This window comes from Pelobates fuscus, chromosome 6, assembly GCF_036172605.1.
Source record: "Pelobates fuscus isolate aPelFus1 chromosome 6, aPelFus1.pri, whole genome shotgun sequence".
Classification (NCBI taxonomy): Eukaryota; Metazoa; Chordata; class Amphibia; order Anura; family Pelobatidae; genus Pelobates; species Pelobates fuscus.
In genome coordinates, this window is record NC_086322.1 from 69,835,087 (window position 1) to 69,979,265 (window position 144,179).

Genomic DNA, 144,179 nt, shown 5'->3' on the forward strand with positions numbered 1-144,179 from the left:
CTTTAAAGATTTTTGTGGGTGCACTTCATTTGGAGGTGATCACTTTACAAGTAATCTCTTCTCCCTCCTGCCCAGTGGTTTTGGAGTTTCCTTGGTCCTAGTTGCCAGGATTCCTGCCTCAGCTCGGTTCACCAAGTGTGCTCAGTTCATATAGAAAACCACCCTGTCATTTCAGCCACTTACACTGACTTGATTATTTGACAAAAGAATTTCTAATAAGCTTCCTCCTCATCATTCCTATGATTGTGACATTGACCTCCTGCCTGATACTAGTTCTCCCTAGGGGAAAAATCTATCTTTTGTCTGTTGTCGAAAATAAAGTCGTGGTGGACTATGTGTAGGAGGCTCTAGCCAAGGGGTTTATCCATATTATCCATACTGGCACTCCCTGTTTTGTTTCAAAAAACCAAGACAACTGGTCTGACCTGATGCCCTGGGCCAAGTTTGCCAGAATTAACACTAATCATGATGCCTCCGGGCATAGCCCTTTTTTGGTGTTTCACCCAACAGTTCTTCCTGTGGAAGGATCTATGGCTGGAATTCCAACCTTGGACAAGAACCTGCCTAAGCTCATTTCACTTTGGACCAATGTTAAGGACATCCTGGGCTCAGTACTGCTTCTAAAGAGGCATGCTGACCATAGGCGCAGGGCAATGAAATGAAGACCATTTCGGTCAAAGGGAAAACAATAGTTTTATAATATAAAAACGTGAAGGTTACTTACACTATTAGGTGCAAACAGACTGCTCTATGAATCAGGCACACGGGGTACAATCCCAAGTGTCGACAGAAATCTCTTCATTGGTTATTAAGCGCTGATCCATTTTCTCTCTTTTTGCCTACTTTAAGTTAAGCCTCACCACTTTATGGTCCCTAATTTACCTATTTTATCCCTCTATTCTTTTGCCTTTGTTCGGATGCTGGCTTTCACCTTGCTGAGCCTCCTCTGGCCAACAATGACAGGATCATACTGGATCCATTGCTGTTCCATTCCAAATCCATTACATGTGCATACAAAATCCATCTCAGATCTACGATAGCTCCATTACAGATCTATGTTAGCTCCATTCCAGTTCTATACTAGTCCCATCCCAGAGGCATGTTATATGCATTGTTATTTCATGCCAGATTGATTACATGGCAAATCCATGACAGATCCATTCAAGTTGTATGCCAGATCTATTGCAGATCAATGACAAGGCCAAAACAGATTCATTCCAGATGCACTGTAGAACAATTATTTCCATGTATTTGTTTGTTTAAATTCTTTATAATATATGCTTGTACACTAATATGGCTCTTAAATTGCCCAGGTTTATAAACCAACCAAATGAAATTTGAAGCAGAGAGTTAGTGTATCACAATGAAAATTCAGTGTTGATATTCTTTGTGTATTAGAATTGTAGTTTTTATATCAAACTAGAAAGCATTTTACGAGTACAAAGTATTTAATTAATTTGATTGCTATAAACATTTCTACTAAATAACATTATTTGCTGAAGCATTGCTATTTCATTACTCTCCTGACTGAATGCATAGGGATTATTTATTATGAATTATGACCTTTTTGTAGGAGAGGTGAATAATTTTTAATACAAAGCTCCCTCGTTCTGAGACTACCAATTGTAACTAATGATGTGTGTTACTTCCATGATGTGAATCATTGCTCGTTGGGGAATAAATGGCTTATTTCATTTAGATCTAAAGTGGAGTTGAAGTCAAAAACCTAAATAATTACGTTTTGCATTGTACAAGAATGTCTCTTCTGTAATTTGACTAAATGTTAAATGAAGGCAATATCAATAATATATTGTATTTTCTTAAAGGGGAAATTATTATACTTTTAAAGTATTGATTGTGTATATGAATGTGGTTTTATAATACCCAGCTAAAATGTTCATTATCAATCTATTGATGAAAATAATAATAATAATTATTGTTATCTCTTAAATGATAAAATTTTGTGCATTTAGTGAAGAAAGAAAACTCCTTCTTGGTTACTCATAGAGATCAACTACAAGGTGACCAGCCCATAATGTTCTTGAGTCTTTACCCTGCTGCAGATAATACAAATGAAACACAACCTGGTACATATACTGTAACGGACCGTTTCCCTTACAAGAGGATAAAACCCAGTTTAGGCGATAATCCCCTTTCCAGATGCACAGGCAGCTACTGCAAACACCATTCTCCCGACTGGAACCACACGAACACTGGAACAGCTGAACAAGAAAAGCAGACATCGGCTTACACTCTTGGCAGTCAGCATACAATCCCATTCCCCCAAAGACCGAGACGACACATCGCTTTGAGGGTTAAGCAAGAACTCTAGACTGGGACACCCAGTCTGGCTTTTATTACAAACAAGTACATACAGGACACTCCCAGGGGGAGGATGAATTTAACCAATCACATGGATGTACCTCCCACACATTTCCTCCCCTTAGATTAGCACTTAACATAATTATACCGTACACCCTTTTCCCCAATTCCTGGATGTACCCCAAATACACATGCTACACCTCCAAAACAGGTATCCCCTGATAGCCCTTATTCAAGGGGACAACATATCCAAGAATCAGGTCATTCGGATGAATGGTTCGGGAGATATGAGGTTCCAAAGGTTTGACCGACCGCATGGGTAAAGTATCCGAAAACAGTTCCATGCATTTTGGCCCTGCGGTCGGTCACAAACAAGGGAATGAAAACAGACGAATTGCCTGTGTTATAGAGCCTGGAGAGGGTTTGAATGAATTCCCTTGTTTGTGGGGTTCTTTCTACCGAACGGCTGGTCATTCGGTAGTTTTTATACGAATTTCTGGAAGTATGGAGGGCTCAGCGGTGTTTGCCTAGTCAAGTGTCCGATTTTAGTTCCAGACACTCGACGGCAAAACACCGCTGTTCGGTAGTTTAAGATGGCCGCCGCCACGTGTTTGTTTCCCGAATGGCGGCCACCCAGAGGACAAAGAATACATTACACTGATTGCCAATTATCCGTTTGCAACATTGTTGCAAACGGTAATTGGAGGCACACTTAGTCCTGGGTGGTCTGGTTGTTCGGTAGTTTCCTCAATACAATGAATGGAGTGATTCTACCGAACAATCAGGTGAATGCTGCATACATATCCCAGGTTAAACTGCATACAAAAATACATACATGACATTAAAATATTAAAGGCAGGATTACTGTACTACGCTCCACAGTCTTAAAGGTACAGTATCCCAAAAGTCCCCATAGATCCACGGATGGCCCTTAAAGGCCCAGTAGCAGTAATATACATTATTACATGCCCAAATATAGTTTTTCCAGTACAATATGTCCAGGGGCCGTAGTCGCAGGGCAGGAGGCTAGCAGCCAGGCCTCTCCAGTTCACAGTGGCGAAGCTGGTTTCGCCACATTTCTCCCCTTTGCCAATTAGACTAACAGGGTACCTGACTTTCTGCCGGTCAGTGCCCTGGTTAGTCCAGCAACCCACCCACAAAACAGAAATAACAGAGCAGCCCACCCACACTAACCGGTTACTACATCTGGGTGAGGAAGAATTTCGTCCAGGTTCTGGTGTTTCACCACTGCTGGGTGGGAGACTGGTAGGCTGCCTTGGTGGGTTGCTGAGGGGCCAGAGACCAGCGGTACTCTGTCCGGTTGCCAGCACTACCACGGGAGTAGTCTGGTGGGCGCCTGGTTGCTGGAGACTGACTGTCTCCCCTTTAGGTGCACAGCTCGACTGCCGGAGGGGGAGACCGACTGTCTCCCCTTTGGATCCATCACCCTGCGGCTGGGGAACAGGACCGACCGTCCCTATCCCTTGTGCTGTAAGTGCAGAGACTACGGTCCCATCTGCACAGTTGTGGGGCTTAACATCTCCCCTTGGTGGGTTAGGCTGCCGTGGGAGAGAGGGTATAACAAGCTCCTCTCTCTGGACGGTGAACTGCTGCTGGGGAGAGGGGTTAGCAGGCTCCTCTCCCTGCCACTCCTTCTGCTGGGGAAAAGGGAGACCAGCTGTTTCCCCTTTCATTCCCTTGTCCTGCGGTTGGGGTGCGAGACTGACTGTCTCTGCTCCCTGCAGGACACACTGCCGCTGGGGAGGAAGGACGGCACCTTCAGCTCCCTGGGGTACACACTGCCGCTGGGGAGGGAGGACGCTGCTCTCCTCTCCCCTCACTTCACACTGCCTTCCTGGCACATCACTTTGCTGCTGGGGGGCAGGAACAACAACCTCTGCCCCCTGTAACTCAGCCTGCCGCTGGGGAGGATGGACGACACCATCAGCTCCCGGAGACACACACTGCCGCTGGGGAGGGAGGACGCTGCTCTCCTCTCCCTTTACTTCACACTGCCTTCCTGGCATATCACTTTTCTGCTGGGGGGCAGGAACAACAACCTCTGCCCCCTGTAACTCAGCCTGCCGCTGGGGAGGAAGGACGACACCTTCATCTCCCTGGGACACACACTGCCGCTGGGGAGGAAGGACGGTACCTTCAGCTCCCTGAGATACAATCTGCCGCTGGGGAGGAAGGACGACACCTTTAGCTCCCTGGGACTTACTCTGCCGCTGGGGAGGATGGACGACACCATCAGCTCCCTGGGTTACACACTGCCGCTGGGGATCTGGGCCGACTGCCCAGCATCCCTGTAGGGCCGGTAGAGAGACCTCGGTCCCATCTCCACCTGCCTGTTGTGGTTCCTCACAGGACCAATCTATGAGGACCCCTACTTCGGGTTCTTCCTGCCGCCTCGGGGGGGGGCGGCTAACCTCCTCGGATGCAGCCTCTACTCTGCTGCTGTACCACTCTTCCTGCTCATCATACTCTTCGTCCATCTTTGAGTTTTGCTCAGCCATGACCTGGTTCCAGATCCCCTGGAATGTGTCCATGGATATATAACCCCCATACTGGGCCACTTGCTGCCTCACCTTGGCCATAAAATCATCTTCAGCGTCAGAGCCTTCCATACTTGTCTGCTCCAAGTCGCTGGATACCTCTGCTGCCAGGGGCGCTGCACGAATGCTAACGTTGCCCTCAATTTGTAACTCCAAGGAATTGGTGTTCTGTAGCTGTCCTTCTGGCTGTGGGAACAATCCCGCAGCTTGTTGGTTCCTCTGCGTCGTTCGCAGCATGAGGTACGCCTGTACATCGTTGTAGACCCGGTCTGCCATCCGCTCCGCTCGGGCTGGTGAGAATAGAGCCATCCTGCTCCTATATTCCCTGGCAAACTCGGATTCCTCCTCCTCCCTCGGAGGTGCTGCAGCAGCTGCGACTCTGTCTCCTTCCATTTTCCTGATTTCCTTTGTAGATAGGGTCGCTGTACGGATACTAGCGTTGCCCTCAATTTGTAATCCAGAAATGGTGTTGTCTGTAGCTGTCCCTCTGGTTGTAGGAACGATCCCGCCGCTTGCCACCAATTGTAACGGACCGTTTCCCTTACAAGAGGATAAAACCCAGTTTAGGCGATAATCCCCTTTCCAGATGCACAGGCAGCTACTGCAAACACCATTCTCCCGACTGGAACCACACGAACACTGGAACAGCTGAACAAGAAAAGCAGACATCGGCTTACACTCTTGGCAGTCAGCATACAATCCCATTCCCCCAAAGACCGAGACGACACATCGCTTTGAGGGTTAAGCAAGAACTCTAGACTGGGACACCCAGTCTGGCTTTTATTACAAACAAGTACATACAGGACACTCCCAGGGGGAGGATGAATTTAACCAATCACATGGATGTACCTCCCACACATTTCCTCCCCTTAGATTAGCACTTAACATAATTATACCGTACACCAGTGGTAGTCAACCTTTTTCTAACTACCGCCCACTAATGCATCGTTTTGGTTGAAAACATTTCCTTACCGCCCACCAGTTTTCGCGCAAGTGCAGAATATTTTTTTCGAAAGGAGGGTGTTTTAAAAAAAATAAATGTACGTACATTTATCTTTTTATTTCCACTTAATGCATGTTTATAATGTTTTTAACTTTATAAAGTTTAATGAGAAAACAATAAAGTAAATTGAAATTACCTTTACTAGTGATTAATGAGATCCTTGAGGTTGATGCTGCAAGGCTAAATATTTGATATCTGGTTCGATTTTCTTAAGGAACAAACGAAGGTCTCCTCTTTCGGTGATATTCAGTCGACTTCTCTGTTTGCGCATAATATGATTTCTCATCTGTGCGTCAGCTCCCCTCTTCTCCCTCCTCAATTCCCCTCCCCCACCTCCCCCCCCCTTTTTTTAACCTTCCTTATCGCAATGCCCAGTAGGAAGGCTGAGCTAGGTATCCCACTATAACAGACTGGCACACATACATACATACAGACACACAAGACACACATACATACATACATACAGACAGACAGGCACACACACACACACACAAGACATACATACAAAGACACATACACATACAGACAGACACACATACATACACACATATATACAGACAGACACACACGACACATACAAAGACATACATACAGACACACACAAGACATACATACAAAGACACACACACACAAGACATACAAAGACAAGACACACAAGACACATACATAAGACACACATACAGACACACACAAGACATACATACAAAGACAAGACACACAAATATACAGACATACACACACAAAAGACACATACATAAGACACACATACAGACACACACAAGACGTACATACAAAGACAAGACACACATGTATACAGACATACACATAAGACACATACATAAGACACACATACAGACACACACAAGACATACATACAAAGACAAGACACACATGTATACAGACATACACACAAGACACATACATAAGACACACATACAGACACACACAAGACATACATACAGACACACACAAGACATACATACAAAGACAAGACACACATATATACAGACATACACATAAGACACACATACAGACACACACAAGACATACATACAAAGACAAGACACACATATATACAGACATACACACACACACACAAGACACATACATAAGACACACATACAGACACACACAAGACATACATACAAAGACAAGACACACATGTATACAGACATACACACAAGACACATACATAAGACACACATACAGACACACACACAAGACATACATACAAAGACAAGACACACATATATACAGACATACACATAAGACACACATACAGACACACACAAGACATACATACAAAGACAAGACACACATATATACAGACATACACACACACACACAAGACACATACATAAGACACACATACAGACACACACAAGACATACATACAAAGACAAGACACACATGTATACAGACATACACACAAGACACATACATAAGACACACATACAGACACACACAAGACATACATACAAAGACAAGACACACATGTATACAGACATACACACACAAGACACATACATAAGACCAACATACAGACACACACAAGACATACATACAGACACACACAAGACATACATACAAAGACAAGACACACATATATACAGACATACACACAAGACACATACATAAGACACACATACAGACACATACAAGACATACATACAAAGACAAGACACACATGTATACATACATACACACACAAGACACACACATAAGACACACATACAGACACACACAAGACATACATACAGACACACACAAGACATACATACAAAGACACTTACACAAACAAACACACATTATATTTAGGTCACCCTCCTGTTTCCTACCTTTAAAGTGCAGGAGGGTGACTTTCCCTGGGGTCCAGTGGTGGCTCAGGTGGATGGGAGTCAGAGTTCCCACTCTGACTCCTTCCTCCCGCGCGGCTCTCAGTATGCTGGGAGGAGTGACCAGGGAATCACTTCCTCCCAGCAGAGATGATGTCATCACAGGGGGCCCGGTCGCGCTGTTAAAGCGCCCAGCGCTGACCAGGCCCCCTCACAATCCACATCCATCGGGTGGCCCTGACAGCATGGGCCACCCTATGGACCCCTCCATATGCGGCGCCGGGGCCGCAAGTGGTGATGGCGGTACCCAGTCACAAGGGTACCGCCGGGTCGCGCACGCCCGCCTGCCCAATCAATCAATTACCCAATCTATAAAAAAAAAATTGAAAATCCCTACCGCCCACCTGGAATCCTGAAACGCCCACTAGTGGGCGGTAGGGACCAGGTTGACGACCCATGCCGTACACCCTTTTCCCCAATTCCTGGATGTACCCCAAATACACATGCTACACCTCCAAAACAGGTATCCCCTGATAGCCCTTATTCAGGGGGACAACATATCCAAGAATCAGGTCATTCGGATGATATGAGGTTCCAAAGGTTTGACCGACCGCATGGGTAAAGTATCCGAAAACAGTTCCATGCATTTTGGCCCTGCGGTCGGTCACAAACAAGGGAATGAAAACAGACGAATTGCCTGTGTTATAGAGCCTGGAGAGGGTTTGAATGAATTCCCTTGTTTGTGGGGTTCTTTCTACCGAACGGCTGGTCATTCGGTAGTTTTTATACGAATTTCTGGAAGTATGGAGGGCTCAGCGGTGTTTGCCTAGTCAAGTGTCCGATTTTAGTTCCAGACACTCGACGGCAAAACACCGCTGTTCGGTAGTTTAAGATGGCCGCCGCCACGTGTTTGTTTCCCGAATGGCGGCCACCCAGAGGACAAAGAATACATTACACTGATTGCCAATTATCCGTTTGCAACATTGTTGCAAACGGTAATTGGAGGCACACTTAGTCCTGGGTGGTCTGGTTGTTCGGTAGTTTCCTCAATACAATGAATGGAGTGATTCTACCGAACAATCAGGTGAATGCTGCATACATATCCCAGGTTAAACTGCATACAAAAATACATACATGACATTAAAATATTAAAGGCAGGATTACTGTACTACGCTCCACAGTCTTAAAGGTACAGTATCCCAAAAGTCCCCATAGATCCACGGATGGCCCTTAAAGGCCCAGTAGCAGTAATATACATTATTACATGCCCAAATATAGTTTTTCCAGTACAATATGTCCAGGGGCCGTAGTCGCAGGGCAGGAGGCTAGCAGCCAGGCCTCTCCAGTTCACAGTGGCGAAGCTGGTTTCGCCACATATACATATATAATATATTAGCACTCCAGACCGGCAATTTTATTAGGAATGTGGGTGCTGAGGGGTGGAAGTCTCAATTTAATGATGGATAGAGAGTTTCAGACAGTAGCCTATCAAACGCATAAAGGGTGGTATCACCAGTTACCATGATACTAAATACATTGGGGAATTGATCCAATGAAATGCCTAGATCAAGAAGAAAATAAAGTCTCATACATCTAGAGTTGAGGGGTAGACAACCTTTAGAACTCCAGATGCTGTGGACTACATCTCCCATAATGCTCTTGCAGCATAATCCAGGCAAAGCCTCATGTGATATGTAGTCCAAAACACCTGGAGTGCTGAAGGTTGCCTTCTGCTGATCTAGACGGACAATTGTGACAAAGCAGATGGAATGGTATCATCATCATTATATGTGCAAGCACTGCCTAAGTTTAGTTACAGTGCCACAGACAGCTATTCAATACCAAAAGCTGCTGATAATCTTGGGAAGGCCAGTGCATGTGCTCAGTGTGTTCAATGTATTATTATTATTCTTTCTTTGCGGTAATAATTGCAAGTATGATGTCACAGCCCATGCAGTAATGGGTTTTAATACATTATCTGCCTGTTAAAATAATTACTATATTACAACGCCTTACAAAAGTATTCAGACCTTTTGACCAATTCTCACATTATACTGAAAAAATATGGAACGTTCTTTCTCTCTAATACTTAATCTAAAACATTTCAACTAAAAAAAAAAATTCATTTAAGAAGATATTGGTTTAAAAAAAAAAAAAGTCTAAAAAAATATAATAAAAAAACATTCTTCCCCTCTCCTGTTAGAGCTCCATAAATAAAGTGATTTCCCCTTTGCTCTGGATAAAAGTCCCACTTTGAATAAGGATTTTTTTTTTGTCAAACTGAAGCTCTGAAAGAAAGCTATGATAATGTAGCTATAATAGATATAGTGTTCATACTTCATATGTTAGGTAAAGGGTACAAAGTAAGTAAAGACAAAACTTTTGGAAATCGCAGTTAGCACTGTTGGATCTATTATCTAATAGTGGAGGCTACATCACACCACTCAGACACTGCCAAGAAATGGTCTAGTATAGGGGTCCCCAGATGTTTTAAAGCTACAGCTTCCATGATACTTTGTCTTTCGAAAGGCATTCAAAGACATGCAAAGCATGATGGGAGTTCTACAACGTCTGGGAATCTACCTTTTGGGCACCTCTGGTCTAGGACTAGGTAGTGCAATAGTGCAGGAGAATCTGTTCAATCTGCTAAGAATCTGAAGCTGGGAAGAAAGTTGAACTTTCACAAAAACAATGAAGAGCAATATTGGCAAAGGTCAAGAACAAAAATATTCTTTATGGGCCCAGCCACTGTTCTGATCTCAGTCCTATTTCAGATGATGTGCACTATATGAAAATTGCAGTCAACAAGTGCCACTCAAACAATCTGAAAGTAGAAGTAAATCTGCCAAGAAGAATGGACAAAATATACTCCGATCCAGTGTGCAATGCTGCCAGATACTTATCCAAAAAGATTTACAGAATAATTCACTTACGTATGAATTCAAAGTGAGTTTTAAATTTAAGGTCAAATTAGTCTTTCTAGAAAAGATATTTAAGTCAGCTGTGCATTCAGTCCAGCTTCTCTGGCCTTAAATTGGAAGTTCACTTTGAATTCTCACTTTTAGTAAATAACCTTCTTAAAGCTGTTATTACAAAGAAATATGTCTCTGTTACTTATTAATATGAGGGATCTGAAGACATCTGCAGTGAGTATTTTTCTTTTAGTTTTTCCTTTAAATATGTATTTAAAATACCTCATTTTGGCTTTAAATAGATACTCAAGACACCAAAACAACTTTAGCGTAATGAAACTGTTTCGGTGTATAGATCATGGCCCTGCAGTCTCATGGCTCAATACTCTATCATTTAGGAGTAAAATCACTTTTGTTTCTGTTTATGCAGCCCTAGCTACACCGTCCCTGGCTGTGACTGAAACAGCTAACATAAAAAAAAGTTTTATTTCCAATCACATCTTACAGCACCAAGTGTTTTCTTTAAAAGTTTTTATCTCCTGCTCTGTTAATTAAACACTAATCACACACAGGAGGCCCTTACAGGCTGTAGCTGGCTATTTACAGATCAGGAGATTTAAATTAAACACACTTTAATAAAGAAAGTTTACAAAAATAATCTCTTCTTACAGAAATGCCCTATTTGCATTCTGCCCGCAATCATTTATTTTAGAATCACTAGGCAGCGGGACAGCACGGTGAGGATGCCAATCGGGTGGCCCATTCACCTGATAGTAATTGTCTTCAGGGGCCCGGTCAGCACTGTGGCCCTTTAACAGTGCGACTGGGACCCAATAATGATGTCAGCACTGGGAGGAAGTGACAGCTGGTCACTTCCTCCCAGCTTACAGATCGAGCCGCACAGGAGGGAGGAGGGAGTGTAGAGTGAGAGCCTCTGACTCCCAACATGATTAGCCAGCCTCCTGCAACTAAAAGGTGGCTATTTTTTTTTTGCATGTGTGCCTGTGTATCTACCTGGGTGTGTGTGTGTGTGTGCATGTTTGTTTGCATGTGAATATGTGTGTCTGTATGAGTATCTGTGTGTCAATGTGTATCTGTGTGTCTATATGTGTATCTGTGTCTGTATGGGTGTCTATATGTCTGCATGTGTGTCTGTTTGTAAATCTGTGTGTCTGTGTATCTATTTGTTTGTATGTGTATATCTGTGTGTATGTGTATATGTAAGTGTGTCTGCATGTGTATCTGTGTAACAAAAAACAGAAAATAGAGTCAGTGCTAATATATAAAAAGAAATCCACAAGGCAGCAATCCCAAACAAGTACTCCCTCACGTGTCCTTGAAATAAATGGAGAAGGCAAACAAACAAAAGGATGGGACTGCGCCAATAAGTAAGGTGGATAAATTAAAGTCCTGATTGGGGTAGTAATAACACAACAGAGTCCAGTATAGTGGAACTTAGATCCTAGGTTGGTTTCTGTAGTTGTAGGGTTCCGCTCCTTGCAGGTATATGGAGGAGGGTGATGGGTGATGGAACCGGTGGTGGTGCAGGGTGATCCAAAAGGTATCAAAATAAAATAGAAGAGATCTTACTCACTTTTTGTAGAGCTTAATCCAGCTCTGGTGTGGATAGCTTGCAGCGGTATGATATGGGATATTTGGTGAGTCTCCTCTTCGGTGCAGTAACAGACAGCCAGTGGGGAGATAAAACTAAAAAAACAATGATGGTGCAGTATGTTCCAAAAAATAGATACAAATTTTTAAATATAGTAGATCCACTCACATTTAGTAGAGGTTATACTAGCTCTAGTGTAGTAGGCATACACCGGTATAATCCCCGCCTCAGGGATATATGGTGACTGTTCTTTACAATGATTCTATGAGATGGTAGCAGGAGCTCAGGTAGAAGATAATAAAACAGCAATAGTGCTCTCAGTAAAATATTTCTGGTATATAAAATATAATAAAATATACTCTCAGTATATAGGGCAGACTAACTGCTCTATGACACAGGCACGAATGGTATAATCCCCACCTAAGGATTCTTTGGAGTATAAGAAATGATAAAATAAAATAAAAAAACAGGTAGTTAAAAAGAAGTAATAGAAAATGAAAATGTAAATAAAAGATAATGGTGCAACAGAGGAAGAGGACCAAAATCTATTTATTAACAATAAGGGAACAATAATAAAAGCAGTACAATATCCAAACGCGTTTCGCCAATATGGGCTTTATCAATGGATTAAAAAAAAGATAAAGCCCATATTGGCGAAACGCGTTTGGATATTGTACTGCTTTTATTATTGTTGTGTATATCTGTGTGTATGTGCAGGTGTGTCATTGTGTGCTCCTGTGTATCAGTGTTTGTAATTGTATGAGTGTAATTCTGTGTATCTGAATGAGGGTTTTTTGAGGGAAGGGAAAGGGGGTTGGTGTAGAGGGTGTGATTGCATGCTAGGGAGTGGGGGTGGGGGCAGGGTCTAGAAGGCCCAAGCAAATGCATGCCGAGAGTCCAATCAATATAAAAGATTGTTGTAGGGAGACTGTGTAATTTGCATACAATGGATGTGTTTAGGCTTTATGAATTTTCATGATTTGTAATTCAGAAAAAAATGATAATTTCAAGGGGTCTGAAAACAAGGCACTGCATATGCCAAATGTCTGATTCATGTGTATAGAAAATTATAGCCTACAAATAGAAACCGCATGTTCTCTTAACCCTCTAGTCAGACTGGGTATAAAACAAAAGATGGGTCCAAAAAAGGGAATTAAGTGCGAAAGTAGGGGAAGATGAATGTTTATTGTGCACAGAAAACGCACTTAAGGGACAAAAAAAGAACAGCCAGTGCCATCACGCATATCAATAAAATACTGTCTCGTAGGTCAGTATTATTCTGCTTCATTAGGTGCTTGATTACATATTAATTGGAGAAATTTGCATTACATCCTTCAGGGGAATTATAGTGTGCATTTGAAAAGTAGGAATTGATGGTGACTTAACAAATTAATCAGAACATTTAAGCCAAGATAACATAAAATCGATTTGGAAAATTCACCGGCTCAGACTCTGTAAGTAACATGGAAATTTGGTTTTCCACTCTCCATAACAGAGAAGAGAAGATAAGAGAAGATAAGAGAAGATAAGAGAACGAGCCCCCCAAATTTCACACACTTTATCTTTAAACTCATAGACAGACCCAGTAAATTAAGCAAACTTTTTGATACCTTTTATATGCAGCTCTTTTTATAGTGTAATTTTGAGGTTGACAAGACTCATGTTTTGTAATATTTATATTTTTTATCACATCAATGTTTAATGTTATTGCATCATACTGTAGCTATCCTTAAGATACCTACCTTGTAAAACAATATACAATATATTATTTCCAGGGTTACCTAAAAGTAGCTACCGCTCTTGCAGGGCCGGTGCAAGGATTTTTGCCGCCCTAGGCAAAAAAAAATTTGCCGCCCCCCCATATGTCCAGCCCACCATGTGACATCACAATGCCCCGCCCACATGCTCTGCCATATGGGCCAACGCCAGTCTTCACAAAGTGTCTTATCTGAAAAGACAGTGTGTTTACATTAAAATGGCCTACAGGCACAGGCTATAGACACCAGAACCACTACATTATGCTGTAGTGCTTCTGGTGACTATAGTATCCATTTAATGTGAGGTAAATTAGAGATTACTGCCACTAATAATATATTGGATTGCCTACTTACCACCAGATGAGGACAAGAGGCTGATGATGGGCTCAGTCTGGCTCCACAGGTCTGGTGTAGAAGAGGCTCTCTCGAGACTGTTTTTAACAGTGCTCACAACAATTAACGAACAGGAAGCAGCTCCATTTTTTAGGGCCCCTTACACAACTCATGGTCTGGGCCCCCAGGGGGCATACGCCTACAATGCCCACCCATAAATCCACCTACATGGCCCATCCATGAGTTGGGGATGTTTTATGTGTGCAATTTGTGTAAGGGATGTAGTGTGTTTATAGGGGATGTGGTGTGTGTTTGCGTGTAAGGAATGCATTGTATGTTTCTGTGTGTGTGTGTAAGGGGTGTAAGGTTTGTTTCTGTGTATGTAATTGAATGCAGTGTGTGTCTGTAAGGGGTGCATTAATTATGTAAGAGAACGTAAGGGATGAATTGTGTGTTTCGGGTGTGTCTGTGTGTGAGTAGGAATGCATTGTATGTTTCTGTGTGTGTGTGGGGGGGGATGCATTGTGTATGTGTGTAGTGTAAAAGAGAGGGTTTGTGGGGTAGGATAGGGACTGAGATGGGAACAGCTTTCTTTTTTTTAAAAAAAAATTCATAGTGCTCTCCCCTCAATTATTGATTTCCCCTTCCCTTCTGTCCCTCCGTGTTCTCCCCTTCTGTCACTTAGTGCTCTCCCTTGGCCCCCTGTCCCTCTGCAGTCCCCCTTGGTGGTCTTCTCACTCCCCCCCCCCTTAGTGGTCCTCCCTCTCCCAAACCCCTTAGTGGTCCTCCCTCTCCCAAACCCCTTAGTAGACCTTCCCCTACTCCCCCCACCCCCTTAGTGGTAATCACCCTCCTCCCCTCTCCTTAGTAGTCCTCCCTCCTTACCCCCCTTTGGTGGTCCTTACCCCCCCTCCCATAGTGGTCCTTACCCCCCCCCTCCCTCCCATAGTGGTCCTTATCCCCCCTCCCTCCCATAGTGGTCCTTATCCCCCTCCCTCCCATAGTGGTCCTTATCCCCCCTCCCTCCCATAGTGCTCCTTATCCCCCCTCCCATAGTGCTCCTTATCCCCCCCTCCCATAGTGGTCCTTATCCCCCCCATCCCTCCCCTAGTGGTCCTTATACCCCCCATCCCTCCCCTAGTGGTCCTTATACCCCCCCCTCCCCTAGTGGTCCTTATCCCCCCTCCCTCCCATAGTGTTCCTTATCCCCCCCTCCCATAGTGCTCCTTATCCCCCCCTCCCATAGTGCTCCTTATCCCCCCCTCCCATAGTGCTCCTTATCCCCCCCCATCCCTCCCCTAGTGGTCCTTATACCCCCCCTCCCTTAGTGGTCCTTATACCCCCCACTCCTCCCTTAGTGGTCCTTATACCCCCCCCTCTCCCTTAGTGGTCCTTAACCCCCCTCCCTCCCTCCCTTAGTGGTCCTTAAACTCCCCCCCCCCTTAGTGGTCCTTAACCCCCCCCTTCCCCCCCTTAGTGGTCCTTAAACCCCCCTTAGTGGTCCTTACCCTCCCCTCCTGCCCATGTAGCGTGGCCGGGCGGCGCGGAACGCGGGACAGGAACCTTTGTTTCCTGTACCCGGCCGCCGGCGGAATGACAGGAAATGCTCACTGAGTGAGCACTTCCTGTCATTCCGCCGGCGGCTGGGTACAGGAAACAAAGGTTCCTGTCCCGCGTTCCGCGCCGCCCAGCCACGCTACATGGAGAGACCGGCAGGAGGGATCACCGGCGTTCCCCCGTACAAACACTGGCCAAAATTGGCATTCAAATTAGTGTTTTGCATTTTTCACACACAAACAAATATTAACGCTAACCTTGGCCAGTGTTTGTGACTAAGTGGCTACTAAAAAAGACTGGACATACCCCATTTGCAAATGGTATGAAATCATGGGGGTAATTCTCATTCCTCGGCTACCATACGGTCTCAAAGGCAATGTAACAAAGGCAAATTTCAAGGTGAAAAAACTACAAAATGTAAAATGCTATTTGACCCTGTAACCAAAACACCATATAACCTGTACATAGGGGGTACTGTTTTACACGTACAAATATGTGTATTTTATTGCAGTAAAAGCAAACAGTATTATGACATTCACAGTTAAAATGTCATGCAGAACTAAAAAAAATAACATTTCTTAATTTCTCGCATTCTTTTATATTTTATTTATATTCAATTATGGTTCATAGCTAAATATTTGATGTTAAATGAAAGCCTTATTTCTCCTGAATAAAATGAAATATAGTAAGTGTGGGTGCACTTAATATGAAAGAGGTGATTTACGGTTGAACAGACATATAGTCACATTCCAAGTTTTGTTTACTTTTTATTTTGATCAAAACGTGTACATTTGGCTCAGTCCTTAAGGGGTTAACACATATTTATTTTCACTTTCTTTTGATTACTTTTAAGCGCTACACTACAATATTGTTGGTAAGATCCACTTCAGGCATATTCAGAGTTTTGTGAATATATATATATATATATATATATATTTTTTTACTATTTAGAGCAACTTATATTTAAAGGAAATATCCAAGTACCATACCCACTACAGTCCAAAGGAGTTACCTTCCAGACTAACTTGTCAAACTGTATACTTACCTGGGCTTTGTCCAGGGCCACATCTCTGTGTCTGGATTCTCCTTGCATTAGAATCTGATTAGGTCCACTGAGAGGGCCATGCTCATTGGCTGAAAGCATCGTCTGAGTCTTGTCAGCCAATGGTTTGGGACCTGCATAGTTCGGTGAATACATCCAGTTGGATATGGCGCCTGGAAGACTGAAATTTGTTGTCAAAGTATTCTTCAAAGGTGTAACAGATTACGCTAGGAGGGTGCCAGGGAACTCCTGCCACCATAACTATTACATAAGGATGTAGTGATTATGGTGCTTCGAGTATTCCTTTAACAATACAAAAAAAAATCGTTGTGGTTGCAGCCAACTAAAGTTATTATTTTACTACCATGGTGTTTTTTAAAGACCTAAATTGCCAGAGGCTGATTGACTTTAGTCTGCATTAGCGATTCATGCCTTTGCATAGGAATGAGATAAACACATGACCAATTTGGCCTTGAGGCTAGTATTTTTAAATACTTTTCTGAGAAAAAAACACCTATAACTAACCAGTAAACCATGCTAGCTTAACTCCACATGTCTCATGTTCTGAGTGTTGTATTTATATATACCTTTTACCTTTGCTCTTTGACACTATCTGGTTTGAAACTATTTGATTGCTAATCAATAAGTGTAACACTGTAGAACTGTAGAACATTGATGGTAGCAAAGTTTAGAGTTATTGCATTTACATAGTGCCAGATTGAGCGTTGTAAAATGATTAGGAATGTGCTCTTTTCTCACTGATTAAACATGTGAAGCATTCTTTATGTCTTTATGAATAGTTTTATTTTTTATTTATTTTTATACAAAAGATATAAAGATTGTACTTTCACCCCCATGAACACAGCTCTGCTCTTGTGAAGATCTTGCAATGTTTGTCTTTCTGATACAATTTGTAAGATTAACTTACCGTGAATGGCATTTCTCTCAGACTTGTTTAAAAGTCCGGTACAAATGTCCCATTAATGAAGAAATGCAAACTGTAAAATCGAATCGGGTTTTAGGTAAATAATAAAATATCCAGTGTTATCAACAGTAGTAGAATAAAAGAAGATATAAATGGATTGATTTTCTTAGGTAACCAAAAATATGTTAAAGTAATACTACTCATTTAATACTTAGGGTATATGTAGTGTTTTGTTTGGGGTGAAAGGTTGCAGTACACTTCTGATCCCCCGTTCTGGCTCATTTGGGCCGGCAGCCTCCCGTGCCATGCATGGCATGGTTCAAAGATTTTAACGGTTACTCCACTAATTTGTACTTAATACACTTTTGGAATTTAGCATGCTCTCTTGGGCATTACTATTTAGTTTCTGATTTTAAATCAGCTCTGTTATTGACTATTCTGAGCTCTGGAAAATCTTATGGCCATATTCTTTAAAATGGATAAAAACAGGGGGTAGCTTCAGTAATCCTTGACAAGGTATACGTGGAGAGAACCAGAGAAGAAATAATAGTGTAGTATTTTAAAACTGTAGTGGTGATAGGTAAGATAAAAGATGTGCACTCACACTTTCCTGGATCTTCAATACAGCTCCAGTGTATGCGCCTGGGTGAAATATTCCCCGCCTATGGATCAAGTGCAGAGGTAATTATTCGAATTATAGGTGTGGTAGGGGGTATCCTCATAAAAAATAAACAAATACAAATTGTATATGGTAAAGTATGTAGAGCTATGAAGCAAGGGTAGGTAAAAACTATAAAATGTACAATCACGTGTAATAGAGCTGTAAAACCTGGCTCCTCTGATAGCGCTTGAAGTGGTATGATCCCCACTGAAGGATACAGGTGTAAATCTAAATTCTTCCGTCCGTGTATATGTGGAGATAAACAAACAGAACCACAATAGTGTGCACCGTAAAAAGGAGTGTAAGCAGAAATAAATAAGTTAAACCTACTCTTTCTATTTATTTTAACTAATTTATTTCTGCTTACAATCCTTTTTACGGGGTACACTATTGTGGTTCTGTTTGTGTATCTCCAACTATATTGCTGAGATTTTTAATCTCTTTATTTCACTAAAGGAACTCAACAAGCATTGTAACCACTACAGCACACTCTGGTAGTTATTGTCTCTGGAGTGTCCCTTGTGCCCCTCCCCCAATGTATGTAGATTTGACTCATTATATGGGGCACATTGCTGAGATTGCTGATCTGAGGAACAAAGCCATGCCACCACCATTTCTTTAAAGGGACACTATAGTAACCAGAACAACTACAGCTAATTGTATTTATTCTGGTGAGTATAATCAGTCCTTTCATGTTTTTTGCAGTAATTGCGTGTTTTCAGAGAAAATGCAGTGTTAGGGACACCTCCACTGGCCACTGGCCACTCCTTAAAAGGCTACTAGAAGTGCTTCCTGGGGCAGTGATGCACAGTATGAAATACTGACATTCAGTGTATCCACCCTCTACATGGAGACACTGAACATCCCTCATAGAGATGCATTCAATCAATGCTACTCTATGAGGAGATGCTGATTGACCAGGGCTGTGTTTGGCTTTGCCCCTGATCAACCTCCTTGACAGTTTCAGCCAATCCATTTTTTTTCTTATGGGCGAGCATTATTATTATTGGCTCAGATTACAATTCTGATGTCAGCCAAGCAGGCAGATCAGGGGCAGAGCCAGCACCAACAGACTGGAATAAAAATAATATTTACTGTAGTTAGGGGAGCAAAGGAGGGCCAGGTGGGCTTAATAGTGTTTTTAACACTAAAGTGTCAGGAATACATGTTTGTGTTTCTGACCCTATAGTGTTTCTTTAAAATTGTGAAATACAAGCATCCATATTGTGTAATAAAATGTCAGGTTTTTCTAAGTCCATGATATTTTTTAGACACAACAATGCATATTATCCCTCCCTTTTTTCAAAATAAAGATTCTCCTCCCTTTTTTTCTGGTTTCTAGACCAGTGGTTCCCTACCAAGTCCTCAAGTACCCCCTAACAGTCAAGGACTTAGGGATTACACAGTTGTGTCTAAGGTGTTTTTAGAAAAAAAAAACACTTTAGACACAACAGGATCCCTTAATCCTTAGCTGGTAGGGAGTACTTGATGACTTGATGATAGGGAGTACTGTTCTAGATTATTTATTTTTACTGGTTTCAGTTTCATAGGGGGTATCCTCAAGGGAAGGGGGTAAGGAGAACATGGGGGGGGGGGGGTAGTCCACTAAGGGAGGGTGGGGTGAGAAGAAAGTTGGGGGGAGTCCAGTAAAGGAGGGGGGGTGAGGAGAAATTAGGGGGTGGGGAAAGTCCACTAAGTTAGGGAGAGGGTGAGGAGAACGTGGGGGGAGAGACCACTAAGGGAGGGACGAGGTGGAGAGACCACTAAGGAGGGGAAGGAGAGACCAAATGGGGTAGGTGGGGGGGCAGTAGAGAGCAGAGACAACTAATGGGGATAGGAGAGACCACTAATGGAAAGGGTGGGAGAAGAGGAGAGACCACTGAGGGAGGGGGAGGAGAGGAGAGACCACTAAGGGGCAGGGGAGAGATCTAAGAGATAGGGCGGAGCACCAAGGGACGGGGGTAGGAGAGAGCACTAGGAGACAGGAGGGTAGAGCTATAAGAGACAGGAGGGGTGAGCTCTACGGGAAAGGAGGCAGGGAGGTCACTAAGGAACAGGGGAGATCACTAAGGGACAGGAGGGAAGAGAGGCTGGGGAAGAGGGGAAAGAGAAGCACACAGGGGCTGGTAGGACTCAGCCCCTATCCTACCCAAAAACTCTCTCTTTCACACTACGCACACACACAATGCATCACTATACATACACAGAAACACACAATGCATCCCTTACACACACACGCAAACACACACTGCTTCTCTTACACACACAGAAACACAATGCATCTCTTACACACACTCAATGCACCCCTTACTGACACACACACGGCATCTCTTAATTTACAGAGAAACACACCTTGCATCCCTTATGCAAAAAAACACAGATTCACACAATGCATCCCTTACACACAACAAGAAACACACAATACATCCACTACACACATACACACACTGCATCACCTACACAAACTGGTATCCCTATACACTACATTCCTTAAGCAAACACTTTAGATCCTCTATACCAGGCTTACCCAAACTCTGGCCCTCCAGATGTGAATGAAATAGATAGGCTGAGAATCATGGGAGTTGTAGTTCAGCAACATCTGGGGGGCTGGAGTTTGGGGAAGCCTGCTCTACACTAACACGTAACACATCCCCTACACACTCCACTCCCTGTGAGCGAACTCATGGGTGGAACATGTAGGTGGACTTATGGGTGGGCCTTATGGGCATACTCACCGTCAGGCCCTGGGGCTTAGATCTTGAGCTGTGTAAGGGGCCCAGAAAATGGAGCTGGTTCCCGTTCTTCCAGAACATTGAATTTTGTGACTACAGTTACAAACAGCCTCCTGAGACCCTGTTCTACACCAGAACAGTGGAGCCAGGTTACAGCCAGAGCCCATCATCATCCTCATCTGGTGTAAGTAGGCAATCTAGTATATTATTAGTGGCACTAATCTCGACCTCACATTAAAGTGACTCTTTAGTCCCCAGAACCACTGCAGCTTAATGTAGTGGTTCTGGTGTCTATAGCCTGTCCCTGCAGGATTTTTAATGTAAACACACACTGTGTCCAGCACTGGCGTTAGTTCATATGGCATATCATATGGGTGGGGCATTGTGATGTCACATGGGGGGTGAACCTAGACCAGAGGTGCAGTCCCACCGTGCCAGTTCTAAATTGCTCCCGCTTTCTCATCCTCCAGCTCCAGGCTTTAACGAGAGACATGACACAATGTCCACTGACCCCAGTGTCCATGTTTACCAGGTCTGACCAATCTGCTGCTGACCTCTTATTCATTTATTTTCATCATCATGGAAGTCAACTACAAAGCAATTCAAGGTCAGTGAATTGGTCAGGAGACTCTGCCTTTAAATATTTTTTAACCAATAGAAAATGTATATTTTCTGGTTATAAACAATCTTTAAACTCGTAAAATACAAACCTCCATATCTTGTCATAACATTCCAGGATTTCTCATCCAGAAAGTCATGACAGAAAGTCATGATATATTATAGACACAACAACATAATAAAGATTACCCTGACTTTTTTTTTCTGGTTTCTAGACTATTTATTTTTACTGGTTTCAGTCATGGTTGATTCTTTTATGCACAATTTGTACACCATTATCAGTTTTCTGATCTCTCTCATTCCCTTGCAAGGATCTGAGTGAGTCCTTTGCAAGGAAATATCCCCCAGATGCTGGATCATGTCTGAGTAAGGCCCCTTCTGGACTCTCAACCCAGTAAGTGAGTTACAGTCTGTCTCACCAGGAAGGTCTATTATCACAGCTGTAGGGATAGTTTGCCAAGGTTGTCCAGAGATACATGACCAGCAAGAAAGGTCTCCCTCCAGATTTGAAGAGAATCTGAGCATGCGACATCACAAGCACTGGATTCAGCCACCATCTTAAGAGAAGACTAACTGTGCAGCTTAGAGAGCCTCAAGGTTGCTTAGTGCCTGAGTGCAGGTGAGTAGCAGGTTTCACAGCGATGGGGACCGGGTTAACCCCCACCGGTCCAGATGGGGAGATGCAGAACTCGCCGCCTATCCAGCCATTGCAGTTCCAGCAATGTGGTCGGCTGCTACTGCCTGTTGGGACCACAAAAGGCTGCAAGATTGATAGTTTGGAGCCTCTCAGCCGCAGTTAGCAGGATTACTCCTTCAAGGTCCCCTGTTGTTTCTGGATGCTAGCAGGCAACCCCCAGGGGCAATACATTTGCTGAGTATCATGATATCAGAGACTTTATATTGCGTTTTTTGTGAGGAGCTCAGTCTCATTGCATCCGTTCAGCATTGTGGTCATGCCCTGCCCCCTATATTATGGATCTGAAATATTTTATTATTTCATTTTAATATGAGTCTCTGTATCTTTAATAAAATTACTGCTTTCCATCATGACGTCAGTAAAATCCTGCAATTTGCATGCAGTTGTTAATTCAGAAATCCATTTCAAAACCTGATCTGGTTTCTGCTTAACATCTTCAACAGTCTCAACAGCACTCGTGGAAAACCCAAAACAAGTAAACATGAGTAAATGATAGTGATTGTGGAAAAAAAATCCAAAGTGATTGGAAGATGCACGTTTATCTAAGCAATAGATGTGAATCACAACACTATGATGATCTTCCTTCTAGCACATATAGAAGCTCGCTGAAGGCTTTGATTCCTTATTCTGTCAATGACACCTCAACGCAGACCATGATATCCCCGGTGGCCATAATCTAATCATAACAGAAAATTGTCTACTTCCGAACTTCCCCAGGAGAAACATAGAGCAGTACTTCCTCAAAACGGAACAGCTTTTTCCAAATTGGCAACTTTGCAGGATGACTGCTTGCTTAATGGAAGAATAAGTTTATAATCATTTTCTCTGCCCTTGAAAAACTCCCTAGCATAAGTCCATATTGTGATGCGTCCGGACCTAAAGTGCACAGTCTAAATAGAAGCATATTCAATGGATGTTTAAGGTAGGGAACATCTGTTTAACCTCTTGAGGGCAAGATGGGTATAAATGTGCAGCTCGTTCCTGAAGCATACAAACTAAGAGTTAATGCATGCTAAGCATTATACATACAAATAAGGTAAGTGAGATTGTCTTTGTTCATGCATTATATCTAGAAACACACTTTTTTTTTTAATAGATTTGCTACTTTAATCATAATTCAATCCCCATCATTCTACAGTATTGAACCAGTGCCTACTTATTTAGCTCTTAGTTATCTCTTTGATGAGATGACTAGTATCTGTACATATCTACCTAACAATAAAATATATATAAAGTTAGATAGTAGCCGATAGACAGCAGCCCGTAGAAGAATGCAACAGCAAGTGGCATCCTACAAGCAAAGTATTCTGCCCTTTGGGGTGGATTTTCAGGAACTCATGTTACAGTAGGGGGCGCACTTTTGTTGTGCAAGCTGTTATATACTATAAGCAAGTGATAGGCAACATTCGGCACTCCTGATGTTTTGGACTACACCTCCCATGATGCTTTGCCAGCATTATGGCTGTAAGAGCATTATGGAAGATATAGTCTACAATATCTGGAGTACTGAAGGTTGTCTACCCCGCTATAAGCTATAGGTTAGGCAAAAAACACTTTTGGAGGTTTCATACTTTTTTTTTATTATTATTCATTGCTAACCCCATTCAACCAAAGTATTTTTAGTGAACTATTTTATTTTTCTCTCAATTTATGGTTTGCTCTCTTTTGTATGGGCCTGCAACTCTAATCTGAAGGTACCAGCATACACTTCTGTACATACACACTTGCTCCAAGTCAGGGCTGATATTACCATAAAGTGGCACAGATGCAGTGTCAGGGTGACGGCCAGATGCAGTGTTTGGAGTTTCTCTCTACTGATCTTGTTCTTAATTTCCATTTTTTTTTTTTATTAAGCAACAATTTTTTTTTTAATGACATTTTTGAAATTGCTCTTTAAATCAGATTAAATATTAACATGTTCAAATTCAATTTTGTTTTGTTTATAGAACTTACAGAGGGCACCCTTCATGCCCTCACAGTAACTTGGCCTCACAGGTTTAAGTAGAGGACCTTATTTATCCTATACCTGATCTGATAGGGAGACGTCTGTTGTGAATGGATGGGGTAAGAAATTTTCCTGGCGTTATTGCAATGAGGCTGGACCTTATAAGTATTTTAAAGAAAACCTACAGCTGACATTTAGGGGAAACGTGACAATTGAATCATAACCAGCCTTTGGAGTATTTGATTAGATGCATTAGTTTGTGCACTAGTTTGTTGTATGTGTGTGCTTGTGGTTTTGCATGTGTGGGGAGGCTGCTTGTGGTGGTGTATGTTAGTGGGGTTGTATGTGTGATGGTGGCTGCTTATTGTGTTGCATTTGTGAGTGTAGGCTATTTGTGATGTTGCTTGTTTCTGGGGTCCTGCTTGTGTGCTTGTGTGTGGAGTGAAGGATTCTTGTAGGGTTGCATTTGTGAGAGGAAGGTTGTTGTGTGCTTGTGTGTACAGGTGGGGCTGTATGTGGATAGAACCTGTAGAGTATGTTCAGTTGTTTAGGGGGATAGGAACAGTAGTTTTGTGTTGTCAATGTTATGGGCTGTAGGGTGTGTTAGAAGGCTGTGGCCCTGGAGACCTTTTGAGCCATCTGCTCATTTTGTTGTCTCTAAACATGCAGGCCATCCAGGTGGCCAGATTGTGATTGTTAATTTGTTAAGTTGTGCTGGTAAACTTAGTGTCTGTTCTTCCATTGCAGATATTCTATGGTGTAACTTGACCTTCGTTCAGCTACAAAATATAGTCACCAAATTAACTATAGTTTAATGAAGCATGTTTGGTGTATAGATCATGCCCCTGCAGTCTCACTGCTCAATTCTATGCCATTTAGGAGTTAAATCACTTTGTTTAGTCACACCTGCCTACTTGTGACTTACACAGCCTTCCTAAACATTTCTTGTAAAGAGTCATATCATGTTTACACTTCCTCTATTGTAATTTATGTTTAATTTGAAATGTCTTATCTCTGGCTCGGTTAGTAGCTTGCAAGACCCTGTGTGTGAGTAAAGTTACATTTACAGAACAGGAGATACAAACCATTTTGTTTCCATGCAGGCTGTGCGAGTCACAGCCAGGGCAGGTGTGGCTAGTGCTGCATAAAGAGAAGCAAAAGTGATGTAATTGCTAAATAGCAGAGAATTGAGCAGTGAACCTTCAGAGTCATGATCTATACACTAAAACTGCTTCATTAAGCTAAAGTTGTTTTGGTGACTATAGTGTCCCTTTAATGATTTTCACCACTACCACAACTTCAAGTATGTACCTAAAAAATCCATCACCCATAACACTAAGGTTCCTAACCCAGTCAAAATAAGGTGAGCTGCTGTCTGTAACCACATTCAGATCCAGACAGATGTCTATTCACAAAACAAAAGAATTACCAGTGCATCTCGTTCCTTTCTAAAGATTCTTTCCCAAGTCCGTTGAATTAGGTGTAATGTGTTGTTAGATACCATGGAAACAAAGAGTTAAACAGCTCTACTCAACATTTCATTGGACGATGAAAAACATTTTGGCAGCTGCAATGTGTCTGTCAGTACATTTAGCAAATATCGTTCTATTAAATAGAGTTTAGATCAATTTTCCTTTATAGAATATTAGGTCAAAACCCATCAAAACTGGGGTAATTTGGTGTTGTGGGATAACCTCGATTCAGGCATAAGGTATAATTAAAATCACATTTTCTTTCACGTTTACTAATTAAACTGGGAATTATTCAGTATTTACAAAGGAATTACATATTTTCATTCAAGATGGCTAGGATGGATAAACAGCTGGAGAATTTGGGGAGTTTCTCTCTACTGATCTTGTTCTTAATTTCTATTTATTTGTAAATCAACGTCTAGTTAATTGATTTATTTTTTTTACATGATTTTTTTAAATCGGAATAAATATTACACTGGTCAAACTCAATATTTAATTTTTTTAGCATGTTTATACAACTCAACCAGGCTTTAAATGCATTTCGAGTTTGTTCCAATAACCAATATAAACATGTTTCTTTACTAAACATGCCAGCATCTGCAAAACAGACAACAGAACAAAACTCTATAAGAAGGCTCCCTCGTCATGTGACTATTGCGAGTAACCGTATGTTTTTTTTACTCTGAGCCAGTGATAGGCTGAGCGTGTCAGCTGACGTTCTCAGACTAATACCAGCCACCAATGCAAGCCTTCCTGCACATTACACAGTATGTACACTTGCCCAAAAAGGGCCAACCCCAGAATAGACATGTCAGCCTGGTGAGAATGCTTGCAGGGTTATATTTGTGAGCAGTGTTTGTGCATTAGAATTTAAGCATGTTTTTTGTATGGAGTATATGTGTGTGAATGAAGGGCTATATTTGTGTGTAGAGTTGAAGTTTGAAGGCAGCTGTGTGTTTGTGTTTAGTGTTGGCATTTGAGTGCAGTGGTGGATTTGTATTTAGTGTTGGCATTTGAATGTAGGGTTGTATTTGTGTGCATTTGAATGCAGAGAGTGTTGTTTGAATGCAGTGCTGGTGTTTGAGTGCATTGGTGTGTTTTGTTAAAGGGACTCTATAGCCAACATATAAAAGCAAGAAAGACAGGTCCCCCAGCCTTCCTTCTTGCTTTTATATGTACTTGCAGCAAAAAAAAAATATTTTCGAGGTGTTTTTATATTAAAAACTTACCTCCGTTCTAGTGCCGAGCTCCCAGCCATGCCGCGCCCCCTTTTTCGCTAAAAATGACGAAATCGCGGGGCCCAATAGGACGCTTCTCTGAGAGAAGCATCATCGCGATGTGGTGCGCATCCGCGGCTTCGCGCTGCACCAATCGCGTTCTTCATAGAGCGGCATTGACAGCCGCCCTATGAAGAAATTCAGCGCTTTACCGCGCATGTGCGCGGAATGCGCGTTTGCGAGCTGAGCTGTCTGTCTGACAGCTCAGCTCGCTTTCTATACCCGCCCCCTCCTACTCCAAACTTTGCATGCAAACACTATATATATAGATTTCTCTATATATAGTGTTTGCATACACACACACACACACACAAATTAACAATAAGGGGGGGACCTACTGTCCCCCCCCCCGGCCCCCACCCCTGAGCGGTGGGTGGGGGCCCTAAAATTAAAAATAAGGGGGGGACCTACTGTCCCCCCCGGCCCCCACCCCTGAGCGGTGGGTGGGGGCCCTAAAATTCAAAATAAGGGGGGGACCTACTGTCCCCCCCCCGGCCCCCACCCCTGAGCGGCGGGTGGGGGCCCTAAAATTAAAAATAAGGGCTCCCCCCCCTTCAACCACTATTGTGGACAGAAAGAGTCCCTATGGTTTCGGGCTTCAGCTGTCAGCTCTAGCCACTCCCACAGCAGAGCTGACAGCCTCAGCACACAAAGCGCGTTCACAGTGCTTTGTGTGCTGATAGCCCGTCTGAAGTATTCACCCATGCGTGAATATGTCAGACGTGAGGCCTTTTTAGGGCCTCTGAACTCGGAAGTCCCTCTGGTGGCCGTCTGATTGACTGCAACAAGAGGTGTTCCAAGCTTCCAATGTAAACACTGCATTTTCTCAGAAAATACAGTGCTTACAAGAAAAAGGCTCCGGGCAGCTGTAGCACTCACCTGAACAACCTCATTAAGCTGAAGTTGTTCAGGTGACTTTAGTGTCCCTTTAATATTTGAATGCAGGGGTGTATATGTGTGTAATGTTGATATTTGAATTCAGGGATAAAGTTGCGTTTAGTGTTGGTGTTTGAATGTTGGGATGTATGCACATACACACACACACTCGTAGATGATGTTGCTTTACTTTATTAGCCTGGAACCTACAGTTTTAATTTGTGTTTTGTCTTTTTGATTAATGTGTGAGCTATATCACCATTTGAATGATTTTCTCTTTGGCAGCTATGTACATATATTGATGTCATCCTGGATATGTCTTACGTTTTACGTGCTAAAATTATAGATTCCATGCTCAGTAGATTGGTGTACCATAACTAAGATTAATTTTCTCAAAGGATGCTGTTGGCTTGTCTTTTCCTTAATGTTGTCTATGCTTTTACTGCCTTTAATGGTGGCTTTAACTTTGTGCTAGTGTAACAATGTCGCTGGGTGCTTTGTATGATAGCCTCATATGTTCTGGTAATGGTACCACAACAACTTGGATGCCTTCAATGTTCACACAATGTTTACATTTTTACTCTGTTTTGACTCTGTTTTCAGTTTTCCAAATCCTCTGATGCAGTGTTTGTTATCAAGAATGGCTCTTATCACCCTTACGCCCCAACTAGCCAAAACATTTACAGAAGCCACCTCAACTAAAACTCTGCGCAAGGATATACTCCTAGCGCATATTGTCACATTGCCCAAGCCTGGTGAACCGCCCACACTCCCACAAAATTTCAGACCCATATCGCTCCTTTACACAGATGCAAAAATATTTGTGAAAATGTATGCAACCAGATTGAGCATGTTACTCCCACACATTATACACAACCACCAGGTTGGGTTCGTGGTGGGCCGAAAGAGATCTGCTAATACACGAAAAGTACTAGATATCATGTAGTCTTGGGAGGGAGAGGAGGGGAGGGCTACTTCTCTCACTTGAGGCAGAGAAGGCCTTCGACCGCCTACACTGTGGATTCCTAGAGGCGGTACTGATAATATTTGGAGTACAGGGCGTTTCTTATTGGCGTAAAAGCCTTGTACAGCCCTCACAGCCCAGATTCTCAATGTGGGATTCTTATCTGACCCACTCGAAATTACAAATGGCACAAGGCAGGGCTGCACCTACTTCCCCTCTTGTACATTATAGCACTAAAGCCTTTGGCGCAAATCATTAAGAGCAATTCCTCTATCCATGGCATGATTGTTTTGGGGAAAAGACTACAAGGCCAACTTGTTCGCAGACAACATTCTGCTCACTCTCACCCAACCTCAAGTCTCTCTCACAAACCTGCTATCTGATATAGAAAAATATGGTTAACATTCCTACTATAAACTAAATATTACAAAAACGCAAGCAATAGGACAGGGTATCCCAGGCACAACACTACAAAAACTACAAACTTCCTTGTCTCTGGACTGGAAAACTGATTACGTTATCTTCTTGCGGCTCAGGCTACCCAAAAGCTTTACTGATTTGCTCTGCCACAACTACAAAACATTGTTGTGAGACAAATCGTGGGAAAATAACTTCTTAACATGGTTGGGCAGGCTAGCAGCCGTCAAGATGTCTATACTTCACAAACTCCAATACCTACTGAGAACGTTACAAATATACTTCCCCAAATCTTATTTAGGGAAGCTCTAAAACACACTAATACAATTCATAGGGGATAACTGCAAAATTAGAGTAGCCACAAAAATACTAAATAAACCACTAGAAGAGAGTGAGCTTTTACCAAACATCAAAATTATAAGGCCGCTGTCAGTGATCATTGTATCTCACGCCACTATAAACACTCTACAATGGGTTGAAATTAAATCACACTGGTTGTGCCATGTAATATTTGTTTTGATTGCCGCCCAAAACCGAGGGATGCTTTGCCCATCACTAGTCTCCTGATCAATATGTGGGACAGGCTTAAAAAAACAATGTGGTTGGGAATCTACCCCAACCTATTGTGTTCATATCATTAACCCCTCCTTTGATTAATGCCCATGGATGGAGGAAGGTTGCACCCTGCTCTTCTAACTTATTGAAAGGGGGGGAGATGCTGCCATTCCCTGATCTTCAGACTTAATTTAACCTACCCTATGGAGCACTATTTTCATATCTCCAACTAAAGTCACTACTATCACACAACATCCGACAAACCACACCACCGACAATCTCTCAACTAGAGGATGCTAGTAAGCCCCCTGTCTCCCCTAAGAAAATGCTTTCCTCACTTTACAATGCACTCAACACACCAACACTGGAGGAACCCAGCACATTCATGGCAGCGTGGCAGGTTGACTTGAACAAAGTCTTTGAAAAAAAGCTTTTTTAGCCCACAAAGGGAGGACTAGTTGCACTGCACATTTAGAATTGAGGAAACTGCAATATAGGTGGTACATGGTTCCCGAACGACTATCCCGTATCTACTCAAATGTGTCACAGCAGTTCTGAAGATGCAGACGGGAGATGGGAACGATGTACCACACTTGGTGGAAGTGCCTCACAATACAGCCTTTTTGGCGAATGGTAGAAGTTGAAATATTTAAGGTCCTTGAGATGGAGGTGACATTTACACCGGAAGTAAATCTCTTATTTATGAATATGGAAAGGTTTTCTGACAGAAACTCCCCAACAGGGGTCTTCTTATCATCCTGTACCTCCGTTTTATCCATATGTATTTGCTACTATCCCTCTCGGAATTGGGGGCTGTCTTGTCTTATCTGCTGTGTGGGGCAAAAATAACTAAATTATTTAATGAAATCATTTTATATGCTGTCATGGAGAATAGCTTGGAAAAGAAAATTACTGTAAATTTGAATACATTTTCCCTTGTTTTAAATACAATTCCACAGAACATTTTTGGTCCAAAGAAAATGTCAAATCTAAAAAAGGAAGGAAGAAATGTATTTGATGCTTTCATTTTTGCAGCCTCAGGAGAACTTAATTCTTCTTTTTCTTGGAGAATCAATAGCCAAAGAGAAGAAAATATTAACAAATACTTTGCTGTATAATGGAAATAGAATACTTTGTGCCTGTCCATAAAAATACATAGGAACTTTTCCCTGAGGGTTGGATTCAAGTTTTGATTCAATCTTTGTGAGGTTTGAATTACAATGTTACAAACCTCTAAGGAAGTAGTGTACAGTTTCTGACCTTCGCTCTTAACTCCTCCGGTTTGCTAAAACAAGATGATGGAAAACAGAAATCTGAAGGATTGTGATACAAGATTTACACATTAATCTATTTAGTGGTACTGAATTGAGGGTAAAAAAAATTGTATTATCTAAGAGACAATTACATTGTTCTTCGTCGACCTTTCTGGTTTGAATCACAAAAAAACTGAGTGCAACATATTTTAATTGTTTTATTTTATTATCAGAATGAAAGAAAATAAAAAGCATCTTTTCTAAAAGTGACATCCGTGCACACATAGATAATATATTTCAAATTGTAAGAAACACATATAAGTGTAATAAATGTATGTAAAGGGTTCATGCAAAAAGCATAGCCTGCAGGTAGATACATCAGTTTGCTGCATTAATCACACAAAGTCTGAAGTCCACAACCCTAGATCAGGGATTTCTGGAAATGTAGTAAGGCTTATGCCTGCCAGGCTGTATTCAGACTAAAGGATTCTCACAGTAGACCTATATCACCTTATCAAAGCAGGAATGGCCTAAATCTGCCCTGCATTACTGTCGCGTTACTTTCTTTTATGGCTCCTGATTGAACATATTCCCTTGAAATCGCTGTTCCAGATCCCCGTACAGGCATAGGCAACCTTCGGCACTGCAGATGTTTTGGACTACACCTCCCATGATGCTTTGCCAGCATTATGTGTGTAGGAGCATTATGGGGGATGTAGTCCACAACATCTGGAGAGCCGAAGGTTGCGTCTCGAATACTAGAAATCTAGAATCCAGAATTCTCTGTTTCTAACTTCATTAATCCACTGCTCCCCACAGAGCTGGATTAGGGTTAACCAGGGCCCTAGGTAGGATGCAAGGCTCTGTTCTGTAAGAGTTGTGGGTCTGTGTAGTGGCTGAGTGTTATGCGTGTGTGTTTGGAGGAGGCTGATAGTGGCTATTGTGACTCTTCCCACATCAAAAAACAGCCTGGTCTTGCTTTATACTTGGTCAAACCAGTGCAGGCAATGCATGCCACTCAAACCTGGGTCCCTCACCCTTAATGGAGAATGGACACCCGAGGAATCAAGCTTGGGAGAACCCTTTTTTTAGCTCCAATCCTTGTATCTGAGATTACAGTTCATTCCTGAATAGCTCAGGCAACCCCTATCTCAGCAATACATAACAGGTTGATCACAATATTAGAGTACAACAAGTAGTAAATCAACTATAACAAAAAAAATGGAGAGGACAGGTGTGATTTTGAAACATTTGTTTCCCTTTATTAGCTCAGTGAGGCCAATGTGTTCTGCACATTAAAAAAATAATCACAGGAATTTTAATACAATGAATAAAACCACAGTACATGTAGAATTGGCAGGTGGAGTCTTGCCCCCACGGGGCTAAACTAAAAGCTTCGGTTGCCTGATAAGCATAGTTTTACCACCATAATTACATTTTCACCTACAAATCTTACAGTAGCGCAATCCAACTGTTTTATTTTTTTTATTAGTGACAATGTCTGTCGAAAGGTACAGATGTAGAATCATCACATTACCTTATATGGCTATTCTAGGTCATTTATTGATTTTCAACTACAGCGATTGAAGTTCTCATTACAGATTTCAAAAAGGACACATAATCATTATCTAAATCTAAAGGATGAAGTGCTTTTATTTTTCAGCTGACCCAACGGTGTGCATAATTTTTAATTGCACAATATTTCCTTTCTACATGTCTCTCTTTGGCAATGTGTCATTAAGCACAATGTAAAATGCTGTTTAAACTCTGAAGGCAAACTTTAGATATTAAGGTATCATAGACAATGGTATACGCCTTGTTCTTAGTTTACGTAGAATATTGCACTATTGACAAGCAGAAGCACAGCCAACATAGTCTATGTAAAATCTAGAAGTGTATTACGGACTCTGCCTACAGAAAGTGACAAGGTTGATTTTTTATTTTCTATTTTTTGCAAAGAACAAAACCGTTACATCAATTTAAACGGTAGCCAATATATTTTGTTCCCAAATTCAGCTTTGCGAATGTCCCAAAAATATAAATTTATAATGATAAAAAAAAAACTGCAGAGTAAACTTACAATTAAATTACGAGTAATTGTCAGGTCTGCCAAAAAATAAAATAATTTAAATGAGATCATATTTGTTTAGAGAGAAACAAATTGTACGTTCTTTCTATTCATTTCAGCAATACAGGGCAAAATAGAATGTATTAAACAGCTGATTATATAAATTTAAAGGCAAAATAGGCAATGCATCTGGTCTTTAAACACAAAATATGATATACTAAACATTGATTTCTTAAAAATAATTTATTGCTTTCAATATATACTTTTTTTGTCTTTTTACAACAGAAGGTACTCAAAATTCAGAAAAGAAAAATCTGTAAACTTTTGTTTGGCGTTCATATAATTAAAGAAGATAAAATACCTGCATTGTAACTTAAATAATAACAGTAACCTTTACATGGATTAAAGCTGTTAATAATGTAACAGAAAACCCATGAAAAAGATTTTTTTTATTTTTATTGCTTCCTATCTACTTTGAAATAAGTCCAAAAAAATAAACTCTAGCAAGCTTCCGGCTTTACAGACAGTGGAATCTCTTGGAACAAAATATGCTGGTGACAAATGGACGCAGCTATCAATATATGCTGCATTGCCTTGCAGTGACAGCTTCATTTTATTTATATTTTTTTGTTGTTGTTGTTTTGCTATAGGAACAAAAAGGTAGTCATAACTTATTAATGAAAGAAGAACGGATGTAATCAAATGAGAGGGGTTTTGACTAAAAATGTACGTGGCGGTTACCAACGGAACCAACTTGCAAAATGTAAGTTAAAATGGTCAAGTTGAATAAAACGCAAACTATGCAGTACCGCCAAATTCTAAATATTGTGCCAACTTGCCTATTTTATCCTAAATTTTCAAGTTAATTCTAATAATCACCAAACTTTAATTAATGTTTCTATAGACCCTTTCCCCCTTCTGTAGGATACCTGGCAAATTTTAAAATGAATGCGGATATTGTTTTATTTTAACGTTATCCTTTCTAAAATGGCCCTGGCTACATTTCAGATCCAGAGAAATTTAGCAAAATGTATTTATTCCTGTTTACATTCACTAATTGTTTTTTTTTTTTTCTTTTAATCTTTATAATAGAAGCAATCTCTACAAATTGTTGTAAAATCTGTAGCTGGCTAACACTTGTGAAAGAATAACAGCGCCATACAAGAGGCTGCCGCCAACTGCACACGGCGAGTTCATTTTTCAATCAGCTGAGATTCAGTGGCTCTATTTAATACAAATTCAGCAATCACGCTTGGGAGATTGCAATGCAGTAAATGAGTTAATCTACCCTACAAATACCGAAAAGCTGCGGATGAAAAGATTAAAATGATTCAGTGTAAAGGATTCCTGCTAACGTTTATAGGACTGAAAAAAAAAAGACAAATAAATTGCATTCAAGATTGATGGCATAGCATATGTGAAACACTATGCCAATGCAGTGTGTTGACTAGGGATGTCATAATGTGACCAACCAGCTCTTTTGATTTGAACTCTTATTACCTCTGCTGAGGACACTGAGAGTTGCAGTTTAACAACGGCAACAGAAAGATTAAGAACAGCAGCATACGACTTTAAATAAAACTGCATAGCTTCCTTAATATACCTTTTCACTGGCCATATCTTTAGTAATCAGCATATTACCGTAATAACTTATATTAATTACATCTGATATAATATGTGTACAGTAAACAAAGGAATGGAATTTCAGTGTCCGCCCAGGATGTGTAAAACTGTAAAAATGTTGACAAACGCCAAAGGAAAAAAAAAAAAAATTAGCAATGCCAAATCAGAATAAAAATTACTGGCTTATTAAACAGTGTTGAGACATAAAAACAAACTCTACAACTTACACAGTGCTGAGTTACCCAGCAGTTTTCTTACTGCAAAACAAAAAAAAAAACAAAAAAAAAAAAACACCCACAACAGTATTTCATACAAATAATCAAACATTGATTCCTGAAATATAAATGAAATTAAAATGATAATCAGTAATGACTTGTAAAGCCGTTGAGATGTGTAGACTGATTGAGTATAAAGAAAAAACACTTATTGGAGAGGTGGAAAGGTCTTCAACATGTGAATAACACCTTTTAAAGGCCAGTATAATCCTTCACAAAACACTTACATGGAAGACCACCTAAAAAATGAGATGAGTGTGCTAAAAACATTATTTGTGCACTCAAAAAAATAAAATAAAAAACAAACACGTCTTTTTTTGTTTTACAATCAAATATATATGTATATATACACGTATATATATATATATATATATATATATATATATATATATACATACATATATATGCATAAAGTTAGCTTTCTTTCCTAAATAGATTACTATACATTAAGTGTTTCACTCTCTATATAATTACATTTAAATATTCTTGATTAAGAAAAAGGTATTCAGTATTGAAAAGAAGGCTGCATTTACAGTGCATAGCTGTAACAAATAAAGAACATTGTCATACATTATGTACACAAAATAAAAAATACTCCATTTAACCAGCTCCCTAACAGAGAAGCCTTGCAATGGTATGAGTTGCCGTCTTCTCTGCCGGGAAAGCTGACAACATCTGCAAATACTCTACTGCATGTCACAACGTAGCGTACAAAACTACCTGGACACGTTTATTCTGAAATTTTGACTCCTGTTTTATTATGTAACACCACATCCACTCATCAGAAAAAAAAACAACGCTGAACAAGCTGTGAAACTGACCATATACAAGGCTATTGACGCGGAAGATCAACATTGTAGACCGAGGTTGGCAAATCTGTGGCTCTCCAGCTGTGGTGGGATTGTAACTCCTATCGTCCTGGGTCAAGCCATCTCGATGATGGGAGTTGCCTTCCGGCAACAGCTGGGAAGCGAGAGTTCGTCCACCTGGACAAATGCATGGGTGTCAGAATCAAAGGAGACTAGAAGAGCTTACAGAGAGCTGCAATTACTAGAAAAAGACGTTACTTCTTTGATTTCAACCCCATAAAAAAAAAAAAGTAATAATAATAAATAAGTCACTAAGGCATCGTCTATATTGCAATGTTTTTTTTTTCTCTTCGAGAAGATGCTTCTGTTGAAATCAAACAAAAGTGAAGACTATGTTGCACTTAAGCATCAGCAGCTTCCAACTTTTCAAAATATTTTAAGTATAAATATTAGAATCTTGATGTTTCTATGTCAAGGCTTTGACAGGTGGCTCATGCCTTTCCCTCTCAAGCAAAAGCAGAAGTCCTCTATATCCGGTCGCCACAACTGCCACCGTGAAAAGTATTTTATTCTGACACACATGGGTATGCATGTTTGCCAGACAATCAATTTGCCTCTTCAGTCTTCAGCAGCTGTGTTCATGTAAACCATTGTAGTACAGAGACTGTAAAGTAGGAGAAATTCCTAGATTTGACTTTCAAGGGTCTGTTATTGAAGGACGTGATGTCCGTGAGGTATTCTCCATCTTTCCAATAAGCTCGGCATTTACGCATGTTACCTGCGCAGGCTTCTTTGTGCCTCTCTAAGCAAACTGTCAAAATCCAAGGAGTCATACTTGCTTTTGGTCGAAGCAGGATCGAAGTCATCTGAATTTGAATCTGGAACCAAAAGATGTTTTATGATTAAATGTGTTATCGGTTACATTACTGAAATATTTCGGGACACCAAAATATGACCAACACCTGATATTAAATATTGGTTTTCCAAGCAGCAGTAGCAGTAACAGCAAAATGTATGAATACCGATGTTTGGTGGTATTATGCAATCTGATGTCATTTGTGTGAATGCAGATTCCTAAGATGTTAGCAGGATGAGATAAGAAATCAGTGAAATACGAACAAGCAAAATGCTTTACCAACGTTACTTACTTTCAAAATAACCTAAATACTATGTACGTTGTTGGTTTTTAAAGATCTTAACTGTGGAATAAAATGTATTTTAAATCGTTTTTTTAATTTTAATAGACTAGTATTATATTCAAGTAGTAGACTCAGATGTAAGACTTGGAATTCTTAAGACTATTAAGGCTATTTAGGAAAGAGCACAATTTTAGTGGAAACAATACTGAAAGCACTGGTTTTTTTTGTTTTTTTTTTGTTATTTCAGGGTTTTAAATATATTTATTCATCAGTGCTCAAATTCCCTTTTTAACAATTTTGGTGGGCAACAGCCATTATCTCCAGCTGTTGTGGAACTGCAGCTACCATCATGCATTGCTAGCCTGTAGTAGTCCCACGTATATAACAAGCGAGTGATAACTATCATAGAAAGGACTAGACATGTGATATGAGACAAAATGGTAAAACAATAAATAAATAATAACCCTTTTATTATAAAACAAAATATATCGTTCTACCAAATTTCATATGTTCTAAAAAGGTATGTATGTTTGTGTTTTCTTTTTAGAAAATGTATTGAAGATTATAATAATTATTATGGACAAAACCTTTGGAATCAATGATGATTTTTTTGGGGGTGGGGGGGCACAGTTGGAAAATATGTTGAGTGTCACACCTACTTTCAGATGTTCTCCATAGACAGACATGTGCAAAATTTAAGTTAAAATACTTTTTTTTTTTTTTTTTTTTTTAAAGAGTCTATTTTCACTCTACATAGCTATGTTATGATGCAACATGAAGTCAGTCACAGTTGCCATTGCTTTTTCATTGTATTGAAATAAAGGGTTAAAGGCAAGAATTTGAAAGCAGATGTTATTGTCCCAGAGCTGAATTGGGACACTGACATGTAGATGGGCTAAAGCAAATGCAAATATTGAACGAAAAAAAAAAACCAGGAGAATACAAATCAACGTAGAATTTCCCAGACATGCATTACAGTCATAGAATGAAGGACAAAATACTTTTTCAAGCAAACGTCTTTTCTTTTAAATTAGATTTTCATTTAGATGTTTTCAGTTTAAAATGACCTTTTTCATAGTAATATGTTCATTTTATTACAAGGGAACTCTATCTACCCTACAGAGAACAAAAATACCTTACTTTACTGCACTTTGCTATTACAGCACTTTTCAATTATAGTCAGATGATGAATCTCCACTGTCTCAATTTTTTAAGGTTAGAAAGACTTACGGTGCTAACATTTTTTTTATTTATTTATTATTTTTTATCTTTTTGTCTAGTGCAGTTGCACACAATTAAAGGGACATTCCACTGCCCAAATACAAAATAAATAAAAAATAAAAAAAACCCTGTTTCCTAGATATACCCCAAATGAAAACTTGCATTTAATTTAGCATTTTTCATTGGGGGTAAGAAAAACCTGTTCTCTTGTTTGCAGCCTTTGCAAGTCCTCCACTTCTAACCCCGCCCAGACTTTCTGTGGCTGGCTGTCCAATCACAGACTACAAAATGCAGCTCAATGAGGAGTCTTTGCAAGGCAGGTGCACTGAGCAATTGCTGCCTCTTTAGTTTTGTTCCACTGAGGAACCAGGAAGTAACAGGACCCATTGACTGCTTGAAAGCCAGGGGGAATGCCCTGGTTAATTTATAAACGTGTCAATTTCTCTTGAAACCTGCACTTTTTGCAAAATGAAAAAAAGAGGGAACACTCTGTACACATGATGCTTTTCAGCTTTAATACATATGTACTTTATGAAACTGTAAACACATTTTAAGGCTTTTATATGCAGTAGCAAATGTAAAAAAGAGTGTGATTTACTTTATAGCGATATTCGCTTTACAAGGGTGGTCTGGAACCTAAATCGCCATATTAGCGAGTTGTACATGTATACTCCATATATCACCATTTCTGTAATGTCTGCTTCTTATAAAAACAAACAATAAATCTTCTATAACATTCTAGACAGACTGCTTATGGAACCCATATCTATACACGAATAAATGTAGTGGCTAGACATGAAACTGTCCATTTACACGGAGATGACATAAACTAGTGCTATAATGTGTATCTGGATAGAAAATAGGGAGACACTTTGAGGGCAGACAGACTGATTAACAAAATGATTCCAATTTCAAAAAGTGAAAGGGTAGACAAAAAGATAGACAGATAACATAATGATACCATTAAAGAGAAATAGCAAAATAATCTGGTTGGAACACTGGATGATATTAATAAAATATTGGTAGAAAGACAACCAGACAGAGAGATAGTTTTGAATATAGGTATGGGCATATATCGAAATATCCAATTTGTATACATGCACTATAAAATCCATACCTAAATCTGCATAGTTGGACTTGCAAAACTGCTTTCGATCACAAAAACAAAGCTCAAAATCGGGTTCATTGGACCTGCGCAGAGTGTAGCCATTTTCGAGAGCAGCAAAAGCATCACAGGTGTAGCGGTACGTGATGAAACCGTAGCAATCTCTGAAAGGCAACACAAAGTTGTAAATATCTGTATCGGAAGATCTTAAACAGTATTCACCAACTCATCCTCTTAACAGGAGTGGACTGCTGTAAAGGAACTACATATGCCACTGCGACTGCATCCATTTATCAGTGTGATTGTCCTGTCACAAAGTTAAATATTTATTGGTGAGGGGAGTGATCTCAACTAACAAGACTAATAAATAAGAATGGGAGAAAATAAATAAGAGTCCAAACTCCCTGTAATCTGTCACTTCTCTTAGAACATTCTTATACACCCACAACCTTACTTGTTGCTAATCATTCTCTCAAGAGTGGCAACTGCCTTTAAAAACCATCTGTGAAACGCTCACCCATCATCTCGCAGTTTCACTGTGCATTCTTCAATTTCACCAAAGACTTCGAAACGGGCCCGCAATTCTGAACGACTTGTATTAGTCCTCATCTTACCAATGTAGATGACTCGACGTTCATCCTGTAACAGACAAAACATTCCGATTTGTTGTAGTTCTTATTTTTACTGTCAAATGCCATGTGGCTTAAAAGTAAGAAAAACAATCAATAAAACATAAAAACAATTACAGAGCTTTGCTTTTTTTTTTTTTTTTTTTGTAAAACCAGATCTGATCTGATTTAGATCAGAAATCGTATTTATCGATTCAGGCTAAGGAGATAACAATACCCCAGCATGCACTAGGAAGTGAGAATGCTGATTCCAGAGGTCCAACTTCTAAATGAAGTAAATGTGCACAGAACATTCCATAAATGTATAATTTATTATTCTGCACAATTTAAAAAACTGGCGAAAGAGGCACATACGGTCAAGAAAATCCTCCACCTGATGTCTTGCGTATTACCAGATTTCGTCATAGGATCATACATTATCCTTCTAACATACCTGTACAGGAGATCAAGTCCTCCCCAATCACAAAGATTTGTAAATCGTTCTGAATAAAACCACTGATCTCATGGAAGGCTTTGCTTTGCAGTTATTTAATTTCTAATTCCTTTTATTAAAGTGCGCTGGTAAACATATGTCCTCCATGAACCAGCTAGCGATGCCGAATAGCCAAGTACTGAGTTACAAAGTACGAACTGTCTGGTAATGTGAATTCCCTTTTTATTTATCCGTTTCCAGCACACACAAAGCTTTCCCCGTTGAGTCTTATAGATTGTGCCTTTGTTAACCTGTTTAACTGGTTTCAAAAACACAGTGAGAAATACGACTAGGAGTCGAAGATATATTATTCCTTAATGAGTTTTCCCAACAGGTAGGCTGAAATCAATCATTAAAACCGTCTTGGGAAAATGTTAACACAACCGTGCTTTTAATGTCAATTTAATTAATTTAAGGATCATTTCAGGTGTTGAATACAGGAATAAATAAGTTATAACAGAAAGGCAGATCCTTCTTGTATCATTTCAGATGATCTAAAATTCAACCTTCCAAAACATCAACTGGCCAAAGTCAGAAGCTTTTATTTTTAAAGAATAAGTCCATTCAGGGCATGATTGATGAATGTAGGGTACTAAATATGTTGGATCACTTCACACCCTACAGAAAGCCACATATGGTATTAAATCACAATTAATAAGATCCAATGACGTGATTTGCACAAACATGCACATATTCATTAATTCATTTTACATTAATGATAGTATAAATATCAATTACAGTTTGTGGTCTGCTAACACTCATACACCCCAGTTCAGAGAAATTGGGTGTAGAAGAGAATAAAAAATGACAGGTTGATTTTTGAGCTGCCTCTCCTATTGATCATTGTATGTATTTTACAAACCAGGACGGTTGGGATGGGGCTGCAAAGAATGCATGAAAGTGATGCAAGGCACATCAATGTTGTAGTGGTGCAGTCCAGAGAGGGATAGTATATATATATGCCAGGTTGAATGGACTTGCAGGCCTGACACACCAAATTTGAGAGGTCCACTCATAGACCAAGGCTTAGGCACTTTTGCAGTGTGCAGAAATGCCACACGTTGACCTTGTTTTGGGGTTAGACTTATCTATAGTGTCTTATATATGTGACACCTAAGAAAAAGTCCAAATAGTCTGATAATAAGATAATGTAAAGACTGTCACAGATTAGCCAACAGAATGGCAGAGTAAGCTAGCTCACCAATTTTATTTACGCAGTTGCAGCGTTTTAGTTTAGATATTTTTTTTGCATCCAATATGGTACAGTTGGATATAAAGTCCAACAGGTAACTCTTTTTTTATTAAAGTCTGCTTAATATAAATGTATCCCTCAGTACACTAAATCTCACGTAATCCTGTAGCAACCCATTCACGTAAGACGGTGATATTCACTAGGAGCTATATATGAATAGGGAGTAATTAAATATGGATCAGGATATCCCTGTGCTACATATTGGACAAATTGTTCAATAAAACACATGACAATATATATAGTTTTAAAAGTTTTGTACCCTGCTTAAGACAAATCTGCAGTTTGAGCTTTTTTAATTTCCAAAGACTACAAAAATGTTAAAATAATCAGTGGCAGCAGTATTGTACTCAGTACAAAGATGATGAATGTACGTGTTAGCTAAGCATTATGGGAAATAGAATTCACAAGTATCACTGCTGACCTAGTAGCCCAGTAAAGGCTAAGCTCCTTACTACCCACAGCTCTATATTCTGTAGCATTACAGGAATGTATAAACTCAAGAGAAGCTATTAAGATTTTAATTAATTAGGTAGTTAAAACTATGGGCTATGTACTATAACTACTTTCTCAGTAATGGCATATTCACAGAGAAAAAGGATGGCAATAGAAAAGGATGGAAACATTTTGCTATTGCTGCGGGTCACGCTTATAATACCCAGTTATCGGTAGGACATATTATTCTAATGGAGCAAAAAATTCCTTCTGATTGTTAGTGATTTGTCCAACGTTTTCAAACAAAAAGAGAGGTGACAGGTTCAAAGCAATAGAGGCATACTCTGTAGTGTTTATCTGATGGGAATATGTTGTAGCCCCAATTTAATGGATAAGAGTTGTTTTTAAATTACTTGGCTGCATTCATTGGATATATCTCAGCCAATGCAGTATTTTATCACCTCAGGTGAGTTAACACCTTTATTGTCTTCAAAGGGACCCCAGTTTTGTGTATGGACCTGACGTGAAGTTCCATGTTCTAATCTAGAACATTGAGCTCCAGCTACAACTTCTAACTCTATTAGAACACAGTACAGCATGCTGGGAGCTGTAGTCTATATTTATTAGAAAAACATTGGGGACGGTTTGTATGAAAAAAAAAAAAACATTTTTAGACCTATAGGTATTAAATAATATGACAGAATTAATTAAATGTGAGCAAAGACAAAGGTTGTGTGAAATGACTAGTATTTGCGTTCTCACTTCAACCTCAAAAACAAATGTATGTGGCAATTAAAGCTCCAAAATAATAAGTCAAATTTCAGTTATCGAAAATCTGTAGAAAATTCATGTATTTCATTGTCATGATGAAAAAAAACTAAGGCTAATTAACCCCCCAAAAATGTGATATTTACCTCAGGAAACTCATTTAATGGCACACAGAGATCAATAGATGTTAATTTGCTATGTCCTTCCCCCGGCTCTTGGTCTAATTAGGCATTTTACACTTGGCTACTTTAAAAGATGCAGACAAATGTTAACAGGTCCCAAATGAGTAATGCAACCTTACAACTGTGTGCGTGTGTGTGTGCGAGAAAGTATTTGTGCGTACAGTGTCTTACAAAAATCACTGACCAGTTCTCTCCTTATCCCTTAATTACATAGTGTTACAGTAACATTTCAGATTGTATGATGTTTTAAGACAGTAGCACTCACATTAATTTTATTTTAAAGGGAAACTCCAGTGCCAGAAAAACAATCAGTTTTTCTGGCACTGGAGGGTCCCTCTCCCTCCCACCCACCAATCCCCAGGTTACTGAAGGGGTGAAAACCCCTTCAGTGACTTACCTGGGACAGCGGCGATGTCCCTCGCCGCTGTCTCCGCCTCCGCGACGCTCCTCCTTGTGATTACGTCGGCCGGTGGGCGAGACTAATCTCGCCCACCGGCCGAGGAGACCTAATGCTCATGCGCGGAAATGCCGCGCATGTGCATTACGTCTCCCCATAGGAAAGCATTGAAAAATCATTTCAATGCTTTCCTATGGGGTTTTGAGCGACGCTGGAGGTCCTCACACAGCGTGAGGACGTCCAGCGACGCTCTAGCACAGGAAACCTGTGCTAGAAACTAGGAAGTGACCTCTAGTGGCTGTCTAATAGACAGCCACTAGAGGTGGAGTTAATCCTGCAATGTAATTATTGCAGTTTATGAAAAACTGCAATAATTAGACTTGCAGGGTTAAGGGTAGTGGGAGTTGGCACCCAGACCACTCCAATGAGCAGAAGTGGTCTGGGTGCCTGGAGTGTCCCTTTAAGTGACAATAGTAAAATTATTTCATTAAAAACAATGTGAAATATATTGTATTGTATACAATACAATTGCATATACAATTACACATCTCTTTAGAGCATATTCCTTGTAAACTAATTTAGAATTTTACTTGAATAACATTTCCAGTGTAATTAATTATCAAATAGAAACAAAAATTTCAATATACCTTTTGTAATTCAGTGAAATAGAAGAACACTGTACTAGGGTCTGAAAGCTATTGCAAAGGACTGCAAATATAGATCAGTCCATAGAAATTAGAGTTACAAAGCAAACTCTAGATGCGGCTAAGGTGCTGGTCCATGCAACTGTCCTCTCTCGCCTTGACTACTGCAATCCGCTTCTCATATAGTTACATAATTACACAGCTGAAAAGAGACTTGCGTCCATCAAGTTCAGCCTTCCTCACATTTGTTTTTTGCTGTTGATCCAAAAGAAGGCAAAAAAACCTAGTTTGAAGCACAATTTTGCAACAAGCTAGGAAAAAAAATCCTTCTTGACCCCAGAATGGCAGTCAGAGTTATCCTTGGATCAAGCAGTTATTACCCTACATTCTCAATGGTCTTATGTGCTCCCAACTTGCCCCATTGCAGTTTATAATGAATGCGGTGGCGGGGCTCATCTTCCTGTCTGCCCGCACCTCCCACGCCTAACCCCTCTGTCAGTCCCTGCATTGGCTTCCCGTGAGATATAGGGCTCAATATAAAATTCTGGTTCTTGCTTTCAAATCTTTACATAATGCTACTCCCACCTATCTATCCTCCCTAATACATAAGTATGTCCAGTTTAGGCCCCTACGCTCTGCCAAAGACCTGCGTCTATCCTCTGTACGTACTCCCACCTCTGATGCTCGCATTCAAGATTTCTCTAGGGCTGCACCGTTCCTGTGGAACTCCCTTCCCTTCTCCGTTAGATGCTCACCCAGTCTCCACTCCTTCAAAAAATCATTAAAAAAATCTTTTTTTCACAAAAGCATATCAATTGAACTGTTCATGGCTCCAAAACACCCCACAAGTCTTCATTGAGTACTATTCTACCAATCTACTTCCCTAATACTTCCCTTACCTTTTGTGTCACTTTACCCCACTCCCTCATTGAGCAGAGCCCTCAATCCCTCTGTTTCTGTGCGTCAAACATGTCTGGTTACAATTACATGTTTGTTAGTCCACCCATTGTAAAGCGCTACACAATTTGTTGGCGCTATATAAATTTAATAATAATATTGTAGTTGCGTGCTACTCATATACTGGTGCATAAATACGACAGTATATAGCAAGCAAGCAATATAAAATAAACAAACCATACCATAACAGTGGCTTTTTGGAGGGTTTGCAGTCTAAAGGTTTAAAATGACTTGCGTCTTAAAATCATGGTGAATCATTCTGGCTCTGTCTTATCCCTATGTAGAGGTTATTTTGTTAAATGCTCCATACTGAAATTGCATAGGACATAGGAATTTGTTGCTAAAGAAAGGTTTAAAAATAGAATAAATATCAACACATAAGTGTTAATAATAAAGCACACTCAGACAGGATCATAAAACATATCTAGTGATTTTCAGTTCCAAAATCAGTGGGTTGACATACTGACAGCCTTCACTTGGCAGCCAACTCTCTGTCTGCCAATCTAGACACTTCACTCACTCATTTTTTTCCTGGTTTATGAGGCATGGCTCTTACCCTATATTCCAATTTGCTTATTCTCAAATAGACAACTTAAGATTTGTAAGCAATCTCAGAAGACTAAAACACAAATAAATTAACCGGAATTAAACAAAAAAAAAAAGGATGGTATATTTCTACAAAATAAAGTTTTTTTGTTTTTTTTTGTATGTACAAATTCAAACCAGGACCTAATATATAGATTATTGAAAAAGGGCTTATTTGCCTTTTATATATTGAATTTATAATATATGCGAATATCTATAAAGTCCTATCAGTTATTAACTCTATCATACCAAAACAATAAAAGAAAAAGTAACTATCAGTAATAAACCCTTTGATCGCAAGGGAGGCTGATGATTGCAAAGTGACATGTGGTTAGCGCCGCTAGCAAGCACGCACTTCGACAGTCACAAAATTCCAGTTTTCAGCCTTAATTCTATGTAACAGTTTCCTATAGTGATCAGTGGGATAATGATTTACGTGTATTGACCTCGTGTGACTTATGACAGCATTCTATACTGAGGGCCATCCAAAAATCCATACTGTGAAAATTCTTTATCGCACTGTCCTTCAACTGCTATTCAGGGAAATTCTTCAGACACATATGTCACCTTGTGAAGATGTGAACCTCAGCCGGTCCCGTGGCTTCACCAGTTTACAAGCCATTATTCAGCCTGTCCAAGCGTTCAGCTGTTTATGATCAAGCACTGTGTGTTTTAGCTGCTGCCATAGAACACACACACTTACATTGAATACATATTCTTACACTCACAAAACGCACATGTACAGAGAAAATACTATGTATATGGATCAATCAAGCTGTTGAACCCAGTTTATTTAATTTAAAGTTTTCTCCATCTGATGGCTTTCTTGCAGTCCTCAAGGTCTTTTGTATGGCTATCAGTTTCCTGAAATCATATATTTTCCTTTGAATTAATCATTGATTTAATGGGGTCAGACACCAGTCAATGCTGCTGGAATCATATGTGGGTTTCAACATGAAATAATTGGACAACACTAATTTAAGTGAGAGAGAAAAATGTCAAGAATGGCACAATTACCAGCTGCAACTCCTCCATAAAAAGCCTGAGATATGTCATAGTAAGGTCATGGAAACAGCTAGAGAAACAAATATACCATCAGCAAGTTGCAATTGTCCAGTCGATATTGTATTCCAACTTTCAGCACTGTATTACAGCTAGCGGAGATTAACCAAACGAGAAAAAAATCACTCTATACTACCGTTCACAATTCATGTTTTTTGCAAGACCTAATGCTTACAATTGCCTTTTGTCTTTGTCTCTCCCTCTGTTTTGCTCGCTCTGACTCGCGTTTTTCATACTCCTTGCGATACTCCTCTCTCTTTAGCCTTTCGTGTTGATATTCCTCGTAGCTGTCATATCTGCGGAAGTTATTACACAAATTATACAGATGTTAGATGTGAACATGCAAAATCGCACAATATAACATCATCTAAAATGCTATAGAGAAAAAAAAACAAGAATTAATCAAATTAAACATTTCCGTACCTGGGTCTGCGACCATATGGCGACCTTGATCGTGATCGTACATATACCGGAGAATGTTTTTGAATACAATAATCTGTCTCATAGCAGCAGCAAGACCTTTAAATAAGAGAATGTTGACATATTAGAATGAAAAAGATACAGCGACATGGATTTATCTGGAAAAGAAAGTAATGTTTAGATGTAGGTTTAGCCCATGTTAATAACAAAAACTGGTGCTTGTTTTCAATTTGTCATTGTGTTTTACATATCCTCTTTCATCATTTTTATAAAAAGGAAATTCAAATTTAGAATGATTCTACATTTTATTATCCTATAAACACAAACAATGTATGAGCTATATTGTGTAATAATACAGATATGGGCTAAAGTATTTAATGGGACACTCTAAGTGCCTTAACCACTATAGTGTGCTGTAGAAGGTTCCTAGGGCCTTTAATATGTTGTCAATGTTTTGTTTTTGTTTTTTTATGGATTGACACTTACCCCTGGACAGCCATGGTTCTGTAGAAATATAAAAAAATTGCCATCCATGTATGAAAATCATTGGCTGAGAAGTCTAAGCTGAAGCTCTTAGAAAACGATTTTGGTTTAAAGTTGGACAGAATTAATGTCACTAATTCGAAACGTTAGTTGTAAAGAGTGCCGGTCAAGAATTCCCTGGGTAAGTGTCAAACTGTTAGAGAAACTCTTAGCAGTGGGATGGTACCAGGGGACTACGGACTATGGGCACCCAGACCACTTCATCTAATTGAGTAATTAAACCAATACCAAATGAAAACAGAATTGACACACTTCCCAACCTTACTGCAATAAAATATAACCTTTATTAGATCAATTAATATACACCAAATAGAAATAATGGACAACACTCAATTAAAATATTGTAGTCAGCTACCAGGGACTCAGAAGTAATTTACAATTGAATATAAAGGAACATATGTCTATAAATAGACAGTGGAAATACTAGAAAAAATATATCCTATGAGGGCAGGTAAATAGAAGGTCTAACTGCTAGACCAAAATAAGTGAGATGTATGTGTGAATCGAGATAGTGTAGTATATATCATTTACATTCTAATTGCAATGTATATCACTAATTAACACAGTAGATAAAAAAGTTATAATTAATCGCAAGCTTCTAATAGACAGCCTAAAAATAATGAGAATTTCAATGTGAAATGTATGCTAGATTGCAGACATAGTTGCAATATTAGAACATATAAACTGACTCATTCAAACCCTAATATATATATATATATATATATATATACACACACACACACACATATATATAGTGAAAATCAACAACACTAAAAAAAGCCAAATAGTAAATTGGAAACACTTAATGAGTGTGGAATATGAAAGGGATATAATGTAACCACTATAGATGGTTAAAAAATGAACATAGACAAAGTAACTAACTGTGGTCGTACGGATGTCATCATCATCATTTGGGTCTCTAATCAACCACCCAGGTGGTAGAGGATGAGGAGCAGTGTGAGTTAAATTATAAGTTAAATGCTGAACAGCGTTAAGAACTAAATAATAATATTAAATTAAGAAACAAATACAATGTACTATAGCACATTGGTTTAAACCCTTAATCTCAGCTATAGATGAAACAACCATAAATGAAATGAAATAAATAATGAAATAAATAAATATATATATATATATATATAAACATATATATATATATATATATATATACATACATATATATATATATATATTAATAAAACTGTATAAAAACATTATAATAATTAGTAATAAATATCCCTGACCGTCTATAAATCATTAGCCCTATATCTGTGCCTTCGAAGGCATTTATCGGTCTCAATTCCAATATACTATATTGTGTAATAATACAGATATGGGCTAACACTTTGTATCCCTGAAATGAAAAAGAAACATAAAGCCAACTTACAAAATTAAACAGATCTAAAAGGTGTTAAGAAGTCCATATTGCCAATGTCAAATAACCAAATAACCAGACATAGCTATCTGATAATAAAACAAAAAAACTATGCACGTTTCTTCAAAGACCTTTGCAGTTATTTGACATTGCAGTTCGGTGGACACATGGCAATATGGGCTTCTCAGCAATCTGTAGATTTGAGAGTCCTTGGGTAAACCTTGGAAACATTGATTCATCTGTTTAGATATCATAAGGTATTTTATTAATTCTAGCCACCTGCAAAGAATAAATGTGCATGTCTGTCAGAAACTCAGATTCTATTTTACCTACCCAGATGAAGATCTGCTGGAGGGTGATCTGGATCTTGATCGTGAATATGGAGAACGAGAGCATGATCTGTGCTGGGAGAATGACCTAGACCGTGATCTAGAACACAATCTTTGAGTAAGTAATGATGGTGGTGATACTGAATATCTACTTGGGGAATTAAACGTCGAGCAAGAAGGTGATACATCAAATAAGGAATAGGACTGTGCACCATCCCAAGAATAACAAAGTTTATCATTTTCATCTTCGCTGTCATCAAACAAACTATCCATTCCCAGGCCGGCAGTTAAAAACATAGGTAGTCTAGAAAACTGCTCGTCACTGTAGCTATTGTCTCTCTGTTTACTGTTTTTGTTTTCTTCATCATAGACTGCTTGGATTGGATGACCAAAGTGCTTGTTGAGTTCGGCACGTATTTCCTGGTCCTGAAGCTGTTTTCTGTTACTGTTCTGACAGCTAGACAGGTTTGCCTGAAAATTATCTTTCTGACATTGCTCTCGCTCTAAGTTCGAGCAGACCTGCATTTTTTTCCCCGGCAAAGAATCCTTACATTCAAGATGTCTTGAGGCCTGTAATTCTTGAGATAAGCTAATATGTATTTCGGATTTTGAATTCATAAACTGACAGTAGTCATGGTCTCCAAATAGTCGTAAACTAGGTCGCTTTGCTTTTTTCTCCTCTTGTCCAATTACTACAGAGGTTTTGCTAAGCTGTGCATACAGTTCTGATTGTTCCGGACCTTTCTTAGTAGAGTTAATAACTTGGATATTGGAAGACTCAATGTAACGAGATTTTTTTGCAGGTGGTGCCATAGATTTGCAGGAGGACTTCGGTTTGGGAGAAGTCCTGAATGGATTATCTTGGGTGGCTTTGTGAGGAGGGGTTGTTGGTGGAGTAAGTCCTACAAATCAAAGGAACAGTTTACTTAGAAAACTTATAATTTTGTTTTGTTTTTGTTTTATTTTTAAAGATACATCCAATTTAATGACTTTATAGACAATGCAACTGGTCATAACATGGAATAGTTATGATTTTGAGAGATTTTTATTTCTACTTAAGTTAATTAATTAATAGATTTAATGGAGTAGCATCTCTAGAATACTTGCAATAGTCCAATCTGGTTGATGTATCATTCTGTGGGAATGTGTGATAAATAAATTCAAACATGCTATTTTCATAAGACATTTACATAGATTTTCTAAGCACCAGGGTCAGTCATCAAACAGCATCATCATATACGGACAACTTTTTAATTTTTTTTTACCTATTATGGTTCACTTTTTTTAAAATCAATATAATTGCCAACCCTTTAGATTCATTGTCTACACAGTTTATTAACTTTGCAAACCATTACTAATGTACAGTCTTTTTAACCATAACTAATGGAGCTATACGACTTTGTCATCATTATTATTTTGACCTCTCCAGGAACAAGGACGTTAGACAGTCACATTAATAGGATTTGCCCGAGCCTGGTCTTAAAGTGAAAATCTAAGCACCATAGCATCTATAACACACCAAAGCGACTATGGTGCCTGAAGACCCTGGTGCCATCTCATGGTAAGCTGTCAAACCATTTAGTAAATATTTTAAACTTACCTGGCTCCTTTATGTATAAATGTAAACGTATACAGTGCTGGTGTGGGGTGTGTGAGTCTGGCTAGACTTAGTGAGGCAAAACAACTAAGTAACAACTGATAAGGACCAGACACTACACTTTGCCATCATCACAATCTGGTCCAAAAGATATACTTATATATTTATGGATAGGCATATTTACTGCCATAAAGATTTGAAGTCTTTAGTTGTGTTGATAATCCTGTTTTGGAACAAAAAAAAAAACATTTTAAAACAGATTGTTATGATGGCATGAATATCACTGGTTCGTAAGGAGTTAAAGGGAAACTCCAGTGCCAGGAAAATGATCCGTTTTCCTGGCACTGGAGGGTCCCTCTCCCTCCCACCCACCAATCCCCAGTTACTGAAGGGGTGAAAACACCTTCAGTCACTTACCTGAGGCAGCGGCGATGTCCCTCGCCGCTGTCTCCTCCTCCGCGACGCTCCTCCTTGTGATTGCGTCGGCCAGTGGGTGAGACTGATCTCGCCCACCGGCCGAGGAGACCTAATGCGCATGCGCGGAAATGCCGCGCATGCGCATTACGTCTCCCCATAGGAAAGCATTGAAAAATCATTTCAATGCTTTCCTATGGGGTTTTGAGCGACGCTGGAGGTCCTCACACAGCGTGAGGACGTCCAGCGACGCTCTAGCACAGGTTTCCTGTGCTAGAAACCAGGAAGTGACCTCTAGTGGCTGTCTAGTAGACAGCCACTAGAGGTGGAGTTAACCCTGCAAGGTAATTATTGCAGTTTATGAAAAACTGCAATAATTACACTTGCAGGGTTAGGAGTAGTGGGAGTTGGCACCCAGACCACTCCAATGAGCAGAAGTGGTCTGGGTGCCTACAGTGTCCCTTTAAGTAATTAAATAAGGTTTTACTTGTGCACTATCCCAAATCCCTATGCACATTTAAATAACTGGAGTTTTTTTCAGCTATTGGATTGATACTAGAAAAAAATCTCCAGTTATTTAAATATACATAGGAATTTGGGATAATGCGCATGTAACTGTTTTTCTTTGTTTTTTTATTGTATATATTAGTACTGTGTTCTATAGTCATTGCTGCCGCCCAAGAGTAGTGGCAGTTTGAGCGCAGGGCTTAATTTTGTATGTTCAAAAAAAAAAAATAACCTGTGTTACATGTTTGCAAGTGGTGGAGGGATCCAATTAATGTAAATTTACCATTAATAGTATCCTGCAAGGAATTAAAGAGACGGTAACTCTTATACCTGAATAGTGGCCCAAACACTGCTCAGCTCTCAGCGAACTTAAAAGGTTTCACGCAGTTCACAACTCCCAGCGTATTTAATTATTGCAGAAACATAACATTTCCATTATAGATTTACGTTTTAATTGATCCTCTGTTCCCACATTAAGCTGTAGGATTCAGAGGGGATAACATTGTACTTGCCTCGGGCATTCAAGATATTAAAAATGTACATCTAAACTACAGCACACGACTAGGTAGGGAAGGCAGAAGAAGAAAAAAATGTCATTTTGTAAAAACTTGTATTCTTGGCTTACCTAAAACGCAAACAGAAAACTAATAATCATCATTAGCTCTAGGGGAGATACATAATATTTTCAATTACTTTCTGTGCACTTTGTTCTAAATAAAAACAGTTCTAATTAGTACTATTAAGTAATTATGTTTACAAGCTCACCAGGCTATTGGTTTTAAAAGAACAATTTATTTATTAATTTTCTGAAAATAATTTAAACCTCAGTATTTACATTGTGCACTATTTTTCCATATTATTTATAAAACATATAGACAAGTCAATTATTGAGACATTAATTTTTAGAGTTTTACATTATTTTTTATTTATTTTTCAAGTGTGGTTTATTTTAATTACTGATGAGCTCTACTGTTCCAGAATATATATATATATATATATATATATATATATATATATATATATAAAAACATATTTGGATATTTAGCACTTTTGTAATTTATTATTTGATTTTTATGTAATAACTCATTAATTATTGGAAAAGTTTCCAAAAATAAGCTCAGTTTAGAGTGATTGTTTTCAGTCCACTAGAAAAACCCAAATATCAATAAGGCTATGGTCTGTAAATTTATATGGCTGATTTTATCCATACATCTCTAAAGGTTTATTTAACAGTTCTTATATAGTGCTTTTAATCCAGAACACTTTCCAAATTTAGCAAATAATCATAGGAGGGGGAAGAGAGAGACATACATGATTAGACGCCAGTACAAAGGAGCAAACAACCTTCTCTGTGGGACCTTGATTTAGTGTGTGTAGCATTTCAAGCAATAGTCTATGGAAAGTGGTCCAAGAGCTTGCAATCTAAGCTTACAATCTAAAAGGGATACTGTTCATCACAATAAAATACAAGATTACCATGCATAAGGTGTGTGACAAGGAATGCCATACATTATTCAGAACCTATACAGGCCTCAGCTAACTGAAGTGTAACCAAACTCATAAGATGGCAATTGTGATCACATGACCAGAGGCTTCTTTTAAAGTGACCAATGGCATCCTATAAAGAGCAATTATAATCGAGGGAATAATGCCCCCGAAGTTTCACTGCTCAATTCACTGTCATTTAGGAGTTAAATCACTTTTGTTTCTGTCCACGCAGCCATAGTCACACCTTCCCTTGCTGTGACTGACACAGCCTGCATGAAAAAATGGTTTCATATTCAATCAGATGTTACTTCCTTTAAAAGTTTTTTTTTTTTTTTATCTCCTCCTCTGTGCATTAAACTTTCATTACATACAGGAGGCTCCAGGGTCTAGCAAGCTATTAACAGAGCAGGAGATAAGAAATTCTAAATTAAACAGAATTTAGAATAAAGGAAGTATACATATGAGATGACTCTTTACAGGAAGTGTTTAGGAAGGCTGTGCAAGTCACTTGCAGGGAGGTGTGACTATGGCTGCATAAACAACGTGATTTAATCTCCTCCTAAATGGCAGAAAATTGAGCCTGCAGGAGCATAACTGCTTCCTTAAGCTAAAGATGTTTTGGTGACTATAGTGTCCCTTTAAGTATTCAAAAGCATTTAAGAATGGCTTTAAGTAACAGAAAGTACTCCATAATGACACATTTCTCATAGCAATTCTGCGTTTTCTGTGAATTGATTTGGGGATTTTAGTGCTTCTCCCTTAACTTTGCTTTAACATATCCTGTACTTTTAATAGGTTCTCCTAGTCATTTTTTCTGTACTCAAATAGTAACCTATTTCTGTATTAAAAAAATGGAAATGGAATGCCTATTTTAGACCTAGAGGTAGATGCCACTTGAGTGTGTTTGTAGGAGTGTTGCTTTAAAAACAGTATATATTTTTATACTTTTATTTGTTATAACCCGGTACTGAGAGATTTATGGGAGGACAGGTGGCTCTAACAGGCAGCAAACTGACAAAAGGCTGTGCAGAAACACTGTTATCACTCTAGCACAAACTATAGGCATGGAGCCTCCTTTTAGAATGAAATTCCGACTATGGCTTTTATTGCTGTCTATTTTCTTTTGTCAAAGAAGCCTGCTGCGCACAGCAACAAATAGCAACCATTACCAAGAATGTAATGGGTGTCAGACGAATCACATAACACAAACAATCAACACTATGTAGGTCATATTTCAATGGAGCACAACCTTAGCAGTATTTATGATTACTGCATTGAAATGTGTTCTATAATAAACAACTGCATCTATATAATTCACACTTAGGAACTTTTTGTGCACTCAGAATCTTTTGCTCATATTATGCAGTCTGGAGTTGTTCCAACTGAGATCCATTTTGCACAGGAACGAAAGTGGAGAATAATTTTTGTGTAATATAACAATATTGGAATGGCATCACTCACCACACGCACAGATGCAGAAAAATAGGTTATCATAAACAAGATATTACCTACAAGCACTATAACCAAAACATCATAGTTATTAGGATACAGAGAGTTTAAAGGATCACTATAGGGTCAGGAAGACAAACATGTATTCCTGACCCTATAGTGTTAAAACCACCATCTAGCACCCCTGGGCCCCTCATGCCTCCATAAATATAGCAAAATCTTACTGTATTTAAGCCTGAAGGTGTAACTCTGCATGCTGTTAGTGTGCTGACATCATCAGAAGACATCATCAGAAGTGGTAGCCTGATCCAATCACAGTGCTTCCCCATAGGATTGGCTGAGACTGACAAAGAGCCCCCCCCCCCCCCTCTGTTGTAGCTCACCAAGTGCAATAGTTAACTGCCCCATTAAGCATTCACCCTTGGGCAAGAATGATAGACTAAAAGAACTGGTCAGGTTGGCCTGTTCTTGCCCCTAAACGTTGATTAGCTCATTTGGAACTTCACATTAGCATTAGAAGAACTGCAGATGAGGGACCAGGAAATAGGTGAGGGAAGAACACCCAACACTCTAGGCCGATCAATGTCATCCATGTTGGACATAGCCACACTTGGTGATGCAGAAGTGTAGTTTTTGCATTATCAGAACGGCTGAAGTAAAGATAGAATGTTGGCCCCAATTTATGACAAACAGTTATAAAGCTGTTTGCTGTCAAAAATCAAGCACCCTTAAATTACAACACAATAATCATTACAACAAGCTATAGTGGCTATGTCATTTAGAGTGTCCCTTTAAACTATACCAAATATCCTGTAAGATTTGTTTTCCATGTTTTCTCCAAACATTGCATGTTGACATTCTTTTCATAAAGGCCCTCCAAAGTTTGAAGAACGTCTCAAACTCGCATTATCAGAATTAAGTAAACATTTCTACCATATGAAGCTTGGAATCTGGTACAGTTTCTCCGAACGACCAGAGGTGGACCTCATTATATACTGTATATCACTTATTGCTGACAAAAGCACTATTACATTTATCTTTAAATAACATGGAATTTGGTACAGGAATATAAACTACGCACAACAATAAATCAAACATGTAGAATGAACGGCCTGTGCAATGTAGACAAAAAAAAAGTGAATTTAAACAGTATGGCGATGCAAGGCACAGTAGAGTATTGTATATTTGCTTATCTAATCTAATCTACAAGATAACGTATCAGAAGTATGTTTAATTGCATGCGACATTGCTCAAAAAAAATGTTCAAACTTAGGGAAAAGAAGCCAATTAATAAAAATAAACACGGCACTGTTGTTGACATTTACATAGAGATGTATTTAAATAAAACCCTTCAGTTTATGTGCATTTAGCTTTAGGCAGGTGTGTAAATAGGAATCATATTGAGCTGACTTTCCTCTAAGCGCTCCATGTTAAACATTGTTTTCTGAACCAAAATAAAAGGCTGTAATTTCAGCCAATAAACACAACAATGCATAATATTTGTAGGTGGATGATGTTCAGAAATGTCAAATGCAACATCTGCAGTTAACACAAAAGGAAGGCATTTCCTGATATTACCAGAACAATGGCAATGAAATTCCATCAGTTCATTGTTCTCATAACGTGCAACAGAAGCTGATTTGCCATGTCAAAACATAATTTTAGTTACAAATTATAAAAAAAGAAAAGAAAAACAGCCAGTCTGCTTAAGTGTGCTCTGTACATTCATTCTTTCTCATATAAATTGCATAGATGACAAGAGTCCTAATTTGATCAGGACTGTCCTAGCAGCACGGCTGGATTAAGGTTGCCCAGAGCCCTAGACAAGATGCCAGATTTTGGCCCCTCATAGAGCCCTGGACTCTGCTCTGTTAGTGTTGTGTGTGAGTGGTGGTTGTGTTCTATGTGTGAGGGTGTGTGTATTGGCTAATTGTTGTCTGTGTCGTGGAGGCATATATCTTATGCACGTGGGGGAAAGAAGTTGAGTGTGTGTGTGTGTGTGTTGGTTGAGTGTTGTATGTGGTGGATGAATTCTGTGTGAGGAGGTGTCTAAGTGTGGCTGAATGTTGCATGTGTAGTGCATGAGTATTTACATTTCCCCCATTCTGCTTTCCATTCCCTGGTGGTCCAATGAAGAGTGAGCTGGATTTTTGGTGGTCCAGTAGGAGAGCATTGTAGTTTGCACCAATAACAGAAGCAGACCACTTTAAGAGCTCTCTCAAGGTCTGGCACTCAGTTAATGACTCCGGGAGCTGCCCGCATCTCTCTGAGTCATGGAGAAGTGCCAGGTAACCACCAGAGGGCTCTTAAAATGGTTGGCATTAAATATTGGTGCAGATCACAACGCTCTTTAATGCAGGTGAGGGGGCATAGGCTAAGCAGGAAGACCTGTTTGATCTCCCTGCTTGCACAAAAAGGGCCTTCTACAGCCAGAGTCAGCGCTCCAGGCGCAACATGGACTCACAGGGCCTATGCTTCATTACTAGTAATCCAACTATGTCTAGCAGTGAAAGCTTTGCTACACTGTACAACTTTGAAGAGCCATTGTGACAATGATCATCAACACATGACTGTCATTGCTTTTTGAAATGATGCAGTAGAAGGGCCTGGAAGTGATAAAACATTAGACAATCAATAGCTTAGTTCTGCTATGCGGACAGTTTTGACAAGGCAAATGGAGATAATTTCTCTGTTCAGTTGCACCTTCTATGATGTCAGACATCCGACAGAAATAGGTATATGAATTTAGACATCCGACAACATATACAGAGCTACCTTCATTTAGGAATCATACAGGACTATATTGTGTATAATAATGAATTCTGACTCTAATACATTCTAAAAAAAATAAAAAATAAAAAAATCACACACACATATAGATAGATATACATTGTAGGTAAAAACAGAGCAAGCTAGAACAGCAAAAGGTGAAATCACATTAAATCAGTGTCAAAAGGCAGTAGAGTAACACTAATTATCTCATCAAAACTTTGCAATGTTATGCATCATTAAACACAGGCCAGTGGTGACTGAACATGATTAAAACCATGATCAAAGATAATAGGTGGATTTTGACGTTGTAGCTAGGCAAAGGCAAATGCAAGTCACATTTGGCCAGCAGGCCACCAGCGTCACACAATGCCTGTAGCTGGCTTTAATATAAACATAATATTGGCTGGCTAAACACAGCAGACATTGTTAAATGAATCATACCGCTAAAAATATCTTTATAAAAACTTGATACAAATAAATGTAAGGAAAAACAACATAAATCACTGTATTTTCTATTACTTGAGTGTGTCAGCCAAGCATACAGGCTTAGACACACAGTGTACAAAACTGCTACACTATGCAATGATTCATTGCAGAGCTAAACAATCCCAAACAGCCCTCGCAATGCACTTACACACAAAACGCCGAATTCCATTTTTTTCTTTTTTTTTTTCTTTCAGAAGTGGAAGTACATTTTATAGCTTCAAGGCACTGGTGCTTTACTATAAGTAGTATTAGGACAAATATGCTAGGGAGACATAACAGCATTCCCCACTACAAAGACATAAAGACACTTTTATTGAGCACCACTATTCTTTGAGCAAAAAGCTGAATGTTTGTCCAAACATTGTTGTCTATGTTAGAGAATGTCAGTGCATAAGATACTATTGTATCTGTCTTTAGAGTGCATATATCACAATAACTTCTCAACCCATACACTACAGCTACACATTTAAACCATCACTTAAACTCATCTCCACTACTCTAACACCATCACTAAACATTAACCCCAACACTACACTATTAACCACTACATGTCTTATGGGCATGTGTCTGTCCTGCATACACCCCCAGTCGCTTTAGTGACTTTGCTTGTTTTATTTTTACTGTCTGCCGCTATGTTTCTTTGTGATTTTTTTTATTTCTGTATTAGGTGTTAATTAAGAAGATTATGTTTTTTTTTTTTTTTTTTAACAACTGTAGTGTCATTTCCATTTTGAGAGCCGTATGTGAATTTTTCCTTAATGATGCGACAAGAAAACTACTATTTGGGACAGTGAGTGCTGATTACATCTATTTAAACATTTACAGTATTATTTTTTACAAGTATTGCTGGTGGTGTTGGGTACATTGGCTGCATTTTTGTTTGGCTTTAGACAACCTTAACACTGAACGTTGAGTTATATACTACACGAACACCATCATTAAACATTAACGCACTACATTACGCTAATAGTGTAGCAAATAATAGATGGTTCACTGTTCGTTATATATACGATCTCTTGTACTAGCACCACATAGAGACGGAGAATGACATGAGAAGGACAAGCAACCCCCTTTCTCTACATATAGTTTACTAAGGCAATCAATGGGGTTAAGGTTTTGGATCATGTCTCTATTCTGTTCAGATTTCCCAAATTAAATCAAAATGTTCAAAAGGAATTACTATGGGAATGAAAGTGCTACTCATTGTATCACTCATGGCTCAGTATTCTTTAAAAAAAAAAAAAGAGAGATTGTTCGTCTCTTCTAAGTATTCTTTGAATTGTGTTTGTTTTTGACAAGTGCAGGTAACTTAGACGCAAACCCTACCAACTTCTTTAAATTAAAAGAAGAAACTATATAATTTGCAAAGAATCTATTTAACTTAATAATCCCTCTTGCTCACATAGGGGCCTTCAGGGTATTCTAGAACACTAACAATGCTTCCTTACTGTTTCTCAAGCTTCATGTCTTATTCTCTTTCGCTCGTACTCGTTTCTTAAAGGGACAGTACAGCCTATAACCTCCTTTTCATACTTGAAAAATGTAGTGCTTATGAACTAGACTGGTATTTGATGGAGTGCTGAATAGATTATTGTGTTGGTATCACATCCTAACACAGGGCTGACTAATTCTTCCTATACTCCATCTAGATTTATGCGTTCAGATTCGCATTCATGGCTCCTGGACACATAGAAAGCAGTATGGTTGTGGCCTGACCTCTTAGTGTGCTGATCTAATTCACCAAGAAGGGTAAACGAAGAGACATAACAAACAGGAAAATGAACTTCAAACAAGGCATGCATAAAACAATACAGGAGACCATGATCAAGTCAAAGGAAGACAGTAACACACCCAGACAGCGAACCACAAGAGTGAAATAAAGACCAAAGCGTAACAAAATGGACTTTAGAGCAACAGAACGACATAGACAGAAATACCTAACAGGAAAGAAGACTACATGAGGGGACATAGGATTTGGAGTAACAAACAAGAGTCATCATATTGTTGATTGGTGGATGAGAATTTGGGTTAGAAAATGTTCTGCATGTTTGTATATGTTTGGTAACGTTCTTAATTTAAAAATGTTGAGCTAAGTTTTAGTTTTTAGTATTTTTTTAGATCTTAAATGAAAGTGATTTATGGCTAGGTATTTAATAAATACTGATCTAAAAAAAAAAAAAAAATAACACAAAAAAACTATGATCACCTGTCAAAGCTGAGCTTTGTACTGTAAGGGGGTTCGAGTAAGGTTCTCATTAACCTTACTCGAACGAGTAATAGTTTGTTTCATTTTCTGTTAAATACCCCCTTTTTTGGGTAGATACAGTTTCCTCTTGTTACTGCACACCAAGCACATTTTATCACAAATATTTATGTCATTCACCAACTCATTGTACAGCATTGTGGAATACATTGTGATTGTTGTGTAAAATATGTGTCCAATTGAAATACTTTACACATGCAATGAGTAGTATGTGGACAGTTTTTAGTGTTTTCTTTCAATGCAAAAGCATTAAACAAAACCTCACTAAGTAATACTCTCCTGCTGTGGTACTGGGAGAGTTAAAACGCAGTCTGTTGTCATCTAAGCCACTAACTAACCCATTGAGAGTAGAGGTTAAAGAGTGCTCACTAAAGTAAACCTAAAAAAATAACAAAGGACAAAAAAAAAAAAAAAAACCTGTCTCAATCTGAGAATATATCTTCTGAGCCTGTAGCGGTATCTTGGAGACGCCTGTTACACTAGTTCAGCAAACCTAACAGCCATCATGTCTTCAAAGTTCACTGAGAGAATGCAGGAGAGCTGAAACTGTGAACTCAGACACAGCTAAGGTCAGTAGACGGGGAATGCTGATAGCATGGCTTTCAAGAGAAGAAGTCTTAACACTGCAGAAAAATTGTGTATAATACAAAGTCTTGCTAAAAGTATTTATAGCCGGATCAGACGCCTCAAACAAAGCAAGCTCATTTGTTCTCATATTGTTTAGAAAACAAGCATAATTTTTTGGGTTAGGCAGTGGTTTTTGATCTGCGTTGTACGCCCCGAAAAATGACATCTATATCTTCATCGTGGTCTTTCAGAAAATACAAAGTTGTTAATGCAATAAACTGGATATTGCGGAGAATTAACAGGGGGATATGTTGGCATTTTGCAAATATTAAAGTGAATACACATCATTTCTATTTATCTTGCTGTCATTTTTGTTTTGTTTGTTTTATTCATTTGGAGAATGGACCGTTTGGGGAAGCAGTTGCTGATTTTCCATTAAACAAAAAAGTGCTCATCATTCATATTTGAATAAAGGAAAGTTCTAAAACTCAGCCTGAGTTGTGGCCATGGCTAATCAAATTGGACAGCACTGAGATACAGCAAATGAAAATGGGTATAAAGATTAGCCGTGCGATAACCTTGTATCGCGCTTGTTCCAATCAATCACTGGAGGTGCAATGTGTCACATTAGGGCATGTTATATTACCAAGTCATTTAGATAGCAGTTATTGAAACAAAGGCAAAGCTTGCTCAGTGCAGTATTAAAGCAGCATTAACTATACACCCAGCTATCCCAGTGTTGTTCAATAAGAGAAACAGGTCCTAATGTATCGCCTATTGCTCTAAACAGAGCAGCGTTGTGTAGTGTTTGTCTGCGTCACATAAGGAAAATAGATGATATTCAGCATATTGCAAGTCAGAACCAACTGGTACTAAAGGGGTTAATTGGCCTTGCTAAACTCTCCCAGTGGGCATTTTTTTAAAATGTTACAGTTAAGGCACATTCATACATCAACATTAATTCAAGACATTGATACATTTTAATGCTTGTAGAAGCCACACTGTTTGTTACTGATTTTGGCTGCTCTGTAGAACAGTGGAGATTTAATAATGCCCACTTTTCACGAAGAGGATTTTGACAAAATATACCGCAAAGAATATATTGCGTTTGCAAAATCTAAAACTGGGACAAACGTTACCAATTTGAAACCCAACCTATAGCAGAATAACAAATATTAAAATAAACGATTTGTGACTTCACACTGAGATAATAAAGAGAAATATAAAACCTTGTCACTGCATTCTGTTCTATATTAAACAGAGTATTTACATTTCTTAAAGGGAATCAGATATTGATACTTGTTTAGAGAGTTCAGAGAAGGGCTACTAAACTGGTTCATGGATTGCAGGATAAAACTTACAAGGAAAGATTAAAGGATCTTAACATGTATAGCTTGGAGGAAAGACGAGACAGGGAGGATATGATAGAAACATTTAACCCCTTAAGGACTGAGCCAAACATACACATTTTCATCAAAATAAAACGTAAACAAAACTTTGAATTTGACTATGTCTGTTCAACTTTAGTTCACCTCTTTCAACAGTAATTTACCTCTTTCATATCAAGTGCACCCACACTTATAATATATCATTTTATTCAGGAGAAATTGGGATTTAATTTAACATCAAATATTTAGCTATGAAACATAGTTTACTATGAATAAAATGTAAAAAGTTGAGAAATTCCTTTTTTTTTTTTTTTTTTTAGTTCTGCGTGACATTTTAATGTCAGAATACTGTTTGCTTTTAAAAATACACATATTTGTATTCAGCGATGTCTCACGTGTAAAACAGTACCCCCTATGTACAGGTTTTATGGTGCTTTGGGAAGTTTCAGGGTCAAATATAGCATGTTACATTTTTCAGTTTTTTCACATTGAAATTCGCCCGATTGGTTACGTTGCCTTTGAGACCGTATGGTAGCCCAGGAATGAGAATTACCCCCTTGATGGCATACTATTTGCAATAGTAGACAACCCAAGGTATTGCAAATAGGGTCACTTAGTCACAAACACTGGCCAAAGTTAGTGTTAATATTTGTTTGTGTGTGAAAAATGCAAAAAAATAATTTGAACGCCCATTTTGGACAGTGTTTGTGACTAAGTGGCTACTAAAAAAAGACTGGAAATACCCCATTTGCAATACCCTGGGTTGTCTACTTTTGCAAATGGTATGCCATCATGGGGGTAATTGTCATCCTCGGCTACCATACGGTCTCAAAGGCATTGTAACCAATCTGGCAAATTTCAATGTGAAAAAACTGAAACACAAGCCTTATATTTGACTTTTGAAAACACCATAAAACCTGTACATGAGGGATACTGTTATACTCAGGAGGCTACACTGATCACAAATATTAGTTTTTTAAAACCATAAAATGTATCACAACAATTATATTGTCAGTGTAAGTGCAGTTTGTGTGTGAAAAATGCAAAAAACTTCACTTCACTGATGATATATCATCGTTGTAATACATTTTACTGTTTTGAAACACTAATATTTGTGTTCAGCGAAGTCTCCCGAGTAAAACAGTAACCCCACATTTACAGGTTTTATGGTGTCTTGGAAAGTTGCAGGGTTAAATATAGTGCTAGCAAATTAAATTCTCTGGACTTTCTGCCTGGGTTATCAGGCAGGACCCGCAAATTGTAATTAATAGAATTACTTAATTAGGTTAAAATATTATATAATTATATATGTAGAATTAAAAAAATATATAAATATATATATATATATATATATATATATATATATATAATTAGATTTTTTTTTCATTTATATATAGGTATATATATATATATATATATAGTGATATATACATATATATTTATGTATATATATATATATATATATATATATATATATAATTTTGTTCTAATTGTATTTTGATATCAATATATATATATATATATATATATTTTAATATCAAAAATACAGTTAGAACAAAATTACACATGTATATTAATTTATTTATTTCATTTACGTATTTATTTATTTTATATATATATATATATATATAAAATTATAATTACATATATATTCAATGAATGTCATTCTACGTGTACTCTGATATTAATATATATATATATATATTAATATTAAAATACACTTAGACAGTGTATGTGTATGTATGAGTAAGTGTGTGTGTATATATATATATATATATATATATATATATATATATATATATATATATATATATATATATGATCTAAGTATATATTATTTAATTTTTAACTGTTTTAAAATTTTATTGAACTTTATCTCAGGCAGCAGGGGGACTACCTGTCATTCCAGGCACTCCCATGCTGGCACTGCTATGGGAGGCTATTCCGTCCATGTGATCGTGAGGTCCTCGAAAGGACCGCATGATCACATGGCCCAGGAGGGCCAGATCAGCAGCAGGACGGCTCCCTGGGATGGCAGGTAAGTCCCCCCATTGCGATCGCCAGCGAGCAGGTAAGTCCCCTAGTGTTTAGAGCCAGGTCCCCAAGGATGGCATAGCCCACTATCCTTAAGGGGTAAATACATAAAGGGAATCAACACAGTAAAGGAGGGGAGGAGACTATATTTGAAAGAGGAAAAACTACTACAACAAGAGGACATAGTCTTAAATTAGAGGGGCAAAGGTTTAAAAATAATATCAGGAAGTATTACTTTACTGAGAGGGTAGTGGATGCATGGAGTAGCCTTCCAGTTGAAGTGGTAGAGGTTAACACAGTGAAGGGGTTTAAGCATGCATGGGATAGGCATAAGGCTATCTTAGCTATAAAATAAGGCCAGGGACCTATGAGAGTATTTAGAAAATTAGGCAGACTAGATGGGCCAGGGACCTATGAGAGTATTTAGAAAATTAGGCAGACTAGATGGGCCGAATGGTTCTTATCTGCCATCACATTCTATGTTTCTGTGTAAGAGTAGATGGCTCACATTTGTAGAACATAACCCAGTGGCGAAGGTTTGTAAGCAAGCACTAAACAAGTTTTCAATCATTATTAATCAAGTGCAATGATTCTTAAACATTCAGTTGAACTGGAATTCTATGTTTGTTATGTAACTGTCCTCACCTGCAGTTCCAGAGAGCTCCACACTTAAGGTTCGTTCAATAGTCTTGCTCTCAAATGGGGAACCCTTGGGATCACTGGAAGACAGCGCATATTCATAAAAACAAGCTGAAATGGACCTATTGTAGCCAAGACCAGAAGATACCCATCCCTTGTATATAAAGATTGTCGGGATTTAATACTTACTTTGGTGACTCGGGCGTCAGGGGAAGCGACAGGGTTGTTGTCCTGGCTGTAAATGAAAAAAAGGTGAAAAATATTGCGTGTTAACTTTATAACATTAATACAAGGTTATACATTAATTTAATAACCAGACTAAAACAGATGTTAGTGACTGTACAGCAGCCTTGAGTAATGGTGGAAAAGATTTGCTTCGTTATTCACGATCACAGTGGAAAATTTCCTGAGATGGGTGTTTTTTTTAGATTGTACCCAACTGAAACATACAGTGGACTTGGTCATTAGATAAGAACCATATTCCATCTAGTCTGCCCATTGTGACTTCGGGATAGTCTTATGCACCTCTAAAACATTCTTCAGTGTCTTCATATTTTGTGTTTGTATTTACTACTTTTATCTTATCACACCATTTTCAACTATAATTTCTCCGCATTTCCATTCCATTAAAGAATACACCAAAATGTTTAACACAGTAATATAACTTTTGTAGTTCCATTCACCAAACTGTGATCCTCAGAGCTGATGAATGGAGCTACTGCAGGATACTGAACAGACGTTTATGGGAAAAAAGATCAGTCTGCATAGGACATACTCATTCATTGGTGGAGCCTATTGCTTGTCTTGCCTCCCTCCAGATTATCATTAAGCATTATTTATAGAATACATAAAAATAGGAATCACTTCCTGCATGGATGTTCTGTAAAAACTTTAAATATATATATACCATGAGTACATACACCTCCTAACAAAGTGTTTTATCATCATACAATTTTTCCTGTGCACGCATGATGGAAAAACGCTGAAAAACGCTGATAAGGTGGTCACATTGACAGCATGTCTGTACATCTGTATTAATGGAAGCATTATTCTCCCTTGCATAACTGGCTCAGGAATGTCCCTCTGCAGGCCGCCTAGGCTGCCCTATATGGGTTAAGCTCAGTACTGAGTCTTAACCTATTGAGTGCCAGAGGTCTTTAAAATACATCACCCCAACCAGCTGTTATCCACACTCACATGCTAAACCACAAAACAAACAGCAGTAACCAGGGTTGTCTAGTTGTCACCAATTTAACTAGGGGATACTGAGCTTTTTTCTTGCAAAAAAATAATAATGGCAAAATAACATTGCCGTCCGTCCACCAACTCCCCCTCCCCCCCCCCCTTTTTTATGGCATTTTTGTTATCTCAGCATTGCAATAAGAAATATATTATTTGATGCAAATCTTTTATGTCTTTTATTCTGCTTTTTGGTCGAGTTCCCTGACATTAGCCTCAGGATAAAGATTCTTATGATGCTGTATGCATTGTAGTTTACTGATATTGCTTTGCGTTCTAGTAGTGCTGGTTTGGGCCATGAGAGCCAGTATGCGGAGGGTCCTTGTTGATTCCAAATCAAAATGCAGTCCGGTGGGATTTTTATTGTTTGTTATTAAAATAATGAATATTCCACCAGGAAATATGTTCTTCTTTATAACATTTAACTAATTAACTGCAAAATGTATAAATGAGGAGCGAAAAAAGACGTTTAGTTTATTCCCTTTTGCATTGAAAACTATTTAGCCATTTATTTATGATAAAAATAATATTTTACTATGATCAGTTTTTTTATTTTGAGATTAAAATTTTTATATGATTCTTGCCTTTGTTTTGCAGTGTGTGTGTTTGTGTATGTGTTTGTGTGTGAGTGAGTGTGCGCATGTTCATGCTTGCCTGTTTGTCCATCTATAGTGATGTCCCGAACAGTTCGCCGGGAACCGTTCGCCAGCGAACATAGCGTGTTCGCTGTTGCGATCACGCGTGATGTTCGGTCCGCCCCCTATTCATCATGGAGGTGGGAGGATCTGGGAGGGAGGGCCTGCTGCTGATTGGCTGGAATGTGTCTGCTGACTGTGAGGTACAGGGTCAAAGTTTACTCAATGATGACGAATAGGGGGCGGACCGAAGTACAGTCTATAAATAGGCAGAACCTGCACTGAATTAATACCAGATGATCTGTGCCTACAAGTCCCCAAATTACCATGAAAATGTGGTTGGGAATGGAGATAGGGCTTCTTTTTGGTGCTGCATTTGTCAAGCCTGTTGTTACTCCTGCTCTCTATTGATTTGGTCTGAGGAGGGTCGTCATTTGCAGTCAGGTACTTAAGAAGCTCCGAGCAGGGGCGCCTCTGTGGCTTTTGCGGTTGACAAATGTTCTTCGGCTTAGTGCTCCATAAGTTCTCGGTCTTAAAAAAAAAAAAAAAAAGAAGAAGAAAATGATAAATGAAAGGGATGTGAAAAGACGAAGAATGATAAATATAAAGAATGAACAATAGTGAATAGAGCCTTTTGTTTTATAAATATATATATATATATATATATAACAATCCCTTTATATTAAATTTGAAAAGTGTTCACATAACAAGTACTACGTCAATGATCTGTGAATAATTGTTTGCAGAACAAGCAAAGAAAATTACATTTAATATTTCCAGATGCAACTTACGTATGCAAAGTCTCATTCAATTTCTCTACGGCTTCAATTTTACTCTCAACCTGTAATAACTATCTTGTCTCTACCATGTTTCTTTGTTGTTTCAAGGCAAAATAACCAGTCAGACTTGCAATTTCAGGTTTATCAGCTGCTATAGACTGCAACGTTCATCAATCTCACTCATCAGATTGGACTATCAGTTTAAATGCTTTATTCTACGAACACATGCTTTGATATTCAGAAACATATCCTGCCTGTAAGTAAAGAAAGCTGCAATAGGTTGCAGTATCGATGCCACTCTTTGCTTTTTAAACATTATTAAATGAAAACAAAAATGTAAAAAAAAAAAAAAAAAAATATTAAACTATTTTTTTTTTCTTTATTTGTTTTAAATCTTTGTGATGACAGCTAAATATAATGTATTTCATAACATCAGCAAAGATGTTATTCCAAAACAGGGAGGTGTGGTTACCGCATAGATTCAAACACAGGAGCTACGGAATAAAATCTCCATTTGGCAATTATCAGTCGTGCACAAATCACCGTTTAGTGAATAGGCCCCTAATCGTTAGTGGGACAGATGCCAGCTTTTATTTCAATGAGCAGCCACAGCACATAGGTTTGAAGAGATTTCTGAAAGCTCTGTGATAGATAGCAGGGGAGATAAGAAATCTGTCTCCTGGAATTAATCAGCTCCTGAATACAGGGGGGGGGGGGGGGGGATTCAATAACAGGGTTTTTACTGCCCCACCTGTATTATGAGTGCGGCTGTACCAGGAAAAAGAAGGATCACAGCACTGTTATTGTATTATCCCCAAACAGGGAACATTATTTACTGTACACAACAGCTTACGGTTTTCTCTTTAAGTCAAAGGTTCAGTCATAAATCATTCCTGAAGCAACTGTACCATGCAAAGACAGTACATTCCAGTGACGCCTAACCTTGCCACTGAACACAATTGTGAGATACGTTTCCCATAATGCACAGCTAGCCCCTGGGCTGGCTGAGTATACTGGGAAACGTAATTCAAAAATAATTTGAATTTATACGATTGTTTAAGGCTTCTAGACTGCATTCCGTGAAGTTTTAGGATTTATTGGTTGATTGATTTTTTATTGCTTTTGTTTATTGTTTTTGTTTACTTGTCGCACTCACAGACATAATATTTATACCTTAACAACCGTAGAGCTTGTTCGGATCCGCTGATTAAGGTTGACATGGTTTTGTGCAGTGAGACCTACACATTCATTGTAAATCAGCTGGGTGTTAGGTGGAGCCAGTAAGAGCTTCTTAAGCTAAAAACAAAAAACACACAGAAAGAGGAGGGGTACAGTTATGCATCAACAAAGATTACAATTGCGTATTGAAATATTTTACATAGCAAATGAGCTTAAAAACCAAAAAGGATTTATTTACTAAACAGAGAGTTTGAACAAACATACTTTGACCAATGTGTGAAAAGTCCAACACCAACTCAGCACAGTCTACTATCGAGAGAAGAAACTCCCCAAAACACCAAAATAAAATATCCTGATTTTTGGTACAGAACAGCAATGCTTGCACGCATGGTAGCATGTAAACAACTCTTTGTGAGCCTGTGCTTTTTGTTCACAGATATAATGGCATATAGTATATGCTGAAACATGGGAGAACAACTCTACACTAAGTGCCTTATAGGACATGTACACTTACTTCCAAACGTACAAGAAAAATAAAAACATTTGAAAAACCTGAATGTTTTGTCACTGTTCCCTAAATGGTGATCAGACTTGTAGCACTGTAATACAAAAAAAAAAAAAACAGCTATGCTTTATTTTAGTGGGGACCATTTCCACCATAATCACTAACATTTATTATAGTGATAACAGTGAAGAGTCCTTAGGTTCAAATCCATTGCATTATAGAGTCTTATTAAACCAGGGATATCCTAGCAGCTGAAAAGGACACTGTAGGCACTGCAACTACTTTATGTCATTGCAGTGGTTATAGTGCAAGGAGTCCACTGGCGCCATCCTTCTGTTCGCTGAATGAGTGTCTCTGGGAGCCCCTAAACAAACTTTTACTGGGGGCTGGGCTGCAAGAGGCTGGGGACCATCATGCAGTATTAAAACTTCTAAAAGATATTTTAACAATGGGGAGGCAGTGCCAGGGGACTGCAGACACCAAAGCCACTTCAATGAGATCAAATGGTTACAGTGCTAGAGTGACCCTTTAAGCTTGGTCCCTCGCCTGCCTCTCGGATAAATAGGAATTTAAATTCTGCATGATGCGTTACTCCTTGATTGTCAATGATGGGCAGCTATCATTTTCCTCTACAGACATCAAACATAGTAGTGATGTTATAATACTTTGCTATAACCTGTTCTATTTTGCCTTCCACTATTTGTAATACATAGCATATATTCAATTTAAATGCACAGTTTGTTGCAGCTGCCAAATACATCACTCTTTCATATTTTTGTGTGTCTCATCTTGCTATTTTCTAAAAAAGTATTTATATTCATGCTGAAAAAATAATGATATATATATATATATATAGAGAGAGAGAGAGAGAGAGAGAGAGAGAGAGAATATAAATACCTATATATACATATATATAAGATATAGAGCGTTTCTTTTATAAAGAGTCGCGTTAAATCGCTTTATTGCTCGGCTGTTCAGCTCTGCCCCGTTATCTAAGATACACAGCAAGGTGAATGCACAGATCATTTAATATAATGCACTTCTCAGTACATGCTGCAAAGCACTTTGGGTATTACTAAAGTCTTTCATGTGCATAAGTGAAGCAAAATGAGTGCAAACATTTTAAAATCCTATTGATGAAATACTTAGGTTTCCATGGAAACAAAAAAAAATAGTTATTTTGTTTGATAAACAGGGGAAACATCTTAGGGTAGAAAATGCATCTAAAATATTTTAGCAAAAACTTACAGATGGGCGACCGTTTGGTCCCATTGCACATACACGCGTTTGCCTTAACGAATATTTAAACAAATGCTCGGCAAGCATTCTAGCCTTTGTTTTCTATTTGTTTAGTCAAACGCAGAAAAAGTCAAAGACAGGTGAATACACAGTAACGCCAGTCTATGGGAAAGTGTACATTTGCCCTGGTTAAGTACTGTGGATTCTAAATGCATAGCAGCTCTATGGGCAAATCTATATGCATCTTACACAAATGTACACCTTAAATTCACGTGTTAAAGAGAATTAGTACTCTTGGTCCAAGGTCTGGATGTTTTCTCAGTGTTAGTCTATAGCCATATGAGCATCCATGCTGATAAAATGATGCACTGTCTCAATATAAGAGACTAAGACTTGTATAAATGTCCTGGCTGAATGCTGTGTTTGACAATGCAAGTGTATGGGTATCTGAACATTCTCTCTGATGTGTTCTGTCAGCTTAAAGGGACACTATAGTCACCTGAACAACTACAGCTTAGTGTATTTGTTCAGGTGAGATCTATAGCTCCCTGCAGGCAATCTAATGTAAACACTGTATTTTCAGAGAAAATACAGTGTTTACATTGATTGATAGGAATACCTCCAGTGGCCGTCACTCAGACGGCCACCAGAGGGACTTCCTATCATGTAGGGCCCTAAAAAGGCCCTGTACACGTCAGACGTATTAAGATACGTCTGACGTGTGCAGGAGAGAGAAGGCACTGTGTGCGCGCCTTCTCTCTCCAGCCTGTCAGAGAGGAGAGGGGGGGCGGGCAAAGACCGCAAGCTGAGCTGTCAGTCAGCTCTGCTCGCTGCCGTGCACACCGCGCGCATGCGCGGTAGTGCGCTCAGGACTTCAGAGGGCGGCATGAATAGCACATCATAATAACTAGGATAACTACAGCTTAATGTAGTTGTTCTGGTGAGTATAGTCAGTCCCTGCAGTCTTTTTGCTGTAAACATGGACTTTTCAGAGAAAATGCAGTGTTTACATTACACCCTAGGGACACCCCTAGTGGCCAGATGGCTACTAGAGTTGCTTCATGGCTCAGTGTTGAACACTGTGCAGCACTGACATTCAGCGTCTCTCTGCTGCAATTTCCCCATAGAGATGCATTGATTCAATGCATCTATATAGGAAAAGTTCAGCGTCTCCATGCAGGAGATGCTGATAGGCCAAACTGGATGCCGATTTGCCAGGCTGGTGTTTGGCCGTGCCTCACCCAGCCTCCTTGATGATCTCCGCCAATCCAATGCTTTACCCATGGGCCGGCCACCTAAATGTTGGATTTAACACTATAGGACAGGAATACACGTGTGTTCCTGACCTTATAGTGTTCCTTTAATTCTGAGAGGTGAATGTCACTAAAAATAGCAAGGTGCGGTGTGGATTCTGCTTGTATTTACACTACATTTATGTTGTTGTCGACACATTAAAAGGGCAGTCACTCAATGAAGGAGGAGGTTGTTTAACTCAAAAAGTTTTTGGTTGTAGGTTTAATATACAGCTTGCTTACGGATACTCATTTGATGTTGACTGAAAATGAAAAACCGTTTACATAACATAATACAAATTGGTCTATTCCGCCAAATGGTGGATTGTGGTAGATTAACAACTAATTTGAAAAAAAATAAACGCTCTAACAAAAAAAGCCTCAGACTTCAGTAAATTAGAATCTATTTCCCCAACTCTGCTAATTTTGCTTATATTTTGAAAGACAGGTGTGAATTTCCCACATCTATCTATAGAATTAATAAATCCATGTGCCTGTGTGAAAATATCATATCTACTCTAATCTCTAATATAATCAATGGACGTGCATCACTTTCAGCATTAAAGTTAACGACAAATTTGTAATGCACTCTTTAACCCCCTAGAGAGAAAAGCGTTAATCCACAGTTTGTGTGGCCTTCTCATAATGCAACCAGGTGAAGTTCTGTGTACATGGATTAAACTAATTTGCATTGTCCTCCAATAATTTCTTTAGTAGCATATATGTACATGACAACAAATCCAATCAAACGCGTTGGAAACACTGCATCTTGGCCTTCAAAGGGGTGGAATTGGTATGTATATTCTGGAGGAGTAAACCCATTGAAAACAAATACTGTATTAAGTATTTAAAAGGAGTGTATACTATATAAAGAGCTTGATGTACTTGGCAAATCAATAACCACAACAATGTTTTCATTTTTTAAAGGGGAAGTATCCTAAATAAATAAAAAAAAAAAAAAAAAAGGATATATACACATATACATATAGTGTTTATCCATCAGTAAATGTTGCTACTTCCACATTATGGGAGACGCTGCTTTTCAAAGTATTTCCCATGCTCTCACAAGCAACATTCTCATTGGTTGTAAAACTATTTCCCCACTGGTTGATGTAACATTGTGACATCCAAAAGGACACATCAACTAATGAGAACAATCAGGAAGCAGCATGGCTTAAAGGGAGCGTTATGGAGCTACATAAGGTTAAAATGCTGCTACTCCCAAGTGCAATCAAAAGACTTTTCTTAACAAAATAATGTTCTTTAGTATAATAAAGATTATTTATTTTTTCTTGGGGAAGAGATACTTCCCCTTTAATGTGAACATTTTATAGATCTACTTTACGGTCTTTTGTTTTCTACCTAAAGGTAAAGTCCAAACCTTATTTTGACTACATCATACCCATGCAGCGGGTAGCCAGAAGTACATCCAATTCCTGTTAAACAGTAGGAAGGTTTCTTACTAGTGACGGCTCTTCTGCCTCCTGAGTTGGAGGGGTACCGTCAGGCATTGCTGAAAGGCTAGGATCATGTTCATTGGTCACGTCTCCATCTGTCAGTGCATCAAATGAAGGCAATCCATCCTCGTCCACAGGGAGGCTGTCCAATGTCTCTGTGAGTACTGCTAGCAAATTCTCTTCATTTTCTTCATCTATCTTCTGCAGAAGAAGGAGAGAAGGCATCTATGATATAAGATTCTTTAATCATTCCACAAGTACAAAACACAAACCGAAAACAGTGTTGTGAAACCTGTAGACCTCAATAAGTTTTAAAATTAGATCTTTCTGGGTATCCATTACATTTTCAACATACCAGAACAAAACCTAAGAATGGCCTTGCTCAAATTAGCAAGCAGTGTACACACTAATGTTCTTGTAGTAAAACGTCTTCCATTAATCTTTTTGAACATTTGCTGCAATTCTCAATTGATGGAACCTTCACATGGAATACATACATTTAACAATGGGTGTTAAGTCTACAAGATTTTACTCACCCTCAGCTTTGGGAGTCTGTTATTTAGCCTGACCAACTTGTTGTTGCACCTTAAGATTCAACATTTCTCATAAGCTTGGCATTGGGAGCAGAGAACCTTTATGAATACCTTTATATCTCTGGGTGTTGTATATTTGCACAAGAACATTGGCTTTGAGGTTGTCCTTGTCCAGATAATACGCATATGTCCATTCTTGGTCCATTAGAAAGTTATCTACTTAACAAATGTAATTTATCCTTTGCAGATTAGCTTTAAATCACATGCTATTCTAAAACCTAACATTATTAGATATAGCTATCTAGAGCCTGTTCAACATTCTGTTAACCTTCAGTGTGCCTGGAGAACAGCAGTATTTCTTCATGTTGTGGGCCATTGAGCACCATTGTGGCAAGCACAAAAAACAATGATTTTCACTGGGCAACAGCAATACTGGAAAGATATGTAATACAAATGATATAAATACTATAACAATGGTAGCAGGTGGAAGAAGACAATGCGGTGTATTGTAAACAAGGAACTGATTGGGTATATGGAAGGGTCGCAAGATTATTTCAGAGTACAGCAGTGACATCGGCTGAAGTGCCAGGAGCTGAAGAGGAGTAAATCGAAAAAAAGATGGCGGACACCACGAGAAATAGGTTCAGGTAAGTAAATCTCACCTTTACCGTCCACCCTCGGCCACCCGACCCCAGAAGCGATGTGAATTCTGCAAAGTCTTCAGACCATGACAGTGACGCTTTAACTTTGGGTTAGAGCTCTCAAGTTATTAAGAGGAGGATAAACACCAATGCAAACGTATTAAAGTGAAAAAAAGTTTTCCCCAATACATATTACCAGTTTTGGTTATTTATGATTTTTTTTTTCTTCTTCTTCCTAAATTAGAACAATTACTTTTTTTTGTGCTTCAATACATCTCTTCATATTTGTAAGATAGAACTGTGACATTATAGAATGGCAAAATGAGCATACAATACAAAATGAATACAATTTATATCAGCAACACAATATTCTGCCACACAGATGTTTGTGTCCTTTGCTGAGCGGTAATGAATGAGTAATATTGGTTATTAAATGGTTCATTGGAAGAGGAAAGTTGGCACTCGTTCGAGCCTGACACATTCGTGGGCATGGGTCTTCAAAAGAGCAGACTCAATTAGTTTTGTACCAGTTTCAGCAATCAGACACCCAGGAGAAAGCAACAAACGTAACAAAGATGACTCTGTTAAACAATTAATGTCACATTATATTACTGCACGTGTCCCAATTTACACAGCAAATAAATCAACGTCGAAATAAATGAAGCACACTTGTTTGCTAACACATGCCTGTTCCAAACTGACATGGCAGTCGAACCCATTACTTACTGAAATGACTCTGCAAGGTAACCTTTATATTTTTTGGCTATGCTATTACTTCTAATTATCCCAAATTGCTATTTATATAGAAACAAATTTATTAGCTGCTGAGGGATGGATGTTCACTCATTTCAGAAAAGCAAATCAATCAACAGTGGAAAGGACACAGATTTAATAACCATTTAGAAAAGAAAAGCAACAATGAACCAACGTAATCAGGGCTAAACAACTTGTAACTTCTGCATATGCTTGAACTACAAGTCCCATGATTCTCTCTCAACTTTGAAAAGTTAATGCGATAGGTTGAGCCCGAAAAAAATTATTTTGAGTTTCAAAATTGGTATATATTTTAAACAGTGACGACTAACCTTGGCTCTTTAGATGATTGTGAATTGCATTTGCCTTGACTGGGAAAAGATGTCAAAACTGTTAAAATTATTGTTATATTTTGGAAAGTTGATGGAATGTTTTGAGATTTTATATTCTATGACTACAAAATGCAATTTATTTACCAAATAAAACATCTATAACTTGCATAAATATGTTTTATGTGATGTTCCATTTTCTTTTAAAAGTATATTAAAGATTTGGCAACTGACATCACAATCCAGTTCGTTCCTTGCAGAGCCAGGTAACGCACTGCATTGAAAGATAAACAAAAACAGTGTTTTTCTATGCACTCTCTACACTGACGGACAGATGCCAAGGGTGGAGCTTATAACATTGACTGACAGAGTGTCAAGATGGAGGTACTGAGTTCCAGCATGAAGATGAATATAGTGGTTTCTACACTTAACTTTCAGTAGCAATTATATAAAAATCATGGGTGGAGACAGCCCACCCCTTTAAAAAGTTTCAATAAATAAACAGTATGTTTGTATAAAGTGGAATTTAAATGGGCCCTTTAAGAACCAGAATAACTTTAGCTTAATGAAGCAGTTTTAGTGTATAGTCATGCCCCTGCAGTCTCAATGCTGAAATTGGAGTTAAATCACTCTAGTTGCTGTTAATGCAGCCCAGGCAACACCTCCCCTGGCTGTGATTCACACAGCCTCCATGAAAAATTGTTTTATTTACAATCAGATGTAAGAGCACAGTGTACTTACTTTAGAAGTTTTTATCTCCTGCTCTGTTAGTTGAACTTTAATTACACACAGGAGGCTCCTGCAAACTCTAGCCTAAATTATAAGTTGATAACACAGAATGCACAATGAATTATTATTTTATTTTTTTAAGGTTTCCAAAAGTGGTTACTTTGGATTATATTTTACAATGTCACTTATAAAATCTAGACTATATGTTACCAAATGTGTTTTATAACTAAATAGTTAAGTAGACATTTTACTTAATTTATTTCCATTTAAAATATCAGGATGTCTTTGAAACAATTTAGCAGACAATTTATTTTGCCAATGTCGAAAATGTTTAAGATTACAGTAATTATGGAGTGATCATTTGGAGAGGACACTTGTTGGAGTGATCATTTGAGAGTATCTTGATTGGAGGGGATTACAGTTGAAGAAACAATATAGCGTTAGGAATGCAAACATTTATTCCTAAGGCTATAGTGTTAACTCACCTATTTAGGTTTTCAGCCCCAAAGTGAGGGTTATTAAAATGTACGTTTTACTTATCTTACATCCTGCAGCTAGCTGGTCTCACTGCAACGGTCCCGCCTCCTCAGCTGAGAACATTAATCTTGATCTCAGCCAATCCAATGCTTCCTCATAGTGAAGCATTAAGAGGCGATGAAAACATTGCCATTTTTATGAAGCAGGCACCATATACAGACCACTTAATTAAGATGTAGCAGACTGCTTGCCTTTAGTGTCTATTTAATTTATTGCCTTCTCACAGATATTTATAGGAATGGGTATGATAGGTAAAACTAAATTATTTAATTTACATAAATTAACCATTAATAGGTTTACTAAAGTGGAACTGCACATTATGGTGAGCTCTGTGATATTTGCATGCACACATGCAGTGAAGCTCTGTAATCACTCATACACACCTGCTGTGGAGCTCTGCGATACACGAATACACATTTTGAATTTCTTGAACAAGATGGCCAACACGATAGGCTTGAGGAATTATGGGATTTTTATTTGAAATAACTGATTCTTTGGAGACACAGTAGGTAAAATGCAGGTTCCGTAATCTGGTTAATTCTATTTTGTATGATGTATATAGAAAATATTTTGCGCTGCAGGTTTTAAATTGCTCTGTGGTAGACTATAGAGCCTAGTGTATTAAATTATATCACAGTGCTGCAAGGGTTTTCTTGCGGATCGCAGTTTGAGGTTAAACCATGATGTGGTTAAAGGTCTGTCATTGTAAGCCACCCTTTAGATATCAGTCAGCATTTACTGATACGGAGCATATCTCGCTCTGGGAAATGGGCCAATCAGGATAAGAACGCACATGTAAAAGAATTAGGGTTACTACCTTTAATTAAAAAAAAAAAAAAAATTCCAAGCAGGTTATTGCATCGACATAATTATTTTCGCCTCTCAATTAAGCCAATGAAACCGTAATAGAATGAGAAGCCAGCAGCCATGATCTTATATGTTAAGCATCATGGGCTTAAAAAAAACGAAAATGAGATAAGAAATAAGCATTTTTCACAATTTATGTCGATGGAAACAGGTAAGTGATTCTGTGGGGTTTTGCTGTATTTTTTTTTTTTTTTGTTATCAGATGGTGAGGCCATTTATTGGACACACTAACTTCACGTGAAATTCAGCAAGGTCTTGACCAAATAAGCATCCAACAGAGCACGAGTAAAGTATCGGGTACACAGAGGTAAATAGCTCTCCAGTGGGAGATTTAACATTCTATTCTTGAAAAAGGATTCACAAATTAACTGCTTCAGGGCCATAAAATATTTCACCAAGCAAAGAGAAAAATAAAAAAGGAGAACAAAAATGATGAGTGGCGGCCTACACATATGAATAATCTATGGGTGAATTACGCCATTTCTTACATATTTTATTGCGTTTATGAATCAAATACCTAAATCTCCTATGGCCTGGATTCACGGCATTGCATAAATTAGATAGAAGGCAAAACATAGAGCGGCGGATTTAAGCTTTAGGTAAATTAGTACTACAACTCCCATGATGCTTTGCAAGCCTTTAGAATGGAATTGCATTATGGATGTTGTAGTTGCAAACATCTGGGGATCCACCATTTAAGCACCCCCACATATTTATTAGAAGTTTCACATTGTACTGATTTCATTTCATAACACTCATGTAAAAAAACACATTTTGTGCATCAATGGTCCCTACTTAAAGGAACACTATCACTATTTAAAGAAAAATATTTTTTTTATAATTGTATTATAAAGTATTACATTATTTATTTTAATTCAAGTATATTGAATTAAATAAATATACTTCTCACCCCCTTTTCAGTTAGTTAATTATGCTCACTATTTTGCAGCCATCCTTTGCTTTTCAAAACTATGTGCCCTTTCTGCCCGCAGAGATTTCTATCTGTGATTTTGTACAGTTGCAAAATAATGAGCATTAGGTAAGAAACCTTACATTCTGATCCAAACTCAATAATAAAAATGGCTGTTTGGAAGGTTAAGTTGGAAAAGTAGGTAAGTGATTGCTTTAAAAATGTCAATACGCGTTTAAAATAAAATAATAAAATGACATCGCAACATAAAGACATGACTGTTACTTTTAACTCCAGCTTTATAAAAATATCACATGATTTACTCTTTTAAATGCATCTTGGATTAAATCTATATGCACTAAACCAGAAATGTTCATAAGAGCTACCGGGCCTTGACTTCAGAACCCAAGAAACAGTCATTTAGAATCCTGTACACTCTTACTGTATTGCAATTATGGTAGCTACAGCTTGAATATCTAAGTGGTGATGAGTAATGACCTGCATTCCCACCACAATACAACCATAAGCATGTACTGTCGTACGGTGATTATCTAACACATCCTTGGAATGGATTGCAAATGACTTCTCATCTGAAGTGGAAACGAGTTTCATGGCAATACCAGATGAGTTTTACACTGGCTGTAAATTAGATTCTCTACACAGAAAAGGTGGCAGGCAATAATTAATTTTTCTCTGCTGATCACCAGCGGACATACAGTTCGGTGACAGAATACGAAAATGGCCTCTCTGTCAGTCAGTGGTACCTTTTTACAACCACGACTGATATGCACAGGATTCCATAACATCACACCGAACAACATCAACATACAACGTTCGATTCTGAATGTACGCTCAAAGACAGATAATGCCATTCAATCAATCCTTCTCTCCACAAATAGGAAAGGACACACAAATCTAATTTCAAGATATTGCTATCAATTATTTATAAAGCACCAATAATTTCACTAGGCAAAACATCAGGGCACAATCCGCTATGATGCACATAACACACGAGAAAACAATTTTAGATTGTATAATTTCTTTAAGCTAGAACATCTTATTTACACAAATACATTTTAATATTGTATTATTAGGCTCAAAAATGAAGTGAGATTATGCAAAAAAAAAAACAAAAAAAAAAACAACATTTAAAATATATGCATCTGTCATATATACAGTAAATTCTGAAAATAGAATCTGAAGATTTAAGAATTGGATAAAATATATTGGCTTCATTCTAAATAATAGATTAGGAAGTCAATTTCTCTGCATCCAGAGATATGAAATACCGTAGATAGCGTGGCTTTCACAAATTAAAAATAAAATAAATTGCTCTCCCTTACAGCTTGTTATGTACGTCCAATAGTTTTATGGTGTCAAACATTTGCATTAACTTAACCTGCTAGGCATTGTGTTTTGCGTAGGGATCCTGGAGACAAATGGTGAAATATGGTCTCTATAAAGCAGTTCCTTGGGGAGAACACCATAAAACGACAGTCAAAAGGAGGCTGAATGATATATAGAAGATTTCAGCTGAAGTTATTGACATACAGATGAAAAACAGGAGTTATAATTTTAGGTTTGAGGTACTCTTTGCCAGGCAGATGGCTCATCAAAACAGCTGATGCTAAAGCCACATTCACAGCGCTGGGATAAACGACTGCCTAAATTTATGGGTCAGTTCTTGCAGCAAGTGGGATATGGAATTTGATAAAAGGTAGGAGACCAATTTATGGATTTACAATTTCAGCCAATGCATCAGAAAATTGGGAGATATTAAAGGGACACTAATTACACCTAGGCCATTTCATCTCAGTGAACTGGTCGGTGTGCAGAATCCTTGTCCTTTAAAAACATTTAAAACATTGCTCTTTTGTAGATACTGGAATGTTAACATAGGGTGAAATCCACCTCTTGTGGTTGTCATTTGCATCAGGTCCCCTGTGCTCCTGTGTTAGGAGCATCGGATTGAACCATAGCGGAGGAAGCCATGCCTTCTTGAGGACATCGCAGGAGGCGGAGAGGTGAGGAGTCTCCGCCCTGGAAAATGGTAAGTAAATCCTTTCCTTTTTCATCTTATTTCGGGGGGGGGGGGGATCCTCTCTAACTTGGGACAGATACACTATAGCGTTAGGAATACAGGATTGCAATCCTAACACTACATTGTTCGTGGCACTGCTGAACGCATGACATTAGACACCATGTACATGCACACAACACTTCACTCCAAAACACTTTGATGGTAGCCCAGGGACCTAGCTCTCGCCCTCATTTGTTCTTCCCATTTGTGAATGCATTTTAATATGTATTAACACATTTTATTTTAAAGTATTGTCGACTATCTGTCACCTTTACAAGTGTTTTGTCATATTTAGGTCAGGAGTGGGATTATATATATATCTCCCTAGACTGGAATCAGTACCTGGTATTAGCGTGGAATCTTCTATATTCCAAACGTATGTCATACAAAAGGGTTTATGGTCACGTGACAGAATACTAAAAACATAAAATGCTCAAAACACAGAATCACTATTTGATTGCATGCAATATTGTCATAGAACATTGAATTGGTAAGGTGCCAGTTCCAAGTCCTCAACCTTCATTTTAACATCAGCCCTCATCTTACCATATTGCTGTAGCTACAAAGTATCATTCTTTAACAGCTTGCAAATCTTACCTAATACTAATAACAATAAATTCCTCAGATTTATACCTATCCATCCATCCTTTCATGCAAGTACATTACCAAGCTATACCTAGATGGCAAATATTTATCTTTGCCCTTCAGTATTCTTGTTTTCATCTTGTGATGTGGTCTTGGTGCCTGGCATCTGTATGTACAGAGTTTCTCTTTAAAAGGGTGCACATTGGTGAAACACCACCTTCAGAAGTGTCATTTGCCAGTACAGAACAAACCACAGCAATCCACCTCACCCCAGTGCCACCCCTGTCCTTTCCGCTACATGGTGAGTGACGTCAGGCATGGAGGATCGGGCTGCAGAGAGAACAACCACAGAAGTGGCAGACCATCTCAGAAATTGTTATTCTAACCAAAACCAGTGCTTTATGAAAACACTGTTTTTTGGTTGGAGGAACCCTTTACAGAAACTCTATCACCCCAAATCCAAAATGAGCAATTCAAAAAGATACAATCTTTTTGAATTGACTCAGTTGGAATTGCACAGAAATTCCAAACCAGTCAAAAGATATACTGAGACAAAGTAGGCACTACTTTGTCTACAACTTTTTCTTTCGCTTGTCAATAAGGCAGAGATATCTTTTGCCAAGCTTGTCATTTCCCCCATCTGCTACCAGTGATGGCTGTAGGAAAAAAAAAGCTATTTCTTTGGAGGATCCTGCGGTCTCACGTGATTCCCCCAAGACCTCAATGCTGTACACTCACGCATACATGAGGTTATAGTGCTGTTGTAGACTCCTGCCAAGAGCTATAGAGGTCCGAAGGAAGAGGATTCAGGTAAGTGTAACCTATCTTCCCTTGCCCCCCCATGGCCACTGGACACCCAGCAGTGATGTCGCCATTGTGGGACTTGGCGATGCAAAGACCCCAGACGGTGACAGAATACTGTAATAAAACTCTTCATCAAGCATCAGAGAAACAGGATTAAAACAATAAATCAAAGTACATTGTTATCTTCATAAGTGCAAAGAATTTGAATTTCAAGGAAAAGTCCTATCCCGTGATCCTAAAGCGCCATTGACAAGCACCATTATTTTTTTTCCAGTCAATTAGTGATTAGATTTTACTTATGTAAACTTCATATCTTGTATGTCCTTGACACTTAGCATGTTATATGGCGAACAAACAAAAAATCTCCAGGAACAGGGTATCAGACTGAAAAGTGACTGAATTAACAATCCAAAAGATAAGATATAGTGTTGCTGGAGCCAGCACAACGGTTGCAGGCCCAATATGAAAAATGTATGGTAATTGAAACTAGTGAATCTTTAGAAATTCAGTCAATTTGATTCTGTATCAAAAGGTCACTCTTTTCAATTTATACTTGATGCTGAGAGCAACTTTGAGAAAACACCTGAAAGCAAATGATCTTATCAGTGTTCAGTCCCTAACATTTACTGACTGCGCGAAGTAATTTGCTGATTAGTAAATAAATGAATTACGTGTAGCAGGATGGTTTGAACTAGACTGAGATCACTAAGGGGAGGCTGTTTCAACAGCACAACTTGACTTTGGAAAAGAACCCATGAAGATTGGATTAAAAGACTAGTCACTATGTTTGTGCATTAAAGGGCACTCAATGCACCAAAACCACTTATAAATGTTTGTAGCAATTTTGGTGCTATGAATCTTTGGTACCATCCTCCTGTATTCTGTTAATCATATTTTTGAAACTTCCCCTCTACATACACAGTGCCTCTCTTGACGATAAGATAGGTTTTGCTTCCGTGTCCATCTAAGGTTGTCTAATGTTAGCTTTTGTAGTGTGTGATTTTTATTTGTATCAATTTTAAAGGTGAAATCAGGTCCTCTTTTTAATAATCTGCAACCCGGTATATTTTTGTGAAGTTAGAACAAGATTAGGCTTCTGGAAATTAAGGGTTGAGTTGCCCTGCTCGCAGTCTTTAGAAATCAAAAGGGCATGAATCATGTGTTCTCAAAAAAAGAAATAATGGAACAGAACAAAAAAAAATGCAGACGCGCGTTGTAAAATGAATAATCTGAACAGAGAAAAGGATAAAACACTCAGATTATGGGATATAATAAAGTATACAAATACATTCAATGCAGGTTTGTCTCTGGTCACTAACATGATTGTCATAGTGAACATGATCAATTTGGAATTCAGTAAAATTAGATTTTATCTATAGCAAAGAAGGACAAAGAAGAGGGTTTTTAAAAAAGCAAATACAAACATCTTTAATAACATCTTGATTACATGAGAGAAATCCAATTGCACATTGTTCCGTTGTTTTTTTTTTTTTTTTGAGGTAGAACTGGAAACATTTCAATGTATATGGTTTTTGACCTTCTTCCGGATCAACAGTAGCAACAGGATGCTTGAAAAATGTAACCTTATGGATGAGAGAGTCTCTCACCCTAAAATGCTGCTACTAAAACATTCAGGTCAGTATGTAAATCATGGAGCAATCAGAATATGGTAAAAGAGGTACTCCAGCCATCAAGGGCACAACCAATAGGGTGCAAACACAGGTGCACACTCCCCTAAGTGCCAACAGAAGTAGCACAAATCCCCAAAAAACAGTATGCACACCACAGCTACTAAATAATAATCAATGCTTTATTCCCTAGAGAGAAGCATCCGGTTGGGGCCAAAACATTGGGGGTTTAGTGGCTTGTTTCCTTGTAGGCTATTGATAGCAATTGATGGTATAGAGCGGTTGTACACTTTCTAGCCTTTGTTAACTGTCTTTTGTTCTGTATTTGTTATTATTTTTTTATCTTTAATGTTTGAGAATAAAGTATTGATTATTATTAGCTGTGGAGTGCATCCTGGTTTTTGGATTTGTACTATGATGTGAGGAGTACCATTTTGCCGTGCCCCGATAATGGGGAAAAAAAAACATTTTACAATAGCTTGCCCTATTGAGACCCTATGACACTACAGGAGGTGCGTGTCTGGCAGCAAAGGGGTTAAACTCTGTATGTGCAGTGTTTCATAGAAAAACTCTACACATACAGCTCCAGGCACCATAACCATCTCAAAACACTGATGTTGTCAAGGTGGTGGGAGTAATCCTTGAACAAAGAACGCAAATAATGTACCAAAGTTAATATAATTTGTTCTATGTAATAAAATAAAGTTCATGAACACCTGTCTGAGACTACAATAAAACTAAAGAACTATATAATAATAATCTTGACAAGTTAGAAAGTTAAACTAGAAATTGTGTATCACGTGCTAGCTAACTGATGCTTATAATTGTGTCATCAAAATGTATGCTCCTACTATTCTTGTCTTGACATTAGTTTCTCTGATTAGCCATATCTCTCAGATGACACATTACATGGAAAGAAATATGTCAGTACAATGCTGATACTTTGTATATTACCCGACATTTCTCTTTATTCCAAAAAGATCGTAAAAATAGAAATATGGCACAGGTTGTGAGGCCGGCAATGCAATATTTTAGTTTAGGGGAGTTCATTTTGTATGTTTGATCAAGTTGAAATAGCAGTATAATTGATCTGACATCCTCTCAATTGAATAATTGACAAGGGTCAGCTTAAGTCAATACATAGTAAACAACCGACTACCGGTATAGTTGTAACAGCAAGACAGCGATTGTTCAAGATTTACCAACTAAAATTGATGTGGTATGAGTTGGGTGCCACTAGTGAACTTCTAACCTTGCATTTACAGAATTGCCAATATTGAGCAAAGTCCCTGACACCCAAACTTTAAAGAAGAGACACCCTGAATCTATCGTCTGAGCACAAGACCCATAATTAAAATAGTTGTAATGCCAAGAGCTGATAAAGGCTCCTCTTACAGTGACACTCTCTTGTCAGAATCTTGGTGTATGAGTTGTGTGCAGTGTAACAGGAATGCTGCACTGATATAGTAAGGGGAGGGGAGGTTATTGTAGACAAATAACTTTTAGTGCTCATGAGAAACAATAAACTAGCAGTTGTAGGAGATAATAAGTGCTCAGAATTGATAAACCACTAACATGTTTTCCATCACAAAATGGTAATACTTGCGGGGAACAAATTACTAGTGTTTACAGAGAACATACTGCTAGCAGCCATCATTTATGAAAAACATAACAACTTAGATGTAAATAAAAATCCAGCAGTTCTTGAAAGGCGTCAAAATCTTTAAAAGTGTATCAAATCCTTGAAAACCAGCGGCCACATAACCTTTCTCAGAGAGCTCACTTTTTGTTGCTAGTTGCGACAATGTGAGTTAATCATTTCTATATTAATGATCTATTAATGGCTTATTTAATATCTGTGCCGTGTAATATGGAAGTCAGGCAGCTTATTGGCTTAGTCTGTAAGGGCAGGTTGGTGAAAAGCTCTTACTGAAGCTTACCCTTGGCCTATAAATAGAAGCCACTAGAGAATTATCTTAAATACTAGAAGACTTGTTCAACCTAGGAGATGCAGATAACTGGCATATGCTTCCATTTTTGGTAATTGCTGGGCTTTTTATAGGTCTGATTCACTTAGCTATTTTCTCGTTATCGTTCTTTAAATGTCCACCTTTTTGGCAGACTCTGTGTTGCTGTGAGTGTGTATATATGCAGGGGTGAAGTGATTCATCTTGTATTCTTTTTACATGTTCTAGTGAAAAAAAATAAAGCTAAATTAAAAGGTCACACTTAGCACATTCTATAATAGCCACTCAGCAGGGATGTAATAGTCCATCCCCCATCGTTTGAAAAAAAAAAAAAAGCATCATACCAAATATCTCTGAAGAAATGCTTGCTAACCTTTCCCACTTCAAAAGATGTTAACTACAATTACCATGATGCTCAGCCAGCCTGGCATAGAGAAACATTTTCTGTAACATTAAGTCTCTATGCCATGGGTCCTCAAACTCCGGCCCCCCAGATGTTGCTGAACTACAACTCCCATGATTCTTTGAATTACATAGATAGCCAGAGAATCATGGGAGTTGTAGTTCAGCAACATCTGGGGGGCCGGAGTTTAAGGACCCCTGCTCTATGCATTCTAGACATGACCACTGAAAAGATGAACTCTGGGTCTTCATCCGTTACTTGAAATTTTATATAATGATCAAACCCAATAAGATATTCTTAACACGCTGGAATCACCTATGGCACAGGGTTCAAAGCTCACAAATATGTTCTTGACCACAGTTAAACAATGTCCAGACTACAAACTCTTGCAGGTATACCATCTAAACTAAATGTAGAAAAGTCACACTGGGTTATTTACTAAAGAGAGAATTGAAAGTGAATTTCAAATTTAAGGTAGAAATAGCCAAAATTGAAAAAGTCTCTAAATCAGCTATCCTTACAGTTTGGCTACCTTAGCCTACAATGTGAAATTCACCGTTAATTCACTTTGAATTAAATCTCACTTTAGGGAATTGATGATAGTAATATTTTAACAAGTAGAGTCACCTCTTAAAAACTAAAATATACCCCTTTTCATTGCAGTGACATTTTCAGGTCTGTAAATCTATAAATTTACCCGTCTTTATCTGTAGGTAATTGATGCCAAAGCCTTCTGAAGCTCACAGTCTGGTGTACTGAAAAGCGAGTTGGTCTTAGGCACAATTACAAGTACAGTGACACAAATGATTACGTAACTTCAAGCTGTACGTATGACTTCTCTCGCCTAGAGTAATGCTGGAATGTTGCACTGACCTTTGAGCCTCGATTAGATTTTTATATTGTTACATAAAGGACGTTTTTCTTTTATTACAAATCTCTTAACGTTTATTCATTAATGTCACTGCCAGACATTGGATGAACTTTGCCTGGTGAGTCTTACAAACTGTTGGTAAAGAATCCCAACTAGTAGAACACTGATTGATTTTATGGCAAAGACAATCTACAACAGCTGAAATACCAAAGGTCAGTCTTCGTCGCAAAGGAGTCTATTTACTAAACACAGAGATTATCAGGGCAGATCTGAAATATGATCATTTTGTAACAGACACTTGATAATTATCACATTTGGAATGTACTAAATAACTCTGAGTTGGCTGAGGGTTATACAAGTTCGTGTGGTTTTTTTTGGTGGCGGGATATTTGGTCCAATGAAAAACTAGATGATATCAGTGGGTCCTTTCACAGAGATGCAAGCATTTACTCGAGCACAGATTGCTGCAGGCTCCGCTTTTCAGCTCTGCATAGGGACTCTCAAAATGGCACAAAAGCAGATCTATTATTTCTGTTTTTTTTTTTTTTTTTTTTAAAGCTATGTCTGAATGTTTTTTGCTTTATTGATTAATATAATTTTTAAGGTGACAGGTTCACGATTATACATTGTTTCCCTTTTATTCTCAGGCCGGTGCTGTATCCATGTTGTTTGCATACTTTAGGGCCCGGAGACATTCCTTGGACAAACCACATGCAATCGCCTTATCGATTTCAAAGCACTGCTTTAAAATAGCCTTAAGTTTAGCAACTGCCAACAGAAATCATTCATGAGTCTGTGTCTGAGAACGTCTAACCCAGGGGTATCTCAGACTGCAAATCTCAGCTGTTCTCAGACTGCTACTCCTACATCACCCTGACAGCCAACAGGAGCCGTGGATCATCAATACCAACTAAAGGACAACAGATTGACACCTGTCATGACCTCTGATCTACGGATGGCAAAGTGCACCAGGGGTCAGGTGTGAATAGAAACAAACTGCCAAGCATGTGTCATCTTCCACCTACTGGTATTTACCCTTCAGTATACAGATATCCCTACCTTGCATGCATTATCCACTGCATTACATGCTTTATCATCCTTTCATACCAGCTGTTTTATAAAATATTATCTTATTAGCAATCACCCCAAGCACCACATCTCTGACTATGTCATTCCCACGGGAGAAAAATAGACTTTCTTGCCAAGTTCGTTTAATGTGTAAACCCTCTAGCAAGTAAATGATTAAACCAGACTACAATTCCCATCAAGCTAAAATTTCTGAGCATGATATGAACTGCAGTCTAACAACAGCTGAAAAAAAACTATCGGGGTGGAATCCAAAGTGAATTTAAAATTTGAGGCCAAATTAGCGGATTTGGATACTTAGTTGAATTTTTCCAGTTTGCTGTTTTGTCCTTAAATTTTAAATTAATTAACAATCAATATAAATTTCATATTCCTAAAAAAAACATCCATATAACACTTCTATCCTCCTGCCAAGGCGATGTGATTATTTTCTTATATTTTTCAGTATACATATTTATTAGGATGCAAGTTGATGAGTGTGACAGATCCCTCTGTCTTTTGAACTACTTCTATTTTCCCTTGGTTCGTCGGGTTGTTCGGTGAATTGCCTTTGCGTACACCCCGATCATTTGTTTTCCTAACTACCGAATGAACTTCCGAACGGCCGGCAACCCAGCATGGAAGTGTGCTGCTGGTTAACCTCTTGGCCTCATTAGAACATCGTGGTTAACCGCACACACTTCCTAATTGACAAAGGTAGGCTGAGTAGTCGTCGTTCGTATGCCGAACATGAGGCGGCGGCCATCTTAGACGTACGAATGACCAGCGGTGTTCGTCGAGAATCTTATGGAACTAAAAACGGACACTGAATTACACGAACACCGCTGAAGCCGCTATAGCTTTCCCATGGAGCCTATTCGTATACCGAAAGACTATGTGCAAAACTTTGGTTCCATGGCGATTGGACTATGTGTATGGGATCTGAGCGCCATTCGGTAATAATGTGCACTCAGATCCAAGCTATCTGGGGATATGTTGAACCTATACATTTCCTTCAGTTATTGTGATGTTATATATTTCAATGCATTTTCTCCACCACGTGTAAAATGGAGTTTAGCCTCTATCCTGGGAGCTAATGGAGTTACTTCCCAATTATCCACAGGATAAAGGGGAGGGTTGTGTACAGTAAAAGGGGAGTGTTTACACCTGTAAGTGTGTGACTGGTTACTGTAATGTCCACCTGGTGAGAAATCCACATAAATACCGGGCAGGTAGCCCAGATTAACCCCTTAAGGACACATGACATGTCATGATTCCCTTCTATTCCAGAAGTTTGGTCCTGCTTGACCCTCAATACGGAGCTTTGTCTCGTCATTGGGGGGATTTATATTCGTATGATTTCCTGTTCGGCTATTTGGTTCATGGAATATTTTGTATGTTTCCTGTTTGGCTAATTGGAGATTTCCTTAGCTGCTTCTCCCTTCGGAAGGTGAACGTCCTTAGCGGTGTTAACCCCTCTTATACTTGGGTGTACCGTAACAATGAGGTTGCTAGACATTCTGTCATAAAGCAAATACTGTTAAATATTGTGTTATTGCCAGTTAAACACCGATGGGGTTATTTACCAAATCACTTGTAAAAAAGAATTATTCAGTAAATCATGAACTGTTGGGATATGACCAGGAAATTTCACATTTTTGGCCTAAATAGTTGATCTGGAAACATAGGTGGTTAATTTATTTTTCTCCCTAATGGCTATTAATGGTTTCCCAATGTTTTCCTAGGAATGCATTGGATTGGCTGAGATAGTTATTTTTGATGATCTCAGCCAAGGAGGCAGATCGGGGGTGGAGACGGCGCCGGGAGGCAGAGACGTGCTAGAAAAAAAATTGTGTTATTCCTGTCACTACAGTGTCCCTTCAAAGTTGGTGTGTGTTTGTGTGTTTCAGTTCAGTGTTAAATATTTTCCAACACACACATCAGAGATAATTTGCTTTCCTTTGAGTGTGTCACTTCAATGTGCTGCATGGTTAAAGGAGGTCCTGATAAGATGCATTAGCTGAAAGTATTAAGAAAACAGACCCTTAGCATGACTGGAAGTCATATATATACCCTACTAAAAATACATGAACTTAAGCTGTGTAATTTAAAAAAATAAATAAAAAAAAAAACAACAAAATACCAAACTTGACACAATTGGTTTAGCACTATCATAGTTTTAAATGCACAATAGGAAATATGTTTTCTGGTTGTTATTAATGACAAAGTCCCTTTAAAATGGTTAAGACCAAAATGTGTGTTGTTCAGGCTTCAGAGATTCAAAAGGTTAACACTATTTCATCCTTGACAGTGGAGAACATAAGAGGAAAGGACAAATTGCAACAGAAGGAGAGGTCAAGCCCTGTGCAACAAACCATGGTCCTCTTCAGCTCCCTGTCTCTTCGAGATAAATGCAACGATTACAAAATAATACTCATCTTTTCTTCATTACACAAAAGGTATGTCCTAGCGAGTGTCGAAGATAATGACCCATCAAGGTCTTCTTAATTGTAGCTGAGATCCTAAGACAAATTCTATGTGGGAGCCTGACTGCTTCATACCATCCAGTAAAGCTCTTCTGCAACGTGGGCAAGTAGGAGACACAAATCTATAATTGAACCAGAACGCTTTGATGGAAGGTGTTGATAAGACTGGGATGACTCCTCTTGGACTGATGAGATTTTAATGATTTAGAATACCAAAGGGGGTGACTTATCTATCACAGAGGCCTGTAACTTTCATTGAGAGACAGATGGCACACTTGATCTTTAGAAATGCATTCTCTCCAAGCAACAGGTTCTACATATTTTGTAGCAGTCCTTAATTCCCTAATCCCTTTGTTTTGGCCAGCTGATGACAGGTAAGAAATGACAAGCAAAATTAAGCCAAAAATTCCATGTTGGGAAAATTCTTCAGCTTGCTTATTTTGTTTTCAACCTTAAAGCGGCACTGTCACCGCCCCCCGAATATTTATCAATCATTGAATCTTTATGAAATACTCAGAACACCCGCCAGGATAAGATGGCAGCCACGCAAGGAACAGGTAGTAAGTAAAACTCTCCTTTACCTGCCCTATCCGGCCTCAGACCCCCAGTGGCAATGTCACTGTCACGGGTCTTTGTGAATTCTGCAAAGTTCCCAGACAGTGAAGGTGCCACTTTAAGAGCACTAAAGGTAACATCAAAATGTCTAAATTAGGTGTGCTGCCTGGTATATAGAGGTGACACAAGTTTCCAATGTTTCCAAGTTTCAAATGTTGGCTGATGGTAGAGCACATTTACTAAAGTGAGAAATCAAAGTGAATTTCAAATTTAAGGCCAGAGAAGCTGAAGTGTATTATACTTCACTATATAATATGCGTGTGCCTTATATTATAAACGTAAAACACTTCTGAAATCTGGCCAAGTGAGAAATTATGTATATATAGGAAGGCTAAGCCTGTAGACGGAGCTTGTAGTTGAGGGGAGGGTTACATGGCCTATAAAAACACAGGCCTTCCCTTCCTCTGAGCCGGTACGTCCTGGTTCAGCCAACCCACCACTCCCTTTATCATGCTATTCAATTTTGGTGGGCTCTCTTTTTACAAGCCTACCCGAATGTCTGTTTCGGCACACCACAACTGAATTACACCACCACTACTATAACTCGGCTTATTGTCTGTGACCACTTATCTTAGTTGTCTACTGTTCACCAAGCGCTGATCCAAAAACTGTTCTATATATATATATATAGTGCCCCATCAGGTCCAGGGGGTGTTCCTCTGGCCTGTAAAATTGTATAAAAGGCCAGTGTGTGCCATTAAACTTGAGATTCTTGCTTACACTCCAAAACTGTGTGTCTTCCAGTTATTGGAGGGAAAGAAGATTTGCTCCTGTGTCTGCTGTTCCAGCTTACAGGGGATTCAACGGGGAAAGTCCTTGTAAGGACTAGAGCTAATTCACCATTCAGTTCCATGAGGGAGGTGGCGGTTCCAGGGCCCCAGTCAAGCTACGGCGACTGAGGGCAAGAAGTGTTGTGGTTTATCCCCTGTTCCAGCTAGGAATCGGTCCTTTGGCGGAGATACCTAGTCGGGGTGCCAGGTGATCTGTTATATGGATTAATACGGCTAATCCAATATACACTATATACATATATGTATATATATTGCCACTGTGTAAAACAGCTACAAATGATTGAGGAATAATAGTTTCAGTAGTGCGGCTAGGCTACTTTATATACTGTTGAAGAACAGAGTACTTTACAAAATAGTTGTAACACTAAAACAGATGTTTATGGAGACTGTGACCAGAATGAATTTATGAAGACCTGTGGCAAAGAGGGCCATTTAAACACTCACACTAGTTATCTCTAAATGTCTGTGAGGCAGCTGACACTAGTTTGTATTTAGATGTGTGACAGTTTAAAGAACACAGTGTACTCCCGGGACTTTGCCTTTGATTCTAAGAAATTTAGTTTTGTAGTATAGATTTAAAAAAAAAAAAATAAAAAATTCCAGTGGAATAAAGAAACATTGCGTAAAAAAAACAGGTTTACTAAAAACAGAAAGTACTTTAAACCTTGTCCCTTACAGATGAAGAGTTGGCAAGTACTATGGAATGTCTGTATAACAGGATTGAACTGAAAGATCATTTCTAGCGACGAGATCATGTGCTTGAGAATGGCACAGGGCCACACAAGCCATCATACAATATGAGCTGTCAAAGTAATTGTCTTATTCTTTCTCATACTAATATGTACATTTTTGTCAGCCTAATCTTTCAGCACTCACTCGATCAAGGACAAACAGGAAGGTTGTACTCAATGTCGAAAGTTATTGGTACAAGGCAATTAGCCATATAAGATGCCATTAAAAGATTGCAGAAGAAGGACAACTGCAATACTGAGGCCTATGGAATAAACTAAAAGTTGCCCCTTTTATTAAGACCAGTGGAGGCTGGTCCTATGGGGGGTGGTGGGACAGCGCCTCCCTCCCCACACACAGTTTTTGTTGCAAAATAAATTTAAAACAAAATCAAGTCTTTTGGCATTTTAAGGAATATTGATATGCATGTTAGAAACAAACGTGTGTCATGATTATATCTTCAGTATCATTTTCCGCTTTATTGATCACTGGAGATGCAGCTGGTTTTGAACAGAGTATAGCATCTCATGGGGTTACAAATGTGGAGTCCTACAAGTCATGGGGGGCAGCCGACCATCATCTTTAAAGGGACACTATAGTCATCAGAACCATTACAGCTTAATCCTGTACCATCCTGTCCCTGCAGTCTTAGCACTTTAAACGCTGCCTTTTCAGATATTGCTGCCTATTAACACCTCTATTGGCAGTCACTCAGACGGCATTCAGTGTCTCCACGCTCTGTATGGAGGCGCTGAGCGTTCCTCAGATAGATGCACTGATTCAATGCATCTGTATGAGGAGATGCTCAGTGGCGCAGTAAAGCCTTTTGCTGCGAATGTGCAAAACCTCCCATTGGATTGACTGAGATCATCAAATTTGATGACCTTGGCCATCAAGGTGGAGTGAGGCGGGGCCAGCTGCACGAGACCAGTGCAGTGTGGGTAAAGAGGGAAGTTTAAACACATTTCCACTGGAAACCTACATAGGGAGTTTAACTCTATAGTGTCAGGATTACATGTTTGCATTCCAGACACTATAGTGTTCCTTTCAATTACAACAACCGCCACTGATTAAGAATTGAAACAAACACATGCATTCTAATGCTGTGTATTCCATTGAAACTTTGGTAGATGAACATTTGGGAAGAAATGGATGCTCAATGGAGAGTTTTTGCTTGTTACTTGACAATGAAACTGAAAAATGTACAATAAAACAGAAAGCAGTACATTTAAAAAAAAAACTTGCCTTAAATTACCCATTACTACCACAGGCACAGAACCTGATAAAGAAACAGTGGGATGGCACACTTAATCATCCACTCATGCCAATATTGCACAGAAATAGCAGTCAGGGATGGAGGAAGTGTTAGGTAAGACATGTAGCACGTATTATGTCATACATGCAGGCTACTAAAGATTGCATGGCTTAATCTATTAATATATTTTTAAGGAATCTGAGTACATTCTTTAACGGCAATACACAATATTAACACCACATCTCAAACTTTCTTCTTGCACTTACCATGCAAAGCCACCTGTTCTGGATGTTACCAAGGAGCGCCACCATTTGGCACATAGAGCACCCCATTTGGGGCATTGTTATCCTAAGAGGCTGAGTGAATGACAAATAGGTGTTGCATTTAGTTCTTAATATTATTGAGCGCTAGGACACCAGGGAGACCATCAAAACAGCAAACCGTCTCTGGAATCGTGTTAAAATGGTGGCTGGTTTAAATCTCTTGAGCCACTTATTTCAAATGGTGATGCAGGATGTGTCTTTTTTTTTTTTTTTAGACATGCAAAAGGTTAATTGTGCTCACCAAACAATAAAAATAAACTATTTCAAATTGCTTAGGACATTAAAGTTAAATGTACATTGAGACTATTGTAACCTTTTTTTTTTTTTTTTTTTTTTTTTATAGCCAAGTTAGTCTTTTTATTAGTCTTGTAAACTTTAATAACTTGACTGACTGTGACTGACTGTGTCAGTTTTGTTTGTTATTTATTGTGGAACAAATTACAGACTCGCCTGTCTCCTAAACTTGCCCAGTTAAATTAACTAATGTCATAAAATACAAATCTTTGCGGCATATAAATACTCTAGGTCTATAGACTTTGGAAGGAATTGAAATTTAAAGGAACATTCCAAACACCACAACCACTACAGTACACTATAGTAAATATGGTGCCAGGGGTCACCCCTCTTACCCCCCACTCAGTCAACCTTCAACATCATCTGAAATGTTAGCTTAATCTAAATTAAGTTGTTATGGTGCCATGGTGCCTCCGAGCGCATTCTTCATAACACTGGCTTAAAAAGGAACATTACTTTTTCAAGTCTCTTTTATGAATGGGGAGTCAATAATTGGCTGAGAGCGTTAGCCAACTGCTCCCTGCCTGGCATCACTCAGCGCTTCCTGAAACGGAGATTCGGTAGCCAGATGCTGCCTGAGAGACCTGAGGATCAACACTAGAGGCATACTTTGGGGTTAAAACATTCGGGAATGGTTTGATCTCTTAAAGTAGCAGTGCGCTCGGGGGCATCCTGGCACCATAACAACTTTATTTAGATTTAGGTAATTCCTTTAAGCAGCCAAGACAAAGTCACAAACATAGAATTCTATATAAAATGTTGGCATGCATAACTTAGGCTTCATCATGTATTTGGGTATGTGAAGCCTTGTCACAAGGCAAGCTGTGACACTACAACTCCCATAATGCTCAGCTAGAGGTGATGTATGCTTTTTAAAAAGGCTGCTGAGAAATACATCGTTTTTGTAGCACTTCAGCCTGCAGTGGAAAGCTACTGTACAATAACCTCAACTCAGTAACAAGCAAACTCTGTGAACTTTGCATATACAGACATAGTGTTGGTCTCCCTTACAAAGGACTAATGACACATGGCAAAAGTTAACAAACCCCTCTGGCACACTAGCAAGGTTTCAATTTAAGCTACTTTTACAGCATTAGAATAAACTTAAACCACTTCATAATCCCTTGAAGCATATAAAAATGTCATATGATTGCTGGCTGCGGCTGAACCTCAAGTTTATTTTAGTATTCACCGAGCAATAACCTTTTACACATAGCTGTGAGGCTACCTTCCAGAGTTCAGAGCTCATTCCTGAGTTAAGCATTGTGCTTGCTCTAAACACAAGGGGTCTGGGGTAGTGTAAACGCAGTGTGATAAATCATGTATATTTGGCATCGAAGGGCACATACCACCAACTATTCAGCAATAATTACATTTTTCTCCCACATCAAAATGATGTTTATGACCTACATTTTCAAAGACGGTTGGCATAGCATTATGCAAAATATAGTTGTCAGAATATTGCAGTTTTAAGGTTAGTCTGACTATTTATCGTAATTTACTTAAGCATTAATTGGAGAGAATTGATAATTTAAATCAAAATTGTAGGAACGTTTTTCGGAAACAAAATTAAAAAAAAGCTCTAGCGTGCCTATTTTGGCTTAACATTTGCCTTTTGGTTTTCAATTCTCTGCAATACTTTGTTTAGTCAATAATTCTCAGAGCATTTGATACTGAAGGAGAAAAAAAAAAGAAAATTAAAAAAACCTCTGTTAAAAAATTCTATAGAGGTTCGGTGAGGGAAAACCCATTAACGCTAGTCACAAGACTGGCAAAGAAAACAGTGGTAGTTGTTTAAAAATCAGGCCAAGTCATTTTACGCAAGATCTAGTAATTCATTAATCAGCCTGCCTGCAAAACTTCAATGGATAACTTGAAATAGTAACGTAACTGGCAGTTTTACAGAATATTTTATCATCTACTTTTATATGTACTACAATGATAAAGTTACAGAAAGAAAAAAAAAGTATTGATGTCATGACACCCAAAAAAAAAATAAAAAAAAATTGACGTTTGTAAAAAGTCATTGATCTCTGCAAATCTCTTTTTTATGCCAAGAATGACAACCCCTGCTTTTGCAAACTGATTCATTTGTACCTTGGCTTTGCGGTTCTAGGAATGGAAGAGATTAAATGACGTGAGGCCATTTCAATCATCGGTAAAACAATTTACGTTTCTTTCTGATATGTATTATGCTTTTTGTGAGCCGGGCATTACTGTTCAGTTATGTAAATGCTCAATGTCTGAAACTCGGGCATCTGTGAAAGTTTTTTTTTTTTTTTTTTGCTGGCAAAGCTATGGATGCAAAGCAATGGATTTAGATTGGATTCCTAAGTGAGAATGCTTGTGAATAATGTTGAGTCAGCACCCTGCAGTGAGACTGATTACAGGGTGACACCTGCTGGTTGACAAAATAACAATGCTACAGGCAGTTTTTTGGGTAGGCCAAAATCCTTTCGCAAGCAGGAGACCAGATTAACCCTTTCATGGCTGATTGTTAAAAACACACGATTGGTTGAGGTTAATTGTGAGTTGCAAAAAAAAATAAGTTGCATTAATCTCTTTCATTTCAGCTTTTGATTTAAAACCGAAAAGAAAAAAAAACAAAACAACATTGATTTCCCAGTTTATTTAATTTGACTCACACTTGAGCAAAGTAACACCTTAACTATAATTTGTACACGGATGTGAGGGGCGAATACAAATCCCATCAGTCGGCAAACCGTTGAACCACAAAGCATGATGGATATTAATGTTGACAGCAGGTCAGGCTGTTTCTATTGTTTTAAGTTTTTAATATTTCTGGGAATGGCTGATTAAAGGTAACATTTTCATATATGAAAATGGCAAGATACACCAATTATACAATTTATGAATTACTGTAAAAATAAACTCTACAAAGAACATTTACTAGCCCGGGGTATTAAGGCGTCCCTAAGGATGAAAAATACCACTAAAGTAGAATTTCTTGTGGTTAGTGGTTTTTTTTTTGTTTTGTTTTTTACTAATGGGAACTAGTGTCAACTTTACACTTGTTTTTTAACATATTAAACTCAATCCCGTTATCTAGTTTGCAAAGTTGTAAAATCTATACATTTACTTTCTATCTCAGTTAAAAAAATCTGTGATACTTAGAAATGGATGCATAAGGACTAACTAATCAGGAAGAAGGTTTATTGTGCTTTTTAAAGTCACTACGTATTACAGATTGCACTTTTTCCGAATGTTTAAACTCATTTGGCTCCCTACAATATACAGTGGCTGTTATGGTTTAAAGGGACACTATAGTCCCCAGAACAACTACAGCTTAATGTAGTTGTTCTGGTGAGTATAATAGTTCCCTTCAGACTTTTTTAATGCAAACATTGCCTTTTCAGTGAAAAGGCAGTGTTTACATTGCCCCTAGGGACACCTCCAAGTGGCCACTCCTTAGATGGCCACTGAAGGGGCTTCCTAGCTTAGGGTTGCACAGTAAGCAGCCCTGCCATTCAGCGTCCCACGCTCTGCATGGAGACGCTGAATTTTCCTCATAGAGATACATTGATGCAATGCATCTCTATGAGGAGGTCCAGCATTTGGCCGCGCCCTGTGCCGATTTTAGCCAATCCAATGCAAAAATCGGCCTATTTGATGATGTCACAAAGGGGGCAGAGCTAGCACTGGCAGACCTGCACGGTGCTGGAAATAAGGTGAGTTTTAAACATTTATAGGGGGGCTAAGGGGGGCAAGCCATCTAAATGGTGGTTTTAGCACTATAGGGTCAGGAATACATGTTTGTATTCCTGACCCTATAGTGATCCTTTAATGTTACAAAACACTGCCATATTTTACATTTTACAGATGTCACAAAACACCTCCAAACACATCCATTAGTCAATAAACTAGGCCTGTCTACCAATACTTGTCAATACTGACAGTTTAATTAGACAAACTGATAAAGGATAGAAATTTGCAGAAAATAGAAGTAATTTGTGGCTCCAGCAAAAGACACTGTCCAGCCTGTTTATCATTATAACAGTAAAAAAAAATCTAATAGATAAAGTAGAACTGTCACTAAAATAATTTTTTATTAAAAGAAAATGTAAAAAAAAAAAAAATGTTTCCCAGCAAATGATTAGTATTTTCATCTACCTTAGTATTTAGTTACAATTAGCAGCTGAATAGATATATATTTTTATTGCAGAGGTGTCAATTCGATATTGCATCACAAGTATGCAGCAAGAATATGATGACAGCAATCAAAATCTAAATGGCTCCCAACTTTCCACAGTGAAGGAATTAAAAAGGTTCCAAAATCTCTTAAGGAACATTAAGAGTTTAAGGTGATTTGGATATATTGAGCCAATCTTCATTAAAAAGAAAATACAAGACTTAAAAAATGATCAACACAACTGTAGAGAGAGTTTCCGATGTCTGTATCCGTTCAATCCCATACAGGCATCAGAAGGGTATTTTTTTTCTACGAAAAGGTGGCACTGACACTTAGAACAGCAGGGAGTCATGAATCACTGCAATTCCTGTTCCCAAAATATGTTAACGTTTAGATTTACCAAAACGTCCTGAACCTAGCGTGCCACAAAGACAGTCTTTGTATTTATCTCAACTTTATTACTTGGTTGCTATTGCACAGACAATATACCTGTTGTCATCATACCCATATGTCTTAGTCTTGTGACTTTATTACTACTTTTTTTTTTGTAATGACGCCAAGACTAGACGAGCCTCCTACAAAAATGTACTTCATTCAAAATGCTCTAGAACCAACTGGCTTGCTACTAGTTAAAGCTGGTAATGTATGGGTACAGCAGGAGGAAACAGGCTTTTCTGTGCATGTGACTCTAAGTGCCACGCGATTTGAAATGCCTTGCACACCACACAGAATTAACCATTTAAGGACAGATGACACACCAGGCATTTCATGATATAAATGGGAATGTCTCATTTGTGATCCTTGACGGGTACAGAGTTAGGGAGAGGCTAACAAGGCACTACATGTCACAAAGTGGGAACAGATAACATAACAAAATTAATGCGTTATAATAAGTGGCTTAATATGCTGCTGGGGGGTAATTTTATTTAGAAGTGAAAAGTTAAAAAAAAAAAATGGACACTTTGAGGTTCCACACAATAGCTCCAATATTTTTGCAGCACTTTATCTATGCTAACAAAAACCCTTAAGCACTGTGTTTGTTTTGGGTTTTTTGGTTTGTTTTGGTTTTTTTGTTTAGTTTTTGGTGTTTTCTTACATGCATCATTGTCCACTTTAACTATCACAACTCTGTACATATCCTACCAGAAAACGCTAACAAGATCCTCACAAAGGGATGGAATACAATATGGAATACAATAAAAAATAATTGTATGTTATGTCTGTATAAAAATGTTTCTGTTTTTAGTTTCACGAACATTAGGAATGAATCGATTTCTTCTGCCATAATCACAAAAATGAACTTATCTTAAGACATGCATTAAACACACAGGTGCAGCATTTCGCATGCTCGCTAAGACAGGTAAATAAAGTACAATGTTTTTTTAATGACAAAGCATGTTGCCAATAACACTGCTGCATTGCTGCAGCAACATGCTCATTCATTAAGTAACAATGGGATGTATTCTCTAAACACCGGTTGGAGTAAGTAAAATATAACAGTAGGACGAAATAGCAGCAACTGATGGTGTCACCAGGTTACCAACCCTACTATATCATATATCGCCTTCTGACATTATATCCTATAGGGCAATGAGAAAGTCTTGGAAATTAAGTTTGGTATCTAAGGGCATCATTAAAGTTTGAAACAACTTTACTTTCTAAATAGAATGTTTATATTCTCTACATGTGTTGGAGAATTCCAGTAAATGTTTTATATCTCAACTTGGAAATATAGTACACTTATCAGAATAACAATATTGATATGTTTAATACAATAAACGCTATATTTTTGTTTTTATTTTACAATTACACACGTATAACACCCAGTAATACAACGGTTAAAAAAAAAAAAAGATGCTGCTGCCAAGTGCTCTGAAGACTTTTCCATCAACTAACTGGTGTAACCTAAGTAAGGCATGTGGCCAGGCCTCCGTCCTACTTGTGCACTTGGTTTTTCATGCCAGTGTACAGTTACACTGACAAAGGAAGCATTGGTGAAGTTCAAGGGCAACAATTGAGGCAGCTGTCTTCTAAGGCATTCCACTTTAGACATGAAAGTAGACCGTATTTGTCACTGTCTCTGTAAAGGATCCTCTCGCTTTGCAATTGCAAATTCAAGGAATAAATCAATAAAAGCATTTTCTGGCAGTATTCTAAAACCTTACTTGCACTATAACTAAGCAACAACCAAGAATTTGGTTCTCACTGGTATAGGAAATGCCAAGTCAGCTAATGCCATGGCAGAGGTAGATAGTTGCATGGTGGTAGAAAGTAGTTTAGGATTGTAGTGACAATCAACATTGCAGTGAACCAATTTAAAAGCGTATGGCTTGACAAACTTTAAAGGACATTTAATCAGCCTTCCAGCCTCCCAAGGCACAGCTAGCCCTTAATAATATCTATAATAGGCATAAAATAAAACCTAACCCTTTAGATTCTTTAGAGGGAATGCAAACCTCTAGAACATCATTAGTTACTTCTGCTGAGAACTCGTGGAGACTGCCACTTAGCACCAAGTAAGATTTGTCAGAATACTCCAGACTAACTCCTGCTACTAAGTGGTTGGAGGATTTCCAGAGAACAGATTTACTGAAGTTCTTTAAGTACCAAATAAATTCTGAAAAATCTGATATGCATATTTCAAGATTCAATTTTCCTTCGTAAATTGTTTTTGAAATGTATATATGTGAGTAAGTACAAACAGGATCTTTATATCTATTTCTAATACAATGAATACGTGATTTTATAATTAGTTTTGCAACGCACCAATATACTCAGCAGCCAGGTACAATGGGTTAGCAATGCACAGAAGTAAGCCACAGGAAATGTATTTAAATTTAGGCAAATGGGAAGAAGAGGCAAAAAAAAAAAACCATTGTCAAATGCACTAATATCTTTCTACAGAAACATTGTATGTAGACACCACGGGACAATCCTGTGCCATACCTCCTAGCACTTTAAATGGACAAAGATTGACACTTTAATTTTAGAGGTGTGAGTGGGGGTGTGTCCAGGGGCAGGGCTGTTCTCAGATATGTTAGATGGCTTGCTAATAATAACATATAAAAGAGAAGAACAATGTATCTTATTTACACAGGCTGATTTCTAAACAGGGTTTGTGTTTTTAAACACACATTACTGCAAGTATTATTGCTGTGGAGCTATGTTACACATTCAGACACACCATTATATGGAGCTCCTAGAAAAGAAGGACATCAGCATAGGAAAGAGGGGATGAGGAATTTGTGCCAAAAATAGGGACTGTCCCTTCTATATAGAGACACATTTGCAAAGTATACTATAATAAAAATACATATTATTACCCACTGAGCATAACAATACTAGCACAAGCTTCTTAAAATCAAAAGAGTGTATTTACTAAACATAGAAAAAAACAAACAACAAAAACCAAACAAACAGAGTTTATGTTAAAATAGTTGAATCCTAGACATTTTCAGTCTTAGATAGTTTTCCATTTAGTCTATTTGGGCTTAAATATTTTAGTTCTCTTGTTGATTCTTATCTGCCCTTATTTTAGGGAACAAACCCCCTAGAGGTAAATACTTACCTATTACAAGTGAATTATTACATAAGACTCCCAATATTAAATTTTGCTCAGTTAAAAGAAATCTTACCAAAAAAAAAAACAATTGGAAAATCCTACAGCATAAGGTGTGTTGTCAAAAGTTGATGTGTACCACCATCTGCACTTAACTTAGTTTCTCACATTTTCCATAAATAAATTTCATTAATTAAGGTAACATTAACGAATCTTTGGACTCCACTATAAAAAGACATCTAAGAAGATGTTTAAAAAGAGAGACTTGGAGAAATCCCAATACACAATGTTGTAAACAACCTGAAGTCTGGTTGATAAAGACAACTGGCATACCTCAAATATATTTGGCGATTCGTTGCGATACTGATTGGAAATGTTTTCAGATTGGTCACTATACCACTTAAGTCCACCCAGAAAGCTGTCTGCGTCCAAATCATTGACATCAAGTTCAGATAAATCAAGTTCCGGAAGGTCTGGGCAAAGTGGATGGTCTTCGCCAACCAGGGCTGCGCACTGCAGGGGGGTGGGGGGGGGGGGGGGAAAGAGAGAGAGAGAGAAACACGTGTAAACTTGAGGAATATATTAACTGTGTTAGGTAGCATGTGATCTGCATTAAGCTTTGATCGACTATATTTTTTTGTGCTTTGGCTATCAAGGTTACACTACGATTAAACAGATTGGAAGACGTCCAGATTAAGCAATTTTTCAGCCATCCCAGGGTCATCAAAATGTCTTTCCAAGATATGGCTCGAAGCCACATTTCATAAACACACACGCAACCATCATTAAGAACACTATTATAATGATATTTACATTTTTTTTATTCCATCATTAGGTGTTACGTCCAGCTGCATACAGTCTAGTAAAAATAGGTTTCTGCTAAATAACTAACAGTGAATGATGCACTATGCAGTTTTTCTATTTTCATTTTTTTTTTACTCTATAATCAGATTACAAGATCTAGTAGGCATGAGAGAAAGAGTCTATAAATCAATTGCAGTTGTCTTTTGTGTGTAAAGGTAATTAAAATGGATGCTATAGTCGTATGCAGTGAGGCTGGTATGCTTATCTTAAACACATTTTCTGCATGAGATCTTTGCTGTCTATAAATGCATGTCAAGCAAATCTATATGTATATACACATATATATCTTAAAATTAAATTTGACCATGCTTTTTTACATTGCATTTTTTCATAGGCATATAAAAAGACACCAATACTCCAGAGAGAATTATTGATTAAAGCTGAAATGAAAAACCATAACAACCCCAAACACTGCCAATGTTGACATGATAATAAAATCAATGTTTTTGAATACTTGCATTTTACTTGTATTGTGAGGCAGAGAGACAGAAAGCCTATCTGACCATTGGTGCTGCAAGTGCTCTGGACTACGTTTCCCATGATGCCGGGCCGGATGTTTGGCTCAGTATCGCAGGAAACATAGTCTAAAACAGCTGCAGCATTAAATATTTGTAGACTACTGGAAGAAAGGTTCTTAACAGCTGCAGTGCCAAAGGTTAGACACAAATGCACAGGGACCCCAGCTACAGAGAATAACATTGGCTGGCTGAACATGATTAGAATTGTAGTGCACAGCAACTTATGTCGTATATGTTCCCTATCCATAGAAGGCATATTTCTAGAAGAGGAGTGCGAATGGCTATTTTATGTTTGTAATTTATGGTTGTCAGACTTGACATGTTGACAAGTCCCAAATCAACGTCAACATTTTAATAGTTTCCATAAGAATCTATTGATGTATCTCTTTTTTAGCTCATCAAACCATACTGCCTCATAGATATACATCTATATGGCTCTTAAAGTCCACAAATGTTAGCCAACACCTGTACCACATCTGTCTCATCCTTATATAGCCACCCATATGAACCTGTTCATTTCTACAGCTTATCCATAAGATACATATGTCAAAGGTGCTTTCCAATCACTGGAAAGGGAAGCCCGTTAAGTTAACCTAAAAAAAAAATAATTGATGTGCACTATTTCAATCTCAATAGATTTGTGTTCCCACAGTTAAGAAATGGAGACAATAAATTACCTTAACTGCTCCTATGATAGAAATGAAGCGTTGCAATTATATTTAAATCCCCATTAGCTTTTGCACAGAGTTTTTTTTATTCCCCCTATCTTTGGTGGTCAGATGCCAAAGGGGATGAGGCTTGTGGAGTGTTACAACATTATGATTAACCCTTTGTATTCTGGGAGCATCAAAGTAACTCCCCCTGTAGAGTCACATGGCTAGATATTTTACACATACGTCTATATAAAGGGTGCCCTACAGCAACACATTGGCTGAGAGACTGACAGAAAACTTGTTGCAAATGTGTCCTGTGAAATAGCTCTATCAATCTCGGCGATCTCCCCGCACATCACTCTCATTAAAATGTGAAACATCTGGGGCTCAGGGCTATGTGGGCCTTTATTAATTTGAACATCAGTCTGTCCTATTCGATGAGCAGACAGATTGCAGTTCTTGGCAAGTGTGCATGTTTTGTTGTTTTGGTTTTTCTTTTTGTTTTTTTTTACAGCCTTTCATTTAAAAAAATAAATAAAATGTTTTTAGATCATCCAAGATTTAACCATTTGAGAGCCTGAAGGTTTTCGCATTTTTTTTTGTTAGAGCCCAAGCTCCCTTGGCACTCATATCCAATCTATGCTTCCCCCACCAGCAATCCAAGGTTCATAAACTGTGTTAATGTAGAAAAAGCATGACTGAGCTGCAATAATTTCATCACAACATAAGTGGTGCATGAGCCAAGCTGCACCAAGAGTTAATATTTCTGTATAAACAGAATACGAGTGGCAATACATTTCTAACGGAACCCTAGTGATCAGGCAAAGTCTGACTTGAAATTCTGCAGACTACAACCCCTATCGTAAAACGTATGATGGGAATTGTAGCTGGTTGTAGCTCCTAGCTGTTGCCTATCCTGGCTAGTGATCATGAGATAAATAGCTATTGGTATGATCAGTAGTTTACAAAAATAAATCTTCAATATTTCCATGCAGGCTGCTTCTCAATCAGCTCTTAGCAGCATCAGGAATAATGCATGATGGAAAAAGCAAGAAAGAGCAGCTGAGACCCACACTAGGAGCTAGACAACAACCCACAGGATACACTGGCCACTCAAAAACAATTAGGAGTTTGGAGTCAGAAAGTCATCCACTTGCAATCATGCCTTCGAGCTTCATCTACATTAGATCTGAATTAAATGTGCTTGCCTTATTTCTCAAAATATCACACATGATAAAAAAAAAAGCCAAGAAACGTAAAAAAAACTGTAAAATAGAGTGTATTATTGGAATAGTGTACGTGTTCGATGCAGTACCAACAGAATGACAAACCAATGTGACATACACACACACAGAGATACAGATATGTGTGTATATATATATATATATATATTAAAACAGATCACATGCATATTGTATATAATACACAGGGATAAACGTTATACATGCATGAATGTATATATATTATACATACATGCATATACGAGCGCACACACACACACACACACAAACATACGTGTTTTCACTCATACCACCACAGTGTATTGCAGCCATATTTATGGTCCCATTCTTTATGGTGGCCCAGCATTTTTAATAATTGCAACAAAGTTTTATAAGACTCATATGTTGCTTAAGCTCCCTAATAAGGTTCCCATTTGTATAGTGCAAACATGCAGAATTCTAGCAGGACCTGTTTTTTTATACATCATACTCCAGGGACTAGTACAGAACTGCTTGCTTTTTCCCCCCTTCTGTATGAATTGCAGCCAGCAGAAGCTGTAGATTTGATGTATGGCCACCTATTTTTACACATGCAGCAGCATTTTGCACAGTTCCTATAGACACTATTCTTTTGCTTCATTACAATAGCATTGAATTACATGAAGGCACAAACAGCTGATCACCGCCAAGCTGAAGATGATAAACAACCCTATTATTGAAACCACAGGTAGGTGCTCACATTAAAAAAAAAAGGATCATATTTATAATAGCAATAGTAACATTGTATCCTTCTTTACTCAGTGTACATGCTTAATGCAGAGCATCTTTCCAATGAGTTGGCTATATGGACATGGAAGCCTATGTAAAGCATTCAGGCATCCAGAATCCAAGTATGTAAGCAGCAATAAGTGAGATTATTTTAAGTTAATTGTTATATAAATAGGTATGGCAAGCTTCCAAGCAGGCCACTGGAAAGACTTCAGACACTGATTCATATCAATATCATGGGCATACATATTGCATGTGACTGGTGAGACAGCTAAAAGCACATGCAAATAGTTTCCAACTGCAAGGCACCGATGACAGCAGCTAATCTTTGACTCTAAACATCATAGAAGTGAAACCTTAAAAATAGCCATTTGCAAGCACTTCAGATAGCCTTAACTAATAGACTTTTTTTTTTGGCAGATCTGAAATAGTATTCTTTTTTTTTTCTTGTGCAAAGAATTTTTTTTTTTAATAAAAAAAATTATACAAATAAAAAATCAGTAAAAAAAAAAAAAAGTAAATTAAAATGAATGCATACAAGCACTATATATATCTATACATACATAGAATAAAATTAAATAATAAATGCATAGCGATCAAGAAATATATATATATATATATATATATATATATATATATATATATATATATATATATATATGTGTGTGTGTGTATTTAATAGCAGCTCACCTCTATGTCACTCCAGACAGAGTCCTGGTTGGACATCTCCCACGCCATCCAGCCCCTGAATGACGGCAAAGTAAACCTTGGGAACTACAATCCACAGTCACACACAAAGCTCGCACTCATGCAGGCAACTAGCCCCTTACTGAGCCTGAACTGAAGGCACCTGTCTTACTACTGTTCCCAGTCACATGACCAAGCTATTAAAGTAGGCTGGTCTGTCACTCTCCCAGCCCTCTCCTTCTCGCTCTCTCCAGCGCTGGTGCCAGTGCTGGAGGTAGTGACGTCACGGCAAGGCAGCCCCACATTCTATGAAACGTATCTTCCCAATCGTGCGTTAACCCTTCGCGGCGCGGTGCTGGGGACAGTCCCCGGCAGTGCCTTGTCGCATTGGGTGCAAGCTGAGGACCATGAGCCCTTTACCAGAACCAGAGAGAGAGAGAAGGGGGATGTGCAACGCATTGCAGACAAGCAAACGAATGACTAAACCGATGGGGTTTACCCAAAGAACTGGCTGGAAGAGTTTTTTTAAATATATTTATTTTTAAAATTATTTTATATTCGATATTATATTAGATAGGGGAATGCATGGTGTTGGCACAGATTTATTACATTTCCAGCCTAGCTAGCAGATTTCTAGATCCCAAGAGCTTCTGCAGGAGCTGAGGACTTTAGATCCCTATGGGTTTATGAGTTATATGCATGTCATTTTCCAATACATATAGATATCCCCAAATGTAAAACCTATATAACTAAAATGAGTTATATAAATGTGAAATAATACACACACACAAATACACCATAATATTTCTATAAACCACTACACTATCACTAAAAACAAACAACTACACTGCAGTACACTGTCAGTAAACATTAACCCCTACACTATCACTAAACATTAACCATTACACTACACTATCACTAACCATTAACCACTACACTATATCACTAAACATAAACCACTACACTATTACTAAATACAAACCACTACACTGCAGTACACTGTCAGTAAACATTAACCCCCTACACTATCACTAAACATTAACCATTACACTACACTATCACTAAACATTAACCACTACACTATATCACTAAACATAAACCACTACACTATCACTAAATACAAACCACTACACTGCAGTACAATGTCAGTAAACATTAACCCCTACACTATCACTAAACATTAACCATTACACTACACTATCACTAAACATTAACCACTACACTATATCACTAAACATAAACCACTACACTATTACTAAATGCAAACCACTACACTGCAGTACACTGTCAGTAAACATTAACCCCCTACACTATCACTAAACATTAACCATTACACTACACTATCACTACACATTAACCACTACACTATATCACTAAACATAAACCACTACACTATTACTAAATACAAACCACTACACTGCAGTACACTGTCAGTAAACATTAACCATTACACTACACTATCACTAAACATTAACCACTACACTATATCACTAAACATAAACCACTACACTATTACTAAGTACAAACCACTACACTGCAGTACATTGTCAGTAAACATTAACCCCTACACAATCACTAAAAAAAAAGCTCTACAGTACAGTATCGCTAAACATGAACGACTACTCTACCCTTCACTATCACTAAACATTAACTCATACACTACACTATCACTAAATATAAACCACTACTTTAACTAGACATAAACCACTACACTACCGCTAAAAATGAACTACACTACCACTCAACATAAAGCACAAAAACACTATCGCTAAACATTAACCACTACATTAACCCCCACAATCCCTTAACATTAACCCAAACCTGGCATGTAGCGTAAAATATGCTTAACATTGAAGTATGTATTAAAGGAAAATAATACCATCTTGGGATTCAGATAACATTTATATTATCATGTCTCCAGAACTCCCCGGTGACTTTGTTGTCTCAAAACACACAGCTCACTGTTATGTATAATATGTACATATATAAGCATACAAAAAAAGAACATTGAACAACTTAAATGCATCATCTCTTGCAGAAGTTCTTTGCAGAGACACAATCTCCCTCTGGTGCAGCAGATGTAAGGGTCCAAGGCCTTGTTGTGACATTAAAGGCCTCCTGCAGAATGCAGCAGTAACAAGACAATGGATTTCAGCTTTACCTTGTAACTATCCCATTCCCATACAACTACTATTGCCGGCAAAGGATGCTGTGGAAATTATGCTATAACCAGAAGAGCCAATGATAGCATCTCTTCCCACCCCCCCAAATTATTTTAACGCACAGTATGGATTTGAAAGTATTCATGTCATACCATACTGCTGGTTAACATACTATACGAACTAGCCAGCTCCTGATTGCCCAGGAGACCGAGTCTCCTGCACTACAAATTGATTAAAATCAGATTTGAGTACACATCCCCACCCCCTCTCCCTGTCAAGGAGAGTTGTGTCAACTGTTAATTGAAATCCCCAAAATCTTTTTTTAATTTACTTTCTTCATATTTGTTTCCAAAACAAAAACCGGTTACACAGCACTGGCCATTGTACAGAAAAAATGTGTTTACCAAAATGGTGCAACAAGAATTTTAGATTGTCAGACAGACCTGAAAGATAGATAGACAGACAGACAGACAGACATAAAGATAGATAGACAGGCACACAGACAGACAGACACCGATAGATAGATAGATAGATAGATAGATAGATAGATAGATAGATAGATAGATAGATGCACTTCTGCATTAAACAGTTTCAGTTAATTTCTTACAATAAAAAAGAATTAAAGTATAGAAATTCCTTTCAGATATACGATGGAAATTGAACCAGGAATCCACATATTGTGCTCGGTTCCATATAAATAAATAATGCTGAATGCAATCTGCTTATGATGGTACATTAGTGATTTTCATTAATCTGTGTCTTCTCTGGGAGGAGTGTCACTGAACGCAGAAGACATACTCCCACCCTTATTCCCTTATCTGTTAAACTGTTGTCTCGATTTCCATATAAGTAGGGTTTCCCCATCACCAGCCTCCAGTGTGTTGTTTAAACAAACACAGAACTGTAGAGCCAGGTCTGGAGTGCATCTTCTATATTGTGCTCACACTAGGCCTTTAAGATACTATCAGAAAACAAAACGTATGCTTATTTCTTCACAAGCATTCAGTAGATAATGGAAATCTCCCCTTGCAGGTGCAGCTGTTATGAAATTGGATGTACAAGAGAATATATGAATGCAGTAAAGAGATCATTCATCATTGGCCAAAGGGTGCTGTAGATGGTAAAACGATCTACAAGGTAATATCAAGCTGGTTATAGAGAGGCGGTTTATGAAGCTTGCATGAGTCTCTTCATATTATAACACAAACTTGCACTACAGTGTATATTCTCACAAAGTAAACATGATGCAAATGGTGTCATTTAAAAATCACCGTTTCTCCTTGATAAATCACAACGCCGGTAGGAGCAGGCCCCATAAATCTTTTTTTAAAACAGATTTTGTAGTCTGTATGATTTGTCATTTTAGCAGCTACAGAACAAAGCCATCTATAGAGTTGTTATAAATGCTGCTGTGATACACTATGATATTCCACTTTGTTCTGAGCTGAATGGCAACCTTATTGTTAATGTGTTTGGGCTGAATTATTCCACCTGTGTATCTGTGCTCATCCAGCCCTGAGCTTCGATGTCCAGTTTTGACTACCTGCTACCGGGTGTTGAAATTGGCTAGCAGAGAATTATGGGTACTGTACTCTAACAAAAAAAAATGGATGACCAAGGCTGGATAATTGGGGCCTTGATGAGGATAAGTGGAAAGACCTCAGGTAACTCAGGTACCCCTGTTTGTGACTGCTACCCTACTTAAACTAAAATCCTTTATTCTTTAACCCTTTCACCTACCATCCTTGTCAGCCATTCTTACTCGTATATACGCCCTATTTCTTCCCTTTGCTTTTTTTTTTTTACTTCCCTCTCCCCCTTTGTCCTCTTTTGAACTTCCACTCTCATCCTGTTTTGTTACTGTCCGTTAATCCATATGTGTTATTTACTCAATATCTGTTTGTTGGATTTTTTTTGTTCCCTTTAATTTTGTGTCAGCATGTGTCTGGAGTCAGTTGTAGATAATAAATGTTGGTTTACACAACTTTCATAACAAACGGCAGCTTTGCTGGAGTATTGACGACCGATGTTTGCATCCTTGTTATTTTCCGTACTTGCAATATACAGGTATGGGTTTTCCTAATTTTTTGTTTTTAGAGCTTTAGATTTTGGACTTTGAGTATTTGGTTTTTAAAGTCCTATTTAAAGTGTTACTTCAACCACCGTGCCCACTTCTGCTTTTAGAAGTAGTTATGGTGGTAGGAGTCTGTATTTGCAGCATTTCTGCATGAAACACTTCACATCTAGATATGTAATCACGTTTGTGTTTAGTTACACCCCTGGCACACGTGATTTAGCTAGCCTGGACGTCTATCGAAAATATGTCTGTCGTCAGTACGCAGCGCTTGCTGACGACCGATTTACAGAGCTTCTACCCTTGCAGGCAGTGCAAAGGTAAGTGTGCATCAAATAGCATCCCCACCCTTCTTCCATTCTTTATCTAATGCCTCCCCACGCTCTGTCTCTCTAGCATTTGATTAGGACCCTCTGTGGAGCTGTGACATCAGAAGAGATGTGGAAACAAGCGTAGGGATCTTCACCAGAGCAGAATATATGTGTAAGTTTATAGCTTTTTATGTACTTAATTTTAACCATTAAGGAGGGCAACAAGTCAATAATGCCCAATAAGGTATTATTGATTAAAATAAATTTTAATAAAAAAAAATGTTGGAGTAACCCTTTAATAAGCCACAATATTAATCTCACAAAGTCCAAAGTTTGATGCGTTTCTCATTGTAAGACACATTCTCTGCATAGGCGTGCGCAGCCTATTGCATTAGGGTGTGCACCCTAAAGCACAAACACACGCCGCATGTACATATATATATATATATATTTGCGTACGGGATTATGGAAGGGGCGCACATTAAAACTGTGTGTAATTTTAATATATGAGAGTCGGTTGAGGTGTGCCGAAACCGACGTGAGGTTAGGCCTGCAAAAGAGGGCCCACCCAGGTATAAAGATATATGAAAAGGGTGTGGTGGGAGGGAATTTCCGAAATCGTCGCAGACAGGTGAGTGGGGGGAACGCGGGTTTAAATAGGCATTAAATCCCTCCCACAATTTCAGGCATAACGCCTTCTATATATATACATACACACACATACATATACTGCTGTTTGTGTGTGCTGCTGGTGCGCTGTGTGTGTGTGGGTGTTCGTAGTGTGCTATGTGTGTGAGGGTGCTGTTTGTGTGCTGTGTGTGAGGGTGCTGGTAGTGTGCTGTGTGTGAGGGTGTTTGTGTATGTGTGTTTGGGGCCTGTTAGTGTGCTGTGTGTTTGAGGGTGCTGTTTGTGTGATATGTGTGTGTGAGGGTGCTGTTTGTGTCGTGTATTTGTGAGTGTGCTGTTTGTGTGAGGGAGCTGTGTGTGTTTGTGAGGGTGCTGTTAGTGTGCTGTGTGTGTGAGGGTGCTGTTTGTGTGCTGTGTATGTGAGGGTGCCGTGTGCGCGCGCTGTTTGTGTTAGGGTGCTGTATGTGTGTAGGTGCTGTGTGTGTGTGTGTGTGTGCTGTATGCTTGGAGGGATTGTGAAGGTGGGGGCAGATTAGTAAATAACCCCCTCCCTTCTTACCTTATGTAGGGAGGGGGGATCCTTGCTGTCCAAGGGAGAGTGAACTCTAGCCTGCGGGCCTAGAGTTCACTCTCGCGAGATCTGAGCATTGCCCCGGCAACGCTCAGATCTCGCGAGAGGAACCTGGCGGAGCTTCTGTCTAGAGCTCCCCGGGTCCTCTCCTGCCTCCCTCCATGCTGCTGGTGAGGTAGATCTTTGATCTCCCCGCCGGCCCATGGAGGCTAAGAGCAGAGCCGGCACTTAGATAGCGCCAGCTCTGCATGAGCCGACAGGGGAGATCCGGAGATCTCCCCTGCCGGCAGGGGTCAAGTCCTGGGGAATAAAGTGTGGGATCTCTCCCAAGATTCCCACCCCCCCAAAAAAATATACACTCGTGTGTGTGTGTGTGTGTGTGTATATATATATATATATATATATATATACACGCGTACACACACTCACACACACATACTCAGACACACACACATATATTCACAGACACACAACATACATTCACAGACACACACACACTTACAGGCACACACACACACAGGCACACACACATACATTCACAGACACACACTCACTTACAGACACATACACTCACAGACACACACATACATTCACAGACACACGCACTTACAGACACACACACACATACATTCACAGACACACATACACACTTATAGGCACACACACATACATTCACAGACACACACTCACTTACAGACACATACACTCACAGACACACATACACACACACTTACAGACACATACACTCACAGACACACACACAAACACTCAGACACACACACATTCACATACACACTTACAGGCACACAGACACACACATACACACTTACAAACACATACACTCACAGACACACAGACACACACTTACAGACACTCACACATACATACATTCACAGACACACACACTCACACACATTGACAAATTTTTTTTTTTTTTTTTACAAAAATTGTCCACCCAGCCTCCCTACCTGGAGAGCTGGCGTGGACTTGTCCCTGGGGTCCAGTGGGTCGGGCGGCTCTCTCCATACAACAAGCGGCGAGGGAGCTGTGTGCTCTCTGCTCCCTCTCACCGCGCGGGCTGCCTGCTGTAGCTGGGAGCCGGAATATGACGTCATATTCCGGCTCCCATTATCAGCAAACGGCGCGCGGCGAGAGGGAGCAGAGAGCACACAGCTCCCTCGCCGCTTGTTGTATGGAGAGAGCCGCCCGACCGGAGGGGGGGGGGGTCCAGGTGTCCAGGTGTCCAGGTGTCCATCACCTCTTGCTCCCCCCCATGACGGGGGGAGGAGGAGGAAAGCATTTGGGGGCGGCAGAGTACCTGCAGGAACAGCATTCCTGCAGGACTCACAGGCGTGCCGCGGGGATTAGGGTGTGCCCAGGCACACCCGGCACACCCCGTGCGCACGCCTATGATTCTCTGTCTAGTATATCATACCTGCATTATCTAAGTGATATGCAAATACATGCGTTGTTTAAAACTCATAACAGTAACGGTGTCAAATTTGAATAATTTTGTAAAGGTCCTTAGTTAGGTCCATGTAAAGACATATGATGTATGTGACAGACCTCTCTGTCCCTGGATTTTATATTTTATTTATTAGTTTGTCTGTTTGTTCGGTGATCCTAACTTCTCCTATGTACATTCTGATCTTGTTCGAAAAAAACCAAACTATTTTTATTTATTTTTTCAAGAAAACATAGGCATATTAATTTTATTGCACAGATGTGTAATCTGCATTCATCTCAAATTTCAGATCTATCGCACCATTTCACCACTTTAAAGGGACACAGTAGGCACCATTAACACTTTATCTTATGGAAGATAAACACCATCCTCCTGTTTTTTTTATATTTTAATGCTAAACAAGAGTCCCCATTATTCCATCTCCTCCGTGCTGCTTGGTCTAATAAAGCAATGGGCGGCTGTAATTGACTGAGAGTGTCAGCTGCCCACTCTAAACCTATCACAGTCACGCATGTCTGGTATGAATTTGTATGGCTAGGGGACTATAGAATATCTGCTTTAGCTATAACTCCGTATATCAACTGCTTAGAGTAGCGGTAATAAACTGGGAAAACAAGCCTGGGAAACCTAGGTTTGAGTCAGACCACCTTACCAGTAAGTGTCCTTGGGCAAGACTCCTAACCTATATATCCTCCTACCTCGAATCATCATTGATTGTAAGGTCATTTGAGCTAGGCCTTCTTTACCTCTAAATATACCTGTTCTATAATTGTAAAGCTCTGCAGAATTGATTTATTCACTTACATATTAATGTTTATTTTTGTACTACTCTGCAGAATATGTTTGTGCTTTATCAACCCCTTAAGGACGGCGGGCATTCTATGCCGTTCTTTTTTAGGTGGTCCTAAATGCCGGCAAGCGGCATAGAACATCCCAGGTAGGGATGCAATCCTGGGGTCTGCCTGGGAGCTCAGGAAGACCCCCTCTACCCGATCCGTCCCCCCCTCCCTCCCCAAGCCATGTGATCGCGGGGTCCTTGCGATCACATGGCAGGAATAGCCGGCCTATGCAGTGCTCTCAGGCTGTCCCCCTCATGCCTGTAAAAAAAGTTAGTAAAAGTTATTAAACAGTTTTTAATTAAATAAAAATTACTTATATATATATATATATATATATATATGATCTAAGTATTTTTATATACACATACATACATCATTAAAAGTGCATTTTAATATTAATATATATATAATTTTATATATATTAATATAAAAATAATATTAGAATTATTTTAATTTATATATATATATATATATATATATATATATATATATATAAAATAGAAATAATCCATAAATACATTTGACAAAATTAAATTAAAAAAATAAATAAATACATTTAAAAAAATTATATACCAGTTTAATTTGTTCTAACTGTATTTTAAAATTAATATACATATGTATTAAAGTCAAAATACATTTAGAATGACGTTATAAATACGTATATGTATCTATATATCTATCTATCTAAATATAGCTATATATAATATATATATATATTTATATATATATATATATATATATATATATATATATATATATATATATATATATACTTATATTTAAATTCTACAGATATATTTATTTATTTTTACATAATCAAGTAATTACAATCTGAGGGACCAGCCCGACAACCCAGGCAGGAGGTCCAGAGAATTTGGCTAGCAAGCCCTATATTTAACCCTGTAACTTTCCAGGACACCATAAAACCTGTATAATGGAGGGTACAGTTTTACTCAGGAGACTACGCTGAACACAAATATTAGCTTTTAAAAACAGTAAAACATATCACAACGATGATATCATCAGTACAAATGCCATGTTTTGGCATTTTTCACACACAAACGGTACTTTCACGATATAATTGTTGTGATACGTTTTACTATTTTGAAAACACTAATATCTGTGTTTGGCGAAGTCTCCCGGGTATAACAATACCCCCCATGTACAGGTTTTATGGTGTTTTCAAAAGTTACTGAGTCAGTTATGAGGCTTGAATTTCCTTTTTTTTCACATTTAAATTTGCCTGATTGGTTATGCTGACTTTAAGACCATATGGTAGCCCAGGAACGAGAATTACCCCCATGATGGCATACCATTTGCAAAAGTCTTTGTTAGTAGTCACAAACACTTGCCAAAATTAGCATTCAATTTAGTTTTTTGCATTTTTCACACACAAATAAATATGAATGATAACTTTGGTCAGTGTTTGTGACTAAGTGGCTTCTAGAAAAGACTGGACATACCACCATTTGTAATACCTTGGGTTGTCTACTTTTGCAAATGGTATATCATCATGGGGGTAATTCTCATTCCTGGGCTACCATATGGTCTCAAAGGCAACATAACCAGTCTGGATAATGTCAATTCTTTGCAAATGTTTTTGCACAGTGTACTATTTATTGGCTGAGAGCAGTCAGCTGACACTCCAACAGGTAAGGGGGTAAGCTGTTGCTAAACAGCTTGTTCTATTACAGGGAAAGGGGGCTATGCTAACCTTTAAATGTTTACATATTTTATACATATATTTTTACAAAATTATTTATTTTGGCATATTTCCCAGTGTGATCTCTCCTTGCTGATTAGGTGCTCATTCTTTTTAAATCTTTGTAACATTTTTTTTAGAATGGTGTGGAAACCAAACAATGGCAGGAAAGTTAACCCCTTAAGGACACATGACATGTGCGACATGTCATGATTCCCTTTTATTCCAGAAGTTTGGTCCTTAAGGGGTTAAAGGGACGCTCATCATGCCACTATGATAAAGCAAGCTGTGTAGTTACATATATCTTAAAATCTACGGAACTATTTAAAAAAAAACATTCACACATCAAAAGGAGATTTTTATGATTGTGTAGTTTACGTATAGTTTATACTACAAAGCCATTTTAAGTATATATATATATATATAAGCACTGATAAATAGCACTCTGAAAAGGGGGCAGAATATACTGCATTTAAGACAGGTTTACACATACAGAAACAGATGGTATATAGAGCCCTGCTCACCAGAGCTTGCATCTAGAATTACATACCGAAAATAACCTTTTTTTAACATCCTATTCTACACATTTACATAAATTCTTAGAATTTCTTGCTAGGATATAAAATAATCCATATTAACTATATTTTATTATAGCATTTCAAGATTATGTTTATGCGCAAAAATGTTTTTTTCAAGATTATGTTTATGCCCCCCCCCCAAAAAACCCATTTTTTTTACACACGATTTTCTTTTACCTATTTGTCTAAAAAAAAAACACCAAAACACTCTTCAATTAGGAAATTGCAATTAAGAAATTCTTTAAAGAGTACCTTCTCCAAGTGATTACATTACCAACCTTACTATGCTTTCTTTTTTAAAATAAAGTAATTTCCCTTTGCTTTCAGATTCAGATTTAGTGATAAAACCGCAGTAAATTATTGAGGGATAGGTCAAAGGTCACTCACTCTACCCTTAGTACACTGAACTGTGAAATAATGCAGTTGGCTGACTGATAGGATTGCAGTCAATTCTTACCATTAACCCCACAAGTGCTGGAATGGCCGCATCACAATTCATGCCAGTGATATTGTGTTTCTCTATTGCCACAAAAGAGTTAAAAATTATCAGCGGATCTGTGCAAGGTAACATATTCTGCTACAATCAATGTTCTTTCTTTTAATTGTGTTCAGTGTATTGACTTTGTGGAGAGCATTGTTTTGTAAAAGTTACATTCATGCCTTTTATAATAATGCATTTTCACAGCAATACTGCTGTTCCGTGACCAGTTTTAATTTTTTTCCAGCCACCCTATCCGAGAAAAAAGAATGATTAACTGACTCTTTTTGTAGTCAAATTAATTTACATAACAATCTGCCAAAAAACAATTATAAGGATTATATATATTCTTTTTTTATTATTCTAAGTGCCTGTCTGAATGAATATATTTAATTTTCACATTTTTGAACAACAGATATTTGGATTTAGGCCTCACACATCCCAGATGTCCCAGGTTTGGGGGAACAGTCCTGAAACTGCAATCCTATCCTGCCATCCCGGTTTTAATCTATGGGGTCTCACATTAGACTTGTTCCTACTGTTCAAACTTTATATTCAGCCTATGGGCCGAGTGATTTAAAAGTGCTCTGCACTCATACTGCTCACTTAGAATGTAAGTCCTCAGCACCTTCTGTTCCTCTACATCCAACTTGTTTTGTTACAACTACTAGTTTGTTGGTCCACCTATTTACAGTGCTGCGCTATTTGTTGACACTTAGAATGTCCACTAATAATCACCTGGGCTGGTGAGCGTTATGGGAAGGCCTTACCCTTTGGGCTTCACTAGTGATACAATTGCATCACCATGCCCCCAACAGTTGAGCTTTTGTCAAGACAGACCCAATTCAGAGTCCTGTTCCATTTTGGTTCTCAATGATCAGTCCTTGGGCAGCACAGCGCAATTACATCATTAGAGACATGGCCATGTCAGTAAGGGCCGGCTAGACAGGCTTTCTTGCCAATTAGTGGACAAATTATGACAACATACCTGCCTCTTTAGTGGGCAGCCCTGACCCTTTCTGGCTGGACCCACCAATTATGACTACATACCTTTCAGAATTGTATCACTGTCATGCAGTCAATATATTTATTTGGCTTTCTAATTAGAAACAGACAATCTCAGACACTCTAAAGTATCCTACCACAGTTCAACTGTCTTTGCAAAGACAATGCTTTACCACTGCTGACAAGAAGTCTCATCATGCTTTACAAATCTAAGCAATGCAAATGCAGCAAAGTACAGAAGCCAACTTGTAAGCTTATCGCTGATACTAAGCAAGTAAAACTTGAGACCAGCAATATCTCGTAGTATAATTTACAAAAGAAACAACAACAACAAAAAATTATTTTTGTATGCAAATACAGTTCTAAGCCTTTAAATTTTTAAATCTTGGAAACAAATTGATTTTTTATTTCTTAGGAAGTGGAAGTATATTTCTTAGAACAGATTCCTGCATTATTTGTCAAAATATGGGTATTAGTTTTTTTGCTTTGTTTTTCTAAAAGGTGTCCGGTTTTAAAATTATATTAAAAGGTACTACTTTATCTTATGTCATTTCTTTCTGAAGACATCATGATTTTATTTAGCGAACAGTGCTTGAGTTGTTGAGTGTTTCTTTTTGTTTTGTTTTTTCACTACTCCCTAAATGTAAGTTGACTCTTGACTGACCTTAGCCTGACCTCAGTTGTTAATCAAGTAACACAATAGAATCAGACAATTAACACTACACTAATGCAGCCATGAAGAGATACCAATAAAAACAGGAAAAGTATAAATTGCTTACGCTAATAATAGTTTAACTTTAAAATAGGGAAACCAAATATGGCCGAATTAAAAATATATATTTTAGTATGAAAAGAAACAAAAACGTGATGGGACTATTTTAAACAAACCAATATAATTAAATATAATTATGCAGTGTTTGTGCACATGTGACGTTTTCAATGCTTTAGAGTAGACCATGAGATCTCTTATTCTATGGAGAATTGAATGACCCATTGGGGTCAAAACCTCACAGATATTAATGCACAGTCCTAGAGACCTACTAATAGCTACAAAATCCACCATTTCCTGGAAAATTCTGGCTAGTGTCCAAGTAAGAATATGTGTGTGTACCAGCTGTATTTACGGCAATTAATTTACTGAATGCAGTTCTGTCAATATTCTCTTGATTAAAGTATTTTTTGAGACTGAAAGGGAAGTGAGGTAGAACATGCTAGTGATGATTAGAGATGTCCCGAACAGTTTGCTGGCGAATAGTTCCTGGCGGATATCACTTATTCGCGTTCACCACGGTGGGCGAACATATGCGATGTTTGGTCCGCCCCCTATTCCATATCATTGAGTAAACTTTGACAACCCCCCCACCCGCACCTAAGGTCCTCCCTGAGCTGCGGGTGGTGGGCCCTAAAAAAATGTGTCCGTCCCCCAGGTTACTAGGGTTCCCCAAACCCCTAGTCACCCCCTCCCCCCCAAAAAAATTAACCCCCTACTTACCCCCCTCACCCTAAAAATAATGAGGGGGGACCTTTAACTAAGTACCTGTAAAAAAAAAAAAAACTTACCATTCGATGTTTTCTTTCTTCTAAATCTTATTTTTTCAGCCCCTAAAAAGGCTAAATAAAAAAACATAATAACCGACGCAATAAAAAAAAAAAAAAAAACGAGCGCAAAAAAAAAATCCATGTTCACCCGGCAAGGGCTCCGCGCAGACTGAGCTCTGCAGGGCGGGGGAAGGCTTATAAAGCCTTGCCCCGCCCTGCAATTAGGCTCAGAGCACTCTGATTGGTGGGTTTAAGCCATCCAATCAGAGTGCTCTGACAGGTAAATGAAGAGACTGACAGGTAAGTCTCTACATTTACCTGTCACAGCACTCTGATTGGTTGGTTTGAAATCCACCAATCAGAGTGCTCTGTGTCATTTTACACAGCGTGGGAAAGTTCTTTGGAATTTTCCCACGCTGTGTAATTTGACTCATAACTCTCTGATTGGTTACTTAATCCACCAATCAGAGTGTTATGAGTCAAATTACACAGCGTGGGAAAATTCCAAAGAACTTTCCCACGCTGTGTAAAATGACACAGAGCACTCTGATTGGTGGATTTCAAACCAACCAATCAGAGTGCTGTGACAGGTAAATGTAGAGACTTACCTGTCAGTCTCTTCATTTACCTGTCAGAGCACTCTGATTGGATGGCTTAAACCCACCAATCAGAGTGCTCTGAGCCTAATTGCAGGGCGGGGCAAGGCTTTATAAGCCTTCCCCCGCCCTGCAGAGCTCAGTCTGCGTGGAGCCCTCGCCGGGTGAACATGGATTATTTTTTTTTGCGCTCGTTTTTTTTTTGTTTGTTTTTTAATTGCGTCGGTTATTATGGTTTTTTATTTGGCCTTTTTTGGGGCTGAAAAAAGAAGATTTAGAAGAAAGAAAACATCGAATGGTAAGTTTTTTGTTTTTTTTACAGGTACTTAGTTAAAGGTCCCCCCGCATTATTTTTAGGGTTTGGGAACCCCTAGTCACCTGGGGGGGACATTTTTTTTAGGGCCCTCCCCGCCGCTCAGGGGTGGGGGCCGGGGGGGAGGACATTAGGACCCCCCCTTTTTAGTATTTACGGCCCCCACCCGCCGCTCAGGGGTGGGGGCCAGTGGGACGGACCTTAGGTCCCCCCCCTTTTTAGTATTTATGGCCCCCACCTGCCGCTCAGGGGTGGGGGCCAGGGGGAAGGACCTTAGGTCCCCCCCTTTTTAGTATTTAGGGCCCCCACCCGCCGCTCAGGGGTGGGGGCCAGGGGGGAGGACCTTAGGTCCCCCCTTTTTTAGTATTTAGGGCCCCCACCCGCCGCTCAGGGGTGGGGGCCAGGGGGGAGGACCTTAGGTCCCCCCTTTTTAGTATTTAGGGCCCCCACCCGCCGCTCAGGGGTGGGGGCCGGGGGGAGGACATTAGGTCCCCCCCTCATTATTTTTATGGCCCCCACCCACCGCGCAGGGGTTGGGGCAGGGGGGAAGGACAGTAGGTCCCCCCCTCATTATTTTTATGGCCCCCACCCACCGTGCAGGGGTGGGGGTGGGGGGGAGGACAGTAGGTTCCCCCCCTCATTATCTTTATGGCCCCCACCTGCCGCCCAGGGGTGGGGGCTGGGGGGGAGGACAGGAGGTCCTCCCCATTGTAATTTATGGCCCCCACCCATCGCACAGGGGTGGGAGCCAATAGGTTTATTTTTTTTGTGTTTTTTTTTTACAGTGAGCAGCCACTGGCTGCTCACTGCTTACTAGACATGCCCCTACTCGCGGTATAGCGAGTAGGGGCAGAATTTACTAATACTAAGTAATCTTTACTTAGTATTAGTAAATGTGGCTGAAAGACCAATTTAGGTCTTTCAGCCTTTTAGTAGATAACTCCCTTAAGTCCCCTTAAAACAACTTGTGGGTTTTAAAATTTTCCTGCCTATTGAAGTCTATGGCGGTTCGCCCCGTTCGTGGGTTCGCGAACATTTGCCGAAATTCGCGTTCGCCGTTCGCGAACATAAAATTTTCTGTTCGCGACATCACTAGTGATGATAGCTACTAAATATCAGTTATAACACGTAACACAGGTGGTAAACTTGTTTTACTATTATTTGTAAGGAAGGCAGTGCCGAGTGACATGGTCATGCCAATATAAAAATCCTCGATAGAGCATCGATGGCTAATCTTGGTACTGCAGATGTTATTGAACTTATCCACAATAATATGTGTTTCGTAGGAGAACCAGACTTAAACAAGCTGTTAGAATTTCTTCAGTCAGAAGGGATATTGCTATCATTAATATTTTAATTATTTGTAGAGCATTAATATATTCCCCCGTTCTTTGCAATGGATATGCACACATAGCATTGGGATATAATGTAACCTACTAAGACAAAACGGGAATTTTTAGTAAGGTCATGGTCAGATAAGCTTATAAAATAGTTCACAAATCAGCAGTTAGTTTGTTAACTGGACTGACCAATCAAACAACGTTATTCATTTGTAGATATCAATGTTCAACACAGCTCTAGTAAACATGGACTCTCAATGCAAAAGACATTTGATTTCTTAATTTTTCTAAATGACACGTAAAATAGTTTAACAGCACAAAGTAAGGTCTACAAATATTGCATTAGTGTTTACATATTGTATTTCTTTAAAATCATATACAATTTATAACTGCACGATTGCCGACATTGCTATCTCTTTCTCAATGGTAAGTTGTGTTGAATTGACAACTCAGTTCCAAAACATAAGCCCTCATAGCCAAAATGGCCAGCTGCTACAATTTTAAAAACTTTTATTATTTGGTCTACATTCGGTAAAAACATTTTTTTGTCTACTTAATGCTAGTCACTGGTCAGTGAAAAAGTCCCTAGTGTAGCTATTATAATAGTCGTTATTAACATTAGCTATCTATGAAACGCTGAAGGATTGTACGTCATTGTACTGTGGTGGTAGATACACATTGAGCTTCTTCATTGTATAGTCATGCATTGGATCAGAAGAGTTAAATCATTTTTGTTTTTGTGAATAAGATAATCACCGGGGAAAAAAAGCTAGCTAGCTTTGTTTGCGGTTAGCAAATGAGCAAGGATTGACTGGATCAATTGCAATGGAAGTGGAGTAGCAGAGAATTGAATGTGTCTGTGTATTGTTTAAGAAAGCCATCTAAAAATTCTGCCTACTTAAATTTGTGGCAGATGCTGAAGGATTTGTTTTTCCGCCACGTGAAGGTACGAAAGAGTCCACATGATACATAGACCCTATTATTTCCATTATCTCAAACTCAATTCATGTGAATGTGTTTTCTTTACACTCATTAAAGTGCCTGGCAGTCATTTTGACATATAGCGTGTCGGAAATCAACAAAGATTTAATTGACTGCATGTTTAACCATGTATCAGCCAGAATCACACACACAAGTTTTGCGTTGTGCTATAGAAAAAGGTTCTTCAACATGAACTGTCCAACTGTTATTGGAATATATGAAGACTACAGTAAACAAAGAAAGATATATGTCAGGATAATTCTGCAAAAGCAACAAAACATTTTTTTAGTACTTTGCATCCCATTGGTTTAGTGACTTGAAAATATGCATTTAGACCAACATACTTGGGCAGAGACTAGCCCAATATACTTGGGCAGAAACTTGGCCATGGTACAGCATAGTTTAATAGACATGGTTGTGACATACCTGGGTTAAACATCATGCTTTGGTAGGTCTAGGCAAAGCATGATCTAGAACAGTGATGGCGAACATTTTTGAGCCCGAGTGCCCAAACCGCAATACAAACCAACTTTTTTTCCTCAAAGTGCCAACACGGCAATTAAACACGGCAATTAAACACGGCAATTATATACAATGACACTCACAGATACACACACGCTGACACACACATATTTACAGATACACAGACACTCACAGATACACAGACACCCTTAGTGCTCTCCCATCCCTTCCTGTCCCTTAGTTCTCTCCCCTGTCACCCTGTGATCTCCCCTGCCCCACTGTCCTTTAGTGCTCTCTATCCTCCCCTCCCATAGAGCTGTCCCCTCCATCCTTATAGCTCTCCCCTGCCCCCTGTCCCTTAGTGGTCTCTCCTCCCCCCCCCCCCTTAGTGGTCTGTCTTCTCCCCCCCTTTAGTGGTTCTCTCCTCTCCCCCCCTAGTGGTTCTCCCCTCCCCCTTTAGTGGTTCTCTCCTCTCCTCCCCCCTTTAGTGATCTATCCTCCCCTTAGTTGTTCTCTACTCTTCCCCCCTTAAGTGGTCACTCCTCTCCCCCCACCCCCTTAGTGGTCTCCCCTCCCCCCTTTAATGGTCACTCCTCCCCCACCACCCCCTAAGTGGTCTCTCCCCTCACCCCCTTAGTGTTATCTCCTCTCCCCCCCCCCCTTTAGTGGTCACTCCTCTCCTCCCACCCCCTTAGTGGTCTCTCCTCTCCCCCCACCTCCTTAGTGGACTCTCCCTCACCCTTTAATGGTCATTCCTCTACCCACTCCCTTAGTGGTCTCTCCTCTCCCCCCCCTTTATTGGTCACTATTCTCCCCCCACCCTTTAGTGGTCTTTCCTCTCTCCACCCCCTCTTTAGTGGTTTCTCCCGCCCTTGAAGTGTTCCTCTCTCCACCTCTCCTTGGTGCTAACCCCCCTCCCTGTGCTTCCTACCTTCCTGTGTAGCGTGGCCGGGCGGTGCGGACCGCGGTACAGGAGCTTCTGTTTCCTGTACCCAGCCGGACTGAAAGGAAGTGATCTCTCAGTGAACACTTCCTTTCAGTCCAGCCGGTTACAGGAAACTGAAGTTTCTGTACCACGGTCCGTGCCTCCCGGCCATGCTACTCAGAGTGACTGGCAGGAGGGAGCACTGTGTATTTCCCTCCTACTGGCAACCTTTGGCTGTGTGCCTACAGAGAGGGCTCGGCGTGCCAGCTGTGGCACGCATGCCATAGGTTCACCATCGCTAATCTAGATCATAGCAAGGACTAGGCTAGACATAATTTAGAATATAGCCAGGAGTAGGCAATGCTTAATTTGGAACATAGCAAGGAGTAGGCAATACATGATTTAGAACATAGCAAGGACCAGGCATGGCCTATTTTGGAACATAGAAAGGATTTGGCATGGCTGGAACTGAAGCATGGCAAGGAATTGACAGAACTGGTTTAGGATCACAGGAGGCATCTGTCAGCACTGGACCAGGAATATATAAAGAAATTAGCACATACTATTAAACCAAGAATGAATAATTAATGCCAGGGAACCAGGACACATAAGATACATGACCTTAGAATGAAGTAATTTTTCAAAATAAGTCTGAGATTTTAGAAGCAATGAAAAGTGAAGTAACTTCCTGAGTGTGAGTCACTGATCATATAGAATGAGGCTTGACTATTGTGTTTTTGAAATCTTGAAGTAATGTACAGGGAGTGCAGAATTATTAGGCAAGTTGTATTTTTGAGGATTCATTTTATTATTGAACAACAACCATGTTCTCAATGAACCCAAAAAACTCATTAATATCAAAGCTGAATATTTTTGGAAGTAGTTTTTAGTTTGTTTTTAGTTTTAGCTATTTTAGGGGGATATCTGTGTGTGCAGGTGACTATTACTGTGCATAATTATTAGGCAACTTAACAAAAAACAAATATATACCCATTTCAATTATTTATTTTTACCAGTGAAACCAATATAACATCTCAACATTCACAAATATACATTTCTGACATTCAAAAACAAAACAAAAACAAATCAGTGACCAATATAGCCACCTTTCTTTGCAAGGACACTCAAAAGCCTGTCATCCATGGATTCTGTCAGTGTTTTGATCTGTTCACCATCAACATTGCGTGCAGAAGCAACCACAGCCTCCCAGACACTGTTCAGAGAGGTGTACTGTTTTCCCTCCTTGTAAATATCACATTTGATGATGGACCACAGGTTCTCAATGGGGTTCAGATCAGGTGAACAAGGAGGCCATGTCATTAGATTTTCTTCTTTTATACCCTTTCTTGCCAGCCACGCTGTGGAGTACTTGGACGCGTGTGATGGAGCATTGTCCTGCATGAAAATCATGTTTTTCTTGAAGGATGCAGACTTCTTCCTGTACCACTGCTTGAAGAAGGTGTCTTCCAGAAACTGTCAGTAGGACTGGGAGTTGAGCTTGACTCCATCCTCAACCCGAAAAGGCCCCACAAGCTCATCTTTGATGATACCAGCCCAAACCAGTACTCCACCTCCACCTTGCTGGCATCTGAGTCGGACTGGAGCTCTCTGCCCTTTACCAATCCAGCCACGGGCCCATCCATCTGGCCCATCAAGACTCACTCTCATTTCATCAGTCCATAAAACCTTAGAAAAATCAGTCTTGAGATATTTCTTGGCCCAGTCTTTACGTTTCAGCTTGTGTGTCTTGTTCAGTGGTGGTCGTCTTTCAGCCTTTCTTACCTTGGCCATGTCTCTGAGTATTGCACACCTTGTGCTTTTGGGCACTCCAGTGATGTTGCAGCTCTGAAATATGGCCAAACTGGTGGCAAGTGGCATCTTGGCAGCTGCACGCTTGACTTTTCTCAGTTCATGGGCAGTTATTTTGCGCCTTGGTTTCTCCACACGCTTCTTGCGACCCTGTTGACTATTTTGAATGAAACGCTTGATTGTTCGATGATCACGCTTCAGAAGCTTTGCAATTTTAAGAGTGCTGCATCCCTCTGCAAGATATCTCACTATTTTTGACTTTTCTGAGCCTGTCAAGTCCTTCTTTTGACCCATTTTGCCAAAGGAAAGGAAGTTGCCTAATAATTATGCACACCTGATATAGGGTGTTGATGTCATTAGACCACACCCCTTCTCATTACAGAGATGCACATCACCTAATATGCTTAATTGGTAGTAGGCTTTCGCGCCTATACAGCTTGGAGTAAGACAACATGCATAAAGAGGATGATGTGGTCAAAATACTCATTTGCCTAATAATTCTGCACTCCCTGTATGCATGGACATAAGCCCAATTTTCAGGGTTGACCAAAATTTGTCAGTGAACCAGTGATTTTTAGGAGGAGACATTGGTGTAAACCATATAGCATCATGTCAGCTTGAGAAAAGTAGTATATAAGTCAAAAAGACAGGGAATTACTGGCCATTTTACCCCAAATGTGCTATTTTATCATTTATAATATCTACATTATCTGTAGCTATTGAAACTGACAACCTAATTCCTTAAAATAAGAGCAGCATAGATCAATTTTCATTGGAAGCACAGAATATATTGAAAAGGCATAAAGAGTAGCACATCCTGTACCTCCATGGTAGTGATTGAGTGAGCTGACAACACAGTGACATTGTCGTAAGTTCTTAACCCTTCTGGGCATTAAATTAGGACATGGTGCTCCCTAGTCTGTTGGCACCCATTCAGCCACATTAACGTGACTCCTTACACTAAGGAACACAAGATTCCTGTAACATACCAGGAGGAGGCATTCACACATCAAGCTTACCCACAAGGTTTAAGATGCTCTTCAATTTCCTTAACTTTTCATTTTCCCTGGTCTGCCTTTAATTATACATGATAAATGCACTAACAAAGAGAAATACATTTGTTTTAATGGAAGATGGAAAATGTGTAGGTCAATTTGTAGACAACTCTCTTTGAAAAGGTAGTACCATTGCACTATATCTAACTCAGCTAGGAAGGTAGGGTCAAAAGCAGAGAAGGATTAAGATGTCACAGAGCCCTAGGCAACTTTCCAGTTTGAGGCTTCTTCTTCATTCTTCATATAGAGCCAGGTATATTTTTGGTTCCAGGGTATTTGTCTAACCCCTGGTTACTAGGTGGCCAACTGAGGTCATCTGATGGTTAATCTGTTCTGTTCATAAGGTCTGGTCAGGGTATGTTCAAGATTGCCCCTACTATTAGTGCAAGTCCTCGTTAGCCATTACCTTTAGCCAGTCACATGTTCATTTGCAGCTCAGCAGAAAATTCAAGATAGTAAATCGCCCAAGGCCTGTGTATTTTGTGTCTGTTACTGCATTGATGATATGATAAGTAGTGTGAACTTTGCAAATCACATGAATGAAAATAAAAAGTCAACATAATATTTGGAAATGGGTCACGTCGTGTCAATCAGTATAGAATTTACGTCTCGGTGTGTTACTCTGCAGTCATTTTGTACCGTTCTTTAAAGCATGTAACAAATATGTGTATTTTGCAAGTCACACTGGTGTGTTGTAGGACATATTGCACAATAGATTAAACAGATACAAATCCTGTTTCACAAGATATTGAAATATAAAACAAGCATCACTTCGATTTTGTAATACCGTTTTACTTTTATAGAATTGTAAAATTAATTCACCCGTTCTGGAAGAAAGGGCATATTTTCCTTACTAGTCTCTCCATGTCAGCATAAGCCCCCCCTCCCCCCCCCCCCCCGCTTAGGTTCTAGAATATCCCCACCAAGAATTCTGCTATCTTCTATTTTATTCCCCTTCTTTCAAATTTATCTTTAAATTATTTTGAGCTCTGCTTCCTTTTTTCACCTTTCACCGAAGTCCTTGTGTTCTTCACTACCCAGTTAGCCTCATCTCTTTTCTACCCAATGATACACTTTTCTGCAATTCTTCTTCTTTCCGTCTTTAATAAATAATTTACAATCCAACTTGTTCTCATTTTTTCCCCCTTCTTCCATCACCTGTTTCTCCTCTGTTCAGTTCACTTATCTCCCCCTATCAATTGGATTGTGGTTCTATAATTTCTATATAATATTGAAGATAATGTCATGGTACAATTTAATCTATTGGGAATAGCATTAACGATATGTGTAAGGAAATCATTTCTTTATACTAGGAAATTCAATTTTCAGTAAAATTGGTACAGTTTAATTGCTACGTATACTCCTTCTGCTTCCACTAGAACATTTGTTTTGGTTAAAGAAACCTACCTAACATTTTTATTGCTAAACAAGACAAAACTAATTCATTACTTTAAGAACAAATGTTTGTGAGTTCTATCACTTGCCCAGCATGAAATACATCTGTATTTGACCAACAGATGCCACTTAGCTTTGTCACTTATCATCTTTACATCACCCACACTTGCCAGTGACATTAGGCTTTTAATTTCCTCTAAATGAATATGGGACAGGATCTACAGGCTAACTCCCTAAAAGTAGATTTTGTAATTTTCAAACCTTTAAATAAACCCATCAGCACATTCTCTGTGGCTAAATAATGAGGTACACAGAGCCTAGTGTAACTTGCTGTTCTCTATGTCACATTTATATGAATTTCACCAATGTTGTCGTGTTGCTGCTACCATTATAATTATAGAATATGGCTAAACACACATGTTAACCTATTGTGTGCCCTAAAGATAAACCAAGACGAGGGCTCATCTGTTTTTATGTTAGGTAAAACAAGACATATGCTTATAATGTACCAAATAAAATAAAATACATGCTAACAAATAGCTTTAAATATTTAGCACTTTGAATAGCATTGGAGAAGCTATTTTGATTCTATACATCAGCAACGCTGGAAGATTCATCTAATACCGACCCAATACATAACATAACAGAAAATCTGCCTGCTCTGCTCAATTATGTTACTGTTTTATAACTATGACAAACTCTTATGTAAGCCTTGTGAATATGTAAAATAAGTAGATGTATATAGCAATGCTACACAAATATAAAACTCACAGTAAAGTGACGCGTGTTTGATTAGATGACAGCGCTCCACAGCAATGAAGCTTACAGTAATGTGTAATATTCATTATGCAACACAGAATTCGAGGCTGAAATCTTACAATTCAACAGCAATAAAGCTCACAGTAATGTCGAATGTTTATCAGTAAATTTGCAATTCGTTAAATGGAAAATTAGATGTTAGTAAATGTCATAATATAATAACTGAGCTATTATTGCACTTTGGCACACTTTACCTTAAAAATACAAAATTAAACTTTTTAGCTTGCTGTTTCTTGTGCGTGATATTTGCAGTGCCCAATTTTCATTGTTTTAGATGTTTTAATGATAGCACAATTATACTGTCTGTAAAGAGGAATTAATAAAAATGGATATTGGATATCATATCGTGCAGTTAAATTTATGACTATTTTCACCAGTGGCTGGTTAGTACAAGCCCTCATATGGGGTTTATTTACTAAACAGTGGTGTATGAATAATCAAACTGTAAATTTAAGAATACATATTCTAGTTTAGCTGTGTTTCCAGTTTGAATATTTTTGCAATTTGACTTTTAGTTTTCCACAATTCACTTCTTAGTACATATACTCCATTGATAAAAAATTAATGAAAACAAATGAACTAATGGAAAAATACAAAGAAAAATAGATTTGAATAAAACACATAATGGTAGGTTTTGTCACTTTCATGAGTGAACCTGCCATTTTTTTATATCTTCCCCTGATTAAGCAGAAACAGAGCTCCAGATCACTAACCCTGGGAGGTGTAAGGTATGTACATGGGGCATATTTTTGCATTAATTTCTCCATTTTATAGGGATGTTTATTCAAAGTGTATATTGCAAGTTTCTATTAAAATTGTATACTTTATTAAATAGCCTTAAACCCTACTGAATATTTAATAATATCTATTATTTTTTCAGCTTATCTTTCCCACCCGTCTCTCTACCGTTCTCTCACACCTTTTCTATCTCTCTATCTATCTTTCAGATTAAATATCAATATATTTAGTTTTCATATTAAAAAAAAAAAAAAATAGATCAAGTGTGTTGGGCTACTTTTAACACCTTTGACACAGATTACATTTTGGGGGTGGCTGCACCGCTGATATCACTGGAAGGTGTGAGCTTGCATTTCACTTCCTTTGGGTAACCCTTTTGAAGAAGGAATTAAAAAAACACATTTGATATTTTACATCTTGCATGTTTTGGAAGGAAACAGAAACAACACACGGTTGGCCTTTGCTTTTTTTAATCGGCTGCTTATTTTAAGCCAATTTAACCCCTTAAGGACCAAACTTCTGGAATAAAAGGGAATCATGACATGTCACACATGTCATGTGTCCTTAAGGGGTTAAATACTTGTAACAAATGTTATAATTAAAGCTCAAAACTGGAAATATTATTTTAACTGGATTTTAACTGGGTCTGTCCATCCGTCCGTCTGCTCATCCGTCCGTCTGTCTACCTAATATGTATATGGTCTTCCCTCTTCTTTCACAGTGTTTTGTGTAGTACATGTAATGGGCACAGAGGTGTGACAAACCGTTACATCTACTATAACAGAGTAGAATGGAACCCAGGACTTCCTCAAGCTCCAAGACCAGCATTGCAAAGGGGAAACTCCGTAACAATATATGTGTAGATGGAATTTTTTTTTTTTTGTTAAATCAGATTAGAATTCTAACACATAACTATCCTGAAAGACAAATGTCTTCCAAATGATGACAGGTTAATTAAAGGTGTGCATTGTATGCGATCAGGCTGCAATAGTAAATATATTATAAAAAAATATAATTAAAACCGTTAGTTGGCAGGTGTACTTCAATTGCTTACAGTATTCTGATTTATGTTTCATGAATATAGGTTTCCCTTTTTTTGAGGTTATCCCTACTTAAGATCAGTGTTTTGCTCTCCTGCATAAACCACATTTTCAGCAGATCATTTAAGTATTCCAGAATATATATATATACACACACATACATATATAGTAGGGAAAAAAAGTATTTCATCATTTTATTTTTAGTAATTTATTAAATCGGAACTGCACACGAGAGCGATGACTGTGAAGTATCCCCAAGGGATGTTTGGAGCTATATCTCCAGCTGTTTCCATTTCTCAGGAATCTTTGTTTATGAAGAAATTTTGAAGATTTGTGCTTGAGCTCCAGAAAAAAAAACAACTCAAAAGCACTTTGTTAGCAGTTTTCATTTTGTTCGAAAATGGATTTCAACTCAGCCATACTCCAGTTTTTCATACGCATAACGATTAGATTAGCCGGCATGCCTACTTTGTAATAAACCAAAAATCGTCTCTGCTTGTATGCAAAGAAATTAAATGTTTTTTACGTAAAATTAATGAGTTTTAGAACAGGGCAAGCTAGATTTTTAGTAAATATGATAAAAAGAAATTGTTTAGACAGGCATGTATGCAATTTCTTACGAAAGGGACAGTAAAGCCTCACTATATTAATAAATAAAATGTACCCAGGGGGTATATATATGTATTCCAACTTTCTACTTTAAACATTTGATATCTATTAAAAATAGGCTTTGTTGGGGATTCGCTAACCCATAGATTCTGGGTCTGACTGAACTCTGCCATTTTAAACCTCTTTTGCCTGAGTGGGTGAAAGAGCATTCATTTCCTGGTTCTACCCTCTTTATTTTTGGGTACAAACATCTTGTAAACAAGACCCCTTTCACAGACCTTTTTATGCAGGACTTCCTGCTATATTTCACTAGATGTAATATTTCAGTGTTTACAACTAAGGCAATAAGATGGACTAACTATCTTATTGACTGCAAACTTTCAAAAAGCATAAAACTCCGGACGGAGAGCAAAGCATGTTTGCTTTTTTCATGCATTTATTAATTTTATGATTGTATAGCCTCCAAATAAAATGTTAGTTTTATTACATACCTAATTTACCTGAAGGTGAATAAATTGTGTTGTACGGTTTTTCAAAGTGAAAAGCAGCACATACAGACAGGTCCGGCCTTAGGGGTGTGCGAGCTGTGCGACCGCACAGGGTGCCATGGACCAGGGGGCGCCATGACCGGGTGACAGGAGTGCAGGGGAGCTAAAACAGGTACCCGGGAGGAGGATTTCATTATTCTCCACCCGGGTCTATGAAAAAAATATCGAGGTAGCGGGGGCGGGGCTTACAATCGGCAGGGTGGAGCTTATCGCGAGGCACAAGCGGGGCTAATACCTACCAGAAGCCCCTGGTAACTGCTGCACAGGAAGAGAGAAGAAGGAAGGAGTCTCTGCTTCCCCAACAACCAACTGCTTCCACTCTCCCTTCCAGCCACAATGGAAAGAGTTAAGTCTGTCTGTGTGTGTGTGTGTGTGTGTGTGTGTGTGTGTGACTGTGATTGCCTGCATGTGTGTGTGTGTGTGTGTGTGTGTGAGACTGTCTGTGTGTGTGTGAGACTGTCTGTCTGTGTGACTGCCTGCCTGTGTGTGTGACTGTCTGTTTGACTGCCTGCCTGTGTATGTGTCTCTCTGTCTGTGTGACTGCCTGCCTGTGTGTGTGTGTGACTGTCTGTCTGTGTGGCTGTCTGCCAGCCTGTGTGTGTGACTCTGTCTGTGTGACTGTCTCTGTGTGTGTGTGTGTGTGGGTGTATGACTGTCTGCTTGTAATGGAGTATGTGTGACTGTCTGCTTGTAATGGAGTATGTGTGACTGTCTGCCTCTAACTGTGTGTGTGACTGTCTGCCTCTAACTGTGTGTGTGAGACTGTTTGCCTGTAACTGTGTGTGTGACTGTGTGTCTGTAACTGTTTGTGACTGTCTGCCTTTAACTGTGTGTTTGCCTCTGTGACTGTCTGCCTGTGACTGAGCATGTGTGACTGTCTGCCTGTAACTGTGTGTGTGTGTGACTGTCTGCTTGTAACTGAGCATGTCTGACTGCTTGTAATTGAGCATGTCTGACTGTTTGCCTGTGCCTGTGTGTGACTATATACAGGCAACTTGGTGGGGGGGGGGGGGCGTGAAACTTTTTGCACAGGACGGTTAATGGCCTAAGGCCGGCACTGCAAACAGACTCCAAGCACCATGACCACTTCAAATCTCCAGTATGGTCATGCTGGTTGCTTAACCCTTTAGATTTCAGAGAAAATAAATATATGGAAAAATGCAAAGTCTTCAATCGTTCATTTCTCCATTTACTATCAGTAGTTATTTCATTTCCCTGTTTCTGCTCTATTTAATGCAAATTTAATGCAAATTTGGCTCCAGACCTCAAGCTTTATGATGAGACTTGAGGACCTGATAGAATCTAGTTGGTCTTTTCTCCACCTCCTTGGCTGTGGGCATTTTACATGCACAGATTCATAGTACCCTATGCATTAAGGAGGAGCCAATGGATGGTTTCTTCCACTGCCAAAATGTTCAATTCTGAAAAGTAAGTTTTTTTTTCCCCCAATTTGGTTATCTTCAACCTGCCGAACTGAGAATGAACCATAATTTTATGGAACCAACCATCACATGTATACGGATACAATGTATATGTCACTTTGAAAATACACACATTTCATCTTATCCTTGACCAAAGACACTGCAGACCCCAAGTAATGCTCTGCACAGTAGCCATTTCAGGAAGCAGACAGCTTAAACTTGATATTCATCATAACCTTTCATGATTGTATTAGAACTTCAATATGAGCCAATGCTTTTTATATCCAGGCTGAAATCTAAAACATAAAGTTACAATTGTCTCTATATAAATACAAATTGTAAAACCAATAATAATCAGCCATCAAATTTCCTCAAACACAGTTCACTCAAAGTTTAATAAAAAAGTTGATTTAAAAAATTATTTACCTTGTTCTTTATCAAAAATATTTCTTCCAATTGACCACCATTTTTCCGTAGAACACAGAGTGGTGTAATAGGAAATAAGGACTGCTTTAATCAAAGTTACTAGGTTTCTAGTTATAACTATATATATATATACATATATATATATATATATATATATATATATATATATATATATATATATATATGTGTGTGTGCATGTATGTATTATACATATGTTTTTTAGTAATATAAATATTATGTATATGTACATTTTTTTTATATATAGTAATGTTATATATAGTAATGTTTTATATATAAAATGTTATATATATATATATATAAAAAATCCAGCACAATCACTTATTCACTAATTTGAAGTTTTACAGAATGTAATAGTTTTATTTAAAAAGACCTCCCCTAGGCAAAAATAATGGTGGTTTAGTTACAGTATATGATCATACATTGCCCCAGCAGTACCCTATAATGTATGCATGTTCAGGTAAGTGTTGCCTCTTGGTTTTATGATCCTGATAAAAGTCCTGAGAGAGGACTGAAATGTTGATCCTGGCATTATGTTTTAAACTTGCACAATAAAAGAAGATTTTTAACTTGAAGACCGTGAGTGCTACCTATTCTACCTATATATATATATATATATATATATATATATATATATATATATATATATATATATATATATATACATACAGTAAGTACACCCCTCACATTTTTGTAAATATTTTATTATATCTTTTCATGGGACAACAATGAAGAAATGACACTCTGCTACAATGTAAAGTAGTAAGTGTACAGCCTGTATAACAGTGTAAATTTGCTGTCCTCTCAAAATAACTCAACACAGCAATGAATGTCTAAACCATTGGAAACAAAAGTAAGTACACCCCTAAGTGGAAATGTCCAAATTAGGCCCAAAGTGTCAATATTTTGTGTGGCCACCATTATGTTCCAGCACTGCCTTAACCCTCATGGGCATGAAGTTCACCAGAGCTTCACTGGTTGCCACTGGAGTCCTCTTCCTTTCCTCCATGATGACATTACGGAGCTGGTGGATGTTAGAGACCTTGTGCTCCCCCACCTTCCGTTTGAGGATGCCCCATAGATGCTCAATAGGGTTTAGGTTTGGAGACGTGCTTGGCCCGTCCATCACCTTTACCTTCAGCTTCTTTAGCAAGGCAATGATCATCTTGGAGGTGTGTTAGGGGTCGTTATCATGTTAGAATAATGCCCTGCGCCCCAGTCTCGAAGGGAGGGGATCATTCTCTTCTTCAGTATGTCACAGTACATGTTGGCATTCATGGTTCCCTCAATGAACTGTAGCTTCCCAGTGCCAGCAGCACTCATGCAGGCCCATCCCATGACACTCCCACCACCATGCTTGACTGTAGGCAAGACACTCTTATCTTTGAACTCCTCACCTGGTTGCCGCTACACACGCTTAACACCATCTGAACCAAATAAGTTTATCTTGGTCTCATCAGACCACAGGACATGGTTCAAGTAATCCATGTCCTTAGTCTGCTTGTCTTCAGCAAACTGTTTGCGGGCTTTAGAAGAGGCTTCCTTCTGGGACGACAGTCATGCAGACCAATTGGATGCAGTGTGCGACATATGGTCTGAGCACTGACAGGCTGACCCCTTGCCCCTTCAACCTCTGGCAGCACTCATACATCTATTTCCCAAAGACAACCTCTGCATATGACACTGAGCATGTGCACTCAACTTCTTTGGTCGACCATGGCGAGGCTTGTTCTGAGTGGAACCTATCCTGTGAAACTGCTGTATGGTCTTGCCCAACCATACTACAGATCAGTTTCATGGTCTTGGCAATCTTTTTATAGCCTAGGCCATCTTTTTTTTTTTTTTTTTTTCAATTATAGTTTTTATTAGTTCCAAAAAAGAGTATTAACACGCATTACAACACAGTTGAATAAACAATTTTCCCCATTGTATTATAACACTACCTTTTATATCATTCATTAATATTGTAATCATTACATTATAACATTGCCTTTGTATTGTTCATTAACATTGTAATCATTTATATTCATATTATATTTCTATTATATAAAAAAAAAGAAAAGAAAAATGAATGCCTTCTTTTCTGGTTTATCTTTTTCTCATCTATCTTACAATTGTAATATACTCCATTTAATTTGTTGCAGAATCAATTAATTTACATTTTTTAATTTCCTTAACTAAACAACATCCAAGAAAAACAAAACAAACAAACAAAAAAACAAACAAACAAAAAAAAAAAAACACCTCACCACCATTCCCCCCGCCGAACCCTGGTTGGTCACCCATTGCCTTTATGTACTCTATTTAATCCCTCTATGTCTATATAAAGAGCATAGTTCAGTCGCTTTTTATCCAACTGTACCATTCTTTTTTATACTTGTCGAGACATCCGTTAACTTCACTGGCCATCTTTTTATATGAGCTAATCTTGTTCAATTTAGTTCAATTTAGCATATACTGCCTCATCTGAAGGAATAACTTTCTGCTTCCAGTTGCCTGCTAGGGCCATCTTTATGAAGAGCAACAGTTCTTTTTTCAGATCCTCGGAGAGTTCTTTGCCATGAGGTACCATGTTGAACTTCCAGTGACCAGTATGAGAGAGTGTGAGAGCGATAACACTCAATTTAACACAACTCCCCATTCACACCTGAGACCTTGTAACACTATCAAGTCACATGACACCGGGGAGGGAAAATGGCTAATTGTGCCCAATTTGGACATTTCCACTTAGGGGTGTACTCACTTTTGTTCCCAATGGTTTAGACATTAATGGCTATGTGTTGAGTTCTTTTGAGGGGACAGCAAATTTACACTGTTATGCAGGTTGTACACTTACTACTTTACATTGTAGCAGAGTGTCATTTCTTCAGTGTTGTCACATGAAAAGATATAATAAACTATTTACAAAAAATGTGAGGGGTTTACTCACATGTGTGAGATACTGCATATATATAGTTAATACAATTAATACAATGTTAAACAAAAATCTGCACACCAGTCAAGCCATAAGACTTGCTTTTCCCACAGAAATCACAAATTTGCGGTGATGTTACTGCCGCTAAGGATTCTGGGTGGGCATATGCAAATTAGTTTAACAAAGAATCACATTTTTCCCTCATTCCATTTTAAACATGGATTCCTTTGAGTCTGTGTTTGCTGTATACAACAGCGTTGAAACACAACTTAGGAAAAGATGCAAAGCCAGTGAACCACTCATGGACAGCTGTTTTGTTGTTAATGCAAATCATCAGCATAAGGTTGGTTACTGGTTTGCTTATCGAGGCTTGGCAGTACTTGGGAAGCAAAAACCAAAAGGTTATGTTGGGGAAAATATTGCGATTGAAAACCCTTTCCACCTGAAGTCTGTGGATAGTTATATAAATATATATACATATACACACACACATTATATACATAATGTGTATGTTGTATTTTACATAGTATTTTTAAATGCTAATTATAATTATTTTAGTTATATTGCTGTAATTTTAAATAAAAAAATCAGTTCTGCAAAATCTCTCTTAATTACTCACTCATGAAACCTGTGAAAAAAAATCCACATTGCTTGCCTTTCTTTCTCTAAATGCTAAGATTTGTTTGGAGTACAATCGGCCTGTAATACTTCTTAAAATTCATTAGCACATGCTGGGAAAATGTATCTATATTCTTTCCGAAAATAACGCTTGGTCGATTAATTAAAAAACGTAATAATGCTTGAAATTTTAAGCATTGAATTCAATAATTGAATTCATCAAACTATTTTCTAAAAAAAAGAAGAAAATATTGAACTAAAAAAAAAAAAAAAAAATCAGAAATAACTGCGAAATGCAACATTGACCTAGTGAATTAGCCCAAGAATGTTTAATGTAGAGTTATTCTTCTTTTACTTATTATAATTATGAGTCCATATTAAAATTTGCTACTTTGTGACTATTAAAAACAACACATTTTAGGGGGGCTGAGGAAAGGTAGACAGATTTAATTTAAACAGATAATTTAAACTATAACAACTGTTCTCCAGATAAACAGAAATGAAGATAAAGGAAATATTGGTCTAGATATTTCACCAACGCAGCTATAAATATCATCCGTGACCATGTTTAGTCTTTTCAAACTAACTGCCTTTATAAATAGTCTACCCATAACATTCAGCCATAGTCTTTCTATGATCTGGAAAGAAAGGGCCTTTGAGTTTGACATGTCAGGAATGCTCAGAGTCCCATGTTCTCTCCTATTTCAAAATAACATGACATTTCTCTGGGGTGTGTTCACAAGACATGACCTTGAAGTAGATGAAGAGTTCTTGTGGTAATTTTAATGCCATACCAGTGGAAGATGCCTTCGAAATCCTAGTCAGCCTCAAACCTAAACTGCATGTACAAACTGTGGCTGAAGATGCATAGGATATTGCAGTGGGCACCTTCTTTTAACTCTTTGACACTACCACACAGTTTGATTTTACTGCCTTGCCAGTCTCAACAAACCGAGTGTGCATTGTGCTTAATTTTACAACAAACAAAGAATGCAAACATCACAGTGAACAGAGATCCAGAATTGTTCATATCTCTTTCATCCATTCCATTAGTGGATATAATCACAACACGGTAACAATTATCCCTTAGCTACATGATAGCATTCTACTTGAACAATAGCCAGGCTTGTACAATTGCCCATTTTAAACTGGACTCAGACTGAACATTTGTACAGAAGGTATCCTCTGGTTTTTAGTACTTTGTGGCAGTAAGTAAAGCCTTTCAGATAACAGTATGTGCTGCACCCCAAGGCATTCTATTTAGATAATGCTTATAGAGTTATATGATAAACTGTATGGACCTTTAATGCGTATGGTTGGTATTGACCTGGTGAGTTGGTGTATTATTTTCCAATATATATATATATTGCAAATAATAATTATATCAACCCTGAATTTAAGAAAATGCACTGAAGCCTTTGGGGGTCAAAAACTGCTTTGTGTGCTTAGCGTTTTAATGCTCAGCAGCTGGGATACCAGATGTTTGCATCTAACAGAGGTGGCACAAACTTAGTCACTGCTATGTGCATAAATGCATGGTCGAACATTGTTGTGTCATCTCTCCAAATGGGCAGGCCTTAAAATGGAACTGAACTTACTAATAGAGTCACCTCATTCTATAAACCAGATATGAATGAGACAACCTGTGGATTGCCAGCACTGTTCAAATAAGCTCCCATGATTGCCATCCATCCATATGGAGTTATAATCTTGACTATGTTATCTGCCAGTAGACATATTTGAAATTCTTTGCCCAAAAATAGAAATAGCAAACAATGGCACTTTTAGACCCTCATGGGAATGTGTTGGAAAGGGACAACTAAAACTCATCTAAAGTCTTCCTTTTGTTTGCCAAATCAACTTCATCCCCTCCACCCTCCCCTCTACTAAGCAAATATTATTTTGTATTTTTTGTATGGATAATGAACCATCAGTCATTTAGAAATCTGCTCACTTGCGTTTTGTCTGAAATTTTCACTGGAATGAGGAGATACAATGAAAAGGTGGAAACATTCCATCAATGACCGTAACAACCCACCACCCTTAGCTGTCATACCTAATGCACTTGACATGGGTCACAGTTTCATTGAATTTCACATATGCACAATACCAAATCCCTCTTCAATGTTACTGTCCACCTCTTATTGTTTCCTGTTTTGGAACTTCGAAATGAAGAAGAAGGTACATCTTCCCATTCAATATTATAGCAATTCCACCAAGACATTATAAAAGGAACTTGCGGCTAATTTAAAAAAAATTCATAAACTCAAATATAATCCTTGCCTGGCTATTCTAACCTGAATTACGCAATGCTAAAATCAACATGTAAACTACTGGTAGCAGTGCTACCGTAGCACCTAAAGTAAGCCATTTTAGAGATGGGCAACAACCATGCATATAAACCCATAGTCTCAGAACAATGCAATTTCACAATCTACAGGAATAAAAACATATAGTCAGCCACCATTGTTCGAGCATTGAAGATTTTGTGTTATTTACAAATTTAGTATTTTTTTATGTGACTATTCCTTTTTCACCAGCAAGCAAGAAAATATATTTGTGGTTGGCAAAATGAGCTGCATTTTTGGTTGATAAATGAATAAAGATACCAAGGTTAGTAGCGGCGTGTCAGAACAACCATGTCTGGGAGCCAAAAAGAGTATCACATTTAGAATGCTGGATTAAAAAACTGAAGAGGAAAAAAGATAAATGGGGAACTTATGGGTGGAATCACTGTCTGCCCTACCTAGTAAGATAGAATCTTATGGCTTATGGTTATTTATTTTTATCCCCTCCCACAATGATTTTCTTACTAGCATTTGTATATATAATTGTAAGCAAGTTTATTCATGAACCCGGAAATTATGAAGAACTGACAAGGGAATTGCAGTTTTTCAGGAAAAAAAAAATAGCTGAGCTGAAAATGTAGGTGGGAATTTTTCCAAATAATTTGTTCATTTTATCCAAAATGTTGCCATTTTAACGCTAGTTCTCCAGAATTTTCTCTTTAGTGAATAAATCTTTTTTTTTCTTTTTTTCGTAAACTCTTATTCCAAAGCGTTGGTTATTTTTGCATTCCTAAAGTATTATCCTTGAAAATATTTACACATTTTCCTTTCTGAAAGATATTCCTGTCAAACATTTATTCGTATGCCTTTGTAAATGTATAGAAAATGAGAACATCAATTTTCTTGTATCTGTTTTCTATTTAAATAGGGTCACTATGGCGTAAGCATTCATGTGAGCAAGTATTCTTGTGAGAATCCCTCAAAATGAGTCACAGTGGCACAACAGAGATAGCTTGGCAAAAGAACACAAAAAAAAAAAAAAATTAGGAAAAATAAATATTCCTCAGAATAAATATACTCTATGCTAATTTTATGTTAAAATAACTTTACAATTTATATATATATATATTTAAATATACAGTTTAAAAATAGCCTTGTTAGAAGTAGAAAACAACGATGCAGTGATATTATATAGAGCTTCTATCTGTCTAAGAGGGAACGCTGCCTTTTTAACCTTCGATCTTGTAAACAGGTGTCAGTAGAAGGGAATTGTGTCCAAATGTATCCGATCTGAAGGAACATTCCTATTTATTTGTCAGTCTTGCTGATATAATTAGCAGTTATGTAATCTTTCTTCGGCGAGTTGACCCTTCAGGCATGTACTTAACCCTTTAGTATGTAGGGCAATTAATGTGTTTTAATATGTCTTCGTTTTAAAATCTCTATAAAAGGACCCACTGAATCATCTCTTCATTTTGTCTTGCATGTGACTAAAGTCCCTTTTGCTAAAGTCATGTCAGATGACCAATAAACCATCATAACAGGAGAAAATGTGATCTAGCCTACTATCATTGTCTTTACTGGATTATTTAATGCATGTTATGATAGGTCAGATAACCATTCTATGTATCGTATGCCAGTAAGTCAAGGTAATCTTTCTATGAGCTAAGCGTGGCTCCATGTTCAGCAAGGTTCTAATGAGGATTATTGATATATCCTGACATTAACAAATGAAAACCTGCAATAGTTCACACCTGTTTATACTGTGAAATACGATAGGTCAGAAAATTAAAAGAAATAGTAACAAAGTCATTAACAACTTTAGGATTAATTTGATTTTAATACAATAAACCACACAGTGTTTACTACTTTGTTCATAAAGCATATCACCTGAATTACAGTACTCCTACCCAGAAGGAGACATTTAGTATAACTCCTAAATGACAGAGAATTGAGCAATGAGACTGCCAGAATAGGATCTATACACCAAAATTGCATCCTTAAAGGAATACTATAGGCATCAGAATAACTTCAGCTTAATGAAGCATTCTGTGTGTATAGATCATGCCCCAACATTCTCACTGTTCAATTATCTGTCATTTACGTGTTAAATCGTGTTTGTTTCTGTTTTTGCAGTAATATCTATACCTCCTCTTGCTGTGACTAATACAGACTGAATAAAAAATGGTTTAATTTTCAGTCAAATGTTAACTTGCTTTAAAAGTTATTATCTCCTGCTCTGTAAATTAACCTTTACCCACACACAGGAGGCTCCTGCAGAGTCTAAAAGGCTATTAACAGAGCAAGAGATATGACATTCCAAATTAAACAGTATTTTCAACACAGGAAGTGTAAACATTAGATGACTCTTTCAAGGAGGTATTTAGGAAGGCTGTGTAAGTCACATGCAGGGAGGTGTGACTAAGGCGACATAAACAAAACGATTTAACTCCTAAATGGCAGACAATTGAGCAGTGATACTGCATGGACATGATCTATACATCAAAACTGGTTCATTAAGCGGAAGTTGTTTTGGTGACTATAGCGTCTCTTTAAGCTAAAGTTGTTTTGATGCTTAGAGAGTCCCTTTAACATTCCACTGGTTGGATCTGTCTACTGAATCCATGGCTGTGATTAGAAAGCCTTCATGGCTACTACCAAAAAAGTGGTACCATCACTGAGCAGGCTGTGAACCATATATTGTAACCATCTGCATCCCTTTGTATTTCATTCTGTATACAACTATAATAAAACAACGTAATCAATATTCCTTCTACACAAAAATACCCTTTTTTTCATATGTATGTTTGTGACTGTTAAAATATTACCCAGTATAAATATTTTTCTAAATTATATTATATTTCTTGCTCATCTATTTAGGTCTTATTGTGAATGTTTTTGTTGTATTGAAGGAGAAATAAAGACGTTAAAAAGTCAAGGTCTGTTTTAAGGAAAGGTAACTGAAAGATCACAAATGACTAAAACATGTGCAAAGCAAAGTAGACAAATAAATAAGCGTTCGTGATCTGGCAGTTTATTAAATGTACAAGTGACTATACCAGCACAAACCTGTAGTCAGCACAAAGAGGTAAGAAACTTTCCAGAGGAATACAATAAAATCTAGATGAGAGAGGTGTGTAATGATTTCTGAAATATTTTAGAATCGTAAAAAATCAGCTCTAATGAGAAATCTCACAAAGGAATTTCTGTCAATGAATAACCTGACTAGGTAGCAAAGAGACGAGCGCATGACGGGCAACAACTAGTGACTTCTATATAGAAATATTGGAGGGAATGATAGAGTAAATCAAGATATCAATCTTGTTTACTAGTTCATTCTGGGTATATCCAGACACTCCA

General features: G+C 38.5%; 1 protein-coding gene across 2 annotated transcripts; it reads right to left on the reverse strand.

Annotated features, from left to right (window-relative positions):
• Positions 1-35,708: 35,708 nt before the first annotated feature.
• Positions 35,709-107,308, reverse strand: PPARGC1A (PPARG coactivator 1 alpha). Of its 2 annotated transcripts, XM_063457837.1 has the most exons (13): positions 107,157-107,308; positions 102,777-102,956; positions 73,546-73,740; positions 69,041-69,163; positions 67,415-67,619; positions 65,404-65,449; positions 65,221-65,294; positions 49,615-50,512; positions 47,367-47,462; positions 47,119-47,239; positions 40,081-40,202; positions 39,576-39,727; positions 35,709-36,976 (listed from the first exon to the last, which is right to left on the reverse strand). In XM_063457837.1, the coding sequence occupies exons 1-13, from the start codon at positions 107,202-107,204 to the stop codon at positions 36,873-36,875; spliced, it is 2,364 nt and encodes a 787-aa protein (XP_063313907.1). In that variant the 5' UTR covers positions 107,205-107,308; the 3' UTR covers positions 35,709-36,872. The 2 variants fall into 2 exon arrangements, with proteins under 2 accessions (XP_063313907.1, XP_063313909.1); XM_063457839.1 differs by lacking the exons at positions 102,777-102,956; positions 107,157-107,308 and having other exon boundaries at positions 73,485-73,601.
• Between the last annotated feature and the right edge of the window lie 36,871 nt (positions 107,309-144,179).

Bases quoted from the DNA above. Each gene is read 5' to 3' on its own strand.
- PPARGC1A (XM_063457837.1), bottom strand. From the start codon at position 107,204: ATGGCGTGGGAGATGTCCAACCAGGACTCTGTCTGGAGTGACATAGAG. The intron at 65,295-65,403 runs GTAAGTATTAAA...GCTGTCTTCCAG, and splicing joins CTGACGCCCGAGTCACCAAA to TGATCCCAAGGGTTCCCCAT. The intron at 47,463-49,614 runs GTAGGTAAAATA...TCTTATTTAAAG, and splicing joins TCCAGCAGATCTTCATCTGG to GTCTTGCTGCTGCTATGAGA.